The following is a 138336-nucleotide window of genomic DNA, read 5'->3' on the forward strand; positions in this document are numbered from 1 at the left end:
CAGAACTTGTTTGACTCATCAACGTTTTGTAAGTTTGAGCTATGTGTTTAAAGGTGTGAAATACAACAAGATGAGAACTTATTCCCAGCACTTCATGTGTGTAGTTTGTTTGCTTATCATAGAAAGTCATTAAGTTTTTTTTTTTCCTTTTCAGTAGATACTGAATTAAGTTGTGTTGTTAACCTTCCTGGAACTCCCCGGCATTCATACTTGTTAATGTTAATGTTTTTAACTACCTTCACAATGATGTTAGTTGATAATGTAAACAAGAGCTGAAATAGCTAGAGTCTGTTGAGATGAGAATTCACAAAGGTATAAAGACTCACACACAAAGGTCTATTCCCACACATACACTCTTTAATCATACACTTGAGACACTAACTAGCATCCTGTTTAAACATGTTTGTGTTGTAGCTTGTTTACTATAATTCATTCTTGTATTGTACAAATGCCATGTTTACAAACAAAATCCTCTTTAGGGCACTATAGTACCTTCCCCTTTTGGGAGCGATATTATTGATAGTGTTATTGTTATTATGTAATTAATGCAATGATTGCAGTCACTCTTGACATCGGAAGCCATGACTTCTCAGTTGTCTCTAGACAGCCAGACAATGACTGTTTAAAGGAATTTATTAATCAGGCTACTAACGCAGGATAAATGCAATGATATATTCACCAAGATAAAAATTTTACATTTTTCTTTGTTCAAGTTAAAGCGGGTCCAGGGTGCCATTCTGAACGTTTACTTTAATGTTTCAGAATGCCGGCCCTTAAAGGGATAGTTCACCCAAAATTCAAATTTCACTCATTATCTACTCACCCTCATGTCGACTAAGGGCTGTTAGAAGTTTCAGAGTCCTTCGTGCCTTCTCTGAGTTACAGCGGGGCTCCGTGCAGCACTGCATGTCCATATGACTGTTGCAAATGGGCCTCACTTTTCTTCGTCCAAAAAGACACACCAAAAAAACATCCGAATACATCCATAGTGCTCGTCTGTAATGTCCCTCTTGTATTGAAGCCCCAACATGAGAAATTGTTCCGAAATTGTTCCGAAAAAAAAAAGTCTATCTACTAAGCTTGTTTGTAACGGAAGCTCCCAGTGTCTCAGTTCACTGCTTTGCCTGTGTCTGTGCAAATCTCGCGCAATTTGCATTGACACCCAGTTCACAGCGCTGCAAATCGCACAAGATTCCGGCAGAGCAACACTGCCCTACAACGCAAGAAGGGGGTAACTCATTTTTTGTCAAAAATTAGATTTTGACATTTTTGGGACAACACAGGTCTGCTACATCATGTGAATAAATATCTTGACTTATCTTGATCTTATTTGGGATATATTTGTGGTTGGTTTTCACGGTAACTCCCAAAAACAGTGGTGAAACAACAAGAGAACACTGTAACTAGAGTTGCCTTATTCTCTCTGTGTATAGAACTACCCAAAGCTGTGGGGAAACAACAGGAGAACACCGTAACACGAGTTACCCTTTTCTATCTGTGTATAGAACGCACAACACGCCCTACTGTACAACGGACTACTAGACGCGCTTGAGATACCGCTTTCTATCGTTGTAGAACGTACACCAACAAGCTCTACTGTACACACACTGAGTTACCCCCACCCGAGTTACCGTGTTCTTTCTGTGTATTGACGTGTCAGATTTTTTGCCGCGCTTTGACTACGCATTCCATTCATAAACCCTGAATAAAACAACACAGATTTTTATTGGTGCTAGAGATTCGTTTCAGCCTATAGATTTTCGTCAGCAAGATGGCCCATTTTTCCAGAGGAAAGCTATTGATGGATTTGGCATTGAAGCGCCGCCTCCATAGTACCGGTAAGTAATAAATAAATCAGCGTTGATGGCTTTACAGACCGGTGGATCTCCGCTGTGTCTCTTAGCTAGCTAGCTAACGCAAGTTACACAAGCATAACCCCATAAGCCCACATTTCCGAACGTTTACTCTAATGTTTCATAATGTTTATGACGGTAATTATTTTTGAAAAAGGGTCGCCACTCCGAATATATAAGTAGATCTGTCATTTTGACAGTTTGTTTAGTAGTTTGAGTCTGCTCAGTGAAATAGCATCTGTATCTGACGTCAGTACAGAGGAAACGTCGCTGTGACCGGTGTGAGCATACTGGGTTTGATCCCGAGTACAAACTTTTTTTTTTTAAACAGTCTTTATTCATTTTTAATTGTAATATACATACTAACCCACACATTATGTAAATTATTAGCAGACCTAAGCCTAAACTGCCAGATCCCTCTTGTTTTATCCTTCTTTCTTCCGAGGAAATCCTACTTCCCTTACTTTGAAAAAAAAAGAAGCTATCACTTTGTAAACTACTCTAACGTAGTTCTAATATTCTGGCTTATTTGAAAGATTGTGCAATCTGATTTATAGTTTGATTGCCTTCACTGCCCCTGTCTGTTTTATTTTAAAAAATAATAGTTTTTATTTAAAAAAATAAACAGTTCTGTGTGGGGCTCGAACCCGGTTCTCCACGCTGTTAAACATAATAGTTACCTCTACACTACGGCAGCATTTGCTTTGCTACCAAAATATTCTCTACTTGTTGAATGTTTTCACAAATGTCCCCCCCCCCCCCTCCTCTTCCTCCTCCTCCTCCTCCTCCTCCTCCTCTCCAGCTTCCAGTGGAAAAAGAAAGCTCCTATCAGCCACAGTGCCCTCTGCAGGTACATCCATGCCCTATTTGCTAAAGTTGTCATTGATTATCAGTCTATAGTTATCATTAAAAATATCATATTAACATGAAAATATTAAGCCAATTCATATTTGAATGTCTATATTAACTGTTAACTCCTCTGCTTCAGCTCTTGCAGTGCCCACCACACCAGACAGTGTGGTTCCAGTTTTGCCACATGCAGATGGTGGGTTATAGGCTTAATCTCAATATCCTCCTGAGACCCAGGAAAAAAAGTTTTCTGATTTTGATTTTTTTTTTTTAACATAATGTTGGGGTGGTAAAGAACAACTTGCAAAGAAAAAAATATGAACATTTAATTTAATTTTGATTTTACAACATGTGCACTGTTACTAAACATGCAATATTTTGATGCTTATAATGTACATGGAAAGACTAATTATCTTGTAAAGTACAGTAATATATATAAAATAATATCAATTATGTTTTTGTTTTTTTTATCAACCACACTACTTATCTTTGTGATTTCATCATTAGACATTCTTCCTGAGATGGTATTTCAGTGAGCATTTAGAAGTTTTAGAGCAAAAGAGCGAGACAGCTTCTGTCAAAAGCTGTCCCTGAAAAACATGTGACCAAAACACAAGTACAGAGTCCCGATGTCCACTACAGTGTACAGTACATTAGTAAAATTAGCTTTTTTTCATATGAAAAGTAAACAATCCAGTTATGAAAAATCACTTAAATGTTGCTGAGATGATTATTTATAATAAACAATCAAAATACTTAAAATTGTCAATACCATGCTCTCTTACTCTTTCCCATAAAATGTGCTTGTTGAGATGTTGGCCATTTTTAAAAGAGACACACAGGAAGTTTTTAATGTCACACCCCACACACAAGATATCATTATAAAGGGCCAGTTGTCCTCTGTAGTGAACAACAGGACGTAATAAGATGACATCCATAGTATAAAAGAAATGGGCTTGAATATGATGTGCACTACAGTGTACAAAAATGCATTGCTGGGTCTCAGGAGGATATTATGGTTGACATGTATTTATCAAATATTGTTATAATATTATGTTGAAATATAGGCTACAATATCATTGTAAATGTGACATATTTGTAATTATTATTTGGAGGTCTCTAATTATTATTTGTTTTATTAATTTCAGTTTCATGTGGGGATGTTGCAGAAGGCCTTGAAGAGGAAGAACGGGCAATTCTTGACAACTGCCTGACCGAGGAGGACCTCTTTCCTGGTTCCCTCTTCCCTGAATACTCCAGTACACCAGAGTCAGACGGTTCACGCCTCCGCGTCGTCCATTAATTTCTGATAATGGACACCTCGTCGGGCATTATCCCTTACTTAATGTACGCACCCAAATGGTTTTGTGCACTTTCACAGTGCATAACATGCAATTACAATGTACTTTGAATGCTGTATTGGATACATGGCCTAATCTACATAATTTCATAAGGCCATTGACATGGTCAATATTTTTAAATATTTAAAATAATTTTTATGTATAAATTACGTTCAAATTTGGTCAATATAAGACGTCAAAAGGACGTCCACGCCGAGCATTTTTCAACCTTATTTGAACCTTGTATAGACGTCCTATAAACGTCAAAACTGAACGTCCAGAAGACGTCCAAAAAAGACGTAATAAAAACTTTAATTCTGCACCCGCCAGGGACGTCATTTCGACGTCGGACCATGACGTAGAAAAGACGTTGTTTCGACATCGGCTTGCTCGCTGGGGCAGAGTCTGTGGGAGCCGCGACCGGGGACCGTGGCAGCAACTGTCACAGCAGCAGCAACCGCTCCACTGAGCTGATCTTCCGGGGTGACCTCCGCAATCCCGGGGGAGAAAACGATCGAGCCAAGTAACTTCTGACGGTCTTTCATACTTTCAATAAAAGTGTTTTTTGGGTGGTGGTTGAGGAGGTGCAGTTGGAGGTAGGAAATCCGGCTGGTCCTTCGGCTGTGCCATAACGAATTCCTAGCTTTCATGCTGGTGGCTGTGATGTGCTGTGAAAAAGTGTACAATCAAAGTGCTTGCATATTAGAGCGCATGCACAAAACAGCGTGCACGTTGACTGACAGACGGGCCATCCAACCAAAGTTGTCTGAGACTAAATTGATTGGTCGGCCAAATTTTAGCCCCTCCTCACACAGATGACTTTCGTCATTGATATGTCAAATCACTAATAGCATCAATTACTGTCTAATACTTTACCAACAGAGCTCCGGGAGCTGACGTCACGCTGATCAGCCCCGAAACTGACAGCGACGCCATTTTGGAGTAGATACAGGGGAGAGCCGGGTGCGGAACGAGAGTAACAAAGCGATTTTCTCCGAGCCCATACAAGTTTTACATGTATAACTTTGTCATCATGTAGTATGACCTAACAGAACGTTGGTTACGTATTGTAACCCCAAATTCTATGAGTATAGGCGCAGCCCTCTAAGAGCTATCGCTGTTGGGTTTATCCCCGCGCGCATGCGCAGTCCTGAAAAATTTCTTTCGCGCCACTGTGCCCTGCACAATTGCCCCTACACGGTCCGCATCATGACTATATTACACCTGCGGACCCGTGTATCTGCTCCCAAAACCAGCCTTTTTCTTCAGCTGACACTAGTGGGACAGTGGGGCCTCGATTCTTAGAGGGCTGCGCCTATAGATACTTATCAGTAGGATGACGTCACGATGCGTTCCACCTGGCCGCCGCCATGCTGGGTACCGAACACTGAGTTAACCTCTATTCAGCTCAGTGCAGCCACATCCTCTCTGACCAGAAATGACTGCTGCATGTAGTTTGGATATGGATATCTCTCATTTTGATGGCCTTGCCTTGAAAGCACACACCATTTCTGCTGAGACGATCTTTGACAGCGCGGTGCGCCGCTCTCTCTCCCGTTAAAAGTTAATCTAGCTCACCCAGCGGACCTCCTCGTCTCTCTCTCTCTCTCTCTCTCTCTCTCGCTCGCTCTGTCTCTCCTCCAAATACACGAAAAGCCAAATCAAATCAGAAATGCGTAGCCCACTTATTTTTAACTCACAGACATTTATTTTCATAAAGTAATAAAATATCTGGACATTTTGCATCGTTAACATTGAGACAAAAGGCTGCAGGAATGGAAGAAGAATTCGGCAAATCATCTTATCACGCAAAAAGTAACAACAAACAGGTTTTGCACAATGGTTTGCACAGATAAGTCTTAAAATATGTGCAACACCTTCTCATCACAATCCACACCATCTACACAGTTACGTTATCAGCTGTTATTAAAGTCCCTGGAAAGTGAAATTGGAGTTTTGTTTCAAAATATATTAAAAGTGTTCGAAATGTATTGATAAAAACATGCAAAAAGACCCATTTTTGTGCAGTGCTTAATTTTAGAGGTTAGGGTTTCACAGTTTCACTCTGCTTCAGTGGTCTTTGTTTTTAAGGGCAGGCTTACAGAGGGGGACGCTGTGACGCACTGGCGTCCCTACTTTCATAACTCCTCCCATGTGCACAGTAATATTATAAATACTTCAAGAATGCCAACGAGTGTCTGCTGCCACTACCCCTAGAGCTACCAGCGCTGCCGGAGCTACCAGTCCATTAGCTTGGTCTCTGTCTTAATAAAATGTAATGCAGACTTATCAGGTCATTGTAAAACATTTATTTATTGATGTATGTGGTGTTATTTGAACCTAGTCTATACAGATCCCAGAGGCAGCGCTGCTCTTATGTGAAACATGAAGCTCCACTTTTAATTCAAACAAACTAATGAGACTGCCACCGTGGGACCAGCCGGCGCTCGGTGGCAAAACTCTAAAAGCTAAAACAGCCACAGTCCAGGTGAACCTCTGCAGCGTCCGTCCCACAGCTCACCGACACAGCAACGGCTACACCGGCAACAAAACCGTGGGCCGTCGCCGTCAGCAGACGAATCTCCGCTTGCCCTGATAGCATTAGCTCGGCGGCTAGCACTAGGCCCGTCGTCCTGTGCTGACGGTGGCGGCCCTCATTGTTGTTGTGGTGTAGCCTTCAAGGCTCCCGCTGCTGTGGTGGTGAGCCGTGGGTCCGATGCTGCAGTGGCTCGGGACCATGGAGGCTCAGGGTGAACGAACGGGGCTTGCCGCCGAGCTAACGGTTAGCGCCGGGCTAGTCGAGCTAACGCGTTAGCGCCGGGCTATTAGCCGCCGAGCTAACGCTATCAGGGTAGCGGAGATCCGTGTGCCCCCAGCATATTTCCCTCATTGCTCAGTGTGTATCCGAGACATTCAGATAAGAGCTGGACTCAGACTCAGGCTCAAGCCCGTAGCTGCTCGGGTACGATGTGACAGTTAGCAGTAGGCCATTTGATTGACAGTTGAAACTTGATGAAGCTCAGCAAGTGGGCGGGGCTTATGTGCCTGCAGCAGACATCCAGAGCTGCGAGAACTGCCTCATTTAGTCATGATTTTAAAACCTAATTTCACCTACCAAACGAATTTTTCTAGCATCCAAAATTGGCAGGATGGTTAATAGGACATATGTCTGAGATGTGATTAACTCAGAAAACGAATCCAGTGTCACTTTTCAGGGACTTTAAAACCCAACTCATCAGTGCGCGATGACCACCACTCACATTAAACAAACCGTTAACAATTAATCCACACTCAAACCGAGGCAACAATAGTGTTAACTGTACTCAACAAGCTATTATTACAAGGTTTACAACAGATATGACAGACAACCTGGGCCGTGTGTGTGCGATAAGAAAGGGGGGAGGGAGGGAGGGAGAGAGGAAAAGTAGGTAAAAACCTGCTAGCTGCTAACTGTTAGCTACCGTAGCTCAGGCGTCGGTCTCCCGTCAGGTAAAAGCTGCCGTTTATTCCTCAAATGAAGCTCATGTTGAGGCTCTCCGGTACAGTTATCCATCACTGCTGTTGAATGAGCCGCTAAACTGCTGGACGCTAAAACCGAGGGGGCGTCTGTGTGTTTACAATTCACGAAAGCAACGTGAACGTACGTGCCGCTCACACTCAGTAGAGTGAGGCAGCCTCCCTTGGCGTACATGTCTCCCAAGCTGTTTAATGACGGTAAAAAATGAAACAGAAAGTAAATATCCTGCATCGTTTCTCTTTTCTGTGCTGCGCTGATCAGAGCGGCGTCCCTACCTAGTGTATTTTACTTAGCAACGATCTGTTAAACAGGAATAACAGACTGTTAAATGCAAAATCAAGATGTAAATAAATATCAGAAATATCAATAAATTATCGGAATACGACATTCAATAGAGCCATGTAATAAAAAAAAGGTTTATCCACTATTTTTGTGAGATTTGATGTCACAGCCATGGATGGATTAGGTCACAGCCCATAGACTGCCTTTGGAAGTCGGTACCCAAGATGGCGCTGTGACCGGCTGCGAACGCTGTGTGACGTCACGTGATATCTATCTATACTCATAGAATCTGGGGTTACAATACGTAACCAACGTTCTATTTCGTATAGGCTTCGCCCTCTATAAGAGCTATCGCTGTTGGGTTAAGGGCGAAGCTGATGTAGTCAATGCCACACTGTACCACAGTACACAAGCATTAACACACACACCGCATATCCCTTAGTGTGCAGGCAATAAGGGCACGAGATCCTTCAGTTCCATGTCATGAGTAAATAATCCTAAAGAGGAGAATTATACTCAGTCACTAGGCATACGTCATGTTACAGAGGGCGGAGACGATAATTACGCACTGTAAAAAGTCCAAACAGAGGTAACAGGACGTGTGACAGCCTAACACATAGCCAGGGTGCAGCGTAATTACGCACGACGAGACTGTAATGTGCGAGGACGCAGAGACGATGGTTACGCATTGTAACAGTCTCAGGGCTCGCGCGGCACATCTCGGAGTTAAGGGCCTTTCACACCGAACGCGGCAGGCGGCGGCAGCAAACCCATTCATTGTGTATGTGCTACCGCGGCGCACCGGCGAACGGCTCTGCGCCGAGCTGAGGTGGGCGCATGCCGCGGCGGCGCGCTGCGCCCGAATTAAAAAATGTTTAATCTGGGCGCAGCGCGCTGTGACGACATCTCGGCGCGTCCAATAGGAGAGGATGTAGTGGAGTCTGAAAAAAAATCAGCCGCTTGCAGAGAGAAAACAAACGGCCAGACGTTCAGTTAAAGTGACGAGATGCATGAAGTGAGTTGTCATCCTCCTGAGGATCAGACCAACTCTCTCTAACAGGCTGTTAAACTGCTTGATGCTCAGCCTGACGCTAAAGTTCACCTGGAAGCGGTCGTTTTGTAGCTCCTGGCGAACATATCTTTGCATATACCCCCCCAAATCCTGTCTTGTTTGTTCGGTTGCTCAGCAACTCGCGCCATATGTGTACGCGCTGCCGCCCTGCTCTGCGCCTGTCTGCGCTGTACCTCGCGGTGGGCGCAGCGCATACCGCGTTCGGTGTGAAAGGCCCTTTATGGATATGTGGAGGGTGAGGTCCAGCTTCACTGGCTGTTGACCGAGCTCAACACTGAGTGAGACAGGGAAGTCACAGACATATCACGGAGGTAAAACCGAGTAAAAGCGCAAGGTGAAGCCCAAGAGGCTGCAGCACAGATGTCCGCTACAGCCACGCCTCTGAGGAGGGCTGTGGAGGAGGACACTGCTCTGGTTGAGTGGGCACGAATGCCGGATGGGGGATCCGGGGACAGCTCTCCATTCCGACACACCTCCACTTCGACACCCCGCTGTTTCGAAACACCGCTACTCCGACACCCTCCCCCCCGCAGCTGTCCAAGGTGCTGAACCGCGTGACGTTGTTTACATTCTGCTTTGTGGCTTGTCTGTGAAACGTGCGCTGCTCAGGGACTGGGCAGATCTGTCCCACTTGCTTTCTCCCCGACTCCGTTGTTGGAGATCTCCCACACAGTAAAAGAAATACACTTTTTTTCTCCCCCCCTGCTCCGCTCGAGCGCGGCTGAAGCTGGCTTGAGCTCACACGGGCGCGAGGCTGCTGCAGCCGCCGCTCGTGCTGACAGCTGACTGAAGGAGATGCTTTGGTTGGGCTTAGGCAATGAAGAAAGGAGTTGGTTAAGTTTAGTAAAAAGACCAGGTAGAGGCTAGAAGCATAATGAACATTATATGTCATTAATATGAACCATTTGCTTGTTTTGCAGTTAGTTATGCACATGATCCGTTTGACCCCAAAAAGGAAAAAAGGATCAATGCGCACTGCGCACTGGGGGTTTCCCCCAATAGCCTTTTCGGAGTAGCGGGGTCTTTAGAAAAAATAGAAAACCCCGCTATTACGATGAATGGAAGTCTATTGTCGGAAAGGCGGGGCTTCGGAAAGGCGGGGTGTAACCGGGGGATCCCTACCAGATGTGACGTAACCCTGTGAAATGACGTCACATAGCCAGTGGGCCAAGCGCTGCTTCGTCAGGGGTTGTCCCTGTGAATGCTCTCTGTAATGCACAAACAGCTGTTGTGTGCGTCTGAGGCTCGCTGTGCGCGCCACATAGAGAGACAGTGCGCGCACCGGGCAGAGTTGATGTAACGTCTCCTCTCCCTCACCTTCATGAGGAGGAGGGAAGAAACCTTCCAGTGTAATAACTCTCGAACTAAACGAGCTCGTTGGGCATGAATGAGGGATTCGGTCTCAGTGTGGCTGCACTCCCGTCTGGTCTGATGACGAGACAGGACGGCGAGACAGAGAGGGCACATAAATCACTCACTCTCTTAGCTGAGCACAGGGCTAAGAGGATCGCTGTCTTCAGAGACAGGTGTTTGAGAGAGGCGTGTAGGAGGGGCTCAAAAGGAGGCTCTCCTAGGGCGCGTAACACCAGAGGGAGATCCCACTGCGGAGCCAGGGGGCGCTCGCTGAAGAAAAAATGGGAGCAGATACACGGGTCCGCAGGTGTAATATAGTCATGATGCGGACTGTGTAGGGGCAACTGTGCAGGGCACAGTGGCGCGAAAGAAATTTTTCAGGACTGCGCATGCGCGCGGGGATAAACCCAACAGCGATAGCTCTTAGAGGGCGAAGCCTATACGAAATAGAACTGCAAAACATATTGAGGATATGTCTTACTTTGACCGAGTTACGTTCAAGAACCAGCGGTTTTCAGTGACAGAAAAAATTCACTCTGGCGTAATTTTTTTCGATCGATCAGCTGTGTTTACTAGGGGTGTGACTTTGTACATGTGTACGTTTACACGGAATGAAACTGTAAACGTTTAGTAAAAAATCCCTAAACGATACACGCAATTTTTTTTTTTTTTTTTTTTTTTTTAATTTATTACATAGCGTACATTTTGAGGGGGCTGGGTGAAAAATAGTAGCCAGGCTGGCGTCGCCTACTGGTTCCGGCGAATTTCATTTGCCTCAACCATGTAGTCAGGAAACTAGCAATGCGTTTCGGTTTGCTCCGTCCGCCAAAACGGTAGTAATCAGCGAGCAGATGTGGCGATGACGGGCGATGACGTTGAACTGAAGCGCCCAAACTTAAATACCGGTGTAGTTCCCAAGCTGCGGTAAACAGTTGACAAGATGGATGTCGGCGAAGCTATACGCTCTGTGCTTGAGGAACAGAAACAACAATACTCGTCAATACACATGTTCTTCTTCTTCTTGTTGTTTTACGGCGGTTGGGATGTCAATAGCCTACACATGTTTTCAATATGCTCAAAAAGACTACAATGCTAAACCACCCGGCTTCCGGCGCATAGCATACGTCACCGCCAAGCAGCAGCGATTAGTCGAAGCAAACGGAAGCAACCGCCTCCCGGAAGCAAACGAATACCTACGGCTCGTGTTCAGACGCTATATGAAATGTAATGAAATAAGCGGCTGATGCATCAGGCTAGAAAAATAGTCCCTCACACTGTCTTAATTTAGAGAAAACTATGATTTAATAAAAATGATGCTGTGACGCGCTTCCCTCCTTAAGACAAAATGTGCGTGACTGCGTTCCCCCCCCCCCCTTTTTTTCTTGTCTTTTTTTTTTTTTTTGCGAGCGAGTGTGATGGCGCCGCCACCGAGTAAACGCCCATCCGAAATGAACGCCGGGTCAAACATTGCTTTTCTGGTTGCCAAAAAATATTCTATACAAATATAGCCTCCCTAAACACAAACAAATAACCTTAAACGGATTGAAAGGGGTGTCTAGAGACACTGAAGACGGCAGGGGACTGAGACGCCTCTGGGCTGGTTGCTCCTGCCCGGTCTGTCCACTCCTCTGATCAGCACTTCAGCACCTGTCCTGGGCTGCGGGGAGGGGGGCGGGACGAATCCGCCGTCGGGTCTCCTCCGCTCCGGTGTAACACCGGCCCGGTGGCTGCAGTGGCAGTGCTTCCACCGGCTGCGCATATCAGACTAAACAAAAATAAGGCTATAGCAACCTATAGCGGTCCTGAAGCGTGTACACGAAAAAAAATGCACAGTACATGTGTACATATTTTCGTACACGTTCACACCCCTAGTGTTTACCGTTTCAGGTGTCATAGTTATGATGGTTAGACAGATAAATTAGTCCTCTAACACACCCTAAAGCTTGACATGTCAGAGTTTGTCAGTATAGAAGCAACTAGGTTTAAGTGTCGGGAGTCACTGTGGGGAGTAACAGCTGTCATTTCATCCCTCTGCACATTGACAATGAGCCTGCCTGTCACTCTGCCGGTACTGCGATCACACTGTGTTACAGGATTAATTAAAACACACAACGTAACGTAAACAATGTGACTGTATATGTAGATTGTGCGGGAGGAGGGCAGACGTGGATCACGGTGGACCAGGAGAACAGCTGCATAACATTTTGGCAGTAAAATGGAAGATTTTAAGCCGTCTGTTCACATGATCTCACTTTAATTCCAACACATTGGACTTAATATATAAAAAAACTAAATAGATTAAATATTAACGACCCTTATAATGCTTTTCAAAAGTATCTCCGGCCGCCGGTGGACGTCCCAGACCTGCAGTATGCGGACACAGCTAAGTTAGGCTACCTGATCAACTTTGCATCGCGCTGCTCTGAAAGCATACAAAAGCCTGGAGGGTTACACATGGACGCAGTCTGGCTTTGTGATGAACGTCCAGCTGTGGAATCTACCAGCGAAAAACGGCTGTATCCTCACTAGAAGGGTAAGTGTCGTATCATCCCAGTTAATGCAGTGTAGCATGGCTAACGTTAGCTAGTAGCTGTCCGGGGTGCCGACCGGGAGCTCTCCCCGGTGCTGATCAGCCCGCGGCGGTGCGCTGCGACCGGCTCTGGGTCAGCTTGGAAAGGCTGGAGGCGAAGGAGACTCACATCTGTGTTTGCCTCTTTCTTTTCTTTTTGTCACCGTCTTTCCTGCTTGTGTCATTTTGTGGAGCACAAAGAGCATAAAGCCGGCTTTTGTATGCTTGTGGAGTAGTTGATCAGGTAGCTGTGTCCGGATACTGCAGGTCTAGGACGTCCTGTTCGGCGGAAATATTTTTGAAAAGCACCCCGGGGGCATTATAAGGGTCGGTAATATTTAATCCATTTAGTTTTTTTTTTATATTAAGTCAAATTTGTTGGAATTAAAGTGAGATCATGTGAACTCAGACGGCTTCGGCGCTTACAGTCAATGCTTCCACGCTGGCCAGTTTCCTGCCAAAATGGCCGCTCGAACGCTGGAGGTCACGTGGGGTCCGGAGCTCTATATACTCAGATTTTTATATTTTTGCCACAAAATGAGCCGCCCGGGATGGTACCTTTAAGTGTGCACACTTTATTCTTTTATTTTTGGGAAACTTGGGTCATTATGGTTTTGTACAAGTTGAACATTTCTCTTGATTCACTGTAAAAATACAGAGTGGCTACTCAACAGTTATTCCTTTGCCTGACTCATTATTGTTGCTGAACACATTGGCTCCTTACGAATTTGGTGTCTTCTGATTCTGGCCAGAGTCTTTTAACTACTCTAAGTTGTTATTATACTGTAATACACTTTTATATCACTAAAATTGGTTACAACAGCAATGCTTCGTGCTGCACTCACTGCAGGCGTTGCTGTGCAGCGGCAAGTGTGATGCCACCCGAAGAGCTACGACTGGTGGAAAAATGTAGTCCTTGGCAGTTTTGACGACAACCAATGGCTCGCTAATTTCAGAATGTGACGAGCAGCGTTTGACATGACTGATCGCCGACAACCAAGGCTCACACGCCTGGACACGCACCTCAGGCAGGCAATAGCGGTGGTTAAACGTGTCGCAGTTACCTTGTGGTGGTTAGCCACAGGGTCAGGGTCCTGCACCGTTGCGAACCTTTTTGGCATCGGCAAGGCAACAGTGTGCATGGTTTTCGGCGAGGTGTGTACCGCCTTGACTGCTCTTCAGAACGAGTACATCAAGCTCCATGTTGGAGATCACCTGCAGCACATCGTCCGGGGCTTCCAAATGCGGTGGGGCTACCCTCGCTGTGGGGGATGCATCGATGGGACACATATCCCGGTGATAGCACCCCAACACAACCACACCGAATACTTCAATAGAAAAGGATGGCATTCAGTGATCCTTCAAGCGGTGTGTGATCATCAGTCAAGGTAACAGTTGTTGTTTTTACTACTACTGAGCAATGGGCTCTATGCACAGCTCCACTACTTCCTGAATTTAAGGCAGCTCCTTTATTTCCTGTCTTACGTTATTGGGTGACAACTTTTGCAAAAACAATTTTGGGTCAATTTGCTAGGTTTTTCTCTTATTAGTAGCAAGCAGGGTCTCAATTAACTGGTTCAATTAAAATGAGTGATCAATACATGTTTTTTTATACATTTTTGGAATGCTTTATTGAGTCATTGACCAAATAAGTTAATTACCGTAACACATTTTCAATTGATGAGAACTGAATATGTATGAAAGGTAGACCTTTTATTTTTTTCATGTATGTTCTATTAATAGTTCAGAATAGCCACATAGTGTAAACATTCAGAATTTTTTTTATTGATACATTAATTTTAGTTATTATGTTCATTACCGTAACAAAATTACATGTTTTACACTAAATTTTTCTTGTAGTGTAAATTTTACAAAAAAAAAAAAAAAGTCAACTCAGTAATCTTAAAAGACTTGACAAATAGTTCCTGTACAAAAATAAAATTTGAAGTTGTCACTCATTCCCATCCAAATATTTACATATACAGCAAGTGTTACGGTAATGAAAAGCTGTTACGGTAATGAAAAGTTTTGTTACGGTAATGACCTCACACAGCATTCTTACATAGAAGCCATGTTTCTAGTATTCACAAATTAGGCTATATGGTCCAATCTTTTTCACTGTTTATTATGTAAGGCTACATTAGAACTACTGAATGATTAGATTGTCTTGGGTAATGAAAAATTAAGCTTGACTTTACAAAAAAACAATGAATCAAGAGCAATTCAGAGAACGTTTAATGTAACCACAATCAACAATAACATTTTCAATTCATTAAAACATAACAGAATGTTATGTATAACATGCATAACAGAACCACTATCAATAAAAATGTAAAAATAATCAATACAATACAATAGTCAAATACAATAAACAACCTTCAACAACCCTCCAACCCTCCTCCCCCTTTCTACCCTCCCTTACTTGTGGTTTGCCCATATTTCTTGGGCAACGCTGAAATGCCTGGCTGATGATGTGGTCGGCATGGGTTCAGGGATGAGGTCCAAGATGTTCTGCTTAAAATACCAGACCTTGTCCCCTGGGATCCTGGTCGCGGGGGTGTAGAAACTATTTCCACCTGCAGACTCCATTGTTTCAACCTCAAATTCATCACCTACGATCTAGAGATGACAAAAAAAGAATCACACTCAGTGTAAAGTGAGCGGCCCTACAATAGCTCAAGCAATGAACAATCATGCATACATAATGATAACTTATTACATTATTCAACTTTTATTATTACTTAAAGCAGAAGTAAGCGATATTTTTGTGTTAATATAAGTCTTAAATAGTTATATCTTCCGACAGCAATCACTTACATGGAGTGTTTGGACCGAAACACGGGTCGCTCAGTCCCTCTGCTCTGCTCTGAGCCGAGGAGAAAACTTCTCTTGTATCCTACAAGTCTTATCCAATGAGGAGAGAGAACGGCTGTTGAAGGGCTGTGTGTGCAGCCAAGGGATGTGCCTGAATGTGGTGACGTAGGGACGAGGACCAATAGATCCATGACGAGGGCGGGGGCTGCTAACTCCGTCGGCTGACAAGAAGTTATGGTGCGTTCAAGGCAGCCCGTAACTCGTGATTTTCCAACCTGTGAAGTCGTACCAGTTCGATCTGGTGCGATCTGTTACCTCCCACTCCCGCCTGTGTTTTGGTACACGTTCTTGCTGCCTGTCCTTGACAAGACTTTGCCTGCTGCCGGACCTGTGATGAAGCCTGTCTCATCTACGTTGTAGATGTTTTCAGGCTTATTCATGCAATCGGCTTTATCAATAAGTATGAGAATGAGAATGGCTGGGTCAGAAGTGGTTTGCATCTGGGATGTGTTCCGCTTTCCTTAAGGTCAGTTCCAGATGGTCCTGCGTTATTATTATTGCTCTTGCGATGCGAGGACCCGGTCTCACTCAACAGGATCGTCACGGTGCGTGGAGCCGATCAGCTTCACCAGGGCCAGGTCTGCTGCATCCTCCAAGTTGAATGTACCAGAGGAAGGCGTGGTCTACCATATCAAAAGCAGCTTTGAGATCTATAAAAGCGATGAAGGTGTTGATTCTTCAGAAATTCTCTGACCCGTCGTCTATGGTGGACCGTTTGGACATAAAGCCTGCTTGTTGAGGGCACGGTGGCTTCTAATGGCAGGAAGAGCACGGGTGAGGAGAATACGGGTTAACAGTTTCGCATACATGGAAAGCAGAGTGATGCCTCTGTGGTTGCTGCAGACTAGTTTGTTGCCTTTCCGCTTCCAAAAGGGCAAGATGATGCCTCGGGTCCAGTTGGTGGGAGGCTACTCCGTCACCCACACATGGTTAATGATGTGGGTGAGCCACTGGACCATGTAGTCACCACCTTCTTTCAGCAACTCTGCGGTGATGGCACAGATTCCTCGGGCCATGCAGTTTTTGAGTTTCTCCATTGCCTCTCTGACCTCATTAGCTGTAACCAGGTCAGTTTTGCAGTTGGGGTTTGGGGTGGCTGAGTTGGCAGCAGTAACCAGGTGAGGGTCAGTGGGGACTGGGGGATGATGGAGGAGGTGGAAAGTGCTCTTTCCAGCGTTCAAGGCAGTCGGTTTCTGTGGTGATGAGGCTTCCATTGGCATCCTTCACGAGGGTGTGTCTTGATGCGTGTTCCGGCACGGGCTTGGCGGAGCATGTTGAAGACATGTCTGCGGTCATTGCTCTGTGCTGCTGATTCCAGGCGTTAAGCTTCTTCCCCCCAGTATCTCTCCCTGTCAGCTGCAATGGCTGCGCTGCATTCAACCTCCGGTACTCGGTCATGTCACCGTGGAGACGGGCCTCTCGGTGGCGATCAGTGATGTCGAGGGTCGGCTGTTCTGGAGGAGACAAGGCGTGGGTGGTACCTGGTGGATGGGTCCACTCGGAGTTTGAACCGGAGTTGGGCAACCAGCAGGCGATGGTCTGTGTTACCAAGCTGTGCTCCTTTGAAGACCCTGCAGTTGATGACGGAGGATCCCCAGCGGCGGGAGATGATGATAGTGGTCCTGCATGAAGCGGTCAAACCATTTTCGACCCGGTCTTCCGTTCTTGAAGGGGGTTTGAAGATCGTTGGCAAACTCACAAACTCTTGAATGAGATCGAGAAGCTCCGTCCGGGTAAAGCCCCAACCCCATTGGCAAAGGCATGGAGAATAACAAAGCATTAGTCTTGGACGCACACCACTGGATTAGGCAAAATCACATTTTTCATGACCTCACTAGTAGGGCTGGGCGATAAACCGAAAATTTACCGATACCGAAATTTACGACGATAACCGACGTCATTTTGCGCATGTCGGTATATTCGGTTTTAAAAAAAGAAGAAAAAAAAGGAACAAAATAAAAGTCGTTTTTGTCTTTTTTGGCTGTGTATGTTGGTAGGCTATTTTCATGTCCCTTTAAGAGCCATACTACGTGTTCAGCGTGTGTAGTCACGTGACTCCACCCCATCCAGTCAGTAACAGGAAGGGACAGAGCCGTGGACACACCAGCAGCAGCGGCGCGAGCGCGCTCATCTGTACTGAGACTGTTGGTATTTTTTCACCTGAGTTAATGACACACACACACCAGAGCAATGAGAAAACACCTTGCTGAAATGATTAAAAACGTGCAGCGTCGGTCGCCACTGTCACGTGATTTTGTCAACAGACCATCGTGAAGGGAGTGACAAAGAGATTATAGACAGAAACGGACATGACGGTGTTAAATTTATGGGCTGAAATAACCACGTTGACGTTCTTCATTGATAAACAGAGCGCCGTCCAGCGGGTCGAGACACTTTAAGAAGTTTACAAAGTGACGGTAGATTACTGTGCATCTGCTCCGACCCCATTATGAAATATTGGTGGCGATAATTAAAGGATAATTTCCGTTTTTTTACAACCTGGACCTTATTTCTAGCATAAAATACTATCATTTTACTTACCGAGACAACTTTGGTGTCATTTGAAGTTGTTTTGACGAAATTAGCCCCAGTGGAGCGGTGCGTATATCCGTATAATGCGAGATCATGGGGCACGCAATGCAGCCTCTAAATAACACATTATCCGCCGCAAAACTCGTTCATTTCGCCAATATTTTGTTATGATACATTACTGCTATTCCTCTCCGAGCCCATGGTGGCATATTATCAACATACGGCGCCTGTAGGTTGACTACTAACCTCTTATCTGGATGATGTCATCTCCGACCGCTGCCCCGGCGCGGCTAACTTGCTACCGCTAGTGCTACGGTTCATTTCTGCATGTTTCCGACTTGTCAGAACAAAATGAGCAGCTGGATTAAGTTCAGCTTCCACATGCTTCCTCTCCTCAACCTGGACTCACTAAAGCTCCGGCTAGTTGAGCTAAAAATGGACCTGAATGCCAAAGCAGAATGATTATTATCAGAATGAGCCGGGCAGCGGTCGGAGATGACATCATCCAGGTCAGAGGTTAGTAGGTCAACCTAGAGACCCCGGATGTTGATAACATGCCACCACGGGCTCGGAGGGGAATAGCATTAGTGTATCATAACAAAATATTGGCGAAATGAACGAGTTTTGCGGCAGAAAATGTGTTATTTAGAGGCTGCATTGCGTGCCCCGTGCTCTCGCATTATACGGATATACGCGCCGCTCCACTGGGGCTAATTTTCGTCAAAACAACTCCAAATGACACCAAAGCACCACGCCCCCTTCTCATGTGTATGCCAGTGAGTCCCTAGCAACCACTCTACCGTACACCCCACCAGACTGACTCATAACAGTCTGCCTCAACGACTTCTTGTCAAGTTGGGGTAGTTCTAGAATGCTGGCGGCTCTAGTGTTAAGTCAACTTGAAGTCTAAGGAAAAATGTTTGGTGTTTTTACTGTTCTCAAATGTAAAAATGGCTCACATTGTACCCTCGACATAATGTAAGGCCTAAATAAGGTAATTTAAGGCTTAAATAAGGTGACATGATTGAGGTGTATAAACTTGTCCATAGAATATACAATTCCACAGTGGAGCTGGTTGTTATGCTGCGTTCCATAGTACTCGGAAAGATCCCACCTCCGAGTCGGAAAAGTGCAATAGAACGGCCCTTGAACTCGGGATTCCGACTCTGGAATTTGGGTAGGATCCAAGCAGCCCGAGTAGGTCGGATATACGTGCAAAAACATTAAAGCAAAATGGCGCCGCACACCGTGAGAGGTAAATAAACACTTTCTCCCCAATTTTGGTTGTGTGTCGTTTAATTTAGCATTTGTGTTACTAAACGTGTAGGATTACTTTGTAGTGGTATTTGCACTCCAACTCTGTTAATTAAAGAATTTGTGTGAGCGTAGTAGGGACAAAAAAGTGCAACCATCAAAATAGAAATTTTTACACTTGGTGAGTGAAATTTTGAAAGAAATGTTTCACTGTAGATGTGATACATTCATTCATGCGTTTAGAGCTGCAGCTAAGGATCATTCATCATCATTGGACAAACTGATTAATCCAGGTGTGTCTGAGTAGTCACAATGGCCAGACACACCTAGATTAATCAGTTTGTTCAATAATGTAAGACAGGAAACAAAGGAGCAGCATTAAGTTCAGGAAGTAGTGGAGCTGTGCAAAGAGCCCATTTATCTGATAGCTCTCAAAAAGAGTTTTGGTTGCCTATATACCAAAGAAACATGGCAAGCTTCTGGTGAAGGGGAACCTCTGGTTGGCCTCCAACATGAACCTTCTGGATGTGTTGGTTGAGCTTCTGCAGCAGAAAATCCAATTGCGCCCAGGTCACCCGAAGATGCCGGCGAAAAGTGTGCTCATCCATATGCATGAGTATTTCCCATTCTATACCTGTCTTTAAGATCGACTTACTGATGGATGGTTTTGACAGCAGCAAAGCATACCTGTGAGCCAACTGTCTTTGCACTGCAGGCCTTGATGCCCAATTCTGATTTGTTGCCTATTCATGGGTTGCAGTGACGTCACGTCGAAGGGACCGCCGCCATATTTGTGTCCGATTTGACAGGTCTCCTCATATGACAGCATGCAAACCGCAGGATGGAATGACAGTTTCTTGACAAAATGACAGGGTTTCATACATCCTGTCTGGGTTTATATCTCTATAACAACAGACAAACTCTATATTATCACACATATTACACCGTTTATGAATTAATTAATTAATTTGAGACGTAATGTTGATCAAAGTCCTTAGTCCGGTCACTTCGCGCTGTTTGCTCCTCACCCTCCTCTCGGTCGACTCGTGTGTAGTTGTTTTCAACGAGCTTTTGATAATCAATCAGTAGATTGATGAATTATCATGTAAATGTTACGATGTGCGCATTTATGTAGACCTGTCTGTCATAAGAGATTACGATACGGGACACGTTTGTGTCACGGACTCGCGGTGGCACAGACACAGCTGGTCACAGCTGTGACACTGCGCTGGCCCGTCCGCTCTGTCCGCTCTGATCGCAGGTTTGATTCCAGCAGCGGTGAGGGAGGCAGAGAGCCTCCACTCTCCCTCTAACAAGCTACAAGTGATTTTTCTAACATCACAATTAGTCTGAAGCTGGTAAAAATGAAACATAAGGTAAAAACCCTTGATAGTTCTTCTGCCCTGCTCCGCTGATCAGAGCGGCGTCCCTAGCAACGGCCCGTTTTACTTAGCAACGGTCTGTTATACAGAAATAAAAGACCCTAAATGCAGAATCAGTGAGTAATTAATAAGAAAGTAATCAAAATGCAGAATTCAATATATCCATGTTATTAAAAAAAAAGTGAATCCCCTCTTTTTGTCACAGCCCATGCTGCCACTGATACAGTAGACTGCCTGCAGTCAATTCCGCCTATAACTTTACGTCTTTTGGGATGGAATAAAACTGCAGTCCGGGGTTTTTTTTGGCGACTGCTATCACAGTCAACAGCACAATATAATCCTGGCATCTTTCAAATAACGTCAATTTTCGGTCTCTTGCTGATTTCCTCCTACTACTCCACTTGTTCTGGTAACGTGACATGCTGTGATCTGTGCCCAGATCGCCCTGATTCGGACACAAATATGGCGGCGCAGAAACACAGTGACGTCATGTGAATCTAATGAATATCTGATTTTTTTTGACTGTCTTTTTACATGTTCTATCAGAAGCGACCCATATCGGGTCCAGGTTGCCATTCCGAAGGGCTGCCATTCCGAACGTTTACTTTCATGTTTCAGAATGCCGGCCCTTGACTATTTTTTGAAAAGGAGTGCCATTCCGAACCTGAAAAAATGTCCGCCATCGACAGGATTAAAGCAGATATCAGTGGAATGTTTTTGTTAATATAAGTCCTAAATAGTCCTATTTTCCGTCAGCAATCACTTACATGAAGTATTTCAGCCTAAACACGAGTCTCTCCGTCACTCTGCTCTGCTGTAACCCGAGGAGAAAATTTTCCTTGTGGGATACAAGTGTTATCCAATGAGGGGAGAGAACGGCATGAAGGGCTGTGTGTGCAGCCAAGGGATGCGCGTGAATGTGGTGACGTAGCACGAGGACCAATTGATGCCTGACAAGGGCGGGGGCTGCTAACTCATGGTGCGTTCAAGGAAACTCGTACTTTGTGTTTTTCCTTCCTGTGAAGTCATACCAGTTCGATCTGGTACGAGTTCACGGGTCGGACGTTACGAGTGGCCGTTATAGGGAACTTTCACAGACAACAGGACGGTAAAAACACGAGCTACGGGTTACCTGGAACGCTACCAAGTCGTAGTTGTGACTTGAAGCTGTAACTTACGGTTTCAAAAGCCTGCCTTGAACACAGCATTAGCCGAAACGGCCGTGCCGCTGTTATCTGCTTTAAGGCACCTGGCACCTAATGCAGCAAAAGCTATGGTAGTACAGCGGTCAGAGTATCTCTCCAGTGCGGGAGATAAGCGTTCGACTCCCAGAGGAGCTGCATTTTTGGCCTCTACCTGATCTTTTCACTAAACTTAAAGGATCATAGGGCAGGATTTGTGAGAAAATACCGGAAAATACCCATGCGTTTTACGTTTTTTAAATAATAATGGGTGAGGAAGCGTTCAAAACCAAAAAGAACGAGCCCACCCGCGTATCTCTCCATTGCCCTGAACGGGGTCTGTGCTGCAAAATGCGCTGCAATTCAGGGGGTGAATTTCGCGCGCTGGCCGGCGGACCTGACGTCAGCGCGTCCACGACTGCCTTTGAATGGATCAATGGAATGGAGACATGAAGAGGGCAACCGCGGCAGAGCCATTGATACAGTAACAGAGTGGCGACACTCCCTGTTCAATCGCTCTGAACCACGGTGGATCCAAATTAGTTACTGCCAGCAAACGACCCAGCACAACTGACAGCCCTGTTAACCCCCCCCCCCCCCCCCCCCCTCCTCCCCCCCCCCGCCGCCGCCGCCACTCTCTCTCCCCCTCCCTTCACACACGCACACAGCAGCAGCAGGTCACTAACTTACACACCCTCTCCCTCATCACTACTGTCTTATTATTAGCCGTTAGCCGCAGCTAGCGGTTAAAAGCCGACGTTATAACTTCAACAACGTTATCAGGCAGGTGGACAAACGTCCTCTTTTGCCCGGACACGTCCACTTTTCACGTCCTGGCCGGCGTGTCCGCGACGCGTCCGTTTTTTTTTTTTTTATGAAATCATGAATATGTCCGGGGTTTATTGGTTTTCATGGGACCACGGACCCTGACAGATGCGGCCCGACACCCGGACCCGGCGCGTTAATTCTCGGTACCGGCCTGTAGGAGTAGGAGCCCATACAGATCCATGCAGAGGAGCTCAGAGGAACAGACAGCAGCCCCCTGCTGCAGCACAGTGAAGGTGTGTGTGTGTGTGTGTGTGTGTGTGTGTGTGTGTGTGTGTGTGTGTGTGTCTGTCTGTCTGTCTGTCTGTCTGTCTGTCTGTCTGTGAGAGCGAGAACCTACAGTAAAATACCCTCCATCCCTCCCCAGATAGGAAAGACTGTAAAGAGTAAAGTAAACAGTGAAAAGTCTGTGCGCGCTCCCGTGCCGGTGGCTTCCCTGGTTGCTGTAGTTACGCGCAGCGGCCGTCGCGTCACTGGCCGTTCTCATTAATCCTGCCCTATGATCCTTTAACCAACTCCTTTCCACATTGCCTAAACCCAACCAAAGTACAGAGCAAGGACATTTCTTTTTCAGCAGGAGCGCCGCGGCTGCATCAGTGAAATTTCGAAGGGGGGGGGGGGGGGCTGGTCTATGTGCCACGGGCGATCGTGTCAGGCAGGAAGTCAAACACAGAAACACGAGAGAATCCGGTCAATTTTCAAAATAAAACACATTCGGAATGACGGCCCTTAGGGGATTTTCGGAATGACGCACTGTCAGAATGGCGGTCCTTCGGAATGGACATCTAAATCACGGGCTACAGAGGTTCAGCGCAACATGTGGGCACATGAATTAATATTATCATTGATGGCGTATGACACGCATTGCCAGGAAAGATCCAATCTGTTAGACTGCAGACGCATTGGCAGATATCCGATTTGTATCTGATTTATTTCCACATAACGGGGGCCTGAATCTGATCTGACAATATCCAATTCCATGTGGATTTGTCCTGTTTACATGTTCATGTTACAGATCCGATCTGAGCCACTTGAGAGGAAAAAACATTGTTTTTTTTATTAATCTGTTTTTATTGTTGTGTGTGACAGGTTTACACATATATATACACACACAACCGAGGGGGAGGTGACACCTGCGCGTGTTGCAAAAGTCATACTTACAGCATACAAGTAAGTACTTTCTCTCTCTCCCTTAAAGCTATGGTCTACGATTTGGAGCATTGGTAATTATTATTAACATCGTTTATACAGCGATTATGGTCCTGTGGTCCGATATACACAATATAAATAACAAAAAGAATCAAAAAAATCCATTCAGTCTATCAGCCGTGGGCCTGCATAGAAATTGACCAATGGGCGCCGCGCGCCGCGCGCGGCTCCCACTGGCTCGTACCCTCCGTCCAATCCCCTCGTCTCGCCCATAGACTGTAAAAGGTCTCGCCTGCTCCTCCTCGACCCGCCTCGTTCCCACCCCCTCCGCTTAGATACTACAAGTAGTTGTAACTGCTCTGAGCTGCTCAGCCACAGACACATGAACCCACCAATTCAGCCCCTTTTGCCCCCCACCTCCGGTCGGTCTGCCCCACTAGGATTCAGAGAAGCACAGTACAGAAGCACAGAATGTTTTGCTGCCGTTATTACTAGTACCGGTGCCGCGCCGAGTCTCCCTGATCCTCTCCCCGACACACAGCTGCTTCCAGCCGCAGCCTGACCGGTCTCTCTGCACCGCGGCGCCGCGGAGCTCCAGGCCCCGGTCTTCCTGCTCCTCTCCCCCAGAGACAGCACCCTGTGGCCGGTCACCCAGCGCGAGGAGTCTCCCTGTAGCAGGAGGCTGTGCTCGGCGCTAGCCCACTAATAGCGGCGGCGCCAGCCCCGATGCCGCCACTGTGCACCAGCTGCCGGTGATGAGGCGGTGTGCCAGTACCGTTGACGCCGTCCCCGGCAACGGGACCGCGGCGGGCAACCGCTGGTACGAGCAGCGCCGCCATTAGCAGCCGTTAGCACAGCCTCATGCTACAGGGAGACTCAGGCTGCAGCGGCGGTGCGGAGCTTATGTTGAACAGGTAATCTTTGGTTTTATTGTGGAAGTTATGACTGTGAATATGACATTTTACTCCGCATTCAAAGCCGCGTTTGGTTTCAGCAGGCAGCAGGCTTGTTGCTTGCTCCGCTCTGCTCTGTGAGGGGAGGGGGGGGAGGCTTGTCGCGAGGAGGTCCCGAGGGACGGGCCATACGAGCTCAGAGGGGAGGGGCGGGGGTGTGTGAGAGGTGCTTTTTTCAAATTTTTCTCACCCTCTTTCAAAACGTAGACCATAGCTTTAAAGCAATACTTACCGATCTGGAATTTCACTCAGCACAGCACAAACATTTGAAAATCAACAGCTCCACCTCCCTCACAAGTCCCACCCACCTCTCCCTCCTGCCGCATCTCCACGAGCCCCCTCCCTCTCTGCTGCATGCGTTGGCATGTCAACGGTAAACAGAACAGGAACGCGAGTGAAACGGGAACAACACAAACACAACACCGGAGTTGTAAACCGTATAAACGGACTCAGTGATGATGACTGATGAGTTTTATAATAAACTGTTGTTAGCCTACTGCTACTGGAGACGCAGGGTAAGTGATTGTTACAGATTACAGTTCTCAACGAGCCGGGCTGGGGCCGGACCAGCGCCACCTGATGCGCTGGTTCAGGGCAAAAATAAATCCAGACCGAGCCGAGTCGAGCCGCGCCGGTCCGGAGTTCAATCGGGTCCAGACCGCTGAGAACTCACAGAGCTAACAGTAGCCTAGCCGTTAGCACTGGATGCTTTATAGACACATGTGACTTCCTGTGTTTACGTATCACTCGGGGCTGCTCACTATCAACGTTACAATATCAGACATGAAACGCCACGACCAGCTGCGGCTGCAGTTATTGGTCTTTTAAAAAACTATTTATTTCCAAAAACCTTCTTTCTAGTGTGTTGTGACTCTAGTCTCCTCTGCTCATGTCCTACTGCTCTGTCAATAAGCGTTCTTCCTGGTCAGGAGGGGGGAGAGGAGGAGAGGGGTGCACAAAGTGATTACATATTAAGTAGGTTCGGTCGCTCGTCAAATCTTATTAATCGGACCGAATAATATTATTGGTCAGACTTTTCTCAGAATTATATGAGAATGAAAAAATGATGAGTTTTTAACCCTGTTGGGTTTCTCTTACATTTTAATGTATCATCAGATTATTAATAGCATTTTAACTTAGACAAAGAAATGTGCAAAAGTTCCAGAAAGGTAAGTATTGCTGTACTTCGCCAGAATAATTTTTAAATAGGCTATTCAAAAGACATCCTAACAAACATCAGCTTGCTGTGGCCGGCCATGTTTTCCGAGGTTGTGCAATGAAACACATTTACCTCGGAAGTCGGAATTTCCAAAAAGGTGTCATTGTGACAAAAGAAAACATTTTTTTGCACTTAGGGCTGTAAAAGTATGGAATGAGCTTCCTGAGGATGTAGTGCAGGCTCCGTCAGTGAACTCAAACTAAAAATAGACTTGTTAATTTCTGGTCAATTAAGGATTTTTTATAAAATTATAAAGCAAAGTTATGAAATTGTAGACCTTGTTTGTTTTTTTTGTTTGTTGTTTTTTTTTTGTTTTTTTTTGTTGATGTTGTTGTTCTTTGAGTATTCTGATATACAGTATGTACTTAAGTGATATTATGTATGGGTTATTGAAGTTTCTAATGGTATATTTGTGTTTATTTTCTGTATATTGTAATTATTTTGAGTCTGATGTAGAGGATCTATGTCCTCTATCAGATGTATTTTCATTACTTAGACATCTTTCACTGTGCTCCTAAAGTAAACTAACATGTTAGTGTAGAGCCCTGAATTGTGTTCCAGACCCTAGGGAAACAGTGTGTCCATATTCATCCGGGACCTCATTCAAATCTAAAATAACATCAAATACAACTGGGCAAAGGTCCCATCCAATAAGAAGTTACTTTTGTGGAGAGCTTTAAAAGTGTGCAGCTGATTGAGTGAATCTCTTACAGATAGATAATCTTTATAAGTTTATGGGTGACTTTGACAGACTGATTTTTATCTCTGTCAACAGTTGAACTAATTTTGTTAAATATGCCTTTATATAATGATTCAATCATAGTAACAGAATTTGTAATAGGTGGTTTTGACAAAACCGAAACGCCAATGGTGGTTGGTCTGGTTATATTGATCATCTATTGTCTAGCTCTTCTAGCAAACATGGTAAATATCATCTTCATCATTTGTGACAAGAGATTACACAAACCAATGTATGTTCTGATTTGCAACCTTGCTATTGTTGATATACTGTACACCTCCAGTGCCAGTCCAACAATGATTGGGATTCTTGTTGCTGGTGTTAATACTATATCCTATGTGCCTTGCTTTATTCAAATGTTTGCTTTCCACTTAGGAGGGGTGATGGAGATGTTTGCATTAGCAGTTATGGCATTTGATCGATTGGTTGCTATTAGTTATCCTTTTCAGTACCACAGTTATTTAACAAATGTGCGTACTCTTGTTCTTGCATGTTTACTGTGGATTCTTGCCTGTTGCTTTGTGGCTATTTTGCCTGCAAGTCTGGTCCCTCTCCCCCACTGCTCCTCAACGCTGAAGTACACTTTCTGTGACTACGCTGCTATAATGAGAACGACTTGTGTCAATCCTCGTTACTATTTTGGTATGGTTTCAATCATAACATTTTTTCTTTTATTTTTCACTTTCTCCTTTATTTGCCTGTCATACTTGGGGATTATAGTTTTTGTGAAATTATCTTCCAACAGTGATAAAAAGAAAATAGGCAGCACTTGTTTGAGTCATTTGATTGTGGTGGCATGTTATTACTGCCCATTATTTATCCGCGTTGTCCTGACCAGGTTGGGTGTTGTATTAACTCTTGACCAACGCCATGGCTTGATGATTGGGGCCATTCTCGGCCCATCTCTTGTTAATCCTTTTGTGTACTGCTTCAGGACAAAAGAAATTAAATATAAGATATTAAGGATATTCAAAATAGTTGCATCTTAAATTCTTCTTGTGTGGATTTGTTTTCTGTTAATTTGACTGAATTTACTTTCTGTGTGTAAATATGATTTGCAGACTGCTGAGTCCTTCTGAGGAGGGGCCTCTGCTGTGTTGTGCCATGCACTTGTTGTGAAGCAGTTGTGTGTTTACCTATTTTGAAGGTCTGAACTGCAAAAGAGTTTGTCTGGGTGTTTGGTCCTCAGGGTTGAAAACCTTTTGTGTTAGAGAGTTACTGACCTTGATATGCACAGGGAAATGTATTGTATTGTAAATCATCTTCCAGCAATGTGAGGAACTACAACATTGTTGTGTCCTTTGTTGTTTTTTTCTCTTTGTGTCAGGGTAGAACATATCGTCACTTTTACCTATTTCGGCCATACGCTGTCATTCTGACCGCACAGATTTTCCCACGATTAAGGCCCTTTCACACCGGAGACGTATTTTTTCGTGCGGTCGCACCTCACATACACACAGACACGGGCGCATGGACAGGTCGCGCTTGGCCGCTAATGTAAACAATGTAAACAATCTGTGTCTCTCACCAAAGACAGTTTAGAAATAGCAAGCGAGTGTTTGCTCTCACCATCTCTTGACTTTTATATACTGTCAGGACAGTGATCAGATATTGATCAGGCAGTGATCAGATATTAAAGACCCCCTAAAGAGGCATTTTCATTCTATGACTATTCTTTGATTAAAATTGCTTACCTACACAAAGTTGTTTAAAATAACTCTCCAAGACACTAAAAACACGTCCATTATTTCTCCCTCATTGAAAAATTCATCTTCCATAAATATGCATGACTGCCTGGTCAGAGTTGCTTGGTAACGGCGGTGCGCGTCAGGGGCAAGGGAGACAGAAAGGTGATGTCAAAACACGAAGCTCACGTCAGGTTTCACGTGCAAGCTTGTGTTTCCTCCGGCGAGTAAATGTAAATTTGAATGTAAACTGAAATGTGAATAAAGTTTATTACAAAGAAAGAAAAAAAAAAGACCACACCGGGACTCAAACACAAGTATCCCGTTTACAAGGCGGCGACGCTGCCGCTCAGCCACCGCAACCAACTACTTACACACACTGCATCTAGCTGGATATGTGAAGTGTCACTGTCGTGGTGAACTACTACAGCAAAGAACGGCTGCAGAGCCGCCGCCGCTGTTAATTATAGAGTTCTTTAGGTGCTTGCATCCAGGGGCCATGCCCAGAGTCTCTGAGTTGCTCGGTAACAGGCTGGTATCACCGTCCTTAACCGCTCCTCACCCGCTCCTTTACCCTCTTATTTTATTCTTTTTATTTTATTTTATTTTATTTTATAACTGCTGTACATCGGAGTTGTCTTACACAGGTTCTTTGATGTGGATGATAATCTGATGGTACAGATTTAATGTAAGATTTTGTTGACTTGTTTTTATGTTGTGATTGCAGATTTATGTTTAAATGTATTGGTTTTAACTGTGGACCCCAGGAAGACTAGCGGCGTTCTAGAGCGCAGCTAATGGGGATCCTAACAAATAAAACAAAACGCAGAGCAACGTCGCCGTCATCGCTGTTTAACGTACGTTACTCCCGCTTTGTACCCTGTTCATATTTTATGTAATGAGATGGGGGAAAAATCAACGGGATTGGTTGCTACAGTTTTGTGACGCACGAAAACGGACTCCAATTTGAAAAATTGAATCCAGTTTTTTCAGAGTCTGGTATTGAAACTGCATTTTCAAGTCTAAAATGCTCAGTTATGGCGTGGATTAGCAATTTTGCAACTGAAATGCCTTGTTACAGAGCCCACACACTAAATTGACATGTTAATCATTTAAAAAAGTGCATTTTTGGTTTAGGGGGTCTTTAATCAGTGATAAGACAGTGAGCTGCTCTGTTGATATAGTAAAGTTGGTAACAAGACAACAGTGGCATAGCGAAGACAAGATGTGGAGGTGAAGAACCAGCCGTTGCATATTTGTGTTCCTGCCGGTGTGAATGTTTTGCAATTTCGTGTTGTTTATTTGTTACGTCCGCGGTGTGAAAGGGGCGTTATTGTTGCAATTGTGGTTGCTCGGCAACTACCATTGTTTATCAAGTTATTTATCAACATCGGAGTGACTTCAGACAATGGTTGCAAATAAACAGGAGAAGAGAAATAATGGCTGCATTGATGCATCAGGTGAGCTCCGCTGTCCTGTCCTGATCACCGGCTGAGCTGTGTTATGTCGCACTGATAGATTATGTCCTGTTCAAAGAGCATAGGAAGAGAAATCTGTGCATACTGCATTGTACACAAAATGGAAAAAGTCTGCAATTCTGTTTACATGAATCAGCTTACACAACTTATTTTTTTCATTCCTCAGAAACAACAATCATCACTTTAATCACAATTTTGAATATTCACAAAATAATAGTTCTAAGCCTAAATGTTAATTGTCACTTTATTTGTCGGCAGATCTTTAAAGCTCTGTATGTTTCACATCGTAGGACTGTGGAACAAATTATGTTTTTTTTTGTCAGAAGGTTTTCCTAACAGAAAATATGCTTACTAATTTATCATGACTCAATGAGAGAAATATTGATTAATTTGGAGCTTGTGACCAAATGTTACTGGAAGAAGTCCTCTTCAGTCAGAACTTTATTGTTCCATTTTACAAAGTGCTGCTCATTTAAATTTTCTAAACAAGACAATGTAGAGGCAAACCACATTTTCACAACAAGCTTACTTGTCTGTTAGAGTTGCAAATGTTGAAAAGCAAAACAGGAGCTGTTTACTCAGTCACCAAACCCTCTGAGGTTCATTAACCAGAGCTAAGTGCTGAGGATACATTACTCGGGGGGGTTGAGTGTGACACATCTTTCCCATCAACAGTTCATAAACAAAGAGTTCATTTACCTAATGAGCAAAGTTAAACAAAGAAACAGTAACCAAGTGCTGGGAACCAAGACACAGCAGATATTTGCATCTGAGTAACAGTTCAGTGGGGCCACCAACAAATCAGATAATAGTAAACATTACTTAGAAACTGAAAAATATTATATTTCTGAGGAAGTGTCTTACATCAGATCATTCTACACAAGACACTTCCAAGTACATTACGTTGGTTTGTAAGTAGTTAAATTAGTATTTGGTTAAACAGCATCTTTGAATGCAGTATTGATTTATCAAGTAAATTTACTTTCATAGGTCTCAATTCCTTACTTTGAATGTATTTACCATCATTCAAGTTCAAACTTTCGAAATATGTGAGAGGGTAAGTGTGTTTTAATTGTTGACCTTCTCGTAATGCAGACACAATGTATGTAGATAGATGCATGGCTTATTGCATGCAATCCAAAAAAATATTAACATAAAGAGGGACAAAGGTTGCTGGATGTTGAGACATGCAGGGGTCAAAACCAGAGAACATGTTCCAAATGGGGAAATTAACCCCAGAAATTCAAGGGCAGGAGTCCAATTTAAAGGCAACAAGACCAAAATCCAGGAAAATCAGGCTAAGATAGGTAGAGATGGGATGGGAGTCATAGCTACAGTAGGTAAACAGCCAGAGAGCTCAGCAGGAGCATAGCAGAAGACATTAAGCAGATACCCTAAAGGTCAAAGAAATGATGAGCAGGAGTGTTGAGTAGCTCATGCAGAGAGGCAGGAGTGTTGAGTAGCTCATGCAGAGAGGCAGAGCTGCTCAGGAGGGTGACCTGGAGGCCAACTGCAGTTCAGGTACAAACAGAAATGCAATGGCCGGATATCTCTATGGCTGAGCAGGAAGCCAAAAGTGAAGATGGGATGTCTCAAGAGGCTTCTTTGGAGTAGTTGGTTAATGACAGGTCGGCACGACATGCCAACAGGCAAAGCTGAGAACCAGGCGTCCTGGTCACCAAGCACACTGCGTGTGTTACTGAGCAGCTGAGGATAATGCTAAATGGCAGCAGGGTAGATGAGTGGGAGGAAGGCTGAAGTATAGGAATTTACATTAAGTACAAATGACAGGTGCTTACAAAGTTTCTTGACCCTTAAAACTTGTGACATCGCCAGTGGTGACATGCAATTTCGTTTTCTTTTTTTTCCCTGTTCTACAGATGTATTGAAAAGCATGTCTATGTTGTTTTCTACATGGGAGTCAAAAGCTGGTCATGTCTGTTCCTCTGCAAAATCAACATAAAACATTCAAATAAATGCCAATTTTGCCCAAAGTGTTTTAATTTACTCACCAAACTCTACATTTACCCAGCTGTCCTGATAGGTCAGTGACTCACAGACACACTCATCCATCCAAAAAAGTATGTCTTATTCTTAACTATTAAAAGTTAATTAGCTGTAAAATAATAATAATAAATAAATAAGGCATTTAGTGCACTATTAAATAACATAACTCACATAGGATATGTATACACTATACATTCTGTGGTTTTATGTGCAACATGAGTTATAACATTTGGGAAAACAAAACTGTAAATGGAGTAGGCAAACCTTAAGTGCAAACCTAAAATAACAATTTAGGCTTCAGTGAAACATTGATGTAACAATGCATGCCCAGCTGAACCAGTATTACTCATGGCTCATTGTCTTCAGGGAAGAGAAGTGGGGCAGATAAGCAAACTAATTGTGCATTTTATGACTAAAGCATGAAACTTTCAGCATATCATCTACATACCCCAAGGTTTGATTTCAGACGTGGAACCACTTTGGTGGCTGACCTTTGGTGAGCTTTAGGGGTCTTTGACCTCAGCATTGCATTTTTCCACTTTTCGTCCCCTTATTCTCCATTGCAATAATATACAGCTCTGGAAAAAATTAAGAGACCATTCCCAAAATGATCAGTTTCTCTGGTTTTACTATTTATAGGTATGTGTTTGAGTAAAATTAAATAAAAAAATTGTTTTATTATATCACAGGGTTTCCGCAGAGTTGTAAAAGCTATTAAAACATAGTAAATGAAATTAGCAAAAATTAAGGCCATTAAAAAGTAATAAATGTCATCTGACGAGGTATTACATTTTCGAAGCACTATTCAACTATGAGTTTTTTCCCATTTGTGTTAAGTGCATGCCTAAAAATCCTGTGAATTTATTTAGCCTATATTTATTAAATTATATGTGCAAGTAGGACCAGAGCGATATCAATGATGTGACTTCAGTCAGTGTGCGTTCGCGGTAAAATTATTTGCGCTTCAGTCTAAAACCATGCTGCCTGGGTGATTTTGGCTGCTGCCTTGGTTAAAACGTGTATGTGTGCATGGGGGACCGTTCCTGTATCGTCATTACTTTCAATATAGATGCGCATCATGCGCGATCACAATGTGTCAGTGTCAGACCAAGATTCTCCCTCGGTGTCTCTCCTACTGTTTCCCACGGAGCTCTGCCCCATTTGAAAGGTGAAGGAAACCCTATGTGAAAAGACGTCGGGTCAGTAAAATGTTGAACAGGCTGACAATCACGTGAAAGTGAAGCAACCTCATTCATAGTTCGCTCTGATTATACTGTAAATATCTACAGTATTAACTTCCAGTGTAGACACATTGATGTAGAAACATTTCATGTCTTTATTTATTCAATTTATTTTAATTGTACTAATTATGACTAACGTTAAATGAAGACCTATAATTCAGTATCCCCAAAAATCTAAATATTACAAAGGACCAATAAAAAAAAAATAAAAAAAAATGGAATACCGAAATGTTGGCTTTACTTCTGGAAATTGACTTCTCCATGATATTGAGATGCACCTGTATATAATTTGTTAATGGTGAGTGTCACCGCCCTAAGCACACACCCCCAACCGGTAACAGGTACTTGATTTGAATTGAAGCATTACTACACTAGTCACTCAGAAAGTTAAGTAAGAAAATGACAGTAATCTGTTACTTTATAATTAGTTACCCCCAACACTGAAGTTCGAAAAGTTGCCACTACAGTTGCAGCTCAAAGTCGTGTTGGTATTAAAAAATATTGTGACAGTATTAAAAAAGGTATTAAATTCAACTGAAGAATTTCTGTATAAACCCTGTATCAACTACCTACAACATTTCTCCCAAAATTGAAATAAAAATATTGTCATTTAGAGCATTTATTGGCTGAAAATGACAACTAGTCAAAATAACAAAAAATATCAAGTCTTTACGGGCCTTGAATAATAATAATGCAAAGAAAACATATTCATATTTATTCTTAAACAACACAGCAGAATGTTTTAACTCAGGAAGAGTTTATAAATCAGTTTTTGTGGGATAATGTGAACGTTTAATCCCAGCAGTGGTTTTTATAATCTTCCTATAAAATCAGATGTGGTTCAGGTGATGACCTCAGCTGTGTCTCATTAAGTAGAATGAGTTGTGTTTGTGTTGGTATTAAAAAGAAAAGAAAAGAATGACTATCATACCTGTAGAGATGCTTTTAAGAAACATTTGTGAAAGTGGTTGTTAAGAGACATTCTTTTATTTGTGTACTCCGTGTATGTGTAACGGCCAGAAGCTCATGTTGTCATCACGTTCTGTCTAAGCCACGCCCAGCGTGCATGTGTATTCTGTTCTTGTGAAGAAGTGAATTTCGCCATGACACAACTGTGTGCTAGTCTCTAATAAATATGCTCACAGAAGCTAAAGAATATCTCTGCCTCCATCAACTGTTTATGCTGAACTCGGAGAGCTGTATTAGTAATTAGAGTAAATCCTTACCAATAAATTTCTTCACCATTGTGTTTAAGAAGGTGTGTAATATCAAATATCAAAATATTGAAATTCAACAATGACAGATTATTTTAACAGTAAACTGAAATAATGGGTCCTACCTTCAGCCATTTCAATGTGAAGCCCACCAAACATGATCACAAAGTGGTCCTCTCCATGGCTGTCTGGCCAGGTCCACTGGATCTCCTTGGCTAAAGCATAGAGAGGCTGATCTGCAGCAAGCTCAGGCACCTGACCAGGGTTCAGGCGATGAACTGCTGCTCTGACAAGGCCCATTGAATGTTTTATCATGGCAGCAGAGTGTGCATTGTCCAGAAATAAAGGCAACAGTGAATTGATGGCTGCAGGGGGGATTAAGGCTCCCACATAGTCGGGCGGACTGTGCGCACTGCCCGCAGACGTTTGAGGTTTCATAGTTGAGCGTCAAATTAAAAACAGGTCGATAAGAAGATTTCCCGGCAAGCATCTGTTGTGTGACACAGAGTACGCATCCGCGGAGTCCGAGCAGTCGTAAAAAATTGAGCTTTGCGCGGATGGGTCCGGCGGACGAACGCTCTGGGCCCACATTGAGTCTGCCTCGAGTGTGCGCGGACGTCCGCGGAGTCAAGTACGCCTGAGTATGTGGGGGCCTTTAGTGTCTGCTGGATATCTGCATGGTAGGCAGACCATGACACCCAGGTCGCCTGGTTTGTTTCACAGGGCCTTTTACTGGAGGGGCAATGAATTGCTTTGTCATTCGAGAAAACTGGTGGCACATTGGTGTATGCTTGTGGCAGAGGCATGATTGACTGACATGGTTGTAGTATCTCTTTCCAGAAGCTGATTCTGATGTTTGATGTTCGCCCCATCCAGGACCATGTTCACCAAGGCCAAAAGAGATGTAGGTACAGATTCCTTCTGACTGTTAGGATGGAATGAGCCATAAAAGTTGAACATGGTGGAAAACACCTCTCTCTGTACCACTTGTGCTGCTCTCACCAAATGCATGGCATCGCTGTCGTGGCACAGGCCTTCTTGAGAGCATCTCCAATATCGTCCTGAACTGACAGAAGTATGTCCCTTCCTTGTGCATATGCCCTTAAATCAGGTAATGCAGACAAAAGCCTGTCCTTCAGTCTGGTTGTGTGGACCCGGCCCTCTACTGTGACACCTAGCTGTAACAGCTAGGTGTTACAGCCTGTTTAAGCCGGACTTGCTACAGGTTACCCAGGTCTGCCAGTTTGAATACTGGGGCACAGTCATCAGCTCTTCTTTCCTCCATAAAGGCTACTAACTCTCCGAAAGCAATACAACGCAGCTGACTCTCTTCCTCTTGCCCATCGTTTGATCCAGTCTGTCTTTCTTTGTTATACAGCATTCAAAGGTAGTTTCGGTGATATTTTGCCTTGAGGGCTATCATGTCCCCAGGAACAAGTTTCACTATCAACTCTGTGTTTTTTGTTTCCAAAGCAGCTTTTCTGACATTGAAATCTAACTGTGTTGTAGTTTCGGACCCTCAGCAGCCTCCATGTTTTTTATGTGGAGAGGTACTTTCAAACCATGCCATGAAACCAGCACACATGCAGCGGCATCTGAGCACCAGGCACCAATCGTCAGCAGGCAAGACTGCTGACTTTTTCACACGGAAATTGTCCGAGGTCAGGAGGGCGCAAAATCACATTCCCTTCAAGCTTCTTACCAGGTAGCTTTGCTTGTCACCAAAGCTAAAAAAAAAAGCCATATAGCTACAATAGCTGAGGAGCTAATTGCACCAGCTGCAGCTATCCTAGCTGAGACCATGGTGGATAATAAAAAAAAAAAGCCACAGATGCAGTCCAATTAGTGCCGCTGTCTAACAACACTATATGCCGCAGGGTGGATGAGATGGCTGGTGACATTGTTCAGCAGGTGACCAACAAAAACAGAGTCTACTGATGTGAATGGAGAAGCCCAGTTGGTCATGTTTGCTCGTTTCAAAGATGACACAGTCTACGATATAGTTGAACACATTGTCTTCTGCAAGCCGCTACCTGAAAAAACCACGGGTGAGGATATTTTTAATTTAATTGACTGTTTTTTCACGGAGCACAAGTTGGACTGGAAGCGCTGCTCGCATGTATGCACAGACGTCGATGACAGGCCGGCACTGCGGACTTGTCGCTCGCATCAGGCAGGTAAACCCCGACATCCAAAGCATGCACTGCATAATTCACAAAGAAGCGTTGGCTTCCAAACGCATGAGCCCAGAAATGGACATTGTTTTGATAGACTCTGTAAAAGTGATTAACTTCATTAAATCACAACCTCTCAATTCAAGACTGTTCCACAAGCTGTGCGAGGAAACGGGAAGTGACCATCATCAGCTGCTACTACATACAGATGTATGTTTGCTATCAAGGGGGAAAGCACTACAGAGACTATGATTTCCTCTCAAAGCATGTACATTCTCTGGCTGCTAAACTTGAAGACCAGACCTGGTTGGCTCACCTGTCTTACCTCACTTATGTTTTTGGCCATCTGAATGAGCTGAACACAAGCTTACAAGGTAATGACAAAACTATTCTTCAGATGTATGATAAAGTTTCAGCATTCATGAGGAAAACTGACCTCTTGTTGAGAAGGTGTGAAAAGGGGGATGTCAGTAATTTCCCTCAGCTTAACTCTTGGATAGCTGACATGACAGAACATGAAGCAGAACATTTTGAAAACTGTAAAAATGCACCTGGCCAAACTGACAGCTGAGTTTGAATCCTATTTCCCAGACATTGAGGACAAGCCACCTAGACTTGACTGGATACGCAGGCCGTTCATACATAGCAGCATGAATACAGCACCAGAGGAACTCCATGAGGGCCTCATTGACCTGTCTTCAGACAGCGGCTTCAGACTGAAGTTTTCGTCAGACATCACTGACGCAGTTTTGGTGCGGTGTGGGGAGGGAGTACCCGGAGCTGGCAAAAGAGGTTCTCTACCAGTTGCAGCCATTTGGGTCGACATACTTGTGTGAGGTCACTTTCTCAGTTCTAACACACATAAAGACCAAACAGAGAAACAGACTTCAACTGGAGAGAAGTGTCATTACAGCTGTTGCCTCACCACACCACACCCAAGTGACACAAAAAAAGAAGTGAGGATGCTTTGCAGCACGCACGCACGCACGCACGCACGCACACACACACACACACACATATACCATCTGCCTCTACTGATAAAACTAAGACTTAATGATATTCATTGAGATTTCATACTTATGTATGTTTTTTGTTCTTGAAGAGTGCATAAAAAAATCAGTTTGACATTCATATTTCTGAAAGCTACTGTATAATAATTCTGTTTGTTGCATACATATTTCTGAAAACTATTGTATAAGAAATCTGTTTTGTTAACAATATCTGAAAGCTAAAGTTCAGAAGACGCTGCATAAATGTTTTCTTACATATTTCTGGAAATGGCATAACTATGCTGTTGTTTTACTTTATGTCAATTAGAAGCTGCATAATTTTTGTTCTGGAAGTTGCTACAGAAAGCTCATATTTACCTCAAAGAGTGAATAAATGCCAAAATGCAGTTTCTGCTGTTTCATTCAAATTGCACCCCCAGCCCCCGCCCAATCTGGGGGGTGGGGGGTTCTCAGGGTCGATCTAAAATATGCAGGGGGTCCAGGACCCCAAAAAGGTTGAGAACCACTGCATTAGCAGATAAGACAGGTCTCCAAGCAGAAATATTGGGATAGGGTCTTCATCTTCCACAATCCGTTTTTTTAAGGCAGGGATACGGCCAGTCTTGAAATGAGAGTTCAACTTGGAATTGGCGGACACTGGAGCGCCATGAATGCTCCCGGGCCATTTGATCACTACATCAATACTTGTAGTTGCATGTGGCTTGGACGTTAAGCAAGTATCTCCCCTTTCTATTGATGTAATCCATAGAATTAGCGGTTGGTTGTTTTTAGGCCTGGGACGATAATACATTTTGCTGGACGATATATTGTCCCACAAATTACTGACGATAAACGATATTATTGACACATTTTTTTGAGAACAAATTAACCACTAATATAATAATAATATTTCATAATAATGCAAGTAGTCCCTTTTAAATGCGATAAACTTTTATTTCTCATGAGTATTTTTTTTTTAACCATTGTAATTGGAATGACAAGAACTTATATAGCTACTATCCTAAATAAATAAAATAAACAAAAAATAATAAACAGTGCAGCTCTTCTGTCCAATAACGTTATACACCTGAAGCTTCACTTTTCATTCAAACAAACTAATATGACTTCCACAGGTGTAAGATTTCATCAATCAAACCAGCCGGCGATAAACCTCTAAAAACCTGCTGATAAGTTTTAGTCGTTTGCTCCCCCAATGACGGAGGCTGACCGGCCCGTGAGCTGCTGCAGACGGCTGCAGACTGTGGGAAGCCCTGCTCCTCCTGCTCGCTGCTGCAACATTAGCTCCAAAAACGTGGGAGGAAATCTCCTAACAGGCGATATGTGGATAAACTGACCACAGACTGGGGATCTGAACGGTGACTTTCCCGCATGAAAAAATATTAAAACTTTAAAAAGTGACGTGTTAACAGCGCGGCAGCAAGAATTACGGTAAAATAGCTTTTAGCTGCTTAGCTTTACAGCTAGCGCTGCGCTGCCGGTTGCTGAGAAATGCATTCTGGGAAACAAAGATCCTGGATGACTGAAAAGAGGGTTCACTCCTTTCATTCTGCAAAACAAACGGCCCAGGTGCTGAGACCGATGCACAGAGTGAAGCCTCTTGTCATCCAGCCTGGTTGGAGGCCAGAGACCAAAACAAATACGTGCGCATGCACATGGCGATTTATCGAGGCCGGAAAAACTATCGAGTTCATTTTCATTTATCGTGCGATTAATTGATTTATTGATTATCGTCCCAGGCCTAGTTGTTTTATTTCAATGCGAGTCCCATCGATTGCTCCTAGGCACTGTGGCATACCATGGGCGGTAAAACTCTGTGACAAGTTCTTTTACTTTAGGTTCCGAGAATGGCAGCCTGATGTACTTTGGACCAAGACGTCAGTTATAGCCCTGCAGACCTGAATGAATGAATGAATTCGTTATTAGCATGGGCATAGGTTTGCGTATGGACCTATGGACATGTCCATGCCAATATTTTGAGGGAGCAGATTTGTCTCTACCAATAAATTGAACCAACTGTTTGTCTGTTGTTCACACACCCATTCAGATCCGGCGACGCACGTCAAGTCGACGGATCCCATTCATTGTCTATGCAGAGCAAGAGATCCGGCCGCGCGGTGCATCATGGATCCGACACGTCCAGTTGACGGTCCAGTCGCCGTGTGTGAATTTCCATAATCACGACTCCACTTCTACTTTATGCAAATCGGGTCCGTCTGATGCATGCAGCCGGCTCCCGAAACTTCGTTCAAACTATCAAACTAGGCAGTGTTGATCGAATATGAATCAAGATTCTGTTACTGCACTACACATTTCCCGCCTCAAATGTTTTCAGAAACATACTTTAGTGTGTTGTTTAACTGTAAAATGAGATTGTTTGTGACCCGGCCGCCATGTTGGAAACGGCAGAGCGAAAATAAAGCTCCGCCCAATTCGCGTTCGTCCGTCCAATGAACTTCTAGTATACACGTCATCCTTTTGGAGGGAAAAAAACAAAAAAAACAAATCAGTTTGCTTCACTCATTGATTATGGCTTCACTATGATTCAGATGGGTGATTGTCACATCTATATAGGATTAGGTTCTCTAAGTCCCTTTCATAACTATGTCTTTATAGCAGATTTTTATTTTTATTTTTATTTTATTTTTTAAACTAATCTTCACTAAATTACCCTACATGTATTATTTTTTATTTTATTTTAAGTATATTGTTGGTCTTGTCTCGTCCCACTTCTCTGTTTCTATGTATATTCTGATTGTCTGTACTTTTTCAAGTTCAAGTCAAAGCTCAAGTCGTCCATCATCATATTAGCCTATATCATATCATATCATATCATATCATATCATATCATCATTCATCATGGAAGAGAAGCTGATAACAGCTGTGTCTGGACACCCTGTCTTGTATGATGCCTCACTAGCATCATACAGAGACAACAACCTGAGGAATTCTGCATGGCGGGCAGTAGCAGCAGTGGTTGGAGTCTCTGGTTCGTTTAATTTAATGTTTAATATAATTTAATTTAGAGTTTAAAGGACAATTCCAGGCGAATTCAACTCAGGGGTGTATTTTCATATCATTTTAGGTCTAAAAGAATGAATCTGAAGATTTTCAGTTTAATCGCTCCTGTTTTGCGGTAGTTGCGTCTGTCCGTGCATCGCCACGGCAGCAATGAATGGGAGTGGATGTAAGTTCCGCTGTTTAGGCTGTTTCCAGCCCTCAAAGCCGCATTTTTTTTCCACAGACAGCATCAGATGGCTACTCAAACATGCACCGAGAAGTTTATTTACTTCAAGCAAGCCGACATGTTTGTAAAAGTCGATCTAATTCAAAGTCTCCCGGAGTCTCGCGCGAGCCCGAAGTTGCAGTGCTGGTGTATTCAGGCGCAGTAGGAGCTACCGCTTGTGTCATAAACACAGGAATATCAACTCTTTACTTGCTTGAAATGTACATTTTTTTCCACATACAGCGTCAGATACTCAAAGATGCGCCGAGAAGTTTTTTTTACTTGAAGCAAGTAAAGAGTTGATATAAAAGTTGCTGCCGTGGCGATGCGCGGACATACGCAACTACTGCAAAACAGGAGCGATTAAACTGAAAATCTTCAGATTCATTCTTTTAGACCTAAAATGATATGAAAATACACCCCTGAGTTGAATTCTCCTGGAATTGTCCTTTAAAAGCATGTCCTTGTGTTTCCCTCCAAAAACATGCTAACATTAACATTAGCTGTCTTCCAGACTTTGTCTTGGTAGCTAATTATTCTAACTTTGTGAGGTCCACATACAGGTTAAAGCTTCAGTTGGTAACAATTATTCAGTCATATTTGCTGGAATTGTCACTATATTCTGATGGTCAGACATTAAATGAGTAATTTAGGACAAAATCCAACTCCTCTGGCTCCACCTACAGCCTGTAATCGTATTTGCCAAAATCCACCGCGCCCGACGATTCTCCACCAGTCAGGTAGAGGGAGCAGGAGGAGCAGCCAATCGCCGCTCCTACACTTCGTGCTATGGATACGGTACATCTTTTTTTTTCTCTGTGGGTGCGTTCATGGCTACTTTGTGTGTGTCTGTGTGTGTGTGGGGCGCTTGGCAGAGGTTCATAAAGGGACCTGACGGAGTATTGTCTTGAAATTTCCGACCAAGTCGCGGAGTTTACTTTCACTTTCGTCAACTTACCAACTGGAGCTTTAATTCATGGTATGGCTATGTTATGCTTTACAATCACATTTAAAGGTAGATCTTTACTTTTATCAGATAAGGGTTAAGTACACTAAAGGAAATGTGTAATTCCACCACTGTTCGACATCTGTTAATACTTTACTGAAGGTAATTTACTTGTTTACACTAGAGGACTGAAGGACACCTTTAAAAAGGAAAAAAAAAGAAAGGGAGAGCCACAGAAGTGGAGCTGGAGCCTCAAGTTAGAGGCCATGGAAATATATAACAGTGATGGAGTTCCTGACTCCATTTCTAGATTACCGTGGCACCAGCTCAAATATTAGGAGGCCAGAGCCAGAGCCACCCCCCCCCCCCCCTGCACAGTCATTCCCACACCTCCCAGCACAGCCTGCTCACCCGCCACTGCAGGCATTCTGCCCCCCAGCACAGCCAGTGCACCCCCCACCACAGCCACTCCGCCCTCCAGCTCACCCACCACTGCAGGCAGTACCACCACCACAGCCAGTCCAGGCCCCAGTGCAGCCAGCTGACCCACCAGTGCAGGCCGTACACCCCCCAGAGCAGCCAGTTAACACCACCCCACAGCCAGTCCACGAACCAGCACAGCCAGCCAATCCTCCCATGCAGCCAGACCAGGACACCCCAACAGGTGTCCCACGGCAGAGGAAACGGGGGAGATTTGAGTCCATGACCCCGTTCGAAAAAAGGATCCTGCAATCACTGGAGGAGCCAAGCGATCCTCCCCCTCCACCACAACCCAGGGATTTAGACGAGTTGTTTTTGCTTGGGTTGTTACCTTTGTTAAAAAAGGTTCCAGAGGAGAAGAAAGAGAGGGTCAAATTTAAAATACACCAGTTATTGTTTGAGGCTACAGACGACAGCCAGTAAATGTTTGTCCTGTATTCGTAGTTTCACAGTTCTTTTATGTTGTTATTTTATGTTGCATGTTACACATTAACTGAGTGTGAATGTTTTTGTAATGTGTTTTTGTGATATAATGTGTTTTTATTATATCATAATAATAATAAGGGTTAGGGTTATACTTTTATGAGAGCTTGAACACTGCTGATTGGCTTTCTCAAGTCTTTGAATATCTTTTTATATCCTTTTTATGTTTTATAAAGTTGAACAACCTTCTCCTTCAGGACTTCTGACAGTTCTTTTGCTTTCTCCGTGGCTCAGAATCCAGCAAAGTCAGTGCAGAAATGCATGAAATGTGCAGGTGTTTGTCAAGAACCCAAAATCTCATTGACTTTTTACACACAGACACTAATTACAAGCAGTGAAGTTACAGGCGTGGACAGTTACCCTGAGTAACCATTTAAACCAGTCTGTGTCGATCTGTGTGTATTTTATCAGGGTAAAACTTTGAGGGTATGTAAACTTTTAATCAGGGCCATTTTGGTGTTTGCATTAATTAGGATTCAAAAAGATCAAACACAGTTGTGTGATAATAAATGGCTTCGCCCAGCCATTAACTCTGAATAAAAAAAGTTTTGTTGCATTATCAATTATATTTTCTGAAATGTAGTCAGTATTTCACAAATTCTGCCAGGGTATACTTTCAAGCACAACTGTATATATATATATATATATATATTTTTTTTAAATATATATATTTATATAATATAATAATAATAACAGTGGAATAACTGAGCTCAGGTGGATGTACACTTCATCCTTGGATGAATAATACAACTGACAGATATTCAGCAAATAGAAGAGTTATAAGTGAACTTTTTTTTTTAAATCAATGTTGCTTGTGTAGACAGTGATATTATATAGTTGTGCTTGTGCAGACCACTTGAGTTGTGCTTGTGCAGACCACATGAGTTGTGCTTGTGCAGACCATTTTAGTTGTGTGAGTGAATTGGAAATATGCCCTTCATGAATGTGGGTGGCTCTTAAAAGAGCCTTTGGGTTGAAGATGTGCACGCCATTACACCCTGTCATCTTGCCAAGGAACAGCACCCTCCTGGCAAAAGTAGGAGCAGGTCTCCCTCATTCGGATGGCCTCCCTTGTGGTGTTGGTGGAGCCCATCCTGGCGACTTCCAGGAAGTTTCCTTCTGCAACACGCTCCTGCAGCACATGGTGAGCCCCGGGTCCTGCCTCCCTCATCTCTGCGAGCCTGATATAGTTGTGAAGGACACAGGTGGCCTTCACACATATAGTAGGGAGGTTAAGCCCAAAAAATAGGCCTTTGACTTCAAGTCATGATGCAAAGGTCCCCTTTGGCATGGAAGTACCTTAGGGTCATACAAATAAATCTATCCTAAGACACAAGTGAGATCACACTTTGTATCCGAAATAAACACGTTTTTAAAATGCCTTTTTATTAATTGAGAAAACGCATGCTAAAAGCACATTCCATTTAGAATGTCCATATAAACTCAGGCAGATTCCCTGATGCCTTCAGCTCCTGGATGAGATCTACAGCTTCTGAGACAACATGGAGCTGCTTGTGTGACAGGATTTTGGGTTTTATTAATGTAAAAACATTAATGAAACTATACCGATACTGATTTGTTGAACATCAGACGGAGTGCAACAAATATAGCCTACAAGTAGTTAAATAATAAGATGTAATTCATATCACAGTGGTGTCAGGAAAGACCAATTAGCCAAATACTGTGTTGGTCAAAACATTGGCCTACCTATAACTAGTTACTGCTTGTGTATGTTGATTTAAAAAAGTTGAATTTACATGTATGACCCATTCTGGCTCATATTAGAAGTCAACTTAAAGTCAATGGAAAAATGTTTTTACTGTTCTCAAATGTAGAAATGGGTCACATTGGACTCTCCACATTATTTAAGGCTTATATAACCTGATACTGAATATATTTTACATTGTGCTCCTAAAGTAAACTAACAAATTTTAGTGTAGGGCGCCCTTAATAAGCAATGTTCAGTTTTTATGTACCGGTACAGATAGGGAAGTTTAGGTTTGCAGCTCCCACATAAAGCATATGATTAGGACTGATTTCTTTCACCTGCACAGTATAGCTGGCTAAGATCCTCTCTCAGAGTAATGCTGAGAAACTGGTAAGCTTCATTATTTTGGTAGATTTTTACTTTTGCAAAATGCTTGTTAATGCTCATCTTATCAATCTCATGATGTTACAGTATCTTTATTTCTTATTTCAAATTAGCCATAATGGAATGTCATGAATGGACTTTATGCTTCTTATGTGAGTCCGCCCTACAAATTAAAAGCATTAGATCCCTGTTCATCATTCAAACTGAGAAACAATCCTGAAATATTGCAATCATGTTACAAATAAGCTGTAGATAACATCCAGGAGCTGAAAACATTGTAGTTTATATGGACATTCTAAATGGAATGTGCTTTTAGCATGCGTTTTCTCAATTTAAAAAAGCCATTTTAAAAATGTGTTTATTTCGGATACAAAGTGTGATCTCACTTGTGTCTTAGGATAGATTTATTTGTATGACCCTAAGGTACTTCCATGCCAAAGGGGACCTTTGCATCATGACTTGAAGTCAAAAGTTGCTTAACCTCCCTACTAATAGCTCAGCCGTGGCAGGGCTGACACCAATAACCCGCCGGTACAAACGCCACTGGGACGACAGGATGCCAAACGCGTCCTCAACCACCAACCTGGCACGGCTGAGACGGTAATTGGACATCCTGTGTTCCCTGGTGATGTTGGAGCCAGGGAAGGGACGCATCAGATCACGCCGGAGAGGAAAGGCCTCATCTCCCACAAACACATGGGGCAGTGGTCCAGGGTGCTCTGCTCCTGGGATCACTGCATCTGGTGGGAGATCCAGGGTTCTGTCGCGGAGGGCTTCACCGAAGGCAGAGTTGTAGTGTGTTCCACCGTCACTTGTTCTGCCGTATCCACTGACATCAATGACTCGGAACAGGTAGTTTGCATCCACAACTGCAAGGAGGACGATGGAGAATGTCCCCTTGTAGTTGAAAAACAACGAGCCCGAGTTGTGTGGTGCCTGGATAACAATGTGTTTGCCATCCACGGAGCCCACACAGTTGGGGAAGTTTCAACGCTGACGGAAGCCATCAGCGATGGTCCTCCATTCCGCCATGGTGGGAACAGCCATGACGTCATCCACCAGGGACTCCCAGCAACCTCTCGCACAATGATGCCCACAGTGCTGTGACCCACACGGTAGTTAAAAGCAATGGTGCGAAAGGAATCACCAGTTGCTAAATACCTGAGAAATCATAATGAAGCATATGTTTTAGATTTCAAATGCACTGTAACTTGTTGCTATTCAAAAACATATCCATCCATCCATCCATCCATCCATTGTCCGCCGCATTATCCAAGTCCGGGTCGCGGGGGCAGCAGTCGGAGCAGGGAACCCCAGACTTCCCTCTCCCCTGACACTTCCTCCAGCTCTTCCGGGGGGACCCCAAGGCGTTCCCACATACATACACAACATATACATATCAAAAACAGAAATGGTGCTATTCAAAGAGGGTTAATTGATAGGCTGAGGAAAGGGCACAGGCTATAGACTGTAATAGGTTCAATGCTAAAGAAAGAGCTTAACAGCCTACAGACACACACACACACCTATGAATCTTTATGTTTTGTTAATGTTCATGTTACTGTTATTATAAATAGCTGGACAAATTGCAATGTCAATTATTATTTTTTATTATATTAATTTCATTTAAATGTAATAAGATAATAGCAGCGTAATAACATAACATTAACATCGGTCTTTTACTGACATTTCCTCCTATGTGTAACTCAAAACGTATTGTATTACAGCATATCATCATAATAGCAAATTAACAACATTAACCTTTTCTATTGTTATTATCGTTATAATTATTATTATTGCATTTTACCGTAGGCAGATGGCGAGGCGTTCAGCTGGACCAATAGCCTCGCGGTAATTGGTGTCCATCCTCGCAATCCTGGGTCCCACCCTGGACAGCACATCATCGAACTGCGCCCTGGTCAGTCTGAAGTACTGCAGGAACAATACTCCATCCAGACGAAGCTCCTGGACAAAGCGATGGTACTCGCCTCGCTGGTGACGAGTCTGGCAGATCGGATGCACCCAAAAACCCCGGCGACGGTGGTGATATCTCCGATGGTAGAGCAGAGCAATAGCGAAGATTCTCTTCCTGCGATCCATGATGACATGCGATCCATGATGACAGAGGAAGCTGCTACTGTAAATTAAACTATTTATACACCCCGCTGAAAAGTTCATAAAACCGGGAAGATACGTAGTTGGATATTAAAACCAGGAAACCCCTACGTCACTGCATACAGAACCTCCCACTCGCCGGAGCGTTCAGTGATCCGTTGCATCTGGATCCGTCCTCGCCGGAGTTGGTGTGTCTGCACCATAAGTGTTATATGATAGATAAAACCTAATATTTGATAATGACTTTATTTTGGATGTAAAAATATTATAGCAGAACAAGTTGGTTTCATAATTCTATCCACTCATAAATAATCTTGGGTTTAACCAAACATTTATGAATGTTTTTTTTTTTTTATCCATGAATCATTTTATTACCAAAAGGAAAATCAGAAGAAATCCAGACAAGATGTGGCAGGACAGGATGAGGGAGAAGCAGCTCGAAACTCAGGGCAGGATGAGGGAGAAGTAGCTGGACGATCAGGGCTTCAGGTGAGGTCTTTGTACTACAATTAAACATATTCTATGATGGATTCATTGTAAACTAGTAACTTATACGAAATCACAAATGTAAACTTCTGGCCATTACAGTAAGTAGTGCAAATGCAAATGAAAAGTGCAAAATGTTGTTCGTTCTCAGTGAAAATGAACAATACATTAATCTATACTAAAATACTCCCTCATCTAACGACTAAACTAGTGGTTGTAACGTAGGAGGAGAAGCTTTTCGAATCTTTTGTCAGACATTCTGTTCCTCTTTGGAGAGAAGACAAGCTTGCCCTGGCTGAACAGTCTCTCAACAGGTGCACTAGATGGAGTAGCAGCATTGTGACGTAGTGAAGCGCAAAGCTGAAGTTTTGCGCTGGAGATCTAAAATAGTCTGCCACCTGGTTTTCTGCTGAAGAGGTGTCCTCCTCAACTTCCTCAAAGGAAAAGAAATCATTCTCTTTGGCAGAATCTGTGTGGTGTGAAGATGTGCTGGTACCTGGCTGTGGTTCTTCAAGGACAACTTTCCGGCACTCTGCCAGCAAACTTGCCTTAGCCTTATCCTTTAACTCCTGTGACCGCAGCCAGCGAAGTTTGAATTTTGGAAGAGTTACGGCAGCAAGTATAGCCTCTTCATTTCCCAGGACATCAGCAAATCTGGTTTTGATAGCCTGAAACGATAAGAATAATCACATTAAATGTATGTATCCACACAAATCAGTGTTATTATTATTAGTATTTATTATTGTGAGTACTACAGCAATGCTCATATAATAAATAATAAAATATTCAATTAAAGTTCTTACTGTGACTATGGCGCCAGGAAGATCCCTCAGTATTTGCAGGCCACTTGTAAGGTCTTCTGTCTTCAGTATTAATGTCTCGATCGTTGGTAGGAGTGTACCATAAAAACAGTTGTCTTCTCCCTGGGGTATATCCAAGGCAACTGTAAGGGGCTTCATCGCAGTACAGTACTCCTTTAAAAACTGGTGTTCCCTGTCTGTTATCGCTGGCCGTCCTAATTTGGAGGAGATGGTGTTGAGGTCTACCATGGATATTTCAGAGATTCGAGCCAGGGCATCATTAGTCTCGCTCGCCAGACCCTCCTCCAAAGAAGAAGGAGAGTCTGGCTGGTCCGCCTATGATTCTGCGATCAGAGAAAAAAACGCTCCGGCTGTTTGGAATTCTTTCAACCAGTCACAATCGTTGTGGCCGGCGCCGTAGCAACGGCGCGCTTGCAAAATATTGCCAGTTGGAAACTGGATTTCGGTCCGTGGTGTAATGACGGTCGGCAACCGCTGACGGATATGTATTCTTCTGTTCGGTTCATGACACGGATGTATAATAGATCCATGGTTCGGTTCCTGGGCGGACTGTGAAAGCTGCAGCACGGAGGCGGGACTTCCGCCGAGTGGCTCGTTCCGACCAATCAGAGGCTAATCGCAGCTAGAGTGCCTAGAGAGAGAGAGTGGCGACAACGGAAGTTCAAAATGCTGGCCGATCACGTGGTCCATGTAGCCTCAGAAAGTTCCCGGAAGTGCTTGGCGGGCAATTGAAAGCAATAGGAAAACCCCGATAATTGCTAAATAACGGTCAATAAATGCTTTGTTTTGCGGTATTTATATGCTTGTGTTAATTACTTTTAACTCTGTTAAGTTTACTAAACCTGTACAGTCATCGACAGCAATAAAATCGTAGCATTTTCTCTGTTTTTATCAAACTTTCAGACTTGAATGAGGCAAACTGACAGGTCACTCACATGTCTGGACTCAGTTCTGCATAATGATGACAACCGTGTTCAAATAGGAAATCCATGCAAATGCTAAAATTTGATTTGAATTCATTGTAAATACACGTAATTCTATCACTATTTGTTAACTATTCTTCTTATTAGGCTATGCTTGTGTTGCTTTGAACTCTGTTAACTTTACTAAACCCGTACAGTTGTTGATAGCAATAAAACTGTAATATTTCCTCTTTTTTTTTACTTTCAGACTTGGTTGAGGCAGAGTAACAAGTGACTATGATTTGACAATTGACTACACAACAGCATTATGATGATAACTCTAATAGAAAATCCATGGCAAATAAATTAAAGTTTAATTTTAATTCATTGCAAATATATGGAATTTTATCACTATTTGTTAACTGTATACTTATCCCAAACTTACTGTACTCAGTGATGCATAATAAAACACAGAGTCATGTTTTACCCAGTGCACTTAATATCACAATAAATTCCTTAAAAACAGATCTACAGAAGTCAAACAGATCAGCATGTCAAGCTGTTTGCGTCCTTTCCGCTGTGTTGTCCTTGAATATAGTCTTCACCATGGTATGCTGTGCTGCATGGGGATGCTCCAGTCGCTTGGAGAAAGGCCTGCACATGTATGGCTTCCCCAAACACAGGGACAGGAGAAAAGCATGGCTGGCTAAAGTCAGAGGGAGCAATTTAAACACCTAGATTTCAACAATGAAAAAATATGCGAGGTAATCATATTCAAACAATTTGCTCTTTCACACTCTTTCAAATACCACGCCACTGGGAAGTTTAATACTTTTTTAATTAACAGAGCAGAACAGGAAAAACAATGCAAGAAGAATCACAGAATCACAGCTCCTAAAACAGTAGCAACGACAACAGAGGGCAGAATCCATTGGGCTACATGTAATAAATGTCACCACCGACATGGGTAGCCCTAAGCAGGCCATGTGGAAATCCTTTGGGGTCGAATAAAACATAGGTGACACATCCAGCAACACCAGACAGGCATTTCTCCTTCATGGCTGTTGTCCCACATCTGGTGAAACAGTTAACACATAAGAGACATGTTGCATCCTTGTCATCATCACTCCTGAGCTATAAGATCATTGGTCCTTACTCGTCAGTTCTCCTGATGTACAGCATCAATGTCTATGATTATTGATTAACTATTTATTGCTCTGGCCCATACATTCTTCATTTATAAAAATAAAATAAAAATTCTAGTTATAGCTGACATAGTCAAAAAGGTGATCACTCTAGTTGCTGTTTATTTACGGGAGTCATAGTGGATGATGCTGTGCTGGGGTGCATTACATTCAACAGTGTTCCTCTCCATTAAAATACTTGAAGGCAAAATATGAGCAACAATTGTTGAGATAATGCAGTCCAACACACAATGATCTCAACAAATAACATAAAGTACAATGAACACTACTTTTCTGATGTCAACAAAAACTGAACATCCTATAAAATTTACGAAAGCAGAATTTATGGCACAGCTGGTATACTGCACTGCATGATGTTGCACAGGTGTATCAAATAATATGACCAATAGTTTATATAATGTTTAGTATGATTACTTGAGAACATGCCATGGCAAGATGTGTATTTTAATCAGTCAGTGGTTTAAAAAATAAATTAGCAAATCAGAACATTTTCCCATGTTTGAGACAGCAGTCCAGTCCTCATATCATAAACTTCACCCATCTTTCTGCAGCCTCAATGATATTAATTTTATGTTTAACTGCAATCACACTCCCTGTACATTAACCTCGCTACTAGTTTGACAATTGACAGCGTTGGATTAAGTTATATTTAGAGAACAGAATTACATTTAGCAGCCTGTTGCATGTGTTGCTATCGTTAGCCAGAGTGCTAGCCTAAACTTTTATCTGTTAATATTCTCTAAATATTCAAATCTAGACGGGGATAATCCGCCAACATACTTAATTACTCATGTCGATTTAATTCAGATGCACTACTGATATGAAAATGCCATTTTTTAAACATTTTACCTTGAACAAGTGCTGCTCCGACCAGCTGCTCCATTGGAATACATTGAGCGGCGGTTAGCTTATGCTAACTTCCGGGAACTTTTGAGGGGCTCCATGCGCCGCCATTGCTGTGAAAAAACTGAACCATTGCAGTGAACGGAGGTGGCGCCACTCTCTCTCTCTAGGCACTCTAATCGCAGCAACGCACTTCCGTCAGGCCAGACTAGTAAGGGCATCATAGAAGGAATTCCATCGTGTTGTACAAGGTACAAGCAGCTTTTTTGACACCAACTCATCAACTGTTTCAGTAGCCAAAGTTGATCGACTAGTCTTGCTCCAGAGGGCTGTGCATTTGGCAGTAGCACTTCTGTAAATAGCCTTTGTTGCAGGCTTTGACAGCAGCCACTTGTCAATATCTGTGCACAAAATCAGGTTTAGCATGTGTGATGCACATCTCTTGTGGGGGGGGGCAAAGTGATCACAACATCACCATCATCATCAGTTGCATAGAGCATCATTAATGTCTGTAAATGCCACCTCATCTTCATCGTCTTCAGAATCACTCTCCTGTGGCTGGTACCTCTTAAATGCTTTAACAAAATTAGAGCCATTATCAGTCACTGTTGCTGCGATTTTGTGTGTTATCCCATATGTTGAGTGTATATTGTCAAGTTCAACTGCAATGGCATCATGAGTATGATGCCCTTTAAACCGTCTGCAGGCAAGAGCTGCTTTCTCTCTTTCCATGTTATTTTGATCCATTGTGCTGTCACACCCATGAAACTTCTGTTGTGGGCCGTCCAGATGTCTGCTGTGGTTGAAATGTACTCCAGTTCCTCAAATGACTTTTTAAGCTCAATATTTATTTTTTCGTATTCACTGTCAATGAATTTAGCAAAAGTGTGTCAGCATGGGGCAACCCCCTTCCTCCTCCTCGTATTGGTATTTTAGCAATGATATCTCTGAATGCCTCAGACTCCACAGTGGACAGGGGTAACATGTTTTCAACAGCGTACCTGGCAATCAATGTGTTCAGCTCGGCCTTGGTCACCTGTTGCTGACCCGAAAAATCGAGCTTTGCTTGTTTTAACACAGTGGCTCCATCTCCCTCACTGGCTGCATTTGGGCTTGGGGTTGGGTTAGCAGCAGCAGCAACAGCAGCAGCAGCAGCAACAATTGTCGTGTTAGCATGTGTTGATGTGAGGTGCTTCATAAGATTCGAGTTGCTTGAGGCAGACGTGGATAAAATCTTTTTTCCTGGACACAGCGTGCATGTTACATAAACATTCTTGCCTTTGAGTGAGACACCGTGAACAGGGAATGATCCGTCCTCCCAGCCAATCATCATCATTCATCGCATTTGCAACGGCGTCACCACCACCACCCCCTCCCTCCTCCCCCCTCCCACTCTGCTCTCTCCAGGCAGCTGATGTGTGGCCAAAACCTGCTTGCGCTTCATTCAACCAAATTGTAGTAACGCGCCACTTCACATTCTCAGTAACGGTAACGGCGTTGAAACGATGGGAAAAGTAAATAATTAGATTACCCGTTACTGAAAAAAATAACGGCGTTAGTAACGCTGTTATACTCTAACGCCGTTATTACCAACACTGGGCCTTACACTGGACTGTGAGGGAGCCAAACCATGCTGCCATACCGTATCTTCTGAGAGAGAGCTATTTACCCTGACTTGTTGTGTCCTGTACGTTAAGAATGAGTAAAACCATTTAATGATAAAAACTGTCAACCCTCATGTCAATTAACTTCTTTATGATCAGATGTGGCTGCACAGTGTTAAAAGCCAAGTTAAAGTCGGCAAATAAGACACGAGCATATGCTTTGGGATCCTCCATATGTTTGTTGATCAGATGGGTGACTGTAATGACTGCATCCTCAGTGCTCCGCCCCTGTCTATAACCAAACTGTAGACGGTCGAGACAACCAGCAACATCAGTTTTGATCATGTCTACAATAATTTTTTTTTTTTACCAATTTAATCACATGTTATGTCATCATTTATGATGCCACTGAGAGTGAGTAATCACAAAAAAATAATTATTTCAAAACATTTCATTATCACTGAAGTCAATGAAACTGGTCTGTAGTCATTATCAACAGCTGGGCAAGAGATCTTAGGGACCAGAATGATGACAGATTTTTTCCACAGGTCAGGTACCGTGTGGCTATCAAGAGACTTCTGGAAAATAGGGCGCCAAGCAGTGGCTAATTCTGCTGAGCAACTTTTAATTAACGAGGGGTTGACTCGTAGCACATGACGTCACTGTGGGGGGGGGGGGGGGGGTAGACTCAGTAGTACACTCAGTAGCCTATACACTACAGGGAAGCACAAATTCAAGAGGCAATGCAGACCTGCAAACTCCTCAGAGTAAAAAAGGGCTACAGAGTCACGGGGGACGGGGGGTGGGCATGGCTGAGTGAATTTTAAATGGGGGGCTGCCCCCCCTTACCTGCTGCACGATGTTGGAGATGCACTGTGGGGACAAGCCAAAAGCATTAGCTGTCTTCCGCATTCTCACTTGGTCACTGAGGTAGTATTCCGAATATCCAAGGGACCGCCATTCTGAAGGTGTCAATCGCAGTGTTTTATTTTGAAGGGTCAGGGTTAGGACTGGATTCTCTCGTGTTTCTTTGTTTGATTTCCTGCCCGGCTTGATGCGATCGCTCGCGACCAGATAAAACTATCGCTGCAGGGCGCGAGCTGGCAGCGTGTCTGGTGTTTGTGAACGACACAATCGGTTAACATGGGCCGGTGTGTCCCCGGCCGGCTAATAATGTCAAGTGGGCTAATCCTACTTACCTTCAAGAACTCATCACCCTACAGTCTACCACATGCACCCTCAGATCCACAAACACCCTGCTCCTCCAAGTCCCCAGCACCAGGCTCTCCACCATGGGAGACCGAGCTTTCTGCTTGACCGCACCACGCCTGGAACAGCCTCCCAATCCAGCTGAGGGCTATCCACAGCCTGGACTCTTTTAAAATAGGCCTGAAAACCTTTTTGTTCAGAAAGGCCTATGATTGTTAATTACTAATATGATTTTTAACCTTGTGTTTTTGTTTGATCAGTTCTCCTCCTGCTAATAGATCAGACACCATAGTGCAGTACTGTATCTGCTGTCATTATTGAAATTATACTACAAGTGCATCTGTGTAGATGACAAAGGGTGACAATGTGCAAAGATAGATTTTCAGTCAACTTGATTTATTCAGTTTTATGAACTGTAACATAGACCAAGTTCTTACATCCTCATATGCATGATTATACAGACTTATTTGATAACCTAAATTCCATGATATATCGCAGCATCTAATTCATTTAATAAAGAATATTAGTGATCTCAGTAAGAATCTGGATAACCGTTATTGTACAAATGTGAATTCAAAGTTGATTCCCTTTGGTTTCCACTACACCACACAGTGTATAAAACACATGCACTGTACTGGAAGATAAAGGGACATAAAGCCAAAACAAGGATGTAAAGGACAAGTAAATAGTAACATATTGTTATTTACAGTTATTTTAGCTTGCTTAATAGGGTTTTGTCCATGTGTATGTTAAATTAAGAAATTTGTTAAACTGGACCTATTTGTCTTATCCCTAGTGTATGGAGCTATGTCATCAGTTATATATTTTTGACTGAGTAAATAACTGCAATCAAAACTGGCCTTCCTATCTACAAGTACTACTGACCTCAAGACACAAGAGGGCAGCAAACCACACAAAACACAACATATCCATACTGTTTGATCCATGTGCTTTCTGTTGGTATGGTTGAATTTGTTGTGTACAGGTGGCGCCATCTGCTGTATTTATATTGTGACTGGACAGATTATGAAGAGATTAATCTAGTGCTCTTCGTTCAGTAATAGTTAACCATAATCTATTGTTTATCATTGGACAGAGGATACTTAGTTTAGTTTTTTGCCTCATTTGAGGTGCACACATTACATAATTCTACAATCATTCCATTGTCAGATTTCATGTACTGTAGTGATTGTCTAATAAACTGGAAATCAAAATTTGCACACATCATAAATGCAGCAACTGAACAGCTTGTTAATGTAATGTATATTAACATGCAAACAGCAAACTTTGATGAGCCACTGGATTCACAGGTTTACTTGCCAACATATTTGAGAGAAGTGCAGCAGTTTGCATCTGAAATCATTACATTAATGCATAAAAATCAGAAACATTAGTGGTATGTAACTAAATAACAACAGTAGTTAGGAGAAATACTTAATTTTGAAGCTATTTTACATTAAGTTCTAAAATCTGTTAGAGACAAACTCATGAGATTGATTTGTAAACACGTGGCACCTGTGAAGGGATTTTTTTTTTTTTTTTTTTTTTTGCAAATTGCAGTATTTGCAATTGCTTTTTAAAGCACTTTAAAGCAATAAGGGAATTATATTATTTTAAAAATTACTTTCGTCAGAAACTTTTTTGAGAAACTCAATTGGAACGTTGTTTCTTCTTTAGCTAAAAGAAATGTTGGAAAGAATGTATTTGTAAAGTAGCAAAACAAAAGACATTGCTGGTGAGATATGAAAATTACACTTCTTAAGTTCTAACATAATGCATAAAAGACACTACCAGGGCATCAGCATGGAAGGATTTTGTTCCTAAAAAAGTGCACTACTTTTTCTTTAATTTCTTTTGTTTTCAGTCCATAGATGATTGGATTCAATGTGGGGGGGAAAATTAAGGTTGACACCCCTAGAAATCTCCTTAAATGTGGTGAAATGTTTTTAATTCTGTATGATATGATGGTGAAAAGCCCTAGGCACTCCAACAAGAGAAAAACTATTAGGTGTGTTGCACAGGTCTGCAGAGCTTTGGTCTTTGTGTCTGCTCGTTTGGATCTGAAGCATGCAACAAGGATCTGGAGATATGTATACAAAATCATTCCATTAGCTATCACTTGTGTAAAAGCAACTATAAAAAGCCCATAAATGTTATTAATGGTTGTGTTGGCACAGACTAAAGACAGCAAAGATGGATTGTCACAGTAGGTGTGAGACATTTCAGATCGACAGCGGGGTAAACGCAAAAGCAGGACAAAGAGAACAGCTATCATAACTAAGCAACTTATCCATACAACTGTGATTATCATCATAATACGAGCATTTGTCATAACTGTGTTGTACTTCAAAGGGCAACATATAGCAATGTATCGATCATACGCCATAGCAGTCAGAATAAACACTGTACCTCCTGCATAGATGTGGATAAAGAAAGCTTGGGCAACACAGGCAGAGTATTGCATAGTCCTACTGTTGGTCAGTATTTCTTTAATGACCTGTGGAAAGAGTGCTGTGGCACCAATGAGGTCATTGATAGGAAGGTTGAGCAAAATTAAATACATGGGTTGATGCAAGGATTTGTTCAGTACAATAGTGAGGATGAGAATAAGATTGCAGAAGAGTATAATCATATAGCTCAGAGTTGCAAAGAGAAAAGCAGGAATGACACTTTCAGGAGGGAGATCAAAACTACTCAGCACTAAAGTAGATGATGTATTGTACGGGTTATCCATTTTTATGCTCTGTCTCCCCAGAACATTGAAAAATGATTAGTAATTTCCTTAACGAATAACACTTTTTCTATTTCATGCACATCATCTCAGCGACAACACAGGAGAGACATATTCAGACAAAGAGATGATGATATGAAGTGTAACTGCTAAGGACAGAATAAAACAGATTAAGGCCAACAGTTTACCCTTCATACATTTCACACATACACAAAATACATTTACAGATTACAGTACGCCCATATACCTCTAAGATAAATAAATCATCACTACCAGGGACTGGCAATGCTGGCAATGACCAACAGGCAAGACCTTCAAAAGAACTACCAGTTATATAGACATGATTTTTGTTGAATGGTGGGCAGCTCCCTGGAGTTTTCTGGGTTATCATAAATGTCATGGAAGTCACTGACTCACAAGGGACTTTGGAAGAATATGACTGATAATTACCTCATCACCACCAACACAGTGTCATAAACAAATCATTAGCGTAATGATTAACATGCAACCACAATCTTTCCTTAGTCTTAACCAAATCCAGTATGTGTCATGCTTTGGAAATTGGCTAAATGTCTGCTTTACTTTATTTCATTAATTTGATAGGCTACATGTTTTTTTTTAACTAAAAAAGGAACCCAAGAACCAAACCTTGGTGTCCAGAGTCAAAGTCCAGGGCTTTATGTGTCTTCCATTCACCTCTGTTATATGACTATTGTTGTGGATAAATGTGGCCCCTGTGCCACTTAAAAAGGCTTTGTCCCTGAACATTATTTTGGCGGAAACAATTCCCCCCCCCTTTTTTTTTGGAAATACAATTTTGGAATTGGAATTTCTAGGACATAGGGTTTCTCTCTGGCACCGTAAGAATCTATATACGTATAGGTTTTGAAGATGTCCACACAAGAGTAGTATCACTTCAGGAGGATTTAATTCTGCATGTTTTCTAATATTTTTCAGAATGTATGTGATTGTCCCTGCTGTGTTGAAGCTGTGATCTCATTAAAACATAATAAGAGGTTGTGGGTAAAGAAGCATCTTTTTGGATTAGTAGCCGGGATTGGTAGTCAAGCAGAATAGTGCTGATCATGTCATTGCAGGGTATTGCCCAATACCATAAATCAAATTTTGGCACCCTCTAGTGGTAGCACTGAAGATGACAAATCTAATCCTAAATTATGTCTTCTGGGTTACAATGCCTTGGGTCTGTGACATAAAGCCCACACTTGGTGTGGGGATTGTTGTGGGTATTTAGTGACAAAAACATGATTCTTTAGTGATAGATGTTAAAAAATGTCATTCATCTGAACACAAATAAACTGAAGTCCAGATTATCGTGTTGTATAATTTTCACCCAGTGATGTAATTTAGTGCCTTGTCCATGTGTTTAATCTGGTCTTTGCAATTTTAGTGTTGCTTTTGATGCACATGTTGGGATAGCACCCATCTGCTTCTTTCACCTAAACTTAGATTGGTATCAAGACAGGAAATAAATGTAAATGTAAAATATTGTGAGACTATGTAATTGTTATTAGAATCTGCCAATAATTGTACTATTGGGCTACAATGATTCTCTTTTTACATTTATAGCAAATTTCCTCTTTTCTGTTTACAAACTGTTGCTACAGCCAGAGCCAGGCTCTTGAAATGACCCAATAGATGGTCACCTCTCTGCACTTATTTATATTATATAATAAAAAAGTTTATATATGTATACACACATACACACACACACACACACACACACACACACACACACACACACACACACACACACACACACACACACACACACACACATATATATATATATATCAGGAAAAAAAAACAATTTTAACAAAGTTGTTAAAGCTGTGAGAAGATATTTCATTGTCTTAATTGACAATGAAATATGTTTTTTGTATTTATTTATTTTTTTGACATGATGAAAATCCAAATATGCCTGAATTCATATGTTTTGGGCTTCTCCCCAACCAAGAATTTTGAAATGTCAAATACATTGAAAAAAATCACTTTTGCATTGTCACATAATAACTTGAAAAAACACATTTTAAATTAATTTAGTTATGCGGGCAATTACAACATTTTTTACCGTTAGAGATAGATAACAGTTGAAAACCTAACTAACTTTTGCTCCAAAATGTGAAAATTGTCATTACCACAATTGGCTGATAATCAATCATGGTAATTACATCTTTTATAATCTTGTAAACAGGGCCATGGAGGAGAAATGTGAAAACAATTCTAGGAGCCCACAGCCCAGTAGGGCCCACAGAACATCACAATAGCCTGGTCTTTCTATGACTTAAAGGGACAACGAGGAGTTTCTATTCGGTTATAAAAAAGTCTCACGTTAATGTGGATGAATCTCCGCTACCCACACTTGTTAATGGGCCCATTTTCGATAAATATATCGTTCTGTCTTTATCGTTATTTTGTTATTATTAGTGGTGGCGGAGATGCTGGTCGAGCCGACCAGCGTTTCCTTCGTGGCGAGTTATGAGAATAACGCCGCAGAATCGCCGTTTATGGTTGGAACTACGACGGTATGTGAACCTCTTTGAACCTCTGACTTTAATTATTGATGAATGAAAACATGAGTCCGTCTTACGCCGGTCAAAGAAATGTACGGTGCGCGCAGAGGCTCATAAATGTAGTGTGAAAACGCTTTGCTTTTCCAAAACTCCTCGTTGTCCTTTAATTATTCCACATGTAACCAGTCCCTGACCAATAGGCTAATCATACTGGATCAGCATCAAATCAATGATTATTGAGTGTATTCCTGTGCCTCTTCTGCAGAGGTTCCAACAATTCAGACAAACTCAAATGAACATGCACACAAACATTAGGTTAAAACATGTACAACAAGATACAAACATGTACAATATAATCATTAAACACAGAGATGCATAACTTCTCCACAGCGCAGTAAGCTTTGTTGTTCATACTTTCTGAACCTTCAGTGATTCAGGAATTCAGTTTTACGTACAATATTCAAGAAAAAATATTATAAGATCTTGTTAGTGTTTGCTTAATATACTTAAAGCTAATAACACACATACACACACACACACACACACACACACAATTGCAACTCATGTAACATACATTTGCCATTCACAGTGCTTGTGGTGCTTCAACAACCTTAAACAAACTCTTACAGTAGCTGCTGACCAGGCCTGCACGATAATCAGATTTTGTATCATTATTCCTACAAAACTTCTTACTTTAGTGAACTTGAGTGACTGTTTCTCTTCAGGTCATTCTCAGGTCACATTTCATCCGGGTTTAGGTCAGCCTCTCATTATGTATCTTATCTAAATTGAGGGTTATTATTATTATTTTTATTTTTATTTTCTAACATATTATTCTTTAAAAGCACACTCAAATGCAAGTAAGTGTGTGTGTGTAGGGTTCAGCATTTTCTTGCCCCTTGCTGTACCCGAGGCATAATGTTTCTAATTATGTTTCCATAAATTGTGACCAACCCAGAAAAGCTGTTACAACTTAGTTGAAAAAAGGCTTCGTTTTAGGAACATTTGAATGCTCTGCTTGAGTTCAGGAGTTTTCAGTCCATATATAACTGGATCCAAAATGGGGGGAAATATTAAAATGGACACACCGAGAACCCTTCTCATGTATGGGAATGCACCCTTAATCCGATGAGCAATGAGTGTAACCACAGTATTGATTTGCAAGATCAAGAAAACAACCAAATGTGTGCCACAGGTCTGAAGGGCTTTTCTCCGAGCATCTTGCCGATTAGTGATAACACATGTATGCAAAATTTGTGCATATGTGTATACTACTATCAGAAGTGATCCACCTTGAAGCACGCACATACCAACTATTCCATATAAGTTGTTCACTGTGGTGTCCTCACAGACCAGTTTCAATAATGATGGATTGTTACAATATAAATCCACTATATTTGTCCTGCACATTTTTAACCGCAAAAACAAAAAAATCAATGTGCCTATCACTGCGAAATCTATGAGCCATATTGCAAAAATAATTCTAATTAAAGTATTTGGAGTCATGACAGTATTATATCTCAAAGGACAACATATAGCAAGGTATCTGTCATATGCCATGGCACACAATATCAGCAAGTTTCCTGTACCATAAAAATGAACCAAAAAGGCCTGAATTACACATAAAGGAAAGGAAATCATTCGGTTTTGTGTCACAATGCTTGAAAGAAGATGAGGAAAAAAAGATGTAGCCCCAACTGTGTCACTAATTGGCAAGTTGAGCAGCAGGATATACATGGGCTTGTGTAGCTTTTTACTCACAATGATTGCTGTAAATACCAACAAATTTAAAAACACAATAATTAGATAGGCAAGTGTTCCAAATACAAATGTTGGATAAATATTAGAAGTTTGTATGTCCAGTGTTGCCAGTGTTAGTATTATCTCAGAAGATGTATTTGCATACATAATTGTACCAGTCTTGCTATATTGTTGCCTCCGCTAGAAACTGATGAAGCGTCACCTGAAAGATATGTCCTTATTAACAAACAATTTAAAATCACATGTTGTCCATTGATTCAAATATAACTCTAGTCTATTACCTGTTGTAGTGTGTTACCCCCCCTCGTCTGTGTTGTAAGAAGCCATGAAACAGACTGTCCTTTATAGTCATTTACCCTAAACACAGAGATAACCCATGAGATTACAAAGCACATTGCATCATGGCTGCAGAAACTGGCAGATCACAGAATATTATATAATACAACAATCAATACCATAATGCCATATATATATATATATATATATATATATGGCATTATGGTATTGATATTATATGTATAGTATTATATGTATATATATGTGTGTGTGTGTGTATACGGTACACATATATACACACACACACATATATATATATATATATATATGACGTACGGCGTAGGCTGTAACCTCAGTGATTCCTCCTGCACTTGTCCAGGTAGCGTAGGGCATGACCCACATCTCTGAAAGCTGCTTCGCAGGCATATCCTAGCAACACTTCAGCGACCCAGCAACATAATGAGGTCCCATTGGTCAATGAGAAGTAGAGCTTAGATCGGGCGCAAAAAAATCAAGCCCGACCCTATACCAAGCCCGTGCACGTTGTGTCCAAGACCGGCCCGGCGCGACACATTAACTGTAATTATGAGCCAGAACCCGATTTAAACCTGACATTTTTGTGTTTTTTTTTATTCATGGGCTGTTTAAATTTGGCGGCGGCGCTGTCCAGGGTCCTCAGTCGAGCAGCACATCTCTGCTAGCAGCTGCTGCGCCCTCCACATCTCCATCTTTCCACCAAAGGTGCTCAAACTTAATTCTCCTGACTTTATTTTTTTCTTTATATTCTCGAACTTCATGTTGCTCAGCTGCTGCTGCACGAGCAGACCGGTGCTGCTTGCAGTCAGTGTGTGGCGTGCACGCCACTGCTGCACGTGAAGGAGACATGATGCTTTTTTTTTTTTTTTTTTTTTTTAACTTTGTTTCTTTCGTTACGAAAATAAATAGTTACATGAAATATTGCTGATTATGGCATAGCTTTCTGTCCACCTAATTGGGCTAATAAAGTCATGAAAAAAATCAACACACAAATCCTTGATCAAAGGCTGGGCATGCCGTCTCGGCCCGGCCCGGCCCGCGGATATTGATGTGAAATGTCGGCCCAAACCCGGCCCGTGGTCGGGTCGGGTCCGGGCCGGGCTCGGGCTGAGAATCTAAACTCTAGAAGCTCATTCCAGACAGGCAGAGTCAGCAGCGGCAGCAGCACTGGGTCATTAATAAAAAATCGCCCGACATGGATTTTCAAAAATACAGGACAAAGTGCGTCCCATATCAGTTCAATAAGGGACACGTCTTTTAGTTTATGTATTTCCAGGGACACACACGTTATTATCATAAAGACCTATAACATACTTCTGATATGTTGCTATCGTTACATTACATTCATTACAATGCATTTCTCCCCTTTCTCCTCTGTGACGGGCGGCGCGCCCCCTCACAGGAAGAAAGGGGTTTTTCAAGGGTTCAGGGTTCTTCAGAAGCAAATGGTTCCAGGTAGAACCTCAGCCCTTGTAGAGGAACCCTTTTGGAACCCTTATTTCTAAGAGTGTATGAGCCTTGGCAAGGCCCTTGGTATGTGTATATGTACATATTATGTATATGTATATGTATTGATTATCGATCCTTGATTACACTGTATTCCTCTGCATTCTATTTATTCATTCTACCTTATACCTCTATCTTATTGTGTGTACTTGTGTCTTTACATGTCAGTATGCAAGCTGTTCAAACCAATTGTCCCTGGTGGGATTAATAAACTTGTCTGTATCCAATCTTTATGCAACAGAATTTAATATGTTACAATTTAATACAGTTGTTGGAATTATGGTGTCTTTCAGTTAATGTATTAATTAAATCAAATTTCATTAGTAGACCACACAAACAAACATCAGCACATCTTGTACACTGTTCCGTCTTTGTGTGTGTGTGTGTGTGTGTGTGTGTGTGTGTGTGTGTGTGTGTGTGTGTGTGTGTGTTTTGATTTCAGCAATCATTTTTTGTTTTGTGTGTTTGGGTTTCAGCAATAATTTTGATTTAGTTGTTTGCATTACACACAAAAGGTTGCACAGTGCATAGACCAATGGAAGACGGATACAAGGTTCACTTTCTTAAATACTTATTAGTATTTAAGTTTTTTAATCAAATAAAAAGGTAATAATTATATATTACAAAATTCTCATTATGCGTCTAATATCTAATACAATTCAGCTATTCACCATTGCACTGAAATATAATATAAATTACTTGCTACAGTAACTAGTTACAAACATATATAATCAATTAATTCAATCAAACTGTTTCATCTCATCATTATCAGTTTTGAAACCAAAATAGTCTTTACATTAAATTCTTTATCATTTGGCTAACTGGAAGATTAATTAAAAAAAAAAAAAAAAAAAAAGATACAAAGGAAAAACTGAAATGTATAATATTTCCCGTTCTACTCCAAAAACATGATTTCTGTATAGAATGTAATATTTCTGCATCAAAGAAAACTATTGAAAGTGTGTTTAGTTAATGTTCAAAGTCATGCATTCATTATGGCTCCAAACACAGTAGCTGTTGTTTCCAAAATAGTATTCACAATGTTATAGTGCTCCTGAGATGGAACAATGCAGCTCAAAAAAGATGGAATTCATTATTGTTGGTCACCTCATGTAGAAATTTAGCCAGATACTCTATTTTTGATGACTCTCAGGAGTGTGCCTCTTACTTCACTTGTATACAGCCCATACACAATTGGATTTAGAAGTGGGGGTATAAGAAATATTAGCATCCCCATTATCTTTTGCAAGTCAGCTGATACGTTTTTAAATCTGTGAGATAAAATTGTAAAAGTTCCCACAATTTCAAATATAATCAATATGACCAATTGTGCAATACATGTGTTGACAGCTTTTGTCTTTGCCTGAGACCCCCTTGTAGCCACACATGTGATGAGAATCTTCACGTATGTAAATGCCTGAACAGACACACTCACAATTTGCATGACTGCTGTGTTGAACAGTCCTATGATATTATTGACTGTCGTGTTTCCACATGTGAGCTTCAGTAGAGATGGATTATCACAGAACACATTCATAATGACAGATTTGCACCTTGGGAGTCTTGTCTGCAAAGAGAACAGTGATACAATCAAGACAAAGTCAAGACCCCAAACTAGAGCGATAATACAAATTACAACCCTGGGAGTCATAACAGAGTTGTAGCGTAATGGCATGCAGATGGCAACATAACGATCAAAGGACATTGCTGCAAGAATAAACAAAATCCCACCACCATACATGTGGAGTAAGAATGCCTGTAAGACACACAGAGGATAGTAAACCTTATTTGTCTCCATAACAATATCTGAAAGTACTTTTGGTAGCATTGCAGTTATGCCTATCAGATCATTGAGTGGAAGACTGAACAGGATGAAATACATGGGTTTGTGAAGATTCTTCTTCAAAATGATCAGAGTTAACAAGGTCAGGTTGCAAAAGATGCCAAAAAAATAGATTGTAAGACCAAGAAAAAAGATAGGGTACTTTCCGCCAGGTGGAATTACAAATGGATCCAGGGTTAACTCAGAGAGGAACCCAAATGATTTGTTGTCCATTTTTGCTTTGATTAGTAAAGAGAAAAACAGTCATGATAATGTATTATCTGAAATTGTCTCAAGATGAAGAAGTCACAGTTTAGACAACATATCAATTAAAGCAGTGCTACATAAAGTGCTTTGAATGACTCTGCCCACCCTGCTTTATTTGATGTCACCTTGTCATTACCATAACTTATTTACGTCACCTCTTGCCTCTGGGATTGTCAAGGGTTTTGCCAAGATGAATAATGTCAGGATGACGGAAAGTAATTTTTGGAGAATCATAAAGATAAACATGTATTTGCCATCCTGCAGGTATTTAAGGCACATTATTTTTTATTTTAAAAAAAGAAGAAAAGAAACCATAGTCTTTTTCTAGGAAAAATATGAACTTTCAAATAACAAAAAACGAACACCCAAACAAAAGACTTTATTATTATTAATTAATTTTAGGTCCAAACTAATTAGTAAAAGTGTGCCTTCAAATTACTTAATGTGATGGGATCAGTTGTCTTTAGGTATTATTATATACTATATTATATTTAGACCGCCATTCCAACATCCCACCAGTCCGGCATAGGCCTCTAATTGTCTATATGGCAACATTTAATTTTCTATCAAACTTCCCATCATTCCAACAATTTTTGCCTCCTATGGTCGGAATGACGGTATTTTTTTATTTTTTTAAACATCCTGCCTTTCCGACAATTCCTAATAGCGTATTTTTTCCCCAAAAGATTTTGCACTGGTTGGGCTTAGGCAATGAAGAAAGGAGTTGGTTAAGTTTAGTAAAAAGACCAGGTAGAGGCTAGACGGTTACACCCCGCCTTTCCGAAAATAGACTTCCATTCATCGCAACAGCGGGGTTTTCTATTGTTTCTAAAGACCCCACTATTCCAAAAAGGCTGTTGGGGAAACCCCTCCATTCCGAAACCCCCTCACTCCGAACGGACAGACGGACGCAATCAAAAAGGAAACGGAGGCTGCGTATTGATCCTTTTTAACTTTTTGGGATCAAACGGAATAAAGACACTCATGTTTAGTAACCCATATTTATGCCCTGTTTAACAAAGATGAGAAGTGTACACTGATCACAACATAAACAAACACCATGCGTAACGGGGATGAAATCAGAAGCATCTCAGCTTAAAGGACACATTGCCAAGCGTCTCTCTCTCTTTCTGTCTTTTTATTTTTATTTTCTGAGATGAGAGATGCAGAGTAGACTATATACAGTACTCACTATCTGATGCCGAGGCTGTTTGTGGGTGGAGAGAAATGATAGTTATTTAGTTTTTTGTTAGTTTGCATCACAATTTCAGCTGTGTTAATTCAGTCAGGCTGAGTTTCCGTTACACGTGCCAACCATCTTTGATCTGACGTCAGATGTGACGGAACCATCTATGTAAAATTCACGTGTTGGTTCCATTAGTTGCATTAAATAGTGTTTGTTCACTGCACATCGGCCAGCCAACGGCTGCTCTTCGCCTTGTGCCGAGAGTAGATCAGGTTGGAGATGGCAAGCTTTCGCCTCACTCTTGGTGTGGCTTTTTGGCACGAAACTTTCACTGTACCAAGCTGAATCTGTGCACCTCCCCCCACCTCCCCCTGCTGCGCCACCACACCCAGCACACTGTGGTCTACCAAACTGCCAAATTGACCGTGCGCCATGCTGCACTGGTCGAAACTTGCACTGCGCCACCCTGCACCGCCTTGTGCCGTGCCATGAAACTAGGGTCCAATATTTCTCCATTCCAGGTAAAAATGAGAAACAAGTTTTCTCCAGCAATATGTGGGTTGTGACCCACGTGTTGTTCTTGTTACTTGACCATTGAACAGTTCCTAATGTTTGTCTGTAACCACTGTTGACTCATAGTAGAAAGTTATTTTGAATCCTCAGTGAGTCTTGGTTTCAACAAAATTGTAAAGAAAGTGGGACACTACACATTTGTGTCTGTTGTAGTAGTGATCATACAAATTATAAATAGGCTATAAACTTTTAAATCAAAGGTAATTAAACATGAGGTCTTTCTTAATGATCAGATTCACTTAATGCATCATGATCCAGCAGAGCTGGTGGTCATTTTCCACATTTCGGCCTACAGTGTTGGTGTGACCTGACTGGATTTAGAAATTTGACCCGAACTTATCCTCTTTTCATTAATTTGCATTAGATTAAGACTGTATTGATGATTGCACACTAACAGGAATAGTGGAAATAATCACATCCAGGAATCTTTCAGTGAAAGGGCTACTGCAACCATATCATGTAACTGAACACACTACAAGTTTACAGAATTACATCAGCCAGATTCCTAATTACTTTGTCAGAAGTAATTTATTAATGAGCTCCATTGAGGCATGATTAGATGGTGTGTTATTAACTGTCTCACAACACAATTAATCCCTGGACACTTAGTAAACCTCCAGTTGATAATGACATTCCTTGTTATTTGCTAATGATGAGGATGTTGTTAAATAACACTCATGGGAGGCTGTAGCCAGTGAGGATCCACAGGACATAACAAATTGTAAACATTAGATTCTTTTTTGATTCTTTATCTTTATTCAAGTATGTTATTATGTTACATCTTTTAACACATTAATTTCATGTAGTATTTGCTAAAAGCGTGTTTGTCCCCATATGTCTTGGTTTATAAAATTATATTTCAAGTTTTATAGAATATTTTGAATACCAAAATAGATTAGACATATTATATATACAGTATATGAACATGTTAATATTATTCTGTCTGACCATCTCATATTTTCTTCGAGACAACATGAGGAAAATAATAATTGAAAAACTATGGAACTGAAGTGGTCACATCAGGCCTTTGGGAACCAAGACATTGTTTATAGACACAAAAGGGCCGTTAGGACACTAGGACATTAGTCTAACCCAGGAGAAATGGACATGATGGACCCTTGAGTTGGTTTGTTAATTGACTTTAACTTTTAATTACTGTCTCTGGTCTTTACCTTATAGATGTCACATTGAAATTGAAATTTTAGAATTGGTTCCAGTGTATGAAATCTAGTGTGATTTTCACTTTCACAATGAATTAAAGTTAAAATTAATTTAATGTCTTTTACTTAAAACTCACTGTATCCTCTCTAGACCTATTGTGACTTTTTAATCATCTTTTTCCTACAATTTTCTAATGTGAACATGAAAGAAACGTAGAATAAAAAATGTTAAAATAAATGTGAAGTGGGGCACCTAGTGGCACAGTAGGTTGAGCAGGCGCCCTACAGGCTAAAGTCCTTGCTGCAGGCCCCGGTTCGAATCCTGTATTGGGCAGCCCCTTCCTGCATGGCATTCCCCCTCTCTCTGACTCCCCATTCCCTGTCTCTCTCTACTGTACTATCTACTAAAGGCATAAAAAGCCACAAAATATACAAAAAATAAATAAATAAATATGAAGTGATTTGAGTGCGTTTTAGTCTTTGCTGACATCACTTTGATAATGATTGATTCTATCAATTTTAGATCAATAATTGCAATTTTAAGACATCTGAAAGAATTGCTCTTGAATAAAGCCTGTCAACTTTTAACTTCAAACAATTTCCATTTTAAACCCTGATCATTTAGCTGAGAGATTTTAGAGAAGAATGGGCAGACTGGTGGGAGCTGACAGAAAAGCTGCACTCATTCTGAGCACTCTTTACCCCTAAGTGCCGGATTTACTAAGATACTGTCAGCTGAGTTCAAAAATCTGAGACTGCCGTGGATACAGGATAAACAAAACTGAGCAGATTAACTGGAAACACATAGCTTTGCCTAATGAGTCTTGTCATGAATTCCAATTCCCCCCTTGGCAACACTTAATTTTCTATAGAAAATTAAGTGTTGCCATTTAGACAATTAGAGGCGTATGTCGGACTGGTGGCATGTCGGAATGGCAGTTGCCCCCCACTTAAAAATGACCATACTGTAGGATACAAACAAAACTTTGTGATGTTGGGTGGAGCTGTGATGGCAATGATTTTTTGCAAGTTTGTTGTGCTCACTTGCTCAGTTAGCATTAGCTACAGTATAAAAGGCATACGCTTAGCCAGCTGGGTAGATGTATGCAAGTAAAACTAGCTTCATGTCGTGCTTGCTTTATGATTTTTTTTTCTTTTTTTAAACATCCTGCCTTTCCGACAATTCCTTTAATAGGGTTTTTTTTCCCCCAAAATGATTTTGCACTGGTTAAGTATCGGTTAAGTTTAGTGGTAGTGGCTAGACAGGCAGACTAGTCCCTGTCTGCGCTCTGCTGCATAATTATGCACAAATGTGGGTATTCCTCTATCAGCATGTCTTAAAGAAGGGAGTCACCTGTTAAATAATGCACATTTCCTTACAGTATGTTGAAAGCCTTGTCGGAATTGTGGGACATTTGCACAGGGCCGGCTCTAGGCATAGGCGATATAGGCGGTCGCCTAGAGCGCCAACTGCTGGAGGGGCGCCGCCAGTCAAGGGGGAAAAAAAAAAAAAAGATAATAATAATGATTTATGTCCGCTGGCGCCCCCTCACTTAGTGTTTTCTGTGTAAAAAAAAAAAACCCAAAACAAATAAATAAACAATGACATGTTCCTAAATTGTGTATAGTCACACACACACAGCAGATACCTGTCTGCAGCAGGAATGCTCTCAAGCCGTTTTCTTGTTAGAAACGCCACATTTTTAATTAGCCTAGATGTGTGGCACAAATGCCGGCGCGTTTGCGCGACCGTCTCGATATGTTTTTTTTTTTTTCATATTTCGGTCATTTACGGTCAGTAGAAATGCGGTTCAACTACTGTGATTGGGAGGCTCTCCTCTTTCAAATACGCACGGCCGCACGCCCTTGACGACCTGTCAATCAAAACAACAATTGTGAAGCGCTTCGAAACAGCAGAGTCGTTCAGAGGGATAGAGAGAGAGAGAGAGAGAGAGGCAGTGAGGATGATGACGGTGCTTCAGAGGTTTAAAGTTCTGACTAATTTGATGAGGAAGATTATGAAAAAAGAAGAGAGAGTTGAGACTTCAGCCTGCTCAGACAGCAGGGCCAGTGGGCCACAGCTCCAGATCAGCTCCAGCTCTGTATTCAGACCTGCTGAGCTATCAAACTAGTTTTTTTTTTTTTTTTTCTTTTTTTACCTCTCAAACAGTACCACAATGACAACACATATATAGGGTACATTATATAGGCTAAATATTGTACATTTTGTGTGTTTTTTTGTCTATTTAGTTGATATTTGGAGACAATTTCTCATTTCGGGCTACACACATCTCATGAAGTTTGAAATGTAATGTGAAGTCAATATTTAGCTTCTGTTATCCCACATTTGAGACATTTGGTGAGAATGACAGTTAGGCCTAACATTTATGCTCAAAAAGCAATTTCACAATTTTTTTTCTACACTTATCGCCTTATATCATACAGTATATTCCACTGCTTTTGTGAAGCCCAGACTTTCGTATACCCATTTCAAGCACCACAGCAGTTTGTTCTCATGATTGTGAAGAGACTAATTTTTTCATGTCTTCACCCAGGATTTACTCAATGCAATTTTACTGATTGTTGTGCAAATTGTGTATCTCAGGGTCAGAGGGGACATAGCGATACACTGCTATGTTATCGTTATGATCATTATGATCATTGTTGGGGGGGGGCGCCTGAGAGTAATCTCGCCTAGGGCACCAAAATGGCTATAGCCGGACCTGCATTTGCATGTCGGAATAGGGGTATGTCGGAATGGTGGTATATCTAAATGGTGGTTGTCGGAGTGGTGGGATGTCGGAATGACAGCATGTAACCTTTTTAAGCATGTATGTTTAACTGTCACTAAACACAGGAGGAGGCTTGTGTTGCCTGTGTTGGCAGGTAACATTAGCTGAGAGGTTATGCAAGTGAACTGAAATCAAGCAATTGAATTTATTTAGCATGAACAAAATTTATTGAGTGTCAGAAGCCAGAGTTTCTGAGTTCTGATTACTCCTGAACGTAGCACAGGGGACCACCACGAAGACGACAGGGGGAGGCACTTGACTTCAGGTTTGAAAAGAAAGGCGGTCTGCAAGGCAACGAAACCAAACTCTAAGGTAATATTTTTCAACACAGACTGTAACTATGAACAAAATGCATAGGCTATAGTTATTTTGGGGGGTTTTGGCCTAAGTTTTGTCGGCCAAGCTTAAACGTTAGCATCCAGGCCACATGGGTAACATTAAGCTAATCCAGCCAACATGTTGACAAAGCAAACGTTTAAGTGCATAGTGCTAATGTGGGAGCGTTTTGCTGTAAAGTTTGAATCAAATTCAAACTAACAATAGCCAAAGCATAATGCTTCAAACGCTAACCCCCGGTTGATTATGTTTTATGGATAGCCATGTACAGGAGAAGGGGAGCTGTGAATCCTCCGCCACCGAAAGACAACAGGGCTTCCACTCCTGCTGTGGAGGAAGAGAAAATGGGTATGTATTGCCATTTTAGGTTGTTTATTTTCTGTAGATTGTCCAAAATGCATCATTAAATGTATAATATTGAAGCGTGTAAGTTAGAGATGAAACTTTGAAACGTTAGTCATATTCAAACCATTTAACATTAGAAAATTTAAAGTTAGATGATGCCTGGTTGAGTCATATCCAGCATAGGCCCAAAAAGGTTATAGATTGTCTTTCAAACTTGGCATAGCATCCCTGTCAAGGTTGTCATCCTTGCTAATGTGTTGTGTGCAGCTCCTACAATCAAGCATGAGCTGGCCATGATCAAACTTCAGCTGGAGGCAGAGAGAGAGCGCGGGAGACTCCGAGAAGAAACCATCGAAATGCTGAAGTCCGATAAAGACTACCTTCAGCGTGAACTGACCAGCAAGGCTCAATTAATGAGGGAGCTAGTCAAATCTGGGAACAGATCGGTGGAGCCATGGGGTCCATGAAACCTGCCTTTGAAGAAGTTGGTGTTGACCGTGCAACACAATCGCCAGAACGGCAGAGCCCAGCCTCGCAGCCCCTGAAGCTTTCAGAGCTCTAGGCCAGTGGAATGAGAACTTTGAAAAGCCCTCCACCTTTGTGGATAGATGACACGCAGCTATTACAGCTGAGATTAAGGAGCGCATAAGTGAAATGAAAGAGAATGGTACTTTGCTACCCATTGCACATTAAATGTGCAAAAAAGCTAGTCTGTTCCAAGATATAATTTGTTATAATTGCATTCTTTAGTCTCTCTTTTACATATTTCAATTGTATTGATATGATATGTACAGAATAACACGCACCTTTTCTTTATATTTTGTTTTTGCAAAATAAAGTTGTTTTAAAGATCATTATGGTGTATAATTTTTAACTTACACTTTACTTACAGCCACCAAAATACTGCTCCTAAGTGATTATAATTGTGTCAATGTCATACAATTACTAATAACTTCATACAGTGTTGTCACTTTACTAAATGCTCTTAAAGTCACCCTATAACATATTACAGTATTGATATTTATAAGGCATTACGCCCTTTCCGTAACTGAGCATTTAGTATTTGTTCTATGTTGAGCAGTTCTATGTTTGTCTTTACCACTGGCTAGAGTATAGATGGTTATAATGTGTTATGTGACCCAGGACTTCAGATTCTTCATTCAAACACTGTTGTCACTTTATATGCAGGTATAAAACATTATAAGTGCTTAATTTATAATACATTATGTCCACACTTGTAATACTTTAGTTCTTATACATGATTATACACCATTATAATGACATGTTTAAAGCATTATAAATGCATTATAATGTCTTATGCATGTTCACCTAATGCATTATAAACTAGACCTTCATAGAAAGTGTTACCAACATTCTTTTTTAAATTAAAAAATTAAAAAACATGTGATGTCATACTTATTAAGGAGGCATCTGACCTTTAGGGGCTTTACCTACCTACAATGTGTCCAAGGATTTCCATATCTGTCAATTTGGGAATCTACAGTTCCAGGAGGCTGAGTTAAATCTAACCCTAACACTTTCACTCTTGTGAGAGTTGTTGTCAAATGCTCCTCAGGCTGAAGATAAAAGAGATCACGATCTAGCCAGTCCAGATTGCTACCGCCTAGGTAATACCCTCTATCACTGTTATATCAACATACATAAATGTGACAAATGCCTGCTTATTGTTTGTGTTGTGCATTTATTTGATAGATTTACATGACAATGTTCCTCATCAATTAAACTACTACGTAAGGTGCTGAGTACTGCCAGTTTGAATGTTAATGTTTAATTTCATGTTTTTAACTGCAGAACACTTTGGTGCACATAGAAGGAGACAGAATTCTATACTTAAAAAGTAAGTATTACATATCCAGCATTAATTGTTTAATTATATAACATTTAAGTTTAATTTCTTAGTAATATTTAGACTTTTTTCATATTGTCCTTATGGATAAAAAATATAAAATGCAATAATGGTGCCTGATGTGTGACACTAAATGCTTCCCAGATACATTTTATGTCAGCTTCGATTTTCTTTTATCCACCATCACTATTATTAAGCTACTAACTGTTTTTTTTCCTTTTCCAGGTTGCCCATTGACTTAAACAGAATGGAAAGAAACATGACAATTTCAAGTGACATCTTAGAGATCCAAGGCTTTGACATATCTCCAGAGTTCACATACCCTCTGTTTTTCTTACTGCTGTTTGTTTACTCTTCCCTGCTTTTTTCAAACATTGGAGTGTTTGTACTTATCATCACTGAGAAGAGTTTGCACCAGCCGATGTACATCCTCTTTTGTAACCTGTCTGTCAATGATCTGATAGGTAACACAGTCCTACTGCCTCAGCTGATGGCTCATATCATTTCGACTGAACGATTCATCACCTACAACCAGTGTGTTACTCAAGCTTTTTACAGCCACACATTCGGTTCAGCTTCACACATGATTCTCATCATTATGGCAATTGACAGATATGTGGCTATATGTCACCCTTTACGATACAGCTCCATCATGACTACAAAGGCCGTGATCGGCCTGTCAGCAACTGCATGGGGGGTGTCATTAGTGCTTGTGTCTGTTCTGATCGGTCTTACAGTGAGGTTGTCCCGTTGTAGATCAGTTGTACAAAATGCTTATTGTGACAATGCATCACTGTTCAAACTTTCTTGTGAGGATGTGTCCACCAACAATATCTATGGACTCTTTTTCACTGTGCTGCTGTTTAGTTGCTCAATTGGTGGCATTGCTGTCACCTACTTCAGAATAGCTCTCATCTGCTGGATCAAGAAAAACAAAGAATTGAATAACAGAGCTCTGCAAACATGTGCGAGCCACCTTGTTCTGTATCTAATCATGCTCTGGTCAGGATTTTTAACCATCATACTGCATCGTTTCCCAAATTACCCAGATTTAAGGAAGATTGCATATATTTTATTTCATGTTGTCCCTGCTAATTTAAATCCAATTATTTATGGAATGCAAACAAGATCATTACGCGATAAAATTATCCAAATATTACAAAGAAATGTGTCTCCAACCTAATGCCTTCTATCTTCTGCATAAAACATACTGTATAGAGAAATATAAACACAGCATGGCAGACCTGTTCTAAAGCCTGTCTGTATATACTAAGATGTTTGTTTTACTTGTAATAAGTCACCTTTTTTTCAGTGAGTGGGATTGTGTTTCAGTACTCTTAAAACAAAGACAAAGTAACATTAACAAAGTCATCAAATTTCTGAAATTACAGTTACTGCATTTTCCTTTGATGAATGAATGAGTGGTGTGTATTAACATTTTTCAACTTGCTGCTTTTCCGCTGCTCTGAGTCATTATGTCCCTCTATACAGGACTAATAACACTGCAGTCACAAGACTTTTATTAGAAAAATATCTGTGCAATGTCAAATGTTAATGAATCACAATGAGTCCTAATAACAGTTCAATATATTTTAGATCACTGTATCACTTCTGATTCTGATGACAGGATTGGTCAGATACACGTTAGATTGTAAACTCAGCTCATTTTAGTGACTCTAGTTGTTATAATCTCCCTTATATTGTGGCCTTTCTGCATACACTGTACAATTATAACAACAGTAGATACGTATGAACTGATATGTACCATTGTATTCACAAAAAAACTACTGCCCTCATCTTTCCGCATTGCTTGCTGAAATTAGGCTGTGTTTCCTCGTAGTAGGCTACAGATCTTGTGATGAAAGGTCAGCCAGAGGTCTCATAAGATCCAGTAGTCTGATTATTGAATCCCCCACATCAAATTTGTCTGAATGACATTTCTGGTCCTCTCTGAATGTGGAAGTGCACATTTTTTCAAATAGTTTTCAATTCAAAGGTAACACACTGTTCTGCTGATGAAGCAATTCAGTCTGTTTTCTTCAGATTAAAGAGTTATGGCCCATTTTGCACAATAAAGACCAGGGATAATGCACATCAAGAGAGAAGCAAATGGCTGTGATCCAGGGGATTAAACAGATAATCCATGTGGGTTACACTGAGGGTTGTTCTGATTTCACAGAACCCTCTCTGGTTGTGTATTGACTTTTTCATTGAGTTGTTGATGCAACTGATGTAATACAATGTACAATTTTGTATATAAAACTATTATGGGTGGGGTTTTTTGTTTTTGTTTTTTTACAAACTTGCATGCAAATGTATATCATAAAGAATTCATGTCGAATACTTGTCATTAATGAAGAATCTGAAGAATTTGATTGATTAATTGAGCAGGACCAGAACAATCTGTCCCATTTCAGCTGTGAAAGTTTAATAAAATAAATAAATAAACAATTCATTGATATTTTTAACATGTACAAATACTATCTCTCCTGGGAATCTTATTCAAATTTTCTTAGAGGAGATAGATGCGATAACAATATGAGTGCATATATGGCAACACCAGTTATAATACAGGGACATACTGTATTCTCTATGTCCTAAATTACATTTGTGTATGGACAGTACTCCATCATTGTTCCTGAGAGACATCATTTTCACATTTTGGGGTAACTTTCTGTCTGGAATGTTATTTGTTTCATCACCAGCCTTATGAACTACAACAGTAAAATTATTTATCGTTACATACAAACAATGTTACATAATTTACTCATCTAATTAAAAAAAAAAGACTGTCAAGCATCAGTGAATTTCAACACCTCTTATTGCTTTTGTGAATCCTTTGACCTATAATTTCTGATACAAATAAATACATGTTGTAAAGAAACAAATCAAAGCATAATTAAAAAAAAAAAAAAATGAAAGCACAAAACTGTGGAAATACAACAGGAAATTGTGTTGATTTGACAACAGACTTGCTATTTCATGGCTGGGCTTGATAACTTTCACACAACATTCAAACAAAAGTTAGGTAAAGCAAGTTGTCAACAACCCATAAACACTTATCAAAAAATGAATTCTACTTAGGAATGCAGGAGGTGGTGACTTAGTCCTTAATGTTAATGTTATATGTGAATTATTGGATAAGTCATTAATCGTTTACTACCCTGTAATGATCTTTGTCACGCTCAAGTTAACACTGTCATTAAATTCTTTTCAGATTTCCTTCAGTTAGATAGCCTTCCCCATGATGAGCAGGCTCATTAAAAACACCATTATGAAAAATATCCACATGAAGAAACGGTCTAAAACTTTGGCTACCTTCTTCCACTCCCCAGTCCTTTTCTGTGTGGCCCTCTGATCCCTGTAACAGTTGGCTATATACTCAATATTACGCAGCAGCTGCCTATCATTGCTTTGGGTGCAGCAGGAGATCTCTCGTTCCTTTCTCTCTCCCTCACTCACACCTCCCTTCCTGCATCTCCTTTGACCCCCTGAATCCCCACAGTCCATGCTCATGAAAATGTCATTTTTCCAAGTGGTGTAGTGGTTGGTAGGATTCTTCCCAATTGAGCCCAAAGGACTCATCATCTGATCCATGTCTTCCCTCTCCTCTGTTACTGTCTCCTGTCCTCTCTCCATTTTGAAGACACAGTCCTCTCTACATGGCCCTGCCTGACCATTCATGGTGCAGTTGGTGTTCTTTACAGGCGGGGGCTCCTGTTTCTCCGGCTGTGGCGACATGCAGTTTTCCCCAACTTCGTAAACAAAGCACACTCTGGCCATGTACTGCAGAATTACTTTCTTGGCCCACTTGGGAACAGGCTTGGCATCTGGACCACAGTGGTGTATGTTCATTATGAAGATGGTTAGGGCAGTGGAGGCTGTGATCATGGTCATTGTTGCGATGTAATACTTTCCTGTGGGAGAAAATAAGAAAAAAATAAACATGTTGTTACTTACATGTAACAACATGTGTTGGGTTTTGACACTCATGTATTGCCCTTACCAATAAGAGGTACATTCTCAGAGGGTGGCATGATCTCTGCAACCAACAGCTGAAAGACAGTGAGGGCCAGCATCACAGTGACTCCCAATGACACCTTCTCTCCAGAGTCAGCGGGCAAGTAGAAGCCCAGTGGAGCCAGAAAAGAGATCATCACACATGGTATAAGCAAGTTAAAAACATAAAAGGATGCTCGTCTCTTCAGCTTCAGCGTGTAGGTCACATCCGGGTAAGGGTCAGCACAGCAGCCATACTGAATCACATTCCTCTTAGCTGGCATACCCAGCACTTCCCACTCAACATTGTCCACCAGATCAGCCAGGTCTGCACTGTCCATGGCGTTTAGGATATCCAGCTGGTTACCATTATAGGTCCAGGACCCATAGGTGAACCTGCATTGTTGAGCATCGAAGGGGAAGAAAGACACGTCCACTTTGCAAGAACTCTTGGTGATAGCTGGGGAATCCCACATGATCTGGCCATCGTCTCGGATCACCACATTGGTGTCCATAGGGCCAGTAAAATGATCATCTGCACTGGAAGACAAAGAAAACTTGTCTGGAACCTGAAATTAGAGCAGCTGTGTTCACAGTCATACCAAAAGCTAATTGATAAGTTGAACTACCTGGAAGCAGGTGGAGAATGTTTAGAGAGAGACAACTGATCAGGATACCAAGGCACAAGTACAACTGAGAGAAGAGTCAACACATTTTGAAGAGTTGTACTCATTCATCAGTGTTTTGTCTGCATTTTATATCTTTTCAGTAATGCAAAATGTTTGTGTTTTCATGTATTAGCATGTGGCTATCCTATGTTACCTGTTGGTGGGTCATCATAATCAATGTGATATCATCAGAGGCATCACTCAGACTTAAAAGCATGTTCCTTGACCCTGTTCTTCCCTGTTCCTCCTTTTTTGTCAGAAATGTGGTACCTCTGATTTTAAGTTTAAATTTAAGTTATTATTGTTTTCAATGTCCTTTGGATGACTGCAGTAGTTACATTACTGGTGTATAAAGAGCAGACAGAGGCCTGGACACTCCCATGAATAATAGCTTCAAGGACTGTTCAGCTTGTGCCTCATATACTGACCAAAAAGAGCCAAAGTAAGTTAATAACTGAATGATTAACCCAATACCATTCCGACCTACTTGTTATATAGGACTATATCAGGTCTCCATACATAACTACTAGGTATACGGATGGTATCGAGTCCATCGTAATCATCTTTATTCCATCTGAGGTGTGCATCAACCCACACTTGCCGTATCCATAAATATGCAGTCAAAATTTGGTTTCGCTCATCCTGTAAAACATTGAAATTTATACAAAATAAATATCAAATACATAAGTTAAGTAATATGATGACACATTAAAATAGCACTTTTTTCTTTTCTTTTTTTTATGTTGTTTAGTCCATAGAATTTCAAAAATTTCACAATCTCCTCAGACCCCAAGGTAACAATATACCTGTGGACCTCCGTTACATTTTGAAAATTGCAGATTATGTGTTCTGGCTAATCAATTAATTGACCATTGTTTCTAGTCAATTCTTTAGACATAAGAACTTGTGTACACTGGTTTTTTACCATGTCGATAATTTGTGACAGTGTAACCTGCAGGGTCACATTCAGGATGGTGTTCGTGTCCTCCACAGGCCTCAGTGCACTAGTATAGTTGGTGAATAAATCTTTCAGCAGCTTCTGAGCATATTTCCCATGAGCACACCAGCAGGCTAAGACAGGGAAAAAAACAGTTTACAGCCAATGACAAAATTAAGTATTTTAGGACATTCTGATGGGATTTTTTGTGAGTAAGTTTTCTGGTCAGAGTCATTCAGTGCTGAGAACGCTGAGGTGGGAAGAAACAGAGTACATGAGGGGTAATGTGGCTGCATGACAGATGGTGGAAGGGGGCAAAGGGGATGTTAGGTTTGATTGCCCTTCTCTAAAGCTCCAGAAAGAGATCAGGCAAATCTGACATTATGTAGGCCTACCAGCAACAACTTTCTCTGTTCAGCCTGTGTAGCCTACTGGAGTGTAGTGTGTGTTGATTGAACACTTAATCCTCAGGATACACAGCATGTGAAAATCAAAATGAGCCCAAAATTCATATTTAACATTTACATCATGGAAAAAGAAAGTTAAAAATGTTCCTTCTTTTTTTTCGTTCTTCTTCTTCTTTTTTTTTTTTAACAAAAGGACATTTAAAAAAAATAGTTTACAAACATAATAATTCTATTCAGAGCATTTATTCACTCATACTTTTAAATTAAGGAGAATCATGACAGCAGATTGATACTTTTAAAAATAGCAACATTATATTGCATATCTTCTAACTGGGGCTTGTTTCTAATGTCAGCATTGGATTTGGGTGAGCCAGATGTTAACCCTGAGCTGGATACAAAGAAGGTCTATGGGATTATGATGATGGCAAAATCCCTGAACAACTGGCTGCAAGTTTGCAGATTGTGAGTATCATCTTTTATGGAAGAGCAAGAAAAATCTAAGGAGAAATGATGATTAAATGTAAAAACGGTGGGCTATAAAATGAGATGAGAATTAGGCATAGAATTCTGCAAATTGTATCTTTCATCGTCAATTTCAAGTAGCCTAACTAGATGCAAGAAGAAATATCCAGTATGAGTCCGTATTTTAACCTCGAGTAAAATAGATGGAAACTTACGTGGGAAAATACTGACACACAGAAGTAACCGGATAAAAGTTTGGATTCTCCGACGTTTCATTTTTGTAGAAACAATTTATCTCGATCCAAAGATCATGTGAGCTACCAAACACGTTTACAAATGAAAAAACAAAAATTGAAATCAGAAAAAGACGAAAAGGAGGGAAAATAAAAAAAAAGAGTAAGAACTGTGGTGAATTCAGCAGTGATCAGTCATGCGTTTGAGATCCAGCCTCATCCAGCACAAATGCTCAGACGAGTGTGGGAAAGAGAAAGGAGAGGCGGGGCAGAGGATTGACAGCAGGAACAAGACCTAATACATCTAGCTACATGTTAACCCCGCACACACACACTGAATTCGTGAACAGCTGTTACACACACGACATGTTTTTGGAAGGAAATAAATGATAGGAAATAGATGTTTCACTGCTCCAGTTCAGCACCACGGAGAGCTCTCGGCTCCGTCCTCTGACAGCAGCCAGGCTGGAAACTCAGCTGTTTGCTCTGTTATTCGTTCCGTTAAGAAACGTCCTTTATTTCGCATCTGAGCATCATTTTGACGTAGGTACAAACGTGGCAGCCTCATCATTGCCATCCTGCTCTTACTTTCGCTTCCGGGTGCTGCTGTTCCACACTTAGCTAGGAGATTTCCTTCTTGCTGTCTGTCGCTCAACGCGGACGCTGCGAACATCTGCTGGGGCAATCTGACCGTAATCTAACGGATGCCAACATGTCGCAGCAAGAATTTCCATTAGGTGGGTGATGATCCCCAGTTTACAAGAGCTCTGCTCATGATTCAGCTGCGTGCTGGAGCCTGATAGGCTAATGAATGTAAATCGTAACGGCATTACGATATTGACGAGCCAGCTGCGTGTCTAAACAGATTTCAGGTAGGTTGAGTTCAGTTCGTTCTTCAGACATAATGTGTTCAGTAAATGCATGTCCTCAATAAATGCATGGTCAATAAACTGTCTAACATGACATGTTCACTAGCCTACATTCTAAATTTATGAATAGGCTATTGATTCCTGATTTCCATAAAACCAAATGTGTTTTGCCCTATATGGTTTAGGGCTTAGGCTACTGTAAAGGCTCTGTGTTTAAAAATAACACCTGCTTACCATTTTAGACCAAGATGCTACAAGGATCCAATATTTTGGGGCATGAGAGGCCCCTGGTCATCAGGATATCATTTGCATCGTGTGTTCTGACAACTGTATGCCTACCACTTCTTGGACTGATAGCCTGTGTCTTCATATCCTCTGTTTTTCATTTTGAGGACTCCACTGGTACACACTGCCAGGTAGGCTAACGTTGATCTTTTGCAAATGTAACCAACTATTTTCTCACCACATGTAGGCCCAGTGCCCTGTTGTAGTTTAATCAAAGAAATGTTAGATTTGATTTTAATCCTAAACAAATATTTTGGTACAAAACCCAATCATTTCTGTGTCTCTAGGTTCCCAACTACCTGCCATCCATCAGTGCCTCAATAAGCCTTAGTCCTGAGTGCCACATATGGCGGTTCTGCATCGGACTGCACTCAGCACCAAGGTTCTTGGTGGCATTCACCTACTTCAAATTTTATAAAACACGATTTGCCTCGAAGTTCCCTGAAAGTTCACTCAGCTGCTTGAACCTGGCCTTTTCTATTTCTGAAAACCTTGGCCTGCTACTCCTTACTTATGTATCATCCAGTGAGACATACTGTGAGTAATCCATATTTTGAGATAATTTAAAACACAGTGCCTTTTATAAAATTATTTTATAAAATAAGTTACACCATTTATGCGTCTATATTTTTTATCCTTAGTTGTACATAAGGAAGGCTTTGTCCTGTTCATCATCAGCTCTCTCATCTACATGCTGATAACCTGCCGTTTGTGGAAGGCCATTAAAAAGTATTCACTGAGCCCTGAGGTGAGATAATCCCACACTATAAATTAAAATTTCTTGCATCATTTGCAGTTTTCTATCTTGGTAATTGTTGTTTATTATATATTTATTTATTTATTTTTTACTCCTGTACAGGATGCCAAGTCTCATCACTGGAAAGTGCGATTTTTACTTCTTAACATATCCTTCCTTGCTTTTGCCGGATTCTTTTATTGGAAACACAACGTGTACTGTGAATCAGGGAGTAAGTATTGAATCAGTTTGGGAAGGTTGTTGGAATAGTAGGCTACATTTTGAAGAATGTTTGCAGTAATGGCATCTATAGCTGAAATACTGACCAAAACATAGATATCTATTCTAAAACACTGTTTGTCCTTTTCACAGGTTATACATTGTTTGCCTTGTTTGAGTATCTTGTTGTCTTCTCCAACATGGCCTTCCATCTTACAGCTGTATGGGACTTCAAAAGCCGGGAGGTCATGGTCATCTCATCCTCTGAAGATAAAACTTTCTGACTAGAAACCTCAGGATCAAGTGCTAAATATACAACCTCTCAACCACCCGATGATAACAGCCTTGATCCTGCTCAAGAGGAAGAGTGGGATGAAGGCCTTTTCCATATATTTCCATGATGATGGCTCTCAAATCTTTAGGAGGTGTTGATGTCAGACAAGTAGCTACAAACAAGAGATAAGCACACATGCCTCTGGGTGTTATTCATTGATGTTTTCACCTAGCCTACATACAGTATGACATGTAATGTGCAATTTTAACTTTTGTATAATGTGCATTGTGGTTATACTAATGTTTGCCAAAGTAAAGTTATAGTTCTTTCAAATATACTTGGCTTTAATTTTGAAAAACTAACAAGAAAAGGCTAAAATGTGTTAAGTAAAGAGTGAAATAGTAAAATCAGGGTGTTCCTCAAACATTCCCAGTCTTGAGTGTCCACACACAGAAACTGTGGTTTTTGATACTGTACACAACATTCACATTTACTCAGAAAACCCATCACGTATAACTGTGGTGTAATATTCTGAATGCATTATTGGGACAACTATTAAGTCCATGCTTTGTCATTAGCTGCTTAGATTACATTTTTTATCCCTCTTTCAGCAATATCAAAGCATTATTGAAAATTAAAATGTGGGCTCTTTATATGGCTTTAAGGCTGTGTTTTTAATCTAAAGCAAGTATTTTGATCACATGCTGCTTATGCCAAGGCCACTGAATGAAAACCCACACATTCAGAGATGCTAAAAATTGGTATGAATTCCCTGTTTCGTAGAGGATGTTATAAAATCCAATCCAATAAATTCAAACATGATTACATGCCCAAACACACCCACACATACAGTATAGATTGGCGTGACAAATGCTTGTACACTATAAAACAGTTATTACAGTGTTTTTGTTGCTGTGTAAAGGAGGAGAGTATGGTACTCGCACAAACACAAATCACTGTATTGTGTCATGCATAGTTTCAAAAGCACTCATGATACATGGTTATGTTGTTTTACATAGCACTATGCAGGATCCCATCCTTATCCAAGAATAATAATAATGAAAATATGAAATAATGGATATAAGTGTCATAGAATCACAGTACTCTGAGGCTCCCTCTTCAAATCCAATTTTGATGATGCAATTTCTGGCTACGCACTAGCAGTAAATCTCATTGGGAAGCAAGACAAATCTTACTTATCTCTACAACAGAAGAATTTTATATAGAAAAAAAAAACAATACAGAAAATTGTATTCCGAAATCCAGGAAGTACAGACAAATTCTGTTTTTTGTTGTTGGGTTTTTTTGTTATTAAACCTTTGTTTAATGAGCTAAAGGGCGACCTGGCCAAGAGGTCAGCAACACAGCACGTTACGATAAATTATTCCAGTACAAAGGGCATAAAGGAAGAAGGGTGAATGTGTGACACAGATGCTTAACGCAGTTGTATTGATAAGGAAGATCATCATTTATTTTGGATTAATTCATATAAAACTTTCCACTTGGTCTGAAAACATCAGGACAGTGCTGCTGTACATAAGGACAAGTCTGACAGACAATGATATTGTGGCAGTCATGCACCTAATCAGTTGTAGATCCAAAATGAACTTCCCACATCCTTCCAGTGTCGTCTGTAGGTTATACACCAAAGAATTGCATAACTTATTGTTAAAAATGTTTAACTTTGTATGAAATGAATACAGTGTACACTGTAGCCTAAACGCATATTACACTGACAGGCAAGGGCGTAACTTTGGGTTAAACATTGGGAGGGTCATGGTTTCTGCCCATAAAAGGATTTTTTTCAAGCAAAAAAAAGTCAGCATGTATCTTTCGAGCTTGTATCTCTCGTGTGGGTGAAGAGTGCAAAATCATTAACCCTAACCATAGTAACAGGAGTAAAAGGTGTTCTTACCACCACATTGATTCTGTGGCACCCTCCCCTGGCTTTAGCCTACCTCTAGCCAGCCACTAAACTAGAAACAGCTACACATTTTGGCCTACCTATGTGTTATGGCAATAATAGGCGATTTTGCCAAAATGTTGAACTATCCCTTTAAATGTCACTTATAGTCGCAATGGTGTGATTGTTTCAACTGCCCACTAGGTGGCACGCTTCAGCAAGTCGTTTCAACGAGATACCCGGTTTACCCTCCACACGGTAGGGGGCGACACTGGCTGTCGGCCCCCGGCGGCTCCGTGCTGCAGAAGAAGACGAGGCCCGGAGTCAGTCCACATTCTGCGGCTTTTTCGGTTCAGTCCCTCGGTCGCGCTGAGAGAGACCGACACAATTTTTTCAAGAGGAGGTGGAGTTCGCTGTGCTTCAACTCCGGGGAACCAGGCATCTGCTGCAATGTTGACACAGAGCTGAAACTACACATCTGGTGCCCCCGACAGGTTAACTTTATTTCCTTTTTATTCAGTGGTATAATGACAATAACGTTACCATTTATCCTAGCTAAAACTACAGTCGCTTTTATTAACGTACCTTGTCTGACTTGCGGTTAGCTAAAACGTCAGCGTCGGCTAACATGCGTCTATAGAAAATACAACTCGACGCCGACAGAAAGTGCCCGCAATATCACGAAGGACTTCGTATGAATGCTTTCTTAGAAGGGGCTCTTTAATGTAACCCTGTCCTTTTGTTTTGATAATTTTACTCATTCTCCCAGTTAGCCGAGATGGTTAGCTTAGCTAGCCGTGATTGTCAGACACCCAGCCACAAGCAGACGCAGATAAACAGGGCTGATGTTACTTTCGATAATCTTGTTATGTTTCTCCCTGACGTGACATATGTCTGCTGCCAAGAACCCCAGAGCACAACTCGGCTTAGTCTGTAAATTAAGGTTTAAATGAACTCCTGAGTTTAAAACCAGGCATTAGGAAGCTAACTCCTGTGGACATTGATTCATTCAGGAAGAAGAGAAGTGATAGCATGTGTCTGCAGCTGCTGCAGGGCATCTTTATGTAACTAACCGTGCTTTCTTGATGTGATCTCTTCACTAAGATGGTGAATATTTAGTGACACACAGCAACTGCGTTATTATTATTATTATTATTTTTTAAAGATGTTTAATAGATCAACCATTACAGAAACGCTGTGGTTTCGCTGTGGCAAAAATTATAAAACATTTTCTCTCCTCTTTCCAGCATACACCAGTCATGGAGTTCAATAAATTTGTGCCCTTGTGGATATTTTGCTTATGCCTCGTTGGAGAAAGTTGGACCGACAAAACGAGTCCACCCACACCGGACGGTCAGGTTGCTGAAAACGGGGTGTCAGGTGAGTAAACCTGTCATAGCTGCTTTTTTTTGTTGCTGTTACTTTTTAAAAGTGTATTTTTGTTCATCTGTCAAAGTGACGAGCTGTAGAGAAGAGTATTACAGTTGGTGCCACATCTTTGTGATTGTGCATGCACTAAATAGAGCCATGCTGAGAATAGGCCGGCTGGCATTCAACATTAAGCCCTCCAACTAAGATCAAGCCACCTACTTCAACAGGCATACTTGATCTAATGGTTAGTGAAGCACATGTGGAGGGGTTTAAGTTAACTCTGAATGAGTGATCAAAAAACTGTTAGACTATTTCCAATAAATCAAGTAGGATCAGTACGTTGTATATTTGGCTGTACAACATGTAAAATAAATTGTTATTCTTAATTACACCATTTCTGTGTTAAGCTGAAAAAAAGGGCCTTAATCATTGCATTAAGAATGCGCACTACTCTATCGGATGAAATAATGATCTAACATAGACACTAATCTTTTGTCTTTGCACTTATAATGTGTGTCACCAAAATTTGTATGAGGGTTATGTTACCATTGTGAGGGCAGTGGAGTTCTGTGGTAATAGCTCACCCGCACCACTGCTGAACTAAACACAGGCAAGCTTTTTTTAAAACTAAGTTTTAGTTTTCAAGGCACTAAAGCGTTGAACAGGATAATAATATACAATACATACATATACAAATATTATCATTGTGCTTTATCATGGTGATAATATTTTGCATCAATCCATGAAGTTATTTCACTGATTATGACTTGCCATGACTAAGATTAATATTTAGTTATTTTTAACGTCACGTCATTCGCTATAGTGTTAGCAACAACACCCAGTGCTGCAAACTTGCTTGATCGTGATCTATTGCTGGTACCGCTGTGTACTTAAACAGGAACTGCTGAGACATTGTCCAATTTTCTCACACACATTTTGCACTTGAAGCAATTTTCCCTAAAGCATGTTGCAATAGTCCAAAGGGGGCACGGTTTGTTGAAGAACTTACTTGTAACAGTTATTTTTTTAAAAGCTTTACTGGTATTTTGAATGGAAACAGGACATAGTAGCCACTGCAACTGGCAAAGTTGAGAGGAGTGTGTTCCTCATCTACACACAGGCGCACAGAATGAGTTGCGTAACTTTCGCCCTTAAATAAGGCAGGCTGACTGGTATGTAAATACCTTATCTTGTGTCTCCGGAGGTTTGCAAGCCAAATGAGAAAGGGCCAGGTTGAGAGTATGAGAGTGTTGCAGGTGGTAGTTTCTTACTAGGGTAACTGTCATTCTTTGTTTAACGTGGTGAATGTGAATGAGTGTGAGTGTGTGTGTGTGTGTGAGCGCCTGATTACCTTTTTGGTATGTGGCTGTGCAGGTTCTCTGCCACTGAAATGCTGAGTGAGTAGTGTGGCTCAAAAATTAACTTTACACAATGCGGAAGTTCAGGTTGTGCATCCTTCCATCCTAGTTCTGGTTTAGGCTGAAGTGCTGAGTGAGTAGTGTCTGTTCAGTCATTTTGAGTAGAGAAATACAGAGCTACAACACCATTCACAGCACTAAAACACAGTCATTATTGCAGAGATTCATCTGAGGTTTGTTTTATCTTCTGCTTCATTTTACTGACTGCTAGGTTAACCTATGATAACATGTTGGTCGGGGAATAGAAAAAAAAATAGGTTTGATATGACGAGTTGATCTGTGGGAGGGGAATCATTTTGTAAATGCCAGCACAATACAAACCACCCGCTGGAAACTGATAAATACTACTGTGTGGGTGATTTGTAATTAATGGTGATGCTGCATCAGAAGAGCTATATGAACCTGTGCTGGACCATTATTGTTGTGAGGATAATGCAGGCATGTGAAAAGCAAGGTCTGCTGTGTTTAACCACGACATAATCGACTAGCGAAGCAGAATAAGGTAGCATTTTATCCAACCTTGTTGTTGTGATCAGCAACAGTCCGTCCAATATTTTATGTTGCGGCTAACAGTCAGTTAAAACCAAGCTCGCATCCGGTTAGAAAGTGCAAACCATCCTCTCATGTTGCAGAGCAAAGCCAGCCTCCCACTTAACCGTCGTCTTCACCTTCTCCTTTTGTGGGTATAATGCAATGAAATGCACAATAAAGCATGCTGTGTTTGACATGCCTCTTAAATAACTTTATTCAGCGGGGGGAAAGGTTGCAATAGCATCCTGACTAAGATAATAGCACCACACTGAACAGCAACTTTTAATGTGTCAAATAGTAGATGTGCAGAGGGATTAGTAAATTCATTTCAGTCACACTGCTTTCTTTGATCCTTACATTAGCTGTTAACAATTAGGTGGCCTACCATGCCCTTTAACACAGCTCCTGCCAGTTTGTGCAATACATGTCAAAGAAAGTTTCCTCTCAGTGGGAGTGGTGACATTATCTCTGATCTATGGCAGAGGATTTGTTATCCGTCAGGAAGTAGAGAGAACAAACAGAGCAGACAGGGAGCACTAGAAAAATTACAGGCTGCTTAATTACCTCATTATTTATCATAGAAACATTCATTTCTGTTTATCTACAGTGAGTTCACTGTTGCACATTGGTATTTTTTCATGATACTGAGGCTGAACTAGAATACAGAACATGGTAAAACATTAACAATATTGATACTAATGATGAGGTTTTCGAACATAAAACAAGACTGTGAAATTTAGATTGATGATAGATTGAAACATTTAATTCACCTTGGACCCCGGCCTGTTTTTGTCTACATAGTAAGTCGGCAGTCATGGTATCTGGCTTCTTGGTACCATCCCCACATTGAGTGAAAGGCCTCATATAAACAAGGCTTTGTTTGCAGCCATGGGATTTTTCAGTTCAGTTATCTCTGCAAGAGAGAGAGGCAGAGGGAGGGCAATCCAGCGGGAAACTTTGCATCCTGACTTTTCTTCCAAATACTTATTGTGGCATTGAGGTGACATGAGTGCTTAAACTTTTTTTAAAAGTTGTTGTGAACATAGATTAATTGTAAAATCAACTTGAAGGTGTAGTAGTACTTGACATTGTATTTGAAGCTGGTGTTGTTGAACATTTGGCTATAACGGAGCATTATCTGATTAAACCATTTCCCAAATTGGAAGGCAAACGTAGAAACGTTTATCACACATGAATTAATGTGAATAATGTGTGAATAATTCTGATAACTCTGTTTTGACCCATGAGTTTCAAAGTCTTAACACCTTCTTGTTATGGCTGTTTCTCCACCAGATTTTTGTCGCATCGATGAGCCGCTGTGCAAGGATGAGATTGCCCTTCTCAGCTACGAGGCTATCCGTAGTATCCACAAGCAGATGGACGATGACGCAAACGGCAATGTAGACGTGGTAGAGACAGACGGCGTAAGTATCAGTCCAAAAGAAATCCAACAGATCACAAGAACTGATGCTCTGTTGAAAGGGATATTTTGATTTATACATTTTAAGAGGTGGTTTTCACTCAGTCTGAAGAGGCTTTCAAGTGTCATTATTCTAATCTGCTGTCATCTGACTTGTCATAGGATTTTCTGCCTAAATGGTCAGTTATTCTTAGCCCTGCAGCGTCCTTAAAATGCTCTAACTAACTGGAGGACAGCCGAGTCTCTACTCACTTTGTGCAGACTATGGGTGGTGTGTTTTTTTAAACTCATGAAAAATTGTGTTTGCTTCTTTGCTGGTTTTTGTCCGTTGTTCATCATAATGTTCACGATAGTTTCAGCGTGGTGTGTTGCTTCTCAGACATCCCTGGTGCTTAAAAGACACTGCCTTTAGTTCACTTAGTTTACATCCTGAGCTCTAGTCCAAACTGCAGGTTGCGGCCTTGAGGAGGCCTTCTATGGAGCCTCAGCTGAATTTGGTCAGGCCTGTGTCATGCAGTTCACACCAGACCAAAACAAGCAACATCACCACTGCAGCCGTCTCTGCTTTTAGAAGAGGCACTTGGCATGCAAATACCCAAAAGGCAAGGAATCAAGTGCTGTGCAGTGCGCGCTCATATCTGTAGAGGCTTTGAGCCACTTTGAGAGAGAGCTCACAACAATGAAGAGCACTTCAAGACAGTAGCCCTGCTTCCTGTTATCATACAGTGATTAAATAAAAATGATGGTTGATTTCTTTATGAGCGAGATCAAAGACTCGGTCTGGCTTTTAAGGACAGTCTTTGAGCCTTGACAACATTATACAGGTCCTGCTAAAACTCTCTAGTGAATGTATATTTCAGGAGTGTGATGTTTCACCTGCAGTATAGACCATCTCTCTACCCTGTAGTGAAACCCTCCCACGCAAATCTATCAAGAAAGAAAGGTGTCATGACTTATTACTGTCTTCCACCCATGTTGCATGAGATGGCTTTTGTGGGAGTGCAAGATATTGTGTAGGGGTTGGTTTAAAAAAAAAAAAACACAGTTCCTGAGTTAGCCTACGACATAGTGGGCAACGAGTGGCGTGGCTCCTTTGGCAACAGTTGACTACTACCACTTCAATGGGGGCGAGAATGGAATCCGGAGGGCCGTAAATTTTGTTGCGCTCTGCCAGTTACTATGCGTCATGGTGTCTTTTGTGCAATATGCAACCTTCTTATTTTCAAAAGGAGATATCAGATGTCATCCAGAAACCAGTCCTATGGATCACGTAACCCCCCCCCCATTTGAGACTTTTTCAGCTCTGTTGGTTTTGACAGTGTCACAGTGTGGCTTTCAGTTAATGGTGACCAGCACATGTGTTGTAATGTAGAATAACTATTAACACAAAGTTCGGTGCTCTTCCAGATCATTAACTAGGGAGTGGAAAATGCTCAGTAATTTCCAGGTCATGGATAGTTTATGTATTTATAGAATTTTATCTTTCTTCCGTAGCAGGTGAAGCAAATACATGCACAACCACAAGAATTGTGTTTTTTTTCCTTTCATTTATGGAGGTCATAAAGCCCACAGTGATGAAACAGGTCACAGCAGTTCACACTAAATTCAAACTCCACAACAGCAATTTTCCAGCACCGTATGAAACTCTGGTCTTTGTCCTCCACCTCTTCATGCTTTTTATGAAGGTAGTCAGGCTGTAAGCATTTGCTGTCAAGATGATGTTTGATTCCTGAATTGGAAGAAAGAAATATAAAACATTTCAGCTATACTTATGAACTCTGCATTGCAACATTGTTTAGACCAAGTCACCGAAGCAGAAATGTAGTTTTCTAAGAAATTATCATTTCTAAGATTTGAAGCCCGTAACTGTTCTTGCTGCTTTTGTCCATGAACACTTACAAGAGTAGTTCTTTGTAACCACTACAAATGACCTTGTCATCCTGCAGTTCCTGAGAGAAGATCTAAACTACCATGACCCCAAGGCCAAACACAACACCTTCCATGGGGACGACCAGTTCATTAGCGTGGAGGACTTGTGGAAAGCATGGAAGGGCTCTGAAGGTACTGCTTTTCAGCCTTGTTTTTCTTTTTTTCCCGAAGGCTTCCAGTGACCACACAGACAAACAAGCCTTTCTTTCACAACCTCTGTATTTGAGTCTGAACCGTAGAGAATGAATCTTTTTTTTTACACACGATGTTATGAATTGACACACTCTGCTAATACTGGTTGAAAGAGGAAATTGGACTAATGATTGTTTTTAATTTTAATGAAACACTCCTGGAGCCCAGTGATTTCCAGCCCCGAAGAACTCCACCATGTATTTCCCTGTGACTGAACATGTTGGGCCAAATGTCATGTCAAGCAAAGTGCCGGCTACTTATCCGTATCAGCCAGAGGCAGAGCAGACACTGAATCTGTCAGCACAATATTTTGCATACAAACCCTCACCTCCTTCACCCTATCTGTTTGGCTGTGCTATCTTGTATGCCTTGAGAGCACTTTTCATGTGCTGCACTGTATCTAGCACTCAAGTTTTTTCACTCTTTCCTCTGGCTGCATTTCTTTCCTCTTTTTTCCCCCCCTCGTAGTACTGACTTACACTGCATTGCAGTTTCTTGACAAGGCTCTAGAGGGTTTGAGGCGAGAAACTGGGTTTTTTGTTCAAGAGAGCAGCACATTAACACAGGCAACCCACACTGTTGACTGTCTGCCAGTAGCCGGGGAGTGGATTTCCCTTCCCCAGTTGACACTGTGGGCTAGCCAATTTTTGTTAATCCACAGATACCTAATAGATCATTCAGAATACAGATGCAAATCATCATTTAATATGTCTGGTGTATCTGTTGATGTTCTTTTGGTTCTGTGCATTGAGTTGCTATGTATAGGCTAGTGCTGATTCTGTTTGAATTGATCCTGTACAGATGCACATTATATGTAGAGAGAAGATGTTAGAGGAACGGACAGTGTTTTGGCAAGATGACACACTCTGTGCTGCAGTCATCATTTAATATTTTGTTGCACATTTTTGTTAGGCAAGGCAATTTTATTTGTATAGCCCGTTTTTACAAACAGTTTGTCTCAAAGGGCTTACTGGCTTACTGCCTGACGTGTACGACACAGACATCACCAGTATGTTTCTTGATAATCCTCAGTCCCTGCTGGTTTCTTGGAATTATTATTGCCCTTTGTTGCTTCTTCAGAAAGTAAAACACATGATCATCTGGACCGAGGTCATCTGACCGACTGCTTGGCCCCAAGAAAAACTTCCTTTACAAATCTCTGGGGTTAACTTTTGTTCTCAATGATGATCACTGTCTAAAAAATAATATTTCCACATTTATTTTCAGTGATCCTTTTTTTAAGAGGAAAGTCAGCTCTTGGGGCTGTGTTTAACTCACAAGAGCAGCCGCCCCATGTGTTGAGACTACAGTCCTCGATGCAGGTGGCCCTGGTTCGAATCCTGCATTAAGTGGCCCTTTCCTGCATGCCTCCCCATTTCCTGTCTTTCTCTTGACTTTGCTTTCCATAAAAAATGTTTCATTCCAAAGCTTCACTGTGGGGCAAGAGCAAAACAATGAAAATCCTATTGCCAACTCTCACTGCACTGTATGCAGCATACTGGTGCTATGGAACCATATCACTGCTGAATTCTACAATGAGGAATGGGAATCGATGAGCAATGTGACTGTATGTTTTTTGTCTTCCGTTTTCCCCTCAGTGTACAATTGGACAGTCGATGAGGTGGTGGAGTGGCTCATCACCTATGTGGAGCTGCCGCAGTACGTGGATGCGTTTCGCAAGATGAACTTCAATGGAAGTGCCATGCCAAGGCAAGTGACATTGTAAATTGAGGGTTCCTTGTGGTGGTATTGATCATGATGCTCAGAAAACAGGCAAACAGGAACGGAGAAATGGAGACAGGCGTTTTAGTATGATTGATTTACATTTATTACTTTTTAGTTTGGCTTAAATTTGACAAAAGTCCTGTTTTTTCATTTGTCAAAGTAGTGCAATTTGTCCACTATTCAATACTATCAATGCATCTAATTGTGTTTGTGAGTCTGATTAGTTGGTTTTAGATGATTATTTAAAGTGGTTACATTACACATGGCTCAAAATTCAATTACACACTTTGCTTCCCAGTGCTTTCTTGTTCTTAGAAAAGGACTGTGTCTGTTTTCTCTCAGGCTTGCTGTGAAGAACACCACTCTGACGCTCTCTATCCTCAAGATTCTGGATCGCAGCCATGTGCAAAAGTTGCAGCTGAAATCTTTGGATACCGTACTGTTTGGAGCACCTCTGAGTGAGTGATGTTACTTTATTTTTCAGCTCAGATGAATACATTCATTCATAAATCAGTGACTCGTTCCAGATTAGGGTTGAGAAATTCATCTTAATTTCATCGTCATCGCGGTATAGACATGCACGGTAAGCACATTGCAAAAGGTTGCCTGAAATGTGTTGAGTACGTGTTATTTACAGGCGCCATGTCTTCACTCTCACTTCATTCTCATAACTGTAACCTGAGCTTCACCGCTAGACGTAACACCACCACAACAACAACAACGGAGGACTTCCATTGGATACAGCGCCTGATACGCGTCTGAGCAGCATCAATCAGCACATTTGTACTGGCACAACTTCTGGTGTTTAGTCGACTCATAGTGCGCTAGCTTTACACTCTTTTTCTCTGTCTTGGGTGTATTTTTGTGGCAGTGTTACAGCGCCACTACAGGCCTGGCATCTGTACTACAGCATATTGATTTGTATTCAGAAAGACACAGGAACTGTATGGTTAATATGCACTCCTGAATATTTGCTTATTTATCGCAGTCATGCCGTCATTGCAATAAGTGTGATCACAAATGAGACATTTTGCTGATATTGTGCAGGCCTATTCCAGATAGTTGAAGTCCCTGAACAGAAATTAGAAAGTGGGTGCAGTTTCATTACCTCTACTTTTACAGATCTAGAAACAGATGATAAGTTTTCAAATCCTTCAGTTAAATCAAAACCCATTGGGAGAATTTTGTTGTGCACACCCAGTGTAGGCATTTCAAATAAAAACCAGTGCTTACTCTGTAAATATATTGGTTCAAGGCTCGCTGAAGTTTCATTGCCTAACCGGTTCACATGTTTCAGAGTGACATAAAACATTTCCCAATGACTGACTCAACACCTCATCTTTACTCTCTTGAAATGATTGCAGTGAGTTGACTTTTCAGAGTGTATGGACAGCTTACCAGCATTACCAACATCCTGACCACTTTTGTCTGCTGCTCTCATTTCTCATCATGTCATGGTCCATGTGACAAGTTGTGGTCAGCCTTTGTTAGTTTATTTATTGCACTCACTCATTTACTCTCTGCCGTACACATTTATTGACTGTAGTCTGCCTTTCTATATGTAGTAAAGGCCTGTTAACACCTGTATCAGATTCACGGGTTGAGGAAGTGGGCCGAGGATGAGAACAGACTGCTTTGTATTCAAGACACACCCCTCTGCGTGCTCAGACAAATAAGCACACCACTCATCCTCTGCCTCTCCTTCTCTAGTATCACTGCTCCAGTTCTGTAGCCGGTTTGTCCGTATTTTGTGCTTGGTTCCTTTCTGTAATATCTCATGGATGGGGTGTGCCTCAGTTGCCTTCCCTCTTGGAAACATGTCATGCATTCTTTGTTGACTTTGGGAAGTCATGTTCCCAGAATGACTGCCAAAATTCAAATTAGTCATTTTTTCGTGCATAACATGTCAAAAGCTCAGTGATTGTGTAAAAGCACACACATTAGTGTTACCCAGCTTAGAAAGAGACAAACTTGGAGCTGGTATTTGAAAAAAATGTCCAGCTATAAACGGTGATTGGGAGGTGACAACCCATTGGCCACATCAGGCACATTAAAGCTTCCCATTTAGACTTCAGCATATTAATCAATTCACAACTTATGAGAAGGGAAAAGATCATGAGGACAAGAGCTTTGTTTTGTTTTTTTACATAAACAGTGTTTCCAATACATTGATTTGTTCCTAAAGGGTGTGCATAATATCACAGCTGACCATCCTGTATCCATTTTCTTGCACAGGTAACCCATAAACTCAGAAGTCCAAACAAAGTGTTAGGATCTATTAATTTGTTTTGAATATTTCCATGTTTCAGCCAGTGCAGTCTGTGGCAGCTTAAGTAAGAGAAGAGAAGACAAAGAGGGGATAGCTACCAAAAAAAGAAATGGGAGGTGGGGTGGGAGAGGAGGACCCGTTAGGACAGAAGTAACAGGCTTATTTTGATCAGGTATTAGAAAATTAAATATTTGACCGTTGAAATATTTGCAGTTCTGCACCTTACACACCAACCATCCATAACATTAAAATCAGTTTGCTGCTTTAAAATAATATATAATATAATAGATGAGACAACAAAATACACAGAATATTAGAGTAGAATATTAATATTAACTGTTTAGTTGTAGTATTATTATTAGATAGATTGATAGATGGATGGATGGATGGATAGATAACATGATATAATATAATGTAACAATAGTGTGCTTTACTTTGGAGAAATTTGGTGCTTTTCACTGTCATGTGAATGTCAGAAAACTTAATTTTGGGCTATTGGTCTCTCCCGGGGCTACGGTTAATTAATTCTATGAAACCTTATTTGCATTGTTTTGATGCTGGATCTTCATCTTTGGAATCATTTGTCCTGCTGTTACACAAATATGTTATGAAATAGATATGTGAGGTGTTCTTCTATGAAGTAACAAAAAAAAAAAATAGTAGCTGCAGCTCAACAAAATATTAATGGTGGGCAGAGACTTCCCAAGCTTTGAAGCTGAGTGTTTTTATTAACTGGAGAACAGCTAAGATGGATGAAAAGGGAAGTGAAAGGGAGCATATTTGAGAGAGGAGTGCTGATGAGAGCTTGTGTATGGAGCGTGTCTATGTAATTGTTGGTGTGAGAAGAGAAATTCTAATGAACCGTCATAGAAAGCAGGCGTTTGCATTGAAAAGAAGGTGCACAGAGGAACAGTGCGGAGGGGTCTGTGTCTGACATGTGTCAACATGGCTGTTTAGTTGGAGTCACACACCTGAAGGAAGACATAAGCGAACCCTGTCTGGCTTTGACAGCCTCTCAATGCCAGTGGGTCCCACTAATGGTCAGACTGACTGACTGTATACTGCAGCAGCATTTTAAGACACATCTCACAATAGGTTGTTCCCAACCTAATGAACAAACATAATTAACCTAAGCACATTTGGGTCAAGTTATTTCCAGGTTTGTTGTCCATCATGGTTTCCTGGGGGTTTTCCTGAAAAGCTGTAAATGAATGCTGTCTTGACCGTGTGTCACTGACAAATTTCATAGAAGACAGAACTGTTTTTGACAGATAGTGTTCAAAGAGAAAAAGAACAAGAGAACAGTTAATCATTAGAAAATAATGAAATTATTTTTAACCATATGTGCTCAGCCACAAAGCAGATCCCAGACAAATATAGCACACATGCATATGCAGTTATATATTGTGACCTCAATTGTTGTACATGGTGTGCAGTTCTTACTTACGCAATAGAATAAAGAAGAGACTGCAGTAGTGTTTTTTTGTCGTGTAGCTACTTTGACACAACAGCAGGCAAGATCCTCAACTCTGATGAACCTGTGTTAGCTCTAGGCTTTATAAGCAAGTCAATGTGAATATATACAGCCCTCCTGACAGACCATTTAGCACAAGCTGGGGACTTGGTGATGTGGCTTGTAATATACAGAGGGCTCATGAAAAGAGAGGTGTATGCTGGGGGATGAAATGTAGGTTAATGTGTCATGTATGATTTGACATGGCTCTTTGTCGACAGCAGCCAGTGGTACAGGATGATTATGGAGAACTAGGTGGCATAAGATCCTGCTGTAAAGAGACACTGGCCTAGACTGAATTTTTACTTTTCACGTCACTCCAGGAAGTAAAAGTCACATTTTTGTTATCTCTTTCCTGCACACCCCTTTGCAGGCTTCGCAAGAAAAAGTTTGCTTCATTGTTGTAGCTGGCTGAAATTCAGGCTTTGTGTCAGGTGCTGCATAGCATTGCCTGCCTAAGTCAATAGACTGAGTCTTGATTCTGTTTAATAACACGAAATACGAGGGGGCTTCTTACAAATGTGATACCTGCTTTCTAGTGGCTATGAATTTCAATGGCATGGCAACATGGCAATATACGCACACACCTAATTCCTTTTTTTTTTTTTTTTTTTTTTTGAGGAATTGCAGCAAGTATTTGTTTCGTAGTCTCTCATTTGTACCTGAAGGTTAAAGTTGCCATTGTTTGGTTTTCAGTTCATGCTCTGTCTAGCATTGGTTACCAGATTAAAATAGGCTGTGTTAAGCTAGCTTTATCGTGGTCTTTTGCTCTCAGCCCCTCTTACCGCAACCTGAACTTCTGCTACTGACTTTTCTATTTGTGTCACTACATAACATTTGCATGCTAGGCTATGTTCAAACACAAGTTCACACCACAGCCTGGTGAGACTTCCTCTTTGTTAGGTAGTTTTTCTCCTTGATATATTTCCTGGCTGAAATGCACTAGCTCCTCTGTAGATCATTTTGATGTTCATTACTTTCCTAAAATAAACCTTCTCTTCTTTATTTTTTTCTGTTTCTCACAGTGAATAGACATAACCACCTGAAGGACTTCATGCTGGTTGTGTCAATAGTCATAGGCATGGGTGGCTGCTGGTTTGCCTACATCCAGAATCGCTACTCGAAGGACCACATGAAGAAGATGATGAAAGACCTGGAGGGCCTGCAGAGAGCTGAGCAGAGTCTGCATGATCTCCAACAGAAGTGAGGGGTTTTCCTACCACCCACACAACAAGCCAATATACTGCACACACAATATTGTGCACACATACCATCAATGGTATTTCCACACAAAACACAGTATTAATTATGACAAGGCTTTTTCTGAGTCCACATTAGAACTTGTGAACATCAGACAAATACATTTGTACTTTCACTTTATTTTTCACTGCCTGTACTCCCTGACTTACTTACTGAGCTCTCTTTGACTAGCTAATGATTTATCAACCTAACGGCCATGCTTACATGCTGTACATGTGTTGAGTTACCACTCATAAATTCCTAGTGCAAATGACTTGTCAAGTAATTATCTGTAAACATTTACTGAATTCAAAACATGTGTTACTATCAACTGAGATAATCCTAACTGTAATAACAGCTTTTTGGTTTTTTGCTGAGAGAACATGACAGTCCAAACAACAACCTATTTGCTGTCATTCTTGGCCAGGTCTCCCTTGCAAAAGAGATCTTGGATCTGAATGGGACAAACCGGGATAAATAAAGGTTATAATAATAATAATAATGATAACCTCACCCACTAATTTTAAAGCATTCAGTGCTCTGTTTCTAGTGGTTAAGGTTTTATTTAAGAAAGTGTATTTCTTCTGGTATTAGCTGAAACAGGCACTGATTAAGGGGAGGCAGACTGCAGCAAATCTTCTCAGACTCAATTATTTCACTATACAAATACGGTGTGCTTGATTGTTAAGAATTTGCATATAGTTTTTCTTGGTGCCATGTACAGTACATAACCACATCATACTCCAGTCATTATTTTCACAGAATTTCTCACACAGCACCACATTGTGCTAAAATGGGAAGTTAGGAACTGTTGGCTAATAAGAGACTGGGAAATTGGACTTCAGACAAATTAGCCTAAATGACATGACTTAAATGAGTCACATTTAAATCATGTTTAACCATTGGATTAGACAAAAACCTTTGAGACACACACAGAAGAGCTTCTGGCTGGTGTTTAAGCCAGTGTGAAAACTGCACATAATTAATATTTCTGTACAACTGTCTCCTTTCTATCCCTCAAATGTCAATATTTGACTGTAAAACCAACTATAAAACCAGCTAACTCCCATGCAATCTATCCACATCTCCCAAACAGGATGCACTTAAATTGCATTTCCACACAGACTTGTGAATGGGGGCGGGGGGGAGACAGACAATCACAAAAGGACAAATGCATTAGGCGGAGGTAGATGATCTATTGCAGCATGTTTAATTTGTTGAGGTAAATGCATCTTTGCTTTGAGCAGTTATGATCAAAGCCATTGATATGGACATTATGTGAGTGGTTTTCCATTCATGAGACCACTTTCTCCCAAACAATAGCAGGCAGGCTCTAACAAATGCTGGTGCATGTCACAGTTCACTTTGGTGCGGACACCCAGTTGGCCGGCTCCCAGTTACGGCTATAAAATCACAGGGCTGCTGCGGTAATACAGATTCCGGTGGTGGACTGGTGATGAAGAGAGATTTTTAGTTGTCAGCTTTCACCTGTGATGATACATAACCTGTGGGAAATGATGAAAAGCATAAATTATAGAGGGGCCTCTTCAGTGACTAGCATTAGTGTGTTTTTGTTGTTGTTGTTATGGAGCTTCTACTTTCACTGTGGGAGGAACCAGCTAAGGTGGTTGGTTACCTGACACACTTGCCCAGTGGGAATTTTGCTTTGAAGATGTTTACTGGAATTCCATTTGAGAATTTGATCATTCTGCAATAGTGGTTGGAACGGGTGCCTTTAAAAATGTTTGAACGGCCCCCCTTGTGTTTCTGTCACTTTGACCCTGTCCTGGAGATGAACGAGTCACTCTAGGATGAGGGTTTTGATTAATAATAATCTTTGCTCTTATATTCAATGGTTGACCTTGGTATACCTTGCAGTTCAGTCATTATTCCAAAAAGCTTTGGGATAATCCTTTGACAAAGTTCCTGTGGTGTGCATCTGCGGTGTAGCAACCTTTCTATTCTAACATGCAATGCGGCATGCTCACTCACCTGGTTTATTCTGGCTTCAGGCCATTGCGGCTTTAATGATTAAATGAGATCTTTTCAAACAAAGCACCTCAAATGATGCCAAATTCATGTTAGTAGTCTGCATTGTCATGAGGAATAAATAAAGGGAAAATGAAGACAAATGTAACTATTTTGGTCCTGTTAATACCTTAAGGAATGCTGGGAATGTGCATTTAAAATATGCACCGTCTCCTCTGATTCCTTTAAAAGATTCTAAACACAGCCTCATCTCATTTACTGGACAGGTTTTGTTTTGAGCTTTTGTGAGGATAAGCCCTTAACAAGGTGCATGGATAGTGCCAGTTAAATTAGATTTAATGTTTTGTGTGCCATAGATATTTTGATATTATTGATTGGGGATTTATACGTCTGTTCAATTAGATCAAAAAAGGTTTATTAAGAAAAGAAAAAAATAATCTTTCATAAAGTGACAGTTGGTGTTCAGTGTGAGGGTTTTGTAGCATCATGTCAGCCAGTAGAAATACCTAGGGGGACACTCGGTCCCATTCACTGATGAGAGCAAGGAGCAGCCACAGGCGTTGCCACATGTCTGCGTAACATTCCTGGCTCGATGCTTGGTGACACTAAACAGGAATAGACGAGCTGTTGTAGGCATCAAAACTTTCAGACGTTGGACTACTGACAGGAGTCGCTCTTTGTGTCATCTGACTGTTTAGCCAACAAGTTTTCCAAACTTGATCCAACAGCATGATCTAACAAACTGTAAACAAGAGTGAGAAGACTGCTTTGTTCACTTAGCTGAGACTCTTCTTTTTCTATACACTAACAACTCTTCTTTTTGTATGTCCACTTTACATGATAAATATGAGGTGCATTTTTGTTGCTGTAGCAGTACACTAAGGGAGTGGAAAGTATTTTTTGTGGGATTTGCCTCTTGAATTCAGTCCATTTGGCTGGTCCACTGAGGTCAAACCTCGATTCTTTGATATACTGCCAGGTCAGTCTGTGTGTTGCCTCTGTGGCTTTATACATTGATCAGTGGTGCCACTGCAAACACGGGAGCACTTAAGAGTCTTAAAAGCTAACAATGAACAATGAATTATACTCTTCATGTTCCCAAATGGACATAGAAAAGGTATCTGTAATACCTCATTAAAATGTTAGTTGTATAAATGGCAGATTTTTTAAATTATATTTCATATTTCAAAGTTATGGCTATTGGTTCAGCATTACAGTATAATTTATCTGCAGCAAGCAACATTTGAATCTAATCTGTGTTGAACTGGAGCAGAGAGAAAGGACAAAACTAAATGTCTGGGTCCTGTTTCTCATAAAGTAGAATATTTCCCATAAAGCTTAGAGTTAGAGATACTTTACTGATCCCAAAGGAAATTCAAGGATGATCATTCAAAAAGTCTATTCATTATACTGAGTCAATGTAGATGCTGGTGTAGTCATAATCAAAAGACAATTTTGAGCAGAAATCAGTCAAGCCGGCCTCTGTATATGTCACCAAAAGCAGATGGTTATTCTCAGACATTCAATGGTAGATATAAAACTTTTCTAATCAGATCCCCTCATACGTGTCGCGGCCTGGACAAACACGTGCTGCGGCTGCGGGAGACATGTTATCTTGTATTGTAGGTCAGTGTGACTTGCAAGAGGAGACTTGCGTCTCTTACAGCACTTGTTTTTAGGAGGTGAGAGAGAGAGAGGTATGCCCTCTGTCTGTTGCCGTGCTTTTATTCCTGATCCCTTCTGCCAGCTGCTCTCTTTCCATACCTTCAAGCAGATCCTGTGTTGGTGTCAAGTAGCCTGGCCCAACCATGGCTTCTCTATTGGGAGACAGTGGGTGGAGGCTTTGACTAGAGCTGGATTTCCTGGGTGCCTTTTACAGCACTGTTTGACCCTACCTCTGTCTCACTGGTGGGAGATGGTGTTAAGTATGACCGCTTAACATGTCAGCTCAAGTGATAATTCACCCACATTTGGACTGGGGTGTGGTGTGTGCAGAAAGACATCCTGAAAAAAGACTGCTGACAAGGACAACAATGCTTTAAGAAACACATTAATTAATCCATTTGCTTTCAATGTAAAATGAATGATATTTAGAGAAATAAGATAAAAATTCAGATGTAATAATATTAGACTATACAAACATGTCGTTCTTTACCTTCCTCTGCAACGTCAACAGAGACACTGTGTCTACGTCCTATGAGCTCTGCAATGCAGGTCAGATGAAACGTTTGGCGTCTTCTCTGGACATTGTTGGTCTGCCAGTGCTTTTGAATCTTAGCTAGAGAATGGCAGAGGTCAGGGTCGAAAGCATTAGCAGGACTGCCCACCAGCTACACTTTCCGTAGCTAGCTGTCTGGATCAACTTTCATTTCTTTGCCCTTCTGTGCCTCCCCTCTGCTGTTGTGTTAAACCCGTCAGGAGAGGAGTGCTGCTCCCTAATGTCTGAAAGATGGTATTACTTTCTGCCCTTTTAATGTCAGTAGTCTAAAAGCAGAACTCCGTTGTTTGTTTGTCATGAGTTCCTATTTATTGATTGATTGATTAATTGATAAGAACCATTTGGGTAAAAGCCCTTATTTCCATTGTCAGTATTTTCACCTAATTTCCAAGTTTTACAGATCAAAGTAAAAAGATTTATTTCTAAGAACTCTAAAAGAATTTGATATTTCTTGTCTTGTCACTAATCACAGTCCATTAAAATGGTGTGTGCCCATGGCAAAATTATTATGTCATAAGTGTCAAACTCCTTTTTTATAAAAGTAGGCTGTTTTAGGAAGCTCGTCTAAAAATATCGTACGCACAAACCAACACATATCTGAACACTCCAGGAGCACTGTACTGTTCTAAAGTTACACAACGACAGCTGTTCCCATTCTTGGCTCTGCTCCATCTGATGTCAGTATATTGTGAGTTGTCTAACAGCTGACCATGACTGACCATGCTCTCTACATGTTGCCTATTGTTTCCGGTGATGCATGACTGATGCAAGTCCTGCATTCCACACATGGCACTCACATGCTTACACGTCATGACTGTCCTCACACTTTGTTTCTTTGTCTGGCCTCATTAAACAGTCGCTGATTTCTTGCTTTGAGGAGGAACTCAAATTAAAGGATGGTTGTTTCTCTGTGCTCCCCTCCTTGTCCTCAGGCTGCAGATCGCCCAGGAGGAGCACCGTACGGTAGAGGTGGAGAAGGTGAACCTCGAGCAGAAGCTGAGGGACGAGATCAATGCAGCAAAGCAGGAGGCCCAACGACTGAGAGAGCTACGTGAGGGCACAGAGAATGAACTGAGTCGCCAAAAGTATGCAGAAGAAGAGCTCGAACAGGTACATGCAAAGTGATAAATGCCATTTAGACACAGGATTTTATTTTTTTAATCAAAAAAATAATAATTTCAGCACAAAGGAGAAGCACTGAAAGTGAGTGAGTAGTGTTTTAAAAAACTTCAAAGGTGGCAACTGCACAGTATGTTTAGGTCTATCAGATTCACACTGGTTATAATATAAATACACCCACTGAAGTCTTTGTCCATTATAAACTTGCCTGGCACAGCACAGCCCACACAAGTAAGCAAAATACTTGAGTGTTTGCTTGAAGGACTACCACGGTGATCCAGTTCACACCCCTGTGTCACAGGTGTTTCTTTTTCTCACGGTGATAAATTGGAAACCTTCTAGACAGAGTCAGTGTTGCACAACACGTTGGAGGTTCTGTGGCGAGGAATACTTTCCATTTGGTTGGATTAGTAGATTCCCATCTTTTCTTTCATTGCATTATTGCTTTTAGCTGCAAAACGTCCTATTTAAAAACATCTGAAAATGCTAAATATAGAAATAATAATCATGGCCTAGAAGGGGTTGCTAGGTTGCTAAGTTTATGGCTGTGTTGTTTTTAGGTGGCTATTTGTCTCCTAATGTTTGACATTTGCTGTAGGTGCGCATGGCATTGAAGAAAGCTGAGAAGGAGCTGGAGTCGCGTTGTAGCTGGTCACCACCGGAGTCTCTTCAGAAGTGGCTGCAGCTCACCCACGAGGTGGAGGTGCAGTACTACAACATCAAGAAACAAAACGCTGAACGGCAGCTCCTGGTAGCCAAAGAAGGGGTAAGCCATTGATTATAGTGCCTTACTTCCTTCTATTGAACATGTATCATTATGTTCCAAGGCATTGGCTACGCAAAGTCATCAGAGATGTTAAAATGTGAGATTGAACTGACTGGAACAAGTTGGTTGTGTATCTCAGGTTTTAATTCGGTAAAATTGAAAACATTCAAGTGAAAACAGCCAAGGTGGAGTGACTGTATGATTAAAATCCTTCTTGCCTGTGTATCTGCAATCAGGTGTATGTAGAATAATAGATGAAATAGAAATACCTTCACATGAATTGTATTTATACTGTACAGTGAACAGATCATTTATTCATCTATTTTGCTCTCTGTACTCCAGCTATACAGAGTAGAATTCAAACTGTACAGTGGAGCAGTAAATATATAGCAAGACACATTTTAATTTTAGTGGCTTTGCTTGCTTTGCTTCTTTAGATCTGAGCTGATCACACACTTTTAGGCTATGAGGACTTAAATTAGCATATCAGAATGTCTGATAAAACCAGAGCAGAAAATGAAGCTATACAACATTATCCACATAGTTTTCTCTGCAGACTAGTTTCCTGCTGTCTTCTGTGTACTGCTTATGCGGTAAAACATGATTGATGTATGAAATGAACTCACTGGGAGCTGTGGTCACTCTTACTGTTCTGCTTTTATTATTATTATTTTTAGTTAGTCTTGTAAATGATCCAGTTCACTTCTAGATGCCTCTTTGGACAAAAATATATAATAATGTGAGCACATAAATGGGAAATGGGTGGGTGGAGCCATAGTCAACATAGTCACTGATTTAGTAATAAATCTCAGTGAAAATGTTGATTTATCTTCTTGAATATTCACTGACTGCACTTTGTTTCTTTTTTCACAGGCAGAGAAGATAAAGAAAAAGAGGAACACTCTCTTCGGGACCTTCCATGTGGCTCACAGCTCCTCCCTGGATGATGTGGACCACAAAATACTTGCAGCAAAGTGAGGCTCATAAAACTTTTGAAAACTTAACAAAACTACATTTCTTTTGTCTAAAACAAAATAACTGACCTAGGCTTTGCTTTCTCATGTCAGATTTAAATATTATGTCTTGATAATTAACAGATCCGCTTTCCTTTTCTACATATTTCTGTTCCTGCTGCTTTCTCCTCATCTTTCCTAGACAAGCCCTTGGTGAGGTGACCGCTGCTTTGCGGGAGAGGCTTCACCGCTGGCAGCAGATAGAGATCCTCACTGGTTTCACCATCGTCAACAACCCGGGTCTTCCTTCACTGGCCTCAGCCCTCAACCTCGATGCCAGCTTCATGGGGGGCAGAGCTACACCTCAGCACTTCATCATGTCTGACGACATGGACGACATGGACGAAGACATCATGCCTGGAACTCTGCAATGTAAGAGTTCAACCGAATCTGTCGGCCCGTCAGTGGGGATTAGCAAACAAACCCCTAAACACTCCTCCAAGACCCTGCTGGGGAAATCCAAAAATCAGACCACATGAGTATTTGGACCTTTAATTCTACAATTACATGAATTTGTCCTTGTGGCCTCCCAGGTGACGGAGGTGCCGAGGGTCACACATGACTATGATTGAATGAGTGTTGTTTTACGTTTGTATAATGTGTGCCATGTAAGTTCACATAATTGTCTTGTTCTTGTACACACCATTCCAGTTGAATGCCTTTTTGTATGTTCTCATTTTTGATAAAAAATGTTAACTTGACCTTCAGTCCATTATGGAGACTGAAGACTATTGTGACTTTCCTCTGGTAACTGAACTGTTAAGAAAAATATACTTCTTAATGAGAACAAGTTTCTGTGCTGACCTATTTGTAGTGGCTGTGTCCTAAAATATGTGCTTTTTGGTCAAACAAAGGAAATGTATTAGAAGCAGTCAGTGCACAATCTAAATTGACTACAAGACTCAGAAAATACACAAAGTTGCCCATCAAATCCCTATGCACAAAACACACATCTCACACATCATTATCTATCTAATTAGGCAGAAAAGATTGAAAACAAGACATGACTGATGACCATTATTCTTTGTAGCCATCTTTTTATGGGCTGTATATTTGACTCATTATGATAAAACTTGACATATTATGAGGTTTGGGTTTGACTAACTACAGGTGAGAGTTGTACTGTAAAGTGCCTTTGCGGCTGCAACAGTGAGTAAGTCTTTTAATCAACATTAACTGCACTCCCTATCTCACTCCCCTCTCTTCCTTCCCACCACCTTCCTGGCATTTTGGCTCCCCCACTGTTTCTCATTGGCCTAACTACAGATGGCACCCGACTGTTGGAAAGGCGAGCCAGTGACCTGTGGTCCGTTGGTTCAGACTGTCAGCCCATGTGGAAATATCCTGGTTGGCCATTCATTCATGCCCCCAATTCAGTCGTCGGTTTCACATCCCTGCCTCTCCCTGATTTAAAGCCAATACAAAGCTCTAATGCTTTCTAACTGGCAGACAGACGCAGCTGGAAGGGAAGAGCTGCTCTGTGCTGTGTTACTATGTAAACACCCTGACCCTGCCTCAGTTGCTTGCTTGCCACGTTTACTCCCTCCTCTTAGTGTCGTCACCACTCAGTGCACCCTAGCTCCCTCCCCTTAGTGGTCACTTACCTTAATTGTAAATGGACACGACCTTTGATGAAAAAGCTAATTATTGTTTTTATGTTACCAGCTGAGTTTGTTTAAACTGACAAAAGAACAAAATGAGAAACAATAATTATCTCTTTCCAAAAAGCAAGTGGTCACTTCTCCTCGATCCCCCTTGTCCGTTAGACTTTGTCTTTATCGTGTGGTTGTTGATAATGTTGTTGTTTTGTGTCTACAGCTCCCAGTATGATGTCCCTACGGCAACGCCACATTGACCCCCAGCTGGCCATGGGCTCCCAGAGGTTGGTAGAGGGTTGCCTGTTTACGGGGCAGCAGGGAGAGGGGACCCCATTCCAGTCCAGGTCTAGGGCTTCCTTCAGACAGTCGCGCAGCCAGTCGTTTGGGCATCTCGAGTTTCTCCCCTTGTCCCCTCTTTCCTCGGCTGTGTCTCATCCCTCTATCATCTGTAGCTCCAGCGCAAACCCTCAGTCCCTGTCCTGCTCTTCCTCCTGCTTACCCAGTGCTATGGGTGGCAACGTAGCCCATCATTCCTCCCATTTACATCACACTTCTTTCCAGCCCATGGACCCTATTCCTGATTTCACCTTCTCGGATGTCTCCCAAGTGCGCTCCTCATGCAGCGACAGCTTCGGGTACCTGCCTCTTTCCAATTCCCTACACACAATGCATGTGTGTGGTTTTTTTTTTTTTTGTCCTTTCTCGCCATCTTCCATAATTTCAGTGATTTTAACACATGTATCTCAGCCGAAGCTCATTTTCTTTCATTTTTTTCACAGTCCATTTTTGTCATGCCTTCTTTTTTCCTTGTTTCCATTTATTCATTTTGCTTCCACATAACTGCACCTGACGAGCCATTACAGAATCTATGCATTTACTGTTTCTCAACCTCTCTCAGTGTTCCTGGTGTTCTTTGCCTGCACAACTAACAAGTGTGGAGTTCCAGTGTCCAGGCTGTGCCCAGCGTGTCCATGGCTTTGCAGGCATAGTGTAGATATACCCTAGCATGCAAGGCTGCAACTTTATACAATTTTGTTTGTTTTATTCCCATTAACTTGAACCTTTTTGTGTTCTCTTTCCCACAGGGACCTAAATCGCTCCGACTCTGACTCCTCCCTGTCCCTCTCTCAAGTTGGTGATCGGCTATCTGCCTACAGCTCCAAAGGCCACCTAATCAAGCCCACTTCCCTCATGCACGGCCTGTCTGGCCGCACAGAGGATACTGTCTCACTGCATGCTCACACTCCCAATGGAGGCAACCGCATTCACGAGGGAAGTCCCGCAGAGTTCATCCCCGACAGTCCCATACTCATGAAGAAGCTGTATGGCATAGAGAAGTCGCCCAGCCTGGGAGAGATCAACAGTCTGTCAGAGTCGTCCCGCTCCCTCAGCCCCAACTCCACTGAACCTGACACACCATCACCTACAGGGGGGCAACTTGGAGTCGTGGGGCCAAAGGGCAACACTCGCATCCCTCAGCTGTCCTCCAAGAAGAGCCCCCTGGAGGAGGACAGTGGCTCAACAGGAGAAGACACAGATTCCACTGCCAGCCGCAAGAAACACACCTTCAAGATCTTCAAGAAACAGAAGAAATAAGGGCTACATGAACTACAGGCTTTCAAAGCTGTCTGACTGTGTTCCTCCAGTCTGTTTTTGAAAAAAAGGTTTCAAGTTTTTTGGGGTTCACTAATGGTAAAATGATGGCACAATTTGTTGCCTCTGCATTTTTGTGTAGGTACAGCACCTACTGACAAACTATGGATTGTGGGAGCAAACAGCTGTTGAGTTTTATCTGCTTATTTGGTCAATGTTGAATATGTGGGGAATGGGTAGGTTTGTATATTGGAATGTAAAGTATTATTTATTCTGCAGGAAATTGTGCCAGTCTCAAAGGGAAACATGTCTCCCGGTTGGTTTTTCTTTCTTGTTCTACAATCAAAAGAAAATAACATTTTGCATGTCTTCATTTTTGTTAGACTGATACTCGAATGCTCTTAGTGTTTGCTTGGTTCTTGCCGTTAACCTGCTTAGACAACACTTGATGTTTCTTTTATTGCTACTTAACCACCTAGCCTACAAATCCAAAGTGAATGTGCACTCCTTTATTTTCACTGAGTACTTTGTTTTTATTGATGGTTACAAGTTTTTCTGTCTTTTGTTGTCTTCTTGGCAGAGCAAATAACACATTGAGAAGATCCTCAAACAAAAGTGTAGTAGTGAAAGCTCGGACCAGTGTAATTGTGACTTAAATTTCACTTTCGGCTGTCAAAAAAAATGTGCCAAGTATTGTTTGGTTTAAAAATGCCGTAACAATAATAATTTGCAGCCTTGGATCTTGACCAAGAGCACCGAGTGATATCATCTTGTCGACAAATGCGAGTTGGACAAGAGGTAAATCTCCCTACAACAAAAGGACCACAAAGTTGCAGCATTTTAATTTAGGGTTTTTGATATGTAGAGTGAGTGCATGTGAGCATGAGAGTGTAAGAGAGAAAAGCTGTGCTGACATGTCAAGCTTTAAAAAAAAAAAAAAAAAAGCCAAGTTTCACCATTGGTTAACCGTTGGTGTACACGTATCCCCCTTGGGCCAGGACACAAACAATTGTTTGACAATGACAACACTTGTTTGATGTTTTGGTTAAAATGTCCACATTGGATGTGGGTGTCCTTTCATTGTTGGTCAAAAATGTTACAAATTGAAATTACCAAAAAGTTACCAAAAAATTGAATTACCAAAATCTTAAACATTAGGCAGTTAGAAAATTCCAGAGACGGCTTGTCAATCCGTCTTTGTATTGAATTTAAACATGAGGATATAACTTGGACAAAGTGTGTGCTTCGTCCACCTGCAGTATATACCATGCAAAATAAGATATATAACAAAATAATCAAAGCATATTTTTAGTCAACTATTTAAAAAAGTAAACGGTGATGTCTTGTTTGTTTTTTAGGATTTCCCCCGTACAAGATAAATGGAATCCAACCTTTTCCTCTGAATGTTGATTTGATAAACATGGTGTGAGTTTCACCTGGATTTTGGCTCCTGCTCTCCTGTGTCTTACCGTTTCTGTTTAACAATAATTCAGGTGGTTAATGAAAACTTCACAGCAGTTTTTCAGTGAAGGATGGGCGCTGGTAAGGGCTAAACTACAAGGCAAAGATAAATTGCTGTGTAGGAGATAGAAGTGTTCAAGTTGTAATCTACCTTGTATGGAAGTTCAACAAGTTGGGGAGGCAGAAGACCAATTGTGTCAAAAGTGCCAAATCACTGTTCCTGTCAGAGGCCTTTGTATTTGTAGTGTGTTTGGCCATTTGAGCCCCTTTTTACACAGAACCCAAAACCACATGAGGTATACAGTATGTACTGTATATCCAGAGTTCAAACACTGAATGTCCAAGGGTATTCTGTCTGTAACAGCATCATCAGTGCGATATGTTTACATTTGTTACAGATGACTCCTACTGTATCCTCAGATTCCCACAGCAAAGAAAGTTTCGCCAGTTTTAATACTGACAGCATTGTATGAGCACAGAACTATGCATCCGTAGTTGTAGATGATTACTGAAGTAGTATGGACACCAGTAGACTTAGGGTGCTCCTGATCAAAGAACAACCAAAAAGTGCTGCAAAAGACAGTCGGCCTCCCCCAACCTCATAATGTAACAGGTGGTTTGGATGTTTAAAACATGTCTAAATATGTTATTTTAGAAACCAGCTGAAGAAAAAAACAAAACAAAAAAACTATTTCCTACTGGTACTTTTTTAAAGTGGCATTTGTACCTCTTTTGCACGACAGCTGTAAATGGATTATGCCATCTGAATGTGTTTGAGTGAATGAGTGTGTGTCTGTGTGTGTCCGTCTGCTCCCAGTATAATGCACTGCAATGTTGATGCATGTCAACTGCTGTAACGAAAACCTATATTGGGTTAGAAGATTGGATCGGCTTAAGCTCTTTCCTTCCCACCCCTTTTGTTTTTTTTTCTTCTCTCTTCTCTTTACTTTGAGCTTCTATTTATGAATACCATATATTTGTACAGAGAAAATGATAATTTTGCATCTTCTGTGATGGTCTCGACTTTTATGGCACTCCTGCATGATAGCAATAAACTATTTTGAAATGAAAGATGAGCTGAGTTTTCATAGACACTGCACTACAAGTTACACCATTAAATCTGTAGAATTAAAGGTTTTCTCTCCTACATTACATTCATCAGAGATGACAGTGGACTCAATAAGTTTGCTCCAAACTGAAATTAAAATGTAAGTACAATCTGCCAAACAGGTGAACTAAGTCAGTTTACCTTTAGTTCTATGTAAATATTGCTATTTAGTCTGATTCACAAAGCTCCACCCTAACTGCACTGTGTGTATAGTGATTGGGTGGAGCAATGTGCTGTTCAATATTTACCTAACCTACAACATAACTGAGGTGGAGCAGGATGAGGTCCGGACCTTGAGTATTCTTGTTCCTTTTTAGCTTGAAACTCTTTAATGGAGAGATTAATGACAACACTGTGTGGACCATGGGTTTCTATACACTGTCCAGATGCACCTGCCATCTGTTTTGCCTTACTTTGCAGGTAGGAGAAGGTTTTATCTTGTGATCTCTGAAACTTTATTCCCTTCTGCTTTTACCTCACAGCTGTCATTGGCAACTCTGTGTATGCGTATTTGCAACTGTATGTGCCCTATGTCACAAACAGATTGTCTGGGGTTTAGACGAGGTGAGAATCCTGAATCCTCCAGAGGAGCCTCTGCCCGACCATCACCTGGAAATACTTTACTCTTGTGATGTGCCTGCTGCTGTACAGCTGGACTGTGTTGTATCTTTTGACACTGGCATCATTTCCACCTTCCCGCTAAGATGGTGGAGCTGCATCCCCGGTGACCCTAAAGTTAGGACTGTGGAGCTAAACCTGCCAGACTGGATGGTGTATCAAGCTGATGGGATTGTTCCAGAGTCTCAGTGGGTGCTGAGTTGTATGCTTCGGGCCTCGGTCAGATACAGTGGATTTGATGACACTGAGGGGTTTATCGTAGCTCAGGATGTGGCAGCTCTGGAGCCTAAGCCCTTCTTTAGTCGACCAGTCAAACAGCATCAACTCTGCCTTGCTTGGAGTGCAGAAATGCTGCAATTAACTCAACAGTTTTTAAAGAGACAATGCTCTTTGGAGCAAGGTAAGGATGAATCAGCTCAGGTTCAACCAAGCAAAGTCATGTATTTCCTAAAATCATAAGAACAACTTGCATATCGATCCATTTTTAAATAAGAGTTATGGGATAAAATATATTTGTTGTGCAGAAACGGTGCATTTGCTGTCTTCAATATATGCGTCAACTGGAGAAAACTTTGGGATCACAAAGAGCCTGGCCCCTCACAGCAGTGAGGTTTTGGAGTATTTGCGTGTTAAAGCTGTCTCTTTTCCATGGTGAGACAAAAGTCACTTTGTGCACTATTACACAGATACAGTCATATATTTTATTTTGCCTCACTTAAGGAAGTCCACATGTATTTTTCACAGGTGTTTGTTCTCTATCTGGATATTTGTGACCACACACTGCCAGGAACAGGTGTGCGGAGTGTTTCATCATATCGACTCTCAGAATAACTACGTCACTCCAACAATGTTCCTCACAAATACAGGTATAGTTCAGATTTTTCGCTCACCTCACAGATACTCATTCATTTAACCAACCAGGACTTAGACTATAGTGTCTCCTGTGTACAGGCCAGATACACTTCCAGGTAAATGGAGAGTCTGAGGAATCCTCTGCATTTCTCTCTCTATTCAAAGTCCCTCTGAGTGAGTGGTGCCAAGTCAGTTTGATGTTGCAGGGTCAAACAGTGAGTCGTTTCTCATTGATAATCAATATAATTAAATAATAGTACGTAGTAATAGAAATGAAAGATAAAGTTGTCATTGTTTATATCTCAGGTTACTCTCTCCATGGTGTGTCTGCATCAGGAAGATAGACTGGTTCAATCTGCAGAATATCTGTAAGTGTTCTCTTAACATGACAAAAGTGATTTTCCTGAATACACAGAAACAGAAATGCACTTCAAATGCCCCTCTTGTCTATTATATTAACCCTGTGTGTTACAGGCTGAGTCATACTGTTGTGCTGGATGACACAGAGGGATATTTTGTGATTGGAGGAGGAAAATATGTCAAAGGTGTGGAGGGGTATTTTGGACCAGTGGTTTATTATCGCAACAGAATATCACCTCACAGCATGGTAATACACTGCAGCTGCCCACAATTATTATCTGCCCCCCCCCCATCCAACTGCATTAGAGTCTGATGATTTCTCTCCTCTCCAGTCCGAAGGTGTGATTCCAAATGTTATTAAGGATGTGAACTTCACTGGATGGCTGCACAGCTGTCAAGCGTTTCGTCTGGAGTTGAACATGAAATTCAGGGGCTACTCTCACCTGGCCAAGCAGATGATGGATTCTGGTAATGACCTTATACACCCACTAGATGGTGCTAAAATGACTATCTAAAATATTCTCTGCAGCCTGCACTAATGCTACAAACAAACTGTGTGCGTTTTTTCTTTTTCTAGATACCTGTTTTGATGTTTTCCATAAGTGGGCTATAAAGGACAGACAACCATCAAATTCACAATGTGGTCAGTGGGAGGCAACTGTGTCTCACAGAAGACAAGCTGTAAAACTGGCCAAGTTCTTTGCTTTCAAACATGGTAAGAGGTAAACTGATTTCTCTGACTACTGCAGCTGATCACCCCGTTCAAAACACAAGACACTTGAACTACAGCACTGTTACAAGATAAGCTTGATGATTTAAAACCGTGTAAACGGGATTACTTGTCACAATTGGTGCTTGTGTTTCACTGGTAATAAAAATATGCATTTTCTTAACATCTAAATATATACCCCACCCCCCTTGATTTTCCATTAATTAACTTAAAGAACGTGGTTATCATATTCCACACAGTCTGACAGTGTTATGGTATCTAACATACATTTTGAATCAGTTGGTTTCAGATATATTTTATACTTACACTGAATAGTCAAACCTACCAGATTCCTTTAAATGGAAACATACATTCAGTCATATTTATCAAGTCATATTTATTCACAATTGCCTTTTTTTACAGTATTATTCGCTAGTTACAGTAAGGGTTGTTTACTCACTATTTACTGATGATATCTGTCTGTTATTTAACATAAACAACTGAAACCAGTTCCACTGCTGATGTACAGGAGGAAGAGGGATGAGCCTGCCAGCTGTGGGCAGAGCGCTGTACTCCTTATCACTTCATAAGCTGGGCAGAGCAAGCAGCACTAGAGTGGTCAGTGAAGTGTTACCACTCCTGCTCCAAGCTGGCTGCCTGGCTGATAACAGAGCTCTGTACCTGTCGTCGGTGCTCTACAGCACTGGCCTGGGAGTCCAGAAACAGCCCAATAAGGTGTGTGTGTGTGTGTGTGTTTGGCTCTGGATCTGGATCTGGATCATAGCAAAATTATACCTGTGGTGAACAACTTCAATTCATCAGTGTACTCTCATGCTCTTGTGTTTGGTGCAGGCTTGGCTACTAGCCCTGTTGGCAGCCCAGAAGGATGATCGATTAGCACTTCTGCATCTTGGGCACCTGCACCACGAGGGGCTTCATGGTCTCCCCATCGACCCAGACCTGGCCTATGCATATTATGCGAACATTGCTAAACAGACAACTTTAGACCGTCATAATCCCACACCAGAGCAGGTAACATAAGTATGACTGGATAGTACTGATTTTGCATAACTCACATAACTTATATATTAACATTTTCAATGCAGGTCTTTCTATCTATCTTAAATTTGCAGTGTAATTAACGAATGATACTGAGCCTATGAATAACTGTAACATAAATGTTCAGGAGTAAATGTTAAGGTGTTTATATCAATATATGCCAGTAGTGCCAGACATACAACAATTGTGCTGCAGAGGATGGAAAGATTATTTTTCATATTATGTACCTGTGGATTTTTCAGATACACATGAGTTCATATGTGATATGGTTATGCATCTTCTGCTCCCCCTTTTCTGGGTATAATCTTCATATTTCTATCTCTGTTGCTTACCTTTGCTTTCCATACAAATAAAAGATAACAGATCAATGTGATATTATTACAGTGCTGAAAATATGTCCTATGTTTCATTCAAATTACACAGTAGCTACAAAAGAAAATTGAAATGCTTTGACTTTTACATGTTTTCCCTCTTCTAGACATATGTTGAGGCTGTTTATCTTAACAATGATGAGGTGCTGAATCTCCAGACCAATGAGGACCATCATATCTTCCAATGGCTGAAACTACAGGCACGCAGGGGAGCAGCTGAAGCTGAGGTACCCTGTCATTTCTGAAAACAGTAGGATCATGGTAATAAAAACAAACCTATGATGGATTTTAAGACATTCAGCCTCTGACTGTGTGTTCACACTACTAAAATTGGCCGCGTTTCCCAGATTTGTTAAGAAGCTCTTAGCGCTAAGATCTTCTTTGGAGCGCTCTTAAGAACGCTGTGAAAGAAGAACGTGTTTCCCAGAGTCGCTCTTAGCTTAAGAAGATCTTTCACTAAGAAGGAAATGTAAGATCGAGCTGACCCACTCTTTCGAGTCTTCTTAGCGACTTTTTAGCACTTTTTCAAGGCAAATCAATATCACACTAAGCAAGATATTTAAACAGTGCACATCGTATGTTTAAAACATATTAAATATGTGCCGAAATACAAAATAAAAATAAAAAATAAAATAAGAACAATAAATAACCTAAATATGAGGAATAACATGTGCTCTGCACATCAGGCACACAAATAAAATGAATCATCATGACTATCATTTATCATATTTTTTACGCACACATCCACGTCCCATATCTGCATGAACATCAAAAACACAACCGTTTTTAAATCAACCCCTAGTGTCGCTGTTGCATCGTGTTTTTACGCAGTGGGCAGCTTCTTGGTGTGGTGGGGGCATCGCAAGCAAGGGTCAGTGTCACGGAGTGTGGCAGCCGTGACACTGATCCTCCCGTGCCATTTTATACTGGCACTAAAAAGACTGTCACGCATTAACACTCCACTGCCTAAATATATATGTAGCCTATATACATATGTATAGCATTGATCATTCAGTGATGATGAGAAAAGAAAAACGTGTTGACCACCAAAATATCTATCAAGTGAGCTATTTGCTACCATGTGTTTTCATCCTTGCTAGAGTTGTCTGGCTGTAAACCAGCCAGCCCCTGCGCACATTTTTATTTTTATTTTCACACACATCAATCACATGGTCACGCAGCCGTCTGGCCGCATCTTTACGCGGCTGTGCCGTGTCACCTACGGCCAGTCCGTCACTGCCCGTGACCAACGCGGCAACAACAGCGGAGAAGTTTCTAATCAGGCCCGCCGACACCTGTGTTAACCCCATGTTTGACAAGTGGAAATCCCGTTTTCGGTTTATTCATCGCCCGTCGGTGCGGCTGCGCTTGTCACTGTGTGTGATTTATGCGCGTAATAGGTGGCGTGTGATATAATAATCGATTTGCCTGGCATCGATTGATTCAGTTTCAGTACTGTGGTGGTGGACAGCTCCCGTTAGGAGCTTCTTAAGAAGCTTCTTTGGCGTGATCTTAAGAAGGCAGTTAAGAACGCATCTGGGAAACACCCGTATCTTAGCGCTCCTTCTTAGCCGAACCCTTCTTAAGAGCCTTCTTAAGTCCTTAAGAAAGATCGAATCTGGGAAACGCGGCCATTTAAAGTTGGCATCTTAGGTCACATGAACAAAGTGAGAGTATTTTATCATGCAATTTCATTTCAAACTGACTTGCAATTGTCTTGCAGCAAGCACTTGCCCGCATGCTGTTCTGGGGTCAGCAGGGAGTGTCTCCAGACATCCAGAAGGCTGTGAAACACTACGAAAGGGGAGCAGTCCAATGGGGGGACCCAACATCAATGTATGACTACGGTGTAGTCCTGCTGCAGGTCAGATTTACATTTCTACAGTGATGTGATCCTCCTAAATGACAACTCCTTTGGTGGTATTAAAGGGATAGTTCACTCAAAATTGAAATTTCACTCATTATCTACTCACCCTCATGTCGACTAAGGTCTGGGAGAAGTTTCAGAGTCCTCTGTGCCTTCTCTGCACTGCCATATGACGGTAGCAAACAGGGCTCACTTTTCTTTGTCCAAAAAGACACACCAAAAAACATCCAAATACCTCCATAGTGCTCGTCTGTAATGTCCCTCTTGTATTTGAAGGCCCAACATGAGAAATTGTTCCGAAAAAAATTAATTAAGTCTATATTTTAAGCTTGTTTGTAACGGAAGCTCCCAGTGTCTCAGTTGACACCCAGTTCACGGCTCCGCAAATCGTGTGAGATTCCGGCAGAGCAACACTGGGAGCTTCCGCTACAAACAAGCTTAAAATATAGACTTATTTAATTTTTTCGGAACAATTTCTCATGTCGGGGCTTCAATACAAGAGGGACATTACAGACGAGCACTATGGAGGTATTTGGATGTTTTTTGGTGTGTCTTTTTGGATGAAGAAAAGTGAGCCCCGTTCACTACTATCATATGGACATGCAGTGCTGCTCCGAGCCCCCCCTGTAACTCAGAGAAGGCATGGAGGACTCTGAAACTTCTCCCAACCCTTAGTTGACATGAGGATGAGTAGATAATGAGAAATTTCAATTTTGAGTGAACTATCCCTTTAATGTGTTTTACATAATTATTATCTCTGAAAAAAACGTTTGTTTTTTGCAATAGGGACATGGGGTTGAAAAGGATATTCCAAAGGCTGTCACTTTCTTCAAGAAAGCGATGGATCAGGTTCTGACATAATCACAGCATTACTACTGCCATCAGCCTGCTTTCTAGTCTGCACACCCTGTATTACTTCTAATTTCATCCCACAGGGTTTTGTTCCTGCAATCAATGCCCTGGCCTGGTACTATGAGCAGTTTGAACAGGACTACAAGCAAGCAGTACAGCTGTGGGAACAAGCTGATCTCCTTGAGAGTGCAGATGCTGCTTTGAATCTTGGTGTCATGTATTCACAGGGTCTGTATCCAGGAAAAGCTGCTGACCAGGTGAACTCAGCTTTATCTTTTTCCTGGTATACTAAAGCACGAGTCTTGAATGACTAAATCGGAAAGTTAAAAATGTGTCTTTCCCACAGTATATGGCCTATAAGTTCTATCGAAAGTCAGCAGAGAGAGGGAACGTCAGGGGGGCAGTTTTACTCGCAGACTACTGGACCACTGGGATACCCGGCTATGTCAACCGACGTCCATTAGATGCTGTATTGTTAGTCACTTACGCTTTTATTCATTTTATTGATGTAGAATATTTGTTTATGTCATGACTTAAATGTCTGTTCAACTGCCTGCAGGTGGGCAAAATGGGCAGCTGAGCACAACGGATACCTGGGCAGTGTCTTACGGAAAGCCTTGGATTCATATCTCAAGAGTGACATGTAAACTATATTTCATTCACACTTGCCATGATCCTTATCCTGATCAAGCCAGTTGCAGCAAATTGACGTTCTAACTTCTGAACAGGTTGAGCTCACTTTTGTATTTCCTGGTGGCTGCTGAGTCGGGGTACGCAGCCGCACAGTTCAATGTGGCTTACCTCTGTGAACAAAACGCAGTGAGTTCTATGAATGTACATCTGAAATTTCTCCATAATAGCTGTATTATGGAGGTCATGTGACCATTTCTCTCCCTCTGGAATTTGTGTTCACTATGTGTCAATAGCAAAGTTTTCTGGACCCTACTTTCGCATCATGCTGTGTGTTGAGATATTACAACCTGACAATCCAGAGTCAAAATCCTGACACTTATGGTAAATCCCCATTTATTTATGAAATCTAAATATTTGAACACATTCTGTATTTTATTGTACCTCTAATTATTTCATCCCTCCAGCCTTGATTAGAATGGGTGACCTGATGTATGAGGGACAGGTTGATGGACAGAAGAACTTGTTTTCTGCAGCAGAGATGTACAAACTGGCAGCACTCAGGGACGAACCACAGGTCTGCCTCATTTAAATCAATGTTCTTGCAGTGCGCATATGTTTTTTCATGGCTTCTTGATGTATCATACTGTTCCTCTACAGGGATGGTACAACCTTGGCGTCCTCGTTGAGGAGGGTTTCAGACTGCCTCTGTCAATACTGACTGAAGTGGGCCTCTCAGAGCTCTACCTAGCAGACAAGAGTTTGCTTCTAAGTGCTTTGTACAAAAGGTGTGTTCAAAGTCTATGTGTTGTTGTCAAAGTGCTGCCCGCTGTCTTCATTGTAAATCTGTAAGTAAAATGATTCTGTATTTTCTTCCAAAAGATGCAGAGATTCAGAAGACACAGACTCCTACTTGCCTTGTAGCCTTGCCCTATTCAGCGTGCATCTCCAGTCATTCCAAAAAGACTACAGTGCTGTTATCAAGGTCAGTGCGATGTATCAAAAATACTCAATGTTTAGATCTTAACGAAAAAGTTAGTGACATGAAGTTGGCCAAAGTAACCTAGACTAATACTTTACTCAAGATTTTACCCAAGAAAAAGTACAAAAATGTTTGAATTAATGTAGTTTCCAGCACTCAAATTACAGCAGCAGGTAGGCCTACATCAACGAAGACTTAACTGTTAAGTTCACATTTGTGTCAACTAATTTCCCACAGATATCCACCGGTGTTGCCGTGGTGGCAGCTCCAACAATATTCCTAATCATCCTTGGTGTGGTCAGGAGACGTGTCCTGTCTCTCAGCTAGAGGCAGGACAAGTTGTATGCAATCTGTATGTTTACTATAAAGGAATGTTTTGTAATTGCCTGAAATGTTTTTGGTTTGTAAGTTTCATGTTCTGACTTTGGAAATAATTTAAATGAACAATAAAGAGCTATTTCAATGAACAATGAAGAGCTTGAATAAGACATGTAGCTTGTAGTCAACTTAAAGATACTGTTGGTTTATCACAGATGTTCCTCTCTCACTGTACTGACTCCCATGGCAGTCATTACCAAAGTGCTTACTAATAAGTAAAAGAGGTCAACGGGCTTGAATATTTCATCAACTAACTTAAACCTACAGTACTGTTTTCTCATGGACAGTCTTGACTTTTTAGTCCTGACTCCTGAACTTAAGACAGTGTGCAAGAGCTTCCTTTGATCTAATTGTTTGACCATGCTGGTCTTCTCCTAGGCACCTGTCTGTCTTTGTAGGCGTGCATACGTTTTTAGTGGTTTAGTCCTGACTCCTGAAAATCACATTCCAGACCCGTCCCACTTGACACAGTATCACTGCAGCTACCATTTAGGACACTGGGATCAATATTTTCTCTGTTAATGTTAGAGGGAGTTGAGTAACCTGGTGTGAACAAAAGAAAAAAGCAGGTGGAGGTTTTACAAACAATAAAGTTAGATGGTGCATATCTTTTCCTGCTGCCAGGAACATAGACATGCTAGTATGTAAAATGTAGGACAAAGCTAGGGTTTTTCTTCTAAATGCACTGTGAATTACATTTTTCCACAGTTTTTGCAGGTTGTTGGCACCTTTATGATGTGATTTAGCTCCACTGATTTTGTTTAAGTGAAATTGTGAATTTCCTTGGTGTGTGGATGGTATATTTTTGTGGGCTTTTTCACCTTTAATTTTTGGACTTTAATTTTATCTGTGGCCTACAACACTACAGCTTATCTCTAAACTATAGCTGCAGCTACTTTGAGTCAGTACTTTTCATCCTCCTATAGGGGTGCAGTTCCTCCCCAAGGCTCAAGGGGTCACTGTAACAGAAATGTGTAAGAAAAAAATAGGCAAATTTTTTTCAACCAACTTTGCAATGTCACACATGTGTTTGGTGAGTAGATATTTTCGATTTTCCCTATTTCAAATGTTGTCTTCAAATGTTAGTTTGTGTTCCACCCAATACATGATAACATTTGTACAATAATGATATTGAGAGGATTGGTACTTCACTAAATAGAGGCAGGGGTTAGATTTAAGATTCTTTAAAACATTTTTTAGCAAACAATGATGATGCTAGTTTATGTTTATGGTCTGGGTGAATACTCGATTCTGATTGGGTGACTGTTAAAAAGTGATAATAGTTGATGATGACTACATCATTGAAAGTCCTTGAATAAATAAGATTTATACTTCAAAATTTATTTTTTCATTTATATTTTTTATTTTATTTTATTTTTTGGTAGGGTGAGGGTCGCACCAGTGAAGTGTCTACATAGGTAGTTGCCCCCCGTGTGTGTGTGGTCACTGTCGTCAGCAACAGATCTGTGTGTTCATTTCAGACTCAGCTGTTAGTATCATAGCTATCTGTGGTATCCCTGATAAGTTGCGCAGTTAGGGTGATGTAGATGTTCTGTTGACTTTGATTTGGACAGGGCGTGATCTCAGACGGCGGATAAGGACTTTGTCATAGTAATCATAATAGGGCAACAATTGTTTAAAATCTAAATAGACTGTCCAGGCTAGAAAATAAATAGTGAGTAGCCCAATTATGGTACAATAATACTTTGGCAAAAGTACCAGATTATGAGTATTAGTTTATTTGGTGTGTTAATTTGTCAGTGTTGCCCTTCACTCTTGATGTTCGTAACATTATTCCACTTTCATTATATTTGTGTTTAGCAGTAACAGAGATGCCAAAAAAACCAAAAGGCAAGGGATCCTCCAGAGATGATCTCTGGTCACTAGCTGGAGGAGAGCATTTCCTTTCATTGGATATTTTGAATCAAGACCAGTCATTCTGTTCAGATGTGTGGTCAAATTTGTCCCAAAAGAGTTTTGGAAATGAAAATGAAAAAAACAAAACAGAAATGATCAAAGGCACAGTCATGTATTTCAAAAGGCCACCCACTGGTGGAAACTTATATTTTCCACTCAGTGACTCAGAGCAAGAGAGGGTGAATACAGAAGAAGAGGTGAGAGGTGTTCAAAAGAGGCACAGCAAAAAAGATGTAGTGTTCCAGGACACAGATCAAGATTCTGCCAAAAGTCAGAAGGAAATGGTGGAAGACTCAGACACAGAAGACTGTGACAGTCCAGTGTCCCCTAAAAGTGTCAGAGCTGATGTTTCCATGAGTGATCCAGAGTCTGCACTAAAAGAAGGCATGAGTGGTGTTAAAAAGAGGCACAGCAAGAAAAAAGCTGTTGTGTTGCAGTACACAGATGACGATTCTGAAGAAAGTCAGAGGGATATCGCAGAAGGGCAAGAGACAGAAGTGTGACAGTCCAGTGTCCCCTAAAAGTGGCAGATCTGATCAGAGTGATGGAGTGTTTATCAAGGTGCCATCCACGGCCAAGAAATTCACAATTTCACTTACACAAAATCAGTGGCGCAACATATCACCTCACGGCGGTGTCAACAAACTTTAAAAGCATTTTACTTACCAGCATGTCGGTGTTCCTGGCAGCAGGGGGTGGGGAAAGGAACCATATTTAACTTTCCATGCCGTTTGCAAGTTCTCCACCTGTCAGGCAAGGTACATTATTAGAATGAAAAACAAGCCTAGTCGGCATCAGCCCAACATAAGAATGGCTGTTATTTGTCATGCAATTAAACATTTGAAAACAGAGACACGGTTCAGGCCAGCAACCAATATTCGCAGGGGCAAAATCGCAAAAACTGTAGTCACAGGAGTGAGTGCAGAATACTACAGGAGACTGTGCACCACCCCAGTTTCAGAACTTGTGCCAGGAAACCTGACAAAAACTCTCAATAAGAACATATTGAGAGTAATCGCTGCAGAAGTGCAGAAAAGCAGAAAATTCCATGACAGTGTTCTCCTAGAAATGCAGCTTATGCAAGACATAATAAAGGAATTATAGTATGCCAGGATATGTACATCATCTGCAAGTGAACCCCTTGGGGATACACATGTACACAGAGTACCCCACTGGGGGGATTGTGTTGAAGCCTCCTGAAGACAAGCGAAGAGTCCTTTATTATGCTATGGCCTTGCCAGGACATGGTCAAGATGCCCTGCCCCTCCCTGTCACCAAGATGATATCCAATGAGCACAGTGTACCTCCCCTTACTTTCTGGCTGATGCAGTTTCTTTTGAAATTGTCGAAATATACATCTCTCAGTGTGCATAAGGTAGAGGCAGATTATAGTTGGGCATTAATTCAGGCTGTACTACTAGCATTCAACAAGGAGAGCATAAATGCATACCTGAAGAGAACATTTTCCATTATCCAGAGGCAACAGAAATGGGTAGATATAAAACCTTTAACAGTGCTTCATCTGTGCTCTGCTCACATCATTAAGGCAGTGAATTGCAGCATTGGTAGGAAGACCAATGAAAAGTCCCTCAGAGAGTTTTCAACCTTCATTTTTGCAAGGCTGCAGAACACAGTCGATTTGAAGACTGCATGTCCCATCTTTAGATACTTCTGCAATGCTTTGCTGACAGAACATCTGAATGACAACAACAAAGCAGCGTTGACTTTCTGAAGGCACTTATTTCAAAGAGCAAGTGTCAAGAGTATGAGAATCACATGGAGGCAGAGTTGTACAGGTGGGAGGATGCAGAGATCGGAAGGGCTGTCAAAACACTTGTTGGAAGCTCTCCATACTCAAGAGAAGGAGAGCAGGAAAGTGTCCATGCTTCAGATCCTTACCATTGCCCCCAACATAAAAAAGTTCTTCTGGACAACTACATGGCCATTTACCCTCTTTGGAGTGGTGCCATGTTGGGAGACACAGACAAAAAACACAGAGAAGCAGACCTGGAGCAAGGCCAAACTAGAGACACAAACTGCCATATTGAGAATTGGTTTGGGATTGTGAAACACAACATTCTCAAAAAGAAGAAATCACAGGCCATCAGAATTCATCAGAAAAATGTATGGTTCACTTCAAGGAAGATGCACTGAACATATCAGACATCAACTTCCAACTTCCAGAGGACCTCCTTATCAGACCACTCTGTCCCAAAAAGAACGTGGATTTAGCTGAAGAGAGATGGGCAAAGCGCGGATCACTAAGATAAACTGACAAATCCAAATAATATTCCACACCTAAAAATGAACCAAGTTTTCAACCTTCATTTTTGCAAGGCTGCAGAACACAGTCGATTTGATTTGATCTATATCTTGGTATGAATGACAATAAAGGTATTCAACAGTCGATTTGAAGACTGCATATCGCATCTTTAGATACTTCTGCAATGCTTTGCTTACAGAACATCTGAATGACAACATCCAAAGCAGTGTTGACTTTCTGAAGGCACTTATTTCAAAGAGCATGAGGAACACATGGAGGCTGTCCCAAAAAGAATGTGGATTTAGCTGAGGAGAGATGGGCAAAGCACGGATCACTAAGATAAACTGACAAATCCAAATAATATTCCGCACCAAAAAATGAACCAAAAAGAAAAAAGAAAGAGAGCAGGTCAAAAGCAAAAAAGGCGAAAAGACAGGAGTAAAGCAGAAACAGGCCAGGACAGGAGTAAAGCAGAAACAGGACGACAGAGCAAAAAGAAGGGAAATGACTTCACAAACAGCAGGCACAGAGAAACAGAAGTGGAGAGAAGAGGTATTTGTATACACAAAATAAGTGTTGCAATTGGTATTAATTGTGAACCCAGGCAAAATCATCTTAAATCATGTCCCTTATACTAAAGATGCTGGGGAGGAGGGGGATAATGTGACGGAGCGCCTTTGAACGCCCCGTCATTCCCTGACCGGCGCGCTCTCTTTCCCAGAGAGTGCCGGTGTCGGGGGCTCGCGCTGCGCCCTCATTGTTCCGGCGGAGCCAAGCTCCTTATAAACTGTTCCCCGCCGGCCGCATCTCGCGGTCCAGCGGTGGCATAAACTTTTCCCGTGCCCTGAACTCTGTCCTCCCCACTGTGGGTCGTGGAGGGTGCACACTCGGCGCCTACGTGACACATACATACGCACACCTACACACACGCTCACCTGCTGTTGCTGCGGAGGTCTGACTCGGGTTCACTGGCCGAACCGAGGCAGTTCCGGTCCACGTAATAAGTAGCGCACTGTGGCGCGCTACCTTGGGTCAGGTGACCACGGACTAACCCATTATGTGGTGAATTGTTATAAAGTATTGTTAATTTATGTGTTCTGGGGGAAAAGTGGCGCAGCCATATGAGGGGTTGTTAGTGCCACAGTACTGGGGTTAGATTTAAAGGGGTCCTGTAAGTTTTGTGTATTTTTCCCAGTTTATGTTTCTTAACCCCTGTGTTTTGGTAATTGGTTTGCCCGGGGGAGGGGCCAAGGGGGTATTTAAAGAGAGCTCAGCTCACTTGAAGGGGTGTTCGGCTGAGGAGCATACAGACTTGCTGCCTGATTCTTGTACATATCTTTTGCCTCCATCTTGTTGTAAATATTCCTGCTGGGTTTTTTTTTTTACGTTGCCACCTGTGAGTATTTTTTTTTTTTTTTGGTGTAATAAAAAGCAAATCACCCAACAAAAGTTTGCCGACTGGGCCATCATCTTTCCATCCATCGCTACAAAGTATCGAACCCCGACAGGGAACAACCTCAAACAGAACTAGTAGTGGCAGTTATTAAATCACCTCCTTATGCCCTTACTTTGAGGCATGCAGACTTGGTAACACTATATACGACCACATCAACTTCTGCATGGTGAGGGAAGTTATCAAATTTAGACACAGCCGAAATTATCTCACTTTTATAAATTAATGCGGAGTTCTTAAGAATATATCTAAAGGAAAATGTGTAATGGACATAAAACAGCTAATATTTCATTTCCAGCACACTTATCGCGTGAATTTGACTCTTGCTTGAGACTTCGCAAGACTTTGTAGCCTATTACAGCTCTGTTTACAAACATGTCGGCTTTCTTGAAGTAAACAAACCCCACGGTGTATGTTTGAATAGCCATCTGACGTCTGACGCTGCTGTAGCGATGCACCGGGGACACAGAACTAGCTAGCCTACTGCATAACAGGAGCAATAAAAGAAAATCTTCAGATTCATTCTTTTAGACCTAAAAATATTAAGAAACTAATAGCCCCAGGTTGAATTTGCCTGGAATTTTCCTCTCCTTTTCTCTTTTTTTTTTCCCTTTTCCGCTCTTTCCCCTCCCTCTGTCTTCACAGATGGGCTGTTTGGCTGGTGATGAGGAGGAGAGCTGTGCCAGTTGTGAGCGTACAGGAGAGGCAAAGAGAAGAGAGTCGGGGGATATACAGCAGGGACAGCACAGAGTTGCAGATACAGTTCAGGTATTGTGTGTGTTTGTGTGTTTGGGGTGATGGGGATGTAACAGTCACCTTGTCATTAAAATTATTAGTTATTCATGATTTTTCATTAGTCTTTTACCGCAGTATGGGAGATGTGCAATATACTGAAACCCATTTAATATTTTTTGCAAATTATTTCAAAAATTTTCCAGGGGAATGTATTTAAACAAATTGAGTTTGATTATCACGTTGTCTCAAGTCATATTTATGTCATATTTCACATTAAAAATGGTTTGTAGCTAGCATTTTTCCTCTGACTATTTTTTTCCTCTGACATTGCCAGCAATGTTTTTTGCAGTTTCTGACTGAACCCATAAACAAACTTTTAAATTAGAGACTAAATGACAACTGTATAAAAATAAGTCATTGGTGTTACAGAATCTTTTTTTTTTTTTTTTTTACAGAAACAACATTGCTAGTAGCCTACCCACACCATAGCCTCTCCATTATACTCATTAGGAGTGCCAAATGTATCAAACAGCTTTTCTGTCTCCTGACAGCTAATCTAACTGAGTTAGTAACTTGGGTTTCCACTAATAATGGCTCTCTGTTTACAAGATGATCATTTATACATGGTGCATACCCACAAACTAGTTACAGAGTCATGTGACCACTTACAGCTATCTGTCATCTCTCAGTTTGAAGTTAATTTGCGCATCTACACCTGTATAAACAGTAGGGGGCACTATCCCTCCCTTCTTCTCACCCCAAATCAGTCTCTTTTAAGTTTTGGTTAGTCAGGTGTATCTACAGTACTGGTTGGAAAACTATAGAGGAAGGTAACACACTGATATCCAGCATTTAAGGAAAAACATAACTGTGAAGTTTTGTTCTTGTTGTGATATTGTTTTTGTATTTTAGATGTTGATATTTTAGGAAACCAAACGGGAGCCTTCCCTAGCAAGGCAAAATTCAAAGATTCTCAGGCAAATTTATCACATTTTGTGTACACAATCTGAAGCCCAAACCCAATCTTCTGTTGGAAAAAGAATGTTTAATTTAAAAAGAAATGCAGCAATGATGTAGATGATACCAAAGGTACTATGTGACCATGTGTCAGTATGAACAATACAATAAATCTATCTAAAAACTTGCTGCATGATGCAGTCGCTTTGCTTCGACCTGCCTAGGTTGTTTGAATAAAACAGTATGATTTAAAGGGACAACGAGGAGTTTCTATTTGGTTATAAAAAAGTCTCACGTTAATGTGGATGAATCTACGCTACCCACACTTGTTAATGGGCCCATTTTCGATAAATATATCATTTTGTCTCTATCGTTATTTTGTTATTATTAGTGGTGGCGGAGATGCTGGTCGAGCCGACTAGCTTCGTTTACTTTCGGTTTCGTGGCGATTCATGAGAATAACGCCGCCGAATCGCCGTTTATGGTCGGAACTACGACGGTATGTGATCGTCTTCGAACCTCTGACTTTAATTATTGATGAATGAAAACATGAGTCTGTCTTGCGCCGGTCAAAGAATTTCACGGTGCGCGCAGAGGCTCATAAATGTAGTGTGAAAAGGCTTCGCTTTTCCAAAACTCCTCGTTGTCCCTTTAAATCCTGTTTGAAATTTCTGAGTTAAATCTGACAAGTGGCCACTGATCACTTCTTCTTCGCTTCTTTGTTTATTAACGCATTGGGCTTCTCTTAAACTTAGGACAGAAATTTTACTTTATATACCCTGATACAATCACACATTCACACAGTTCTTGTTTAGAGTTCAGTGTCTGGTAATTATAGCATTATGGATTTAAAGTTTTAATACCATAAAACACTCAGCCATTATTGTAGGGTGGCAAAAGCAATGTAATGCTATACTGTGCATGGTATGTAAAGGCTGGTGATCAAATATAATGTTTATTTTTTGCATAATGTTGTATTGGAAAACATAGCAAATAGGTTTTATCATGTATCCAATAATGTAAAACAATTAATCTCTATTCATGTCAAGATGTGAATATAAATTAGTGTGTAAAAAGTGTAGACCTATTGATTTAATTTTTTCATTGGAAAGGCTGCTGTGAAATGTCAGGGTGAGTGATAGCACTTAGTAAATTTTCCCATGCAGCATTCATCAGTTACTAGAGTGGCAGGATTGAGTTTTACCCACATTTCACATTAGTTGTTTTCATAATTGGCAGAAGTGACAAGCTGGAAGCTCTTAATGGTTCAAAATCTAACCGACTGACCTGTCAAAATAGTGAAGGTATCAGTCACTCTCAGCCAACATTTAGTGAATTAGGTTTGATTTATCTTTGGCCTCATGAACTCTGTAGTTCTGCATGCTTTGTTTTGTTTTTCTTTACATTTTGTGCTTCGGTGGGACAAGGTAAACATTTTAACTAACAGATATCACCATGAAACTTCCCAGTTTTTCACTTACATAAAGACAAATATTTTTTGTATTACAAGTTTGTCAAATTTTATGTTTAAATATGTGAATGAGGCAATATCTAATGAAATATGCACTAATTTGCATACATTTCCAAAATTCGCCATGTTTTAAATGTTTTATATCAGTAGCATGCTAACTTTTGGTGAATTTAGGAGAAATCTACTGACAAAAGAAGACAACATTAAGTAAAATACCCACCTTAATGTGGATTTTCTACCATTTCTTTCCACTTTTCTGAAAGAATACATGTTACTGTAAGGAAGAAAAATAAATTGATGTGTTTTTGCCTGTAGTGTCTCGCCTTAATGGGCCTTTGCCGAAAATATTTTAAGAAATGTGCAACTAAAATGGAAATGCTTGCAAATATGTAAATAGTTTGTTTCTCACTATTTATTTATTTTCCCACAGTATCCAATGGTGCCATGGCTGCAAGGATCCAGAGTAGTGTGGGATGCAGTAGTCCCACTTGGTGTGTCTTCACCCACCCTCCAGCTCCTTCTGATTCTCTATGGTCTCTTGCTGGATGCTCAGGGTCAAGGTAAGACATTTTAATAAGATGTTTTGTGTGGCCCATAGATTGTAAATAAAGATGGATGTAGCCTCTGTGACGTCAGCCATAGCTTTTTAAAAAGCATTTTTTATGTTGAAAGTGGGCTGTTGCTATCTTGCCTGTAATTGACTCTGCCAATCTCCTGTCTTATGTTTTGTTTTGAGCTGAGATTTTGGTACATGCTGGTTCGTGGCAGAGATACACTCACACACCTGTCACTTAACACTGCACGCCCTCACTTATGCTGAACTTTAAGGCTGAATAAAAATTTTAACTAGTGAGTTATGTATATATTCACCTACCATCCTAGTAGTCATTCAGGAGGAAATTATGTGTAGGCTACTGTAGAGACTAAAACTGTTTTGGACCAGGCTGCAGACATGTTTATTTCTACCATAAAGTTGATTATTGTAATATACAGTAGGAGTCTGGGGAGACTGACTGATATAGAGTACTTAAAAACCATGACTGAGTAAAATGAATGTCTCAAAAACATAGTAATTATATACAGGTGTATAATATGCAAAGATGCAGTATATAAGGTATGTAGAAAACTATCAGTTTATATTTAATCCACATATCCTAGGGAGACAAGGCCATTATGCCCTCTGCTGTCAAACCACCCCATTGGCTTCCGTCCCTCCCTGTGACTGGTTTTATTTATAGCATGGCAGGAATTGCTACACTAACAAGTGACAAGGGTTCAAAATGTGCATACACACACAAGAGCACACGTGCAGCACACTGGTGCCAACTTTCAGGGGCGGTAAGGGGCAGCAACAAGGTTAATGCACAAGAATGGGGAGTAGTGTATTCAGCCCATATGAAATGAGCTTTGATTAAAGGACCTCAACATTGGCATATGCTAGGGTGAATCCTGTGGGAGGCTGGGATAGTGCCAGGCCAGTGTAAAATTAGAGCCACCGATATATCCAAATATGAAACATTTACCTGACATTTAGAATAATGACTTAACAGGTACTATTCATATAAAAAATAATGTACAAATAGTCTGTCATATGCTTTTGCCTATACAGTATGTGAATTATTATTGTTAGTTACTTTCAGATAAAGAAGGACTCAAAACGGATTTTCAAACCTGAAACATGATGCATGACAAACTCAACACCATATTTGTTGCCAGTATCTGAGGGTAATTCTTTAAACATTGTTGGCAGCAATATGCAAATGCAGTGGAATGAAGAAGTGGGTGGCATCATTCTGGGAAGCCAGGATCTAGCAAGAAAAACCTAGATCTATATTTTCTATTAATTAACTATGATTTGCAAGTCGACAATTTTCAGCTTTCAAACTGTCCTGGATTTTTTGCTGTAACGTTAAGCACAAATTGTTTAACATGTACATAAATGGTATACTTACAGGATGTAACTATGTACACTCAACCAGAACTTTATTCGGATTATCACCATAATACCTCTTTGTTGTAATTCATCACACCGTTTCTGCTGATTTATCAGCTCCACATTCACTCTTCCACTCCACCACATACCAAAAGTGTAGTATTGGATCCTGATCTGCTGTCCATTCACCAAACTCATTGCAGTGTTCATTAAACCAGTTTGAAACAACTTTTGTTCTGTGGCGTGGTGCATTTTCATGCTGGGAAAGGTACTGAAAATAGGAGGTAGAAGATGGGCCATAAGGGAATGCACATGATCAGGAACAATACACAGACTGTGGTATTAAAATGTAGATAGATAGTTGATGGTATTAAGTGGGCCAAAGTGTGCTAACAAAATGCACATTATACCACCACCAGCAGCAGCAGCAGCCTGGACTGTTGACACCGCTTGATTGAATGGATTCATGCTGCCAAATTCTGAACCTCTATGACATACATCAGACCAGGCTGCATTTTTCCAGTCTTTAGCTGTCCAGTTATGTTGAGCCTGTGTCCACTGCAGCCATTTCTATTGTTGGCTGACAGGAGTGGAACCTCGTGTGATTTTCTACTCATCCACCTCAAGTTCAACATGTTTTTTTTGTTCTGCGATTTCTTTTCTGCTCACCACTGTTGTAAAGAGTGATTATCTGAACTAATGTAACCTTTCTTTAAGCTGAAACCAGCCTGACCCTGAAGCACAACTTATATCTGTATGATTATGTGCATGTCATTGCTGCCACATGATTGGATGACTGCATAATTACATGATTAAGCAAGTCTACAGGTACTCCAATAAATTATCTGTTTGTACATTGTTTAGCTTAATTTTTCAGCAGATTCATTTGTAACTTGTAACTGTCAATCGCTCTGAAATAAACTCAAACACAAACATACTGTAACAAGTCATGTCATGTCATTACATAGTTACACCTGTAGAAATTACAAGATTGTTAGACTATACTGTAAATAAGTTGTGTGCAAATGGAATCAGGAGTTTGCTGTGCCATACCAATGAGGTGACTGTTTTCCCTTTTTTTTAAAAAAAAAAAGCTTTTCTGCCTCTCATGCTTCCGTGCTTTCTGCTGAGGATATGGTATTCTTGTCAAGGTGAACTATCTGCTGCAGAGACACAGTCAGGAGAGTGAGCTTGTTCCGTATGCTTAGTTTGCAGTGCCAGATGTGAACAATGACAAGTCACATTGGTGGCAAAGATGAATAACTTTATAAAGGTGTCATGTCAGTGTGAGCTTAAAAAGGAATGTTTTATTGTAATGTTAAGATGTTGTATGAGATGTTATATAAACTGCAAAAAAAAGAAGAGATGTAATGTTGTTAATGAAGTCAGTCAAGCAGACATTTTCACTTAAAAGGACACTTTTTGTTGGTGGGTGAGAGAACAAAATATCCAAGCAGTAACTCAACTCAACTGGACTACTTGTTACCTGACAGACCTGACAGACCTGAGTAAGGTCTGTCAGGTCTGTCAGGTCTGTCAGTTGAACTCCGATTTTCTTGGAGCAAACTTTGACAATGCTGCTGAGACTATTCTTCTCCTTTACTGACAATCCATAAAACCAACTAATAAAAAAAAAAGTCAAAAGGCATTCAATAAATGAATGATATAAAAGCCATACAAAATGCTCTTAGAAACATTAAAAGAATTTAGCTTACGCAACAGATATATCCTTTGTTGACCCCTTTTAACGATTGACTCTGTGTTTATATCAAACTTAAGTTTGGAGTGAAACATGGTTCCCAAGTACTTATATGTCTCAACGATTATCTCCATGGGTGGTGCTGGCTACTGGATTAGGGCAATTCCTCCTGAAATCGATCACTAACTCCTTGTCACATTTAGATCCAGGAAGTTATCATCACACCAGTTCAAAAATGAAGAAAAATTACACAGATGATGTGACCAATAGTAGCTCAACTACTCCATCAGAATTTGAACTGCTGAGTAAATACCAGTGAAATGCAACACTGTCCCCCAACACACGTTATGAGTCAGGCTAAAAGATCCAGTCAATTACTAGTATGGAATATCCTTCATTCATTCTTTCAGGTTGCTCACTGTTAATTCAACTGGGGGCGGGGGGTATACAAAATCCATTTTCCATTTACTATTACGCTTATACTACGACGTATATTACGTCATACTATTACTCAGATGTCATTTCAACTGGTTATCAACAGTTCTTTTTTAACACCTTAAATACCTTTTAACACCTTTCTTGACATGCAGTTTAATTTCTAGATTGAATCATTGTTCTGTGGACTGAGAATGGCAGCACAGCTCATAATACTGTACTGCTGCACTCACCCTTAGCTGGTCTATTGAAGAGTGTCATCTTAATACTGAATATAGAAGGAAAGACACTCATAGAAAGACACTCATTACACTAGATGTTAATATTTTTTCAACCCCATTTAAGTACTTTTCTCATTTGGCATGCATTATTTGCATGTTAAACAAACAGCATGTATCACTAAACTGTTTATTATGTATTATCTTTATTATGTAATCCACAAAACTTTATCTTCATGAAGAATCACAGGAGCTGCTACTAGTGTTTTTCGTGCATTGTAATGTCATTAGTACAATTCTTGTTCAGAATGCCAGTGTCCATTTGGAGCATGTTGCTTCCTGTAACTGTAACTCCTGGCAGCCCAGTCTCCTATCAGTTATGATGTGCTGATATCCAGAAAACAAGCTGGAGGGTCAGATCGTCATGCTATTTTATACTTGAGGCATTTAGTTGACCTCGGCACCTAAGCCAATGTTCATAACATAAAGGGAGCATGGCAGAAATTCAGGGTTAGGTAAGTGGAAGTGTGGTGACACAGCAGAAACAGAACTGTAGACTTGCTCAAAGAAAATCTTGGGAGCCCCGACTTACATACTGACTGACTAACACACAGGCATCATGTTCTATATGGATCATAATATAAACTACAAAAGGCTTGAAGGGGTGTACAAAAGTTTGTTAAACACTTCACATGCATGGGGTTACCTCTATTCCACAATAAGATGTAAACACATGATAATACATAACATTTAACATTTTAATTTGTGTCACTGTCAGAGCTGCACTCCTGACATCTGCCAAAACTAGCACCAATCAGAAACTTAGTGATAGGGGCCAGGTAGAGCTGCCGCCCCATGTTGAGGCTCAGTCCTCGGTGCAGGCGGCCCCGGTTCGAGTCCCGCATCGGACGTGTTTCCTGCGTGTCATTCCCCCACTCTCTGCCTCCCCATTTTCTGTCTCTCTCTCGACTGCACTATCAATTAAAGGCAACAAAAGCCCAAAAAATATACTTAAAAAAAAGAAACGTAGTGATAAATTTTGACCACTGACTGAATTTGTGCATTCACATTTGGGCAACAATGGATTCATGAAGGAAACCATATGGCAAAATCATTATCTACTAACGATTGATTTGTACAACATGATTTTTCCTTTGTCCTCTCAGTGATCAGCACCCTTTCTGTTTTATAATAGTACATACTGTATGGTTTTGCTTTGGGAAGTTGTTGAGGCGTCCATTGTGCCTTTTCACACTAGATGGCAGTATTGCTTTAAAAAAAAATAATAATAAGAGCTATAATTCACTGTACCTTTCTTGTGGGAGCCACTGAAAAGGGCAAAGGCTTTAATCATTGAAGTACAATGAAGTCACACAGCCTATATTCTTTCATTGATTAAATCTGTTCCTGTAATGTCTAGTTTTGAATTCACTTTAGTTCTGCTTTTTTGTGTCATGGGTGCACTGTGTAGATTTACACTTAAATTGTGTTAAGATTTTTTTTTTCCACAAAACATTTCTGTGAAGTAGAAAAGTATGGCCTCAAGTGTCTCCGTTTTTCAACCAAAGAGTGAAGCCAAAGTCATCTAAAATTCATTATCTCAAACATGGTTGCTGTAGTCAAATGGAAAAAGCCTACAACACAGCAGGGTGTATCTCCATTACAACACATGACTTCAAAGCCATCTTATAAAAACCATCATTTAGGGAGTTCATTTAGGATGCCTGGTTGCACATGCTTATTTTGATGACCTTAATGTCACTGAGCCAAAAGACATCATACTGAAAGGATTTTTGTGGCAGTGTTAATTTAGAGGACCTGGGCTATTGTGTTTTTTAATCTCCTGTGCTCTAATTTATCAATGTATAGAGTAATGAAATATTACAAGTGGCCATAAAAGCCATGGCACATCTACTGCCCAGTACAGAGCAAATAGAGTCCCAGTGGACTAAGTCACAGTCACCGCCTGTGACTCCCTACACACACCAAGCCCCATTAAGTCCAACTCTCTCCAACAAAAAAATGCAGGGATAAAAATGTTCATTCTATTTTACAGATTAAAAAATACAAAATGTGATACCATAAAAGTTGTGCCCTTGAAGTGGTTTTCCAGGAGAGCTTAAGAGTAACAAAGACACTTGGGGGTGGGGGAGTATGTTAAGGTCAGTGGTCACTACCTTTTTTGTTAAAGAAATCTGTGAAAAGTTTTATGGGGTGTTGCAAGAGATTTAACATGCAGGGTTTCTCCAAGTGTTTTACCCCCTCCAAGCCCTTAAAAGTTAAATAAGGCTTTACTTTTGCCAGAGTACGGATTTGGTGAAATGAACCTTTAATCACAGTAACCTCCGTTTTATTTTCATTTTGATTAAGGTGGCTCTGGCTCATCCAACTCAAGCCTGTCAAGAAGACAGGCTTATAAAGGTTTCAATGAGTCCTCATAGTTCATTCGAAGAGGGAGATAGACCTGCACATCATCTGCATAACAATCAAAGGTTATTATACTTACGGAAGATAGAACCCAGAGGCAGCATAATACAAAGAAAACTAGAAAATTTCCTCTCGGGAAATTTTGAATGGGCCACGGCTACTGCCGATTTTGCCATCTCTGTCAACATGGGAATCAAACCCACGATCTTAAGGTCAAGACAGAGCTGATCAGACAGACACATGATCATCTTTCTATAAGCACTGATATGGAGGAGCTGTAATCACATTAGGTTAACTGTGTGTGTGTGTGTGTGTGTGTGTGTGTGTGTGTGTGTGTTTATCTTGTGTAATAGGGCCAGGACTCAATTAAAACAATTAATCTAATTAGTTAGAGGCTTTGTAATTATTTAATCGCAATTAATTGCATTTTAATCGCATATAAATAGGCTATTTGACCTGAGAACAGTGAGAAGCATTTTTTTCACATGGATTTTGCCTTGCCTTGCCTATACCATTGAATGACTGAATAGCTTAAGCAACAAAACATTGTTTTTTTTTTCAAGGTGGTACTTAACCAAGACCAACATGCAAATTATCGATTAATTCATTAATCGATATTTGATACAGATTTAAATGGTCTTTCCTGCCAATACACTATGATGATTACTGTAGTATTTAACTAGGCTACATAAATCACAGTAGCATAAACTGATTTGTTGAACGGACCAGGTGATGGGCTGACTGGTCCTGTCTAACTTCTGTGTACTGGGTGCCATTGTGCAGGGTGTTAAGGCAGCCTTCCTCCACTGCAGTCCCTATGGTCCTGGACCCTCTGGCTGGTGGGGTGGGCTGCTTTCAGCTGGGGGGGACTCTATCAGCTGCTCCCACGAGAGGCATTAGACGCATTTGACACCAACAAGGTTTAACTTTAAAACCAGATTAAATCATGGTTTAAGTTTAAATTCTGTTGCACGTTAACTGTGTTTTAATCACATGAAGGTGTGTGTGTGTGTGTGTGTGTGTGTGTGACTGTAATCACATGAAGCTGGCTCTAGAGTCTGTGTGTGTGTGTGTGTGACTGACTTGACACATAGTTAGTTAGTAGCTGCATCCTGTGTCAGTCTGATTTAGCTGTGTCTCTGTTTATAAACATTTAAACGAGCGCCAGGTGGATTGTTTATGAAGTTAACGAGCCCCCGCAGGCTGAGACAGACAGAAACGTGGAGAAAAAGAGCCATTTTCTGCCTCTGCACTGGTCTCACATTTAGGCTTAGCATGACAAAACGGTAACTCCTATCAGAACAAAACACAGATCAACGTTGCTCTAAGGACTTACTGAAAATTTCGGTACGATTTGGTGTTTCTACAGTAAATATTTTGGCGACGCTGGCAGTTTTAAAACATCAGGCCGTTCTGCTTCTCTCAGAAAATATTTGTATTGGACTCAATGAGGAGCAGAGACAGACGTGGCCGCACTTAGAGGCTCAGAGTTTAAATTCTGTAAGTCTCTCTGATATTTTGAGCAGATTAAGAGATCGAGGATGAGCTCGTCTACAAACGTGGCGGAAATTATGTGTGTAGAGTGTAAATTGTGGCCGTTTGGAGTTTGGATAGAGAAAAAATCTGGAGTTTTTCTGGCATCTCTCCCACTCTAACCGATGATGCCACGCACTCTGACACGAACATTCCGTGCAATACACAACCATTATAATCTAATAATTTCTCCAAAAATGATCATGGTCATTGATCATGGATTGATCAAAAACTATATGACCTATCAAAACGTGGAGTAATACGACAATACACAAGACTTGTGTCTACTGTTTAAAGTTTAAATGGAGTCTCTAGGTGAAAGTATGCCTGAGCAGTAGACGTTTGTTAAACTCCAATGATTGGTCTTTTTCGCTCTTTTTTTCCCATCCGTCCCATAGACTTCAATGCAAAATTTTGCACAGTTTTTCGCGACTTACGTTGCGAAAAATTTGTAAACTGTTGAGAAAAGTAATAGCACACCGATCCCGATCAAGACGCACGTTTTGATATATAATATGTCCTGCAACTCTTCGAGTTGCACCATTCTCTTCGAGTTGCAGGACTAGTAGCGGACCGAAAAAGCGTCCGGAAGATGAAAAAAAACTAGAAAAAACATTTCCAAGAATGGAAATGGTGTGAATGCTGAAAGCAATGCTGAATGAGCTGAAGAAATTGTTGAAACAATGCTGAATGAGCTGAAGAAAGAAAGAAGAAAAGGACAGAAGGAAAGAAAGAAAATGGGAAGGGTAGATGGAGAAAGAAAGAAAGAACAAAAGGACAGAAAGAAAGAAGACACAGAGAGAAGGGTAGATAGAGAAAGAAAAAGGTAAGAAAAACAGAATAATAGAACATAAAGAGAATAGAGAATGAATGAAAGAGACAGAGGAGTAGTAAGAAAGAAGGAAAGATATTGGGGTGGATAAATGAAAGAGAGAGATATACAGAGAGCAGTAGAAAGAAAGAAATGGGGTAGAAACATAGAAAGAGAAAAGGAGTAGAAAGAAAAACAGAAAGAAACAAAGAAGTAAAAAGAAATGGGGTGAAAGAAAGAAAGAAAGAAAGAAGAAAAAGAGAGAGGGGGATGATAGATAGAAAGAGGTAGATGGATGGATGGATAGGGAGGGAAAGATAGAAAGAAGTTATGTAAAATACAAATGAAGGAGTAAAGAAAGAAAGAAAAAGAGAGAAAAAAAGAGACAAAGAGTTTATAGATAGATAGATAGATAGATAGATAGATAGATAGATAGATAGATAGATAGATAGATAGATAGATAGATAGATAGATAGATAGATGTTAAAAGCTGCGTCCTATGTCCCAGGCTCCACCTCTAATTGTACTACTATTAATAGAGTTGGAAAGACTAAATGTCTGAACTTAAATTCATGAGAAAAATATAAATTGTTGGAGATGTTTACATCAAAAGTATAAAATAATTGAGAGGTTGATGAATGTGAACTGAAAACCTGTGTGTGTGTGTGTCTGACGGTCTCTCTGTCTGCGTGTATATGTGCAGAAAGCCACAGAACTCCTCTCTCCCTAATGATCTGATTGATTGGCAGCCTGCCCTCAGAAGTTACCATGGCGACTCAACTAACTGCTTACATTTTACTGTGTGGAACAGTGTTGTGTTTGTGTGTTTGTTTGTTTGTGTATGTGTGCATGTGTGACTGTGTGTGAGTGTCTGTGTGTGTCTGTCTGTGTGAGTGTGATGCCTGTGTTTGTGCGTGGACATTCCTCTGTCAGTCTGGGTATCGTGTGTGTGGGTGGGGCTGTGTTTAAAAAACATATTAAAAAGACGACAG

The 138336-nt window shown here is 41.1% G+C and overlaps 9 protein-coding genes across 12 annotated transcripts; 5 read left to right on the forward strand and 4 right to left on the reverse strand.

The window, feature by feature from the left end:
• The first annotated feature begins 26999 nt into the window (after positions 1 to 26999).
• On the forward strand, positions 27000 to 27932 carry LOC146976319 (olfactory receptor 13G1-like). Its single transcript, XM_085796694.1, has one exon. The coding sequence runs from the start codon at positions 27000 to 27002 to the stop codon at positions 27930 to 27932; it is 933 nt and encodes a 310-aa protein (XP_085652820.1).
• Positions 27933 to 55959: 28027 nt separating this feature from the next.
• Positions 55960 to 56895, reverse strand: LOC146976320 (olfactory receptor 52E4-like). The gene has a single exon (XM_085794490.1). It carries the CDS (start codon positions 56893 to 56895, stop codon positions 55960 to 55962), a length of 936 nt encoding a protein of 311 aa, XP_085650616.1.
• A 3494-nt stretch (positions 56896 to 60389) lies between these two features.
• On the reverse strand, positions 60390 to 61331 carry LOC146976321 (olfactory receptor 52B2-like). The gene has a single exon (XM_085794491.1). It carries the CDS (start codon positions 61329 to 61331, stop codon positions 60390 to 60392), a length of 942 nt encoding a protein of 313 aa, XP_085650617.1.
• Positions 61332 to 64122: 2791 nt separating this feature from the next.
• LOC146976322 (olfactory receptor 52B2-like) lies at positions 64123 to 65058 on the reverse strand. The gene has a single exon (XM_085796695.1). It carries the CDS (start codon positions 65056 to 65058, stop codon positions 64123 to 64125), a length of 936 nt encoding a protein of 311 aa, XP_085652821.1.
• Positions 65059 to 73597: 8539 nt separating this feature from the next.
• On the forward strand, positions 73598 to 74538 carry LOC146976323 (olfactory receptor 52N5-like). Its single transcript, XM_085794492.1, has one exon. The coding sequence runs from the start codon at positions 73598 to 73600 to the stop codon at positions 74531 to 74533; it is 936 nt and encodes a 311-aa protein (XP_085650618.1). The 3' UTR covers positions 74534 to 74538.
• A 1778-nt stretch (positions 74539 to 76316) lies between these two features.
• On the reverse strand, positions 76317 to 80289 carry chrna10a (cholinergic receptor, nicotinic, alpha 10a). Its single transcript, XM_085796024.1, has 5 exons — positions 80039 to 80289; positions 78943 to 79088; positions 78505 to 78659; positions 77357 to 77889; positions 76317 to 77267 (listed from the first exon to the last, which is right to left on the reverse strand). The coding sequence occupies exons 1-5, from the start codon at positions 80097 to 80099 to the stop codon at positions 76579 to 76581; spliced, it is 1584 nt and encodes a 527-aa protein (XP_085652150.1). The 5' UTR covers positions 80100 to 80289; the 3' UTR covers positions 76317 to 76578.
• An 849-nt stretch (positions 80290 to 81138) lies between these two features.
• Positions 81139 to 83083, forward strand: LOC146976325 (acyltransferase PGAP2-like). Its single transcript, XM_085794493.1, has 5 exons — positions 81139 to 81341; positions 81498 to 81747; positions 81852 to 81958; positions 82070 to 82178; positions 82319 to 83083. Exons 1-5 carry the CDS (start codon positions 81174 to 81176, stop codon positions 82447 to 82449), a joined length of 765 nt encoding a protein of 254 aa, XP_085650619.1. The 5' UTR covers positions 81139 to 81173; the 3' UTR covers positions 82450 to 83083.
• A 1619-nt stretch (positions 83084 to 84702) lies between these two features.
• stim1a (stromal interaction molecule 1a) lies at positions 84703 to 110771 on the forward strand. 4 transcript variants are annotated; one of them, XM_085796048.1, is made up of 14 exons: positions 84703 to 84836; positions 85590 to 85722; positions 88956 to 89086; positions 91029 to 91143; positions 92802 to 92913; positions 93271 to 93386; positions 97736 to 97913; positions 103089 to 103266; positions 103874 to 104041; positions 104915 to 105015; positions 105197 to 105426; positions 106321 to 106401; positions 106873 to 107287; positions 107738 to 110771. In XM_085796048.1, exons 2-14 carry the CDS (start codon positions 85602 to 85604, stop codon positions 108246 to 108248), a joined length of 2457 nt encoding a protein of 818 aa, XP_085652174.1. In that variant the 5' UTR covers positions 84703 to 84836; positions 85590 to 85601; the 3' UTR covers positions 108249 to 110771. The 4 variants fall into 4 exon arrangements, with proteins under 4 accessions (XP_085652174.1, XP_085652176.1, XP_085652175.1 ...); XM_085796050.1 differs by having other exon boundaries at positions 106873 to 106936; XM_085796049.1 differs by lacking the exon at positions 106321 to 106401.
• Positions 110772 to 111062: 291 nt separating this feature from the next.
• Positions 111063 to 119495, forward strand: LOC146976327 (protein sel-1 homolog 3). Its single transcript, XM_085796025.1, has 23 exons — positions 111063 to 111234; positions 111358 to 111832; positions 111957 to 112083; positions 112177 to 112298; positions 112384 to 112499; positions 112591 to 112652; positions 112759 to 112891; positions 112977 to 113112; positions 113222 to 113359; positions 113883 to 114088; positions 114206 to 114385; positions 114891 to 115010; positions 116507 to 116647; positions 117437 to 117499; positions 117586 to 117759; positions 117849 to 117976; positions 118062 to 118145; positions 118231 to 118321; positions 118429 to 118516; positions 118600 to 118709; positions 118793 to 118920; positions 119015 to 119117; positions 119352 to 119495. The coding sequence occupies exons 1-23, from the start codon at positions 111178 to 111180 to the stop codon at positions 119439 to 119441; spliced, it is 3072 nt and encodes a 1023-aa protein (XP_085652151.1). The 5' UTR covers positions 111063 to 111177; the 3' UTR covers positions 119442 to 119495.
• Positions 119496 to 138336: the final 18841 nt, after the last annotated feature.

This window comes from Trachurus japonicus, chromosome 13 (genome assembly GCF_045865225.1).
Source record: "Trachurus japonicus isolate A0001 chromosome 13, Traja_1.0".
In the NCBI taxonomy this organism is placed as follows: Eukaryota; Metazoa; Chordata; class Actinopteri; order Carangiformes; family Carangidae; genus Trachurus; species Trachurus japonicus.

Bases quoted from the DNA above. Each gene is read 5' to 3' on its own strand.
- LOC146976319 (XM_085796694.1), top strand. From the start codon at position 27,000: ATGCCTTTATATAATGATTCAATCATAGTAACAGAATTTGTAATAGGT.
- LOC146976320 (XM_085794490.1), bottom strand. From the start codon at position 56,895: ATGGATAACCCGTACAATACATCATCTACTTTAGTGCTGAGTAGTTTT.
- LOC146976321 (XM_085794491.1), bottom strand. From the start codon at position 61,331: ATGTATGCAAATACATCTTCTGAGATAATACTAACACTGGCAACACTG.
- LOC146976322 (XM_085796695.1), bottom strand. From the start codon at position 65,058: ATGGACAACAAATCATTTGGGTTCCTCTCTGAGTTAACCCTGGATCCA.
- LOC146976323 (XM_085794492.1), top strand. From the start codon at position 73,598: ATGGAAAGAAACATGACAATTTCAAGTGACATCTTAGAGATCCAAGGC.
- chrna10a (XM_085796024.1), bottom strand. From the start codon at position 80,099: ATGAAACGTCGGAGAATCCAAACTTTTATCCGGTTACTTCTGTGTGTC. The intron at 79,089-80,038 runs GTAAGTTTCCAT...TCCCTGTCTTAG, and splicing joins GTGTGTCAGTATTTTCCCAC to CCTGCTGGTGTGCTCATGGG. The intron at 77,890-78,504 runs GTAGGTCGGAAT...TTTGTCTTCCAG, and splicing joins GATATAGTCCTATATAACAA to TGCAGATGATCATTTTACTG.
- LOC146976325 (XM_085794493.1), top strand. From the start codon at position 81,174: ATGCTACAAGGATCCAATATTTTGGGGCATGAGAGGCCCCTGGTCATC. The intron at 81,748-81,851 runs GTGAGTAATCCA...TTTTATCCTTAG, and splicing joins ATCATCCAGTGAGACATACT to TTGTACATAAGGAAGGCTTT. The intron at 82,179-82,318 runs GTAAGTATTGAA...TCCTTTTCACAG, and splicing joins CGTGTACTGTGAATCAGGGA to GTTATACATTGTTTGCCTTG.
- stim1a (XM_085796048.1), top strand. From the start codon at position 85,602: ATGGAGTTCAATAAATTTGTGCCCTTGTGGATATTTTGCTTATGCCTC. The intron at 97,914-103,088 runs GTGAGGGGTTTT...CCTTGTCCTCAG, and splicing joins CTGCATGATCTCCAACAGAA to GCTGCAGATCGCCCAGGAGG. The intron at 106,402-106,872 runs GTTGGCCATTCA...TTGTGTCTACAG, and splicing joins GCCCATGTGGAAATATCCTG to CTCCCAGTATGATGTCCCTA.
- LOC146976327 (XM_085796025.1), top strand. From the start codon at position 111,178: ATGGGTTTCTATACACTGTCCAGATGCACCTGCCATCTGTTTTGCCTT. The intron at 111,235-111,357 runs GTAGGAGAAGGT...TGTCACAAACAG, and splicing joins TGTTTTGCCTTACTTTGCAG to ATTGTCTGGGGTTTAGACGA. The intron at 117,977-118,061 runs GTTAGTCACTTA...AACTGCCTGCAG, and splicing joins CGTCCATTAGATGCTGTATT to GTGGGCAAAATGGGCAGCTG.